At 45.4% G+C, this 137808-nt stretch overlaps 6 protein-coding genes and 1 long non-coding RNA gene across 16 annotated transcripts; 2 read left to right on the top strand and 5 right to left on the bottom strand.

Annotated features, from left to right (window-relative positions):
• The first annotated feature begins 21760 nt into the window (after window positions 1–21760).
• LOC115182606 (nocturnin) lies at window positions 21761–50737 on the top strand. Of its 4 annotated transcripts, none has more exons than XM_029744144.1 (4): window positions 21761–22211; window positions 49056–49364; window positions 49523–49854; window positions 50101–50737. In XM_029744144.1, the coding sequence occupies exons 1-4, from the start codon at window positions 22067–22069 to the stop codon at window positions 50623–50625; spliced, it is 1311 nt and encodes a 436-aa protein (XP_029600004.1). In that variant the 5' UTR covers window positions 21761–22066; the 3' UTR covers window positions 50626–50737. The 4 variants fall into 4 exon arrangements, with proteins under 4 accessions (XP_029600004.1, XP_029600007.1, XP_029600006.1 ...); XM_029744147.1 differs by lacking the exon at window positions 21761–22211 and adding an exon at window positions 24354–24845; XM_029744146.1 differs by lacking the exon at window positions 21761–22211 and adding an exon at window positions 44913–45112.
• A 3001-nt stretch (window positions 50738–53738) lies between these two features.
• Window positions 53739–77310, bottom strand: LOC115182601 (ETS-related transcription factor Elf-2). 4 transcript variants are annotated; one of them, XM_029744133.1, is made up of 11 exons: window positions 77026–77308; window positions 66361–66539; window positions 65036–65282; window positions 59833–59958; window positions 59404–59592; window positions 57876–57962; window positions 57484–57676; window positions 56813–57208; window positions 56491–56665; window positions 55614–55859; window positions 53739–55391 (listed from the first exon to the last, which is right to left on the bottom strand). In XM_029744133.1, the coding sequence occupies exons 2-11, from the start codon at window positions 66433–66435 to the stop codon at window positions 55041–55043; spliced, it is 2085 nt and encodes a 694-aa protein (XP_029599993.1). In that variant the 5' UTR covers window positions 66436–66539; window positions 77026–77308; the 3' UTR covers window positions 53739–55040. The 4 variants fall into 4 exon arrangements, with proteins under 4 accessions (XP_029599993.1, XP_029599994.1, XP_029599995.1 ...); XM_029744134.1 differs by lacking the exon at window positions 77026–77308 and adding an exon at window positions 73260–73448; XM_029744136.1 differs by lacking the exons at window positions 53739–55391; window positions 55614–55859 and adding an exon at window positions 55866–56247 and having other exon boundaries at window positions 77026–77310.
• Window positions 67510–70888, bottom strand: LOC115182603 (uncharacterized). Its single transcript, XM_029744139.1, has 2 exons — window positions 68134–70888; window positions 67510–67770 (listed from the first exon to the last, which is right to left on the bottom strand). The coding sequence occupies exons 1-2, from the start codon at window positions 69137–69139 to the stop codon at window positions 67733–67735; spliced, it is 1044 nt and encodes a 347-aa protein (XP_029599999.1). The 5' UTR covers window positions 69140–70888; the 3' UTR covers window positions 67510–67732.
• A 507-nt stretch (window positions 77311–77817) lies between the features above and the next one.
• Window positions 77818–82101, bottom strand: LOC115182602 (fibrous sheath CABYR-binding protein). Of its 2 annotated transcripts, XM_029744137.1 has the most exons (3): window positions 80000–82101; window positions 79626–79680; window positions 77818–79303 (listed from the first exon to the last, which is right to left on the bottom strand). In XM_029744137.1, exons 1-2 carry the CDS (start codon window positions 81447–81449, stop codon window positions 79637–79639), a joined length of 1494 nt encoding a protein of 497 aa, XP_029599997.1. In that variant the 5' UTR covers window positions 81450–82101; the 3' UTR covers window positions 77818–79303; window positions 79626–79636. The 2 variants fall into 2 exon arrangements, with proteins under 2 accessions (XP_029599997.1, XP_029599998.1); XM_029744138.1 differs by lacking the exon at window positions 79626–79680.
• Window positions 81441–82308, top strand: LOC115182605 (uncharacterized). Its single transcript, XR_003873834.1, has 2 exons — window positions 81441–81555; window positions 82090–82308. It is a non-coding gene; the product is annotated as an uncharacterized LOC115182605 (long non-coding RNA).
• Window positions 82309–83442: 1134 nt separating this feature from the next.
• LOC115182604 (fibrous sheath CABYR-binding protein) lies at window positions 83443–99490 on the bottom strand. Of its 3 annotated transcripts, XM_029744143.1 has the most exons (5): window positions 99275–99488; window positions 93057–93160; window positions 90126–90198; window positions 86471–86790; window positions 83443–86434 (listed from the first exon to the last, which is right to left on the bottom strand). In XM_029744143.1, the coding sequence occupies exons 1-5, from the start codon at window positions 99351–99353 to the stop codon at window positions 86324–86326; spliced, it is 687 nt and encodes a 228-aa protein (XP_029600003.1). In that variant the 5' UTR covers window positions 99354–99488; the 3' UTR covers window positions 83443–86323. The 3 variants fall into 3 exon arrangements, with proteins under 3 accessions (XP_029600003.1, XP_029600002.1, XP_029600000.1); XM_029744142.1 differs by having other exon boundaries at window positions 83443–86787; window positions 99275–99490; XM_029744140.1 differs by having other exon boundaries at window positions 83443–86790; window positions 99275–99487.
• Window positions 99491–108828: 9338 nt separating this feature from the next.
• LOC115182597 (ras-related protein Rab-33B-like) lies at window positions 108829–115668 on the bottom strand. Its single transcript, XM_029744128.1, has 3 exons — window positions 115258–115668; window positions 112055–112233; window positions 108829–110139 (listed from the first exon to the last, which is right to left on the bottom strand). The coding sequence occupies exons 1-3, from the start codon at window positions 115474–115476 to the stop codon at window positions 109761–109763; spliced, it is 777 nt and encodes a 258-aa protein (XP_029599988.1). The 5' UTR covers window positions 115477–115668; the 3' UTR covers window positions 108829–109760.
• Between the last annotated feature and the right edge of the window lie 22140 nt (window positions 115669–137808).

The following is a 137808-nucleotide window of genomic DNA, read 5'->3' as shown; positions in this document are numbered from 1 at the left end:
GTGTTCCATAGTGCACTAGCTATATAGGGAATAGTGTCCATTATCACTAGGTATATAGGGAATAGTGTTTCCAGTACACTAGCTATATAGGGAATAGTGTTCCAGTAGTGCACTAGCTATATAGGGAATAGTGTTCCAGTAGTGTACTAGCTATATAGGGAATAGTGTTCCAGTAGTGTACTAGCTATATAGGGAATAGTGTTCCAGTAGTGCCCTAGCTATATAGGGAATAGTGTTCCAGTAGGGCCCTAGCTATATAGGGAATAGTGTTCCAGTAGTACACTAGCTATATAGGGAATAGTGTTCCAGTAGTGTACTAGCTATATAGGGAATAGTGTTCCAGTAGTGCACTAGCTATATAGGGAATAGTGTTCCAGTACTACACTAGCTATATGGGGAAATGTCTCAGCCTCCAGTATTTATGCTGCAGTAGTTAATGTGCCGGGGGGCTAGGGTCAGTCTGTTTCATCTGGAGTATTCTCTTGTCTTATCCGGTGTCCTGTGTGAATTTAAATATGCTCTCTCTAATTCCTCTTCTCTCTTCTTCTTTCTCTCGAGGACCTGAGCCTAGGACCATGCCTCAGGACTACCTGGCTGATGACTCCTTGCTGTCCCCATCCACCTGGCCATGCTGCTGCTCCAGTTTTCAACTTGTTCTGCCTGCGGTCTACGGAAACCCATGACCTGTTCACACGGACTTGCTTGTTGTCACCCTCGACAACCTACACTGATTATTATTATTTGACCATGCTGTCATTTATGAACATTTTAACATCTTGACCATGTTCTGTTATAATATCCACCCGGCACAAGCCAGAAGAGGACTGGCCACCCCTCATAGCCTGGTTCCTCTCTAGGTTTTCTTCCTAGGTTTTTTGGCCTTTCTAGGGAGGTTTTTCCTAGGGAGGTTTTTCCTAGCCACCCGTGCCTCTTTCACATGCATTGCTTGCTGTTTGGGGTTTTAGGCTGGGTTTCTGTACAGCACTTTGAGATTTCAGCTGATATACGAAGGGCTATATAAATAAATTTGATTTGATTTGATTTTGAATAGTGTTCCAGTAGTACACTAGCTATATAGGGAATAGTGTTCCAGTACTACACTAGCTATATAGGGAATAGTGTTCCAGTAGTGCACTAGCTATATAGGGAATAGTGTTCCAGTAGTGCACTAGCTATATAGTGTTCCAGTAGTGCCCTAGCTATATAGGGAATAGTGTTCCAGTACTACACTAGCTATATAGGGAATAGTGTTCCAGTAGTGCCCTAGCTATATAGGGAATAGTGTTCCAGTACTACACTAGCTTTATAGGGAATAGTGTTCCTGTAGTGCCCTAGCTATATAGGGAATAGTGTTCCAGTACTACACTAGCTATATAGGGAATAGTGTTCCAGTAGTGCACTAGCTATATAGGGAATAGTGTTCCAGTAGTACACTAGCTATATAGTGTTCCAGTAGTGCACTAGCTATATAGGGAATAGTGTTCCAGTAGTGCACCTGCTATATAGGGAATAGTGTTCCAGTAGGGCCCTAGCTATATAGGGAATAGTGTTCCAGTAGTGCACTAGCTATATAGGGAATAGTGTTCCAGTAGTACACTAGCTATATAGGGAATAGTGTTGCAGTAGTGCACTAGGCATATAAGGATTAGTGTTCCAGTAGTGACACAAACAGAGTCAAGTGGCCACTCCTTCTCAAGAACACTCATCTGTAGTACAAAAGTGTTTTTGAGTGTTGAGGTCTTTCTTTCACATATAGTCCTCCTGAGTGGATTTCATCTGTATAGCTCTCCTGTGGCCTTGAGGGGATGGGGGGAGAGAGAGAAAGAGATTAAAGGAAAACCTTGACACCTTTTCTTTGAGAAATAAAGAATGGCAGATCAAAAATGCATAACGATACAGAGAGAGAGAGAGGGAGGGAGACTGCACTTCAATTCCAACATCACTTACCATCTTAAAGGCCGACCTAGCAGTTGTTTTGGTAAACAGCTGGGCAATGGGGCTGGAGAAATGAAATGACTCTCAGAGCTATGGGCACAAGGACTGACTATATTTCATTTATGGATAAATGGATGTAACAAACACCGGATTGCCCCTTTACGTACATTACCCAATATCCACACACACTGCAGCACAAACAAGCAGTTTAATTACATTTGGTTCTGAAATCTAAAACTACATCTCTCATTAATAAAATAACTGCTACAAGTTCAGAGCAAAACAATTATAAATAATTATTTAAAAAACTACATTGTAAATAATTACAAAAAATGAGTGTAAATTGTAAGTAATTATAAAAAAATAATGTAAATTGTAAATATATTTTTTTTTAATTCTTCATTAGTTGTTTTTTATTTTATATAAAGGATTTATAAACAAGACCCCTTACTCTCTGGGCTCCACACATACATCTTCCAACACAACCTCTAACCTCTATGTCTCTCTGTTTAACCCTGTCGATAATGTGTTATTTCACACTTAAAAGCTACGGCCCTGAAGATCAAGGATGAGTCCTAAAAGGCACCATTTCCCTAGATACTGTATAGTGCTCTACTTTTGACCAGAGCCCTATGGGCCTTGGTCAAAAGTAGTGCACTAATAGGAATAGGCTGCATTTGGAGTGTAGACAAATCTATAGGCCACAATGTATTACATTAATAGGTTTTATCGTCAAGGCAAGGACTGGGTAGTTTATAACGTTATCACTCTTTTAGCAGAAAAAATAATATGAGCAGTTATTGGTCAAATCAATTTAGTCAGGAGAATTACTGTTAATGGAACTAATCTCTTTCATCTATCATGTTGTTTATTCCCAGTTAGTTGTGAATAGAGACAGAGATGTGAAAACAGAGAGAGATACCGACAGAGATAGATGTTGTGAATAGTGACAGAGATGTTGTGAAAACAGAGAGAGATACAGACAGAGATAGATGTTGTGAATAGAGACAGACAGACAGAGATGTTGTGAAAACAGAGAGAGATACAAGATAGTGATAGATGTTGTGAATAGAGACAGACAGACAGAGATGTGAAAACAGAGAGAGATACAGATAGAGATAGATGTTGTGAATAGAGACAGACAGACAGAGATGTTGTGAAAACAGAGAGAGATACAGACAGAGATAGATGTTGTGAATAGAGATAGACACACAAAAAAGCCGTTGTGAAAACAGAGAGAGATACAGACAGAGATAGATGTTGTGAATAGAGACAGACAGACAGAGATGTTGTGAAAACAGAGAGAGATACAGACAGATAGATGTTGTGAATAGAGATAGACACAGACAGAGCCGTTGTGAAAACAGAGAGAGATACAGACACAGACAGAGATGTTGTGAATAGAGACAGAGACGTTGTGAAAACAGAGAGAGATACAGACAGAGATAGATGTTGTGAATAGAGACAGACAGAGATGTTGTGAAAACAGAGAGAGATACAGACAGAGATAGATGTTGTGAATAGAGACAGACACAGACAGAGCCGTTGTGAAAACAGAGAGAGATACAGACACAGACAAATATGTTGTGAATAGAGACAGAGACGTTGTGAAAACAGAGAGAGATACAGACAGAGATAGATGTTGTGAATAGAGACAGACAGAGACAGAGATGTTGTGAAAACAGAGAGAGATACAGATAGAGACCGATGTTGTGAATAGAGACAGACAGAGACAGGATGTTTGTGAAAACAGAGAGAGATACAGATAGAGACATGATGTTGTGAATAGAGACAGACAGAGATGTTGTGAAAACAGAGAGAGATACAGACAGAGATAGATGTTGTGAAATAGAGACAGACAGAGACAGAGATGTTGTGAAAACAGAGAGAGATACGATAGAGACAGATTGTTGTGATAGAGACAGACAGAGATGTTGTGAAAACAGAGAGAGATACAGACAGAGATAGAGTTTGTAAATAGAGACAGACAAGAGACAGAGAGTTGTGAAAACAGAGAGAGATACAGACAGAGATAGATGTTGTGAATAGAACAGACACAGACAGAGCGTTGTGGAAAACAGAGAGAAGATACAGACACAGACAAAGATGTTGTGAATAGAGACAGAGATCGTTGTGAAAACAGAGAGAGATACAGACAGAGATAGAGTTGTGAATAGAGGACAGACAGAGGACAGAGATGTTGTGAAAACAGAGAGAGATACAGATAGAGACAGATGTTGTGAATAGAGACAGACAGAGATGTTGTGAAAACAGAGAGAGATACAGACAGAGATAGATGTTGTAAATAGAGACAGACAGAGACAGAGATGTTGTGAAAACAGAGAGAGATACCAGACAGAGATAGATGTTGTGAATAGAGACAGACACAGATAGAGCCGTTGTGAAAACAGAGAGAGATACAGACACAGACAAAGATGTTGTGAATAGAGACAGAGACGTTGTGAAAACAGAGAGAGATACAGACAGAGATAGATGTTGTGAATAGAGACAGACAGAGACAGAGATGTTGTGAAACAGAGAGAGATACAGATAGAGACAGATGTTGTGAATAGAGACAGACAGAGACAGAGATGTTGTGAAAACAGAGAGAGATACAGATAGAGACAGATGTTGTGAATAGAGACAGACAGAGATGTTGTGAAAACAGAGAGAGATACAGACAGAGATAGATGTTGTGAATAGAGACAGACAGAGACAGAGATGTTGTGAAAACAGAGAGATACAGATAGAGACAGATGTTGTGAATAGAGACAGACAGACAGATACGTTGTGAAAACAGAGAGAGATACAGATAGAGACAGATGTGTGAATAGAGACGGACAGAGATGTTGTGAAAACAGAGAGAGAGATACAGACAGAGATAGATGTTGTAAATAGAGACAGACAGAGACAGAGATGTTGTGAAAACAGAGAGAGATACAGACAGAGATAGATGTTGTGAATAGAGACAGACAGAGACAGAGATGTTGTGAAAACAGAGAGAGATACAGACAGAGATAGATGTTGTGAATAGAGACAGACAGAGACAGATATGTTGTGAAACAGAGAGAGATACAGACAGAGATAGATGTTGTGAATAGAGACAGACAGAGATGTTGTGAAACAGAGAGAGATACAGACAGAGATAGATGTTGTGAATAGAGACAGACAGAGATGTTGTGAAAACAGAGAGAGATACAGACAGAGATAGATGTTGTGAAATAGAGACAGACAGAGATGTTGTGAAAACAGAGAGAGATACAGACAGAGATAGATGTTGTGAATAGAGACAGACAGAGACAGAGATGTTGTGAAAACTTAGAGAGATACAGATAGAGATAGATGGTGTGAATAGAGACAGACACAGACAGAGATGTGAAAACAGAGAGAGATACAGATAGAGATAGATGTTGTGAATAGAGACAGACAGACACAGATGTTGTGAAAACAGAGAGATACAGACATAGATAGATGTTGTGAATAGAGAGAGATACAGACAGAGATATGTAGTGAATAGAGAGACAGAGATATGTAGTGAATAGAGATAGACAGAGATATGTAGTGAATAGAGATAGACAGAGATATGTAGTGAATAGAGATAGACAGAGATATGTAGTGAATAGAGTGACAGAGATATGTAGTGAATAGAGATAGACAGAGATATGTAGTGAATAGAGATACAGAGATATGTAGTGAATAGAGATGACAGAGATATGTAGTGAATAGAGATACAGAGATATGTAGTGAATAGAGATAGACAGAGATATGTAGTGAATAGAGATACAGAGATATGTAGTGAATAGAGATAGAACAGAGATGTGTAGTGAATAGAGAGACAGAGATATGTAGTGAATAGAGAGAGACAGAGATATGTAGTGAATAGAGATAGACAGAGATATGTACTGTCGTGTCTTTGGGTACCATTAACTGAAGATAGGTTTATCAATTAACCTCCCTGTAATTATTATCACGCAATTAAACTGATTAATCGTTTAATTGTAATTAACTAGGAGATCGGGGCACCAAGAAAAATATTCAGATTACAAAGTTATAATTTTCCTAATATAACTTAACCTATATTATAATATAGGCCGAATTATCTTCTGGTTTGAATGGCATATTTTACCTCTCGTCCAGTCTCATTCCAAACGTCGTAAATTGTTGTATCTGCACGAACCCAGTCTTTACTAAAATCATCCATACATCAATTGTCTTAAAATCATTTATTTACTACACTAAGTAATTAACAGAAAACATACAAACAGTAATTATCGTCACAAAGGATTGGTATAGTAATGTGCCCTAATGGCTAACAAGCATGGCTGGTCTGTTAGACAATGGGTCATAAACGGTCAGCTGAGAAGGTACACAGAGTTCATTAATATTAACAATTGACAATTGAAGGCTCACTCATTCGGGAACAATTGCAATCAATATATATTTACGCTCAGTGTGTCGTCGGGAATCCTTGTTGAAGAGTTCTGTTCTGATGGAGAGTTTTGTCCACGTTCTCTCTCTCTCTCCCTCGGTTAGAATGGATCTTTCAGAGCGACATTCATTAATGTCGTCATAGAATGGATGTTTCGTTGGTCTTCGCGTTCGATGATATAATTTACTTAGCTGCAGACTAATAATTAATATCAAAGACTTGTTCTTATTCTGTCGGTCTCGATAGTAAAAGTTAACCACGTGGTGTAGTTCACTTTCAGTAGAGTACTTGGATGGTCAAACCTATGGGCCAAACTCGCAATGGAGTGGAGGCCTGGTCTGAAGAAATGTAAATCAGGGGGTGTTTTATAGTGCCCATAGAACAGGCTTGTCAAATGACGCCTGGTCCTGTCTGTGTCCCTGGGGGCGTGCCTATGACTGAGTTAGACTTGGTTACAGAAATACAATTCTATCACATTAACATCAGTACATAGCATCTCAATGTATTACAAATAGCTTTATCCTTATTAATACATTTTATACAACCATGTGGATTCAAGTCTCATCGCTGAGGCTATTATATAAACAGTTTTATGGTAATATGGCTATATTGTCTCTAATGAGTATCACAAAATTGTACCAAGCGGACCAGTTCGTAGCTGGAGTCTTCATCAATCTTCCATATCTTCTCCAGAACACACCTGTCTCTCGGTTCTCCAATTCTATGAGTTGGAATAATTTCCTTTGTCTCTCTATGAAACATGTTGTAGTAGATTCTCCTCTTGGAATTTTTACAACCCTGGGTTGGGGGGGAAGGTAGGTTGGGTGATGGTACAAAGGGGAGGGGGTCAACTGATAGCCCTGTACCCAAAGAGGCCAACGTCATGACAGTAGTAAATAGAGATACAGACAGAGAAATGTAGTTAATAGAGAGATACAGAGAGATATGTAGTGAATAGAGATAGACAGAGATATGTAGTGAATAGAGATACAGAGATATTTAGTGAATAGAGATAGACAGAGATATGTAGTGAATAGAGATAGACAGAGATATGTAGTGAAAAGAGATACAGAGAAACGGCCAGGGAGATGCTAACAAAATGTAAAAAAGAGGAGACTGTCTCTCTCTTTCTCCATCGGTCTCTATCCCTCTTCTCTCCTTCCTCGTCTGTCTTCCCCCTCTCCTCCTGCTCTCAGTGGATGTATGTATGTCAGAGACACTACACACAGTCAAACTAATGAAGCACCATTCTCTGTCTGCAGCCCTGCCATTCAAACACCATAACACAGTCAAACTAATGACACAACACCATTCTCTGTCTGCAGCCCTGCCATTCAAACACCATAACACAGTCAAACTAATGAAACACCATTCTCTGTCTGCTGCCCTGCCATTCAAACACCATAACACAGTCAAACTAATGAAGCACCATTCTCTGTCTGCTGCCCTGCCATTCAAACACCATAACACAGTCAAACTAATGAAGCACCATTCTCTGTCTGCAGCCCTGCCATTCAAACACCATAACACAGTCAAACTAATGACACAACACCATTCTCTGTCTGCTGCCCTGCCATTCAAACACCATAACACAGTCAAACTAATGACACAACACCATTCTCTGTCTGCTGCCCTGCCATTCAAACACCATAACACAGTCAGGGGATAATCGCAACAAACAGCTGTTGATGTTTGGAAAATCAACAGGCACATTGTCTTCTTAACTCAGTCACGTTGTTGTTTTTTCAAATCCCTGATTGCCTCTTTAACCCTCCAAACAGCCCACGGCTACAGAGATTTCTGTAAACTAACCTCCACTTGCGTCATGAGAGCAGAAACATCTGGGCTATGAGTGAATGTGAGTGAGAGAATAACGAACATATCCTCGCTATTGAGAAAGGCCGCCGAAGGCAGACCTGGCTCTCAAGAGAAGACAGGCTATGTGCAACACTGCCCACAAAATGAGGTGGAAACTGAGCTGCACTTCCTAACCTCCTGCCCAATGTATGACCATATTAGAGACACATATTTCCCTCAGATTACACAGATCCACAAAGAATTTGAAAACAAATCCAATTTTGATAAACTCCCATATCTACTGGGTGAAATACTACAGTGTGACATCACAGCAGCAAGATGTGTGACCTGTTGCAACACACACGTACGTCCGTATGCACAGTTTGCCCTTTCCTGTATAGGCTTGCAGTCTGGCCTGTGTGGGAGACAAACGGCCTGTGTGTGTTTTACATGTTAGTCATTTAGCAGACGCTCTTATCCAGAGAGACTTACAGTAGTGAGTGGATACGTGTTCATACTGGTCCCTGGTCTGAGACCAGCCACCCAAACAGCTGGTGGGACCAGACACCCAAACAGCTGGTGAGACCAGCCACCCAAACAGCTGGTGAGACCAGCCACCCAAACAGCTGGTGAGACCAGCCACCAAAACAGCTGATGTGACCAGCCACCCAAACAGCTGATGAGACCAGCCACCCAAACAGCTGATGAGACCAGCCACCCAAACCACTGGTGAGACCAGCCACCCAAACAGCTGATGAGACCAGCCACCCAAACAGCTGATGAGACCAGCCACCCAAACAGCTGGTGAGACCAGCCACCAAAACAGCTGATGAGACCAGCCACCCAAACAGCTGATGAGACCAGCCACCCAAACAGCTGATGAGACCAGCCACCCAAACCGCTGGTGAGACCAGCCACCCAAACAGCTGATGAGACCAGCCACCCAAACAGCTGATGAGACCAGCCACCCAAACAGCTGATGAGACCAGCCACCCAAAACCGCTGGTGAGACCAGCCACCCAAACAGCTGATGAGACCAGCCACCCAAACCGCTGGTGAGACCAGCCACCCAAACAGCTGATGAGACCAGCCACCCAAACAGCTGATGAGACCAGCCACTCAAACAGCTGGTGAGACCAGCCACCCAAACAGCTGATGAGACCAGCCACCCAAACAGCTGGTGAGACCAGCCACCCAAACAGCTGATGAGACCAGCCACCCAAACCGCTGGTGAGACCAGCCACCCAAACAGCGATGAGACCAGCCACCCAAACAGCTGATGAGACCAGCCACCCAAACAGCTGATGAGACCAGCCACCCAAACCGCTGGTGAGACCAGCCACCCAAACAGCTGATGAGACCAGCCACCCAAACAGCTGATGAGACCAGCCACCCAAACAGCTGATGAGACCAGCCACCCAAACAGCTGATGAGACCAGCCACCCAAACAGCTGATGAGACTGTGGCTTTGCACAACCAAAGAATTTCTGCACAAACTGTCAGAGTCCATCTCGGGGAAGCTCATCTGCGTGCTCGTCATCCTTGTTACGTTCCCCAACATGAAAACCAAACATTGTTGCTCAAACAGAAAAGGGAACTAACAGAGTCACTGACCAACAACCCAAATGAAACAGGTGGGTTTTAGGAGGGGGGGGGGTCCACTGAGAGTTGACTAGCAACAACAACTGGTTAAATCAGTGTGCCCAACGTGCTAACGAGCTACATGTGGGAAAGTCCAGCCTCAAAACAGAAATGGAAAAAAACTAAAGCTGTAGCATCCAGGGTCTTAACAGCATCATTACTGACTTCAGTGGACAGATGCCCTGATGGCCACTGGCTCGCTGGAGAAGACTGCTCTTCACGGATTCATCTCGGTTTCAACTGTACCGGGCAGATGGCAGATGTATGGCTGAGCAGTTTGCTGATGTGAACACAGTGCCCTGTGGTGGAAGTGGGGTTATGGTATGGGCAGGCATAAACTACAGACAACAAACACAATTTATCAACGGCACTTTGAATGCACAGAGACACCATGACAGCATCCTGAGGCCCGTTGTCGTGCCATTCATCATTTAACCTTTATTTAACTAGGCAAGTCAGTTCAGAACAAATTCTTATTTACAATGACAGACTAGGAACAGTGGGTTAACTGTCTTATTCAGGGGCAGAGCAACAGCTCTTGTCAGCTCGGGGATTTGATCTAGTAACCTTTCGGTTACTGGCCCAACGCTCTAACCACTAGGTTACCTGCCACCCCAATGCACGGCCCCATGTCGCAAGGATCTGTGCACAATTCCTGGAAGCTGAAAATGTCCAAGTTCTTCCATGGCCTGCATACTTACAAGACATGCCACCCATTGAGCATGTTTGGGATGCTCTGGATTGACGTGTACGACAGTGTGTTCTAGTTCCCGCCAATATCCAGCAACTTCACACAGCTATTGAAGAGGAGTGGGACAACATTCTACAGTCCACAATCAACAGCCTGATCAACTCTATGTGAAGGAGGTGTGTCGCGCTGCATGAGGGAAATGGTGGTCACAGCAGATACTGACTGGTTTGCAGATCCACACCCTTATCTTCAACATGCAATCATTTCCAACATGTTACTGAGTTACAGTTCAGGAAATCCATGTATTAGGGCCTAATGAATTTATTTCAAGTGACTGATTTCCTTATATGAACTGTAACTCAGTAAAATCTTGGAAATTGTTGCATGTTGCCTTTACATTGTGTGTGTGTGTGTGTGTGTGTGTGTGTGTGTGTGTGTGTGTGTGTGTGTGTGTGTGTGTGTGTGTGTGTGTGTGTGTGTGTTTCCTGAAGAAGTCATTTCTCCATCTCTCTTTACAGAAAACTCCTCATGTTATTTGGATTCAAACAGTGAATAAATAAAACAGGATCATGTCAGACAGAAAAATACACACACACACACACACACACACACACACACACACACACACACACACACACACACACACACACACACACACACACACACACACACACACACACACACACACAGCCACTAATCCAGACACACGTCACACACACTGGATACAACACACAGACAACAGCAGATTGACCACCAACACACTTTCCTGCAAGCATGAACTTACCAACTGTTGTGGGTTCTGTACTCAGACAGAACCTCTCTCTCTCCCTGTCTCTCCCTCTCTCTACCCTCTCTCTCGCTCTACCCTCCCCCTCTCTCTCTCTCTCTCTCTCTGTCTCTCCCTCTCTCTACCCTCCCCCTCTCTCCACCCTCCCCCTCTCTCTCTCCACCCTCCCTCTCTATTTCTCCCTCCCCATGTCTCTCCCTCTCTCTCTCTCTACCCTCCCCCTCTCTCTCTCTCTCCCCCTCTCCACCCTCCCCCATCTTTTGCTTTCTCTCCTTGTCTCTCCCTCTCTACCCTCCCCCTCTCTCTCTCTATCCTCCCCCCCTCTCTCTCTCTCTATGAAAGGTAGAATGTGTCAGTCAGGAGGCCAGTATAAATGTCTAAATATAGTGTATTCCCTATGTAGTAAGCTATATAGAGAATAGAGGGGTCATTTGGGATGCACAATTTCTCTCCACCCTCTCTCTCTCTCTCTTTCTCCCTCTCCACCCTCCCCCCCTCTCACACTCTCTCCCTCTCCACCCTTCCTCTTTCTCTCTCTCCACCTTCTCTCTTTCTCCCTCTCCACCCCCCTCTCTCTCTCCCTCTCCACCCTCCCCCTCTCTCTCTCTCTCTCCCTCTCCACCCTCCCCCTCTCTCTCCACCCACCCCCTCTCTCTCTCTCTCTCCCTCTCCACCCTCCCTCTCCTCTCTTAGTCTCTCCATCTCTCCTCCATCTCCCTCCATCCCCCTTTCCCTTTAAAACAAACAGGTAAAGAGTGCCCCTATGTGGCCAACTAAGGAACTAACACTATTCTCATTTTAGACCAAGCTTTCTCTTTTTTTGGGTGGGTGGGTTACCTAGTCAGTTGTACAACTGAATGGCTTCAACTGAAATGTGTCTTCCGTATTTAACCCCTCTGAATCAGAGAGGTGTGGGGGGCTGTCATAATCGACATCCACGTCTTCAGCACCCGGGGGAACTGCCTTGTTCAGGTGCAGAACGACACATTTGTACCTTGTCAGCTCAGGGATTCGATCCAGAAACCTTTCGGTTACTGGCACAAGCTCTAACCACTAGACTACCTGCTGCTTCAAGCTATTTCATTAAAACGTCTGGAAAAAAATTACATAAAACTGATACAATTCCATTGTTATTCTGACACCAGGGCCCATATTAATAAACATCTCAGAATAGGAGAGGTGATCTGGGATCAGGTCCCATCTGTCCATATAGTCTTATTCATTATGAACTAAAAGGCAACACTGATCCTACTCTGAACCATCTCATGGTCTATCCACACATTAATAATGTCAAATGACAATGAGATAGAGGGATATCCTGAGGTGTAAAAATACAGTCTAGACAGCCAGCTATATAATATTTCATTACTGAACAGGTAGAGCCTTTAAAGCTGCAATATGTACCTTTTTGGGGTGACCTGACCAAACCCACATAGAAATGGGAGTTATAGATCTGTCCTTCTCATTGAAAAGCGAGTATAAGAAGTGGTAGATATTTTCTATGCGCACTATTTCTATGCCTCCTGTTAACTTTCCTTCTTGCGCGTTTTCCTTTGGGTTTTGTCCACCAGCTTCAAACAGCTGAAAATACAATATTTGGGGTTATTGAAAATATATCTCACAGTGGTTTAGATGGTACAATGATCTCTACACTCTGGCTGCTTGTTTTGTCAGATAAATGTGAAATTCGTTAGAATCTTAGAATTTTAGCATCCAGGAAATGAGGGAATCATTTCTGCATATTGCACCTTTAACTATCAGTAGACGAGCAATAAGGTGAGAGACAGCAGAAGGATAAGATATTATTGAAATGCTCCGGAGATTATGGAGATTAGTTCTTCTTGTTCTACTACGATCTGCTTTCTCTCCTCTTCCTCCCTCTCTCTACCTCACCTTTTCTCCCTCTCTCCCTCACCCTTTCTCCCTCCCTCTCTCTCCCTCACCCTTTCTCTCTCTCTCCCTCACCCTTTCTCTCTCTCCCTCTCTCCCTCACCCTTTCTCTCTCTCCCTCCCTCACCCTTTCTCCCTCCCTCTCTCTACCTCACCTTTTCTCCCTCTCTCCCTCACCTTTTCTCCCTCTCTCCCTCACCCTTTCTCCCTCCCTCTCTCTACCTCACCTTTTCTCCCTCTCTCTACCTCACCCTTTCTCCCTCTCTCTACCTCACCCTTTCTCCCTCTCTCCCTCACCCTTTCTCCCTCCCTCTCTCTACCTCACCTTTTCTCCCTCTCTCCCTCACCTTTTCTCCCTCTCTCCCTCACCTTTTCTCCCTCTCTCCCTCACCTTTTCTCCCTCTCTCTACCTCACCTTTTCTCCCTCTCTCCCTCACCCTTTCTCCCTCCCTCTCCCTATTTCTCTCTCCCAATCTCTTCTCTGTCTCCATGCGTTTCTTTCACTTTTAGATTTGTTTGTTTTTGGTTCAAGCAGACAAATGGAGGTAAAGTTAGAAAACCCAACTAGAAAGAAGAGTTGCGGGCAGACCGATCACGGATGACAAGAAATAGAGAGAAAATTAAATAAATTAGGTTCCTTGAGAGAGAGAGAGATCAGAAAAGACTCTACAAAGTTTTAATGGCTGGTTTAACTGGCTGACTGAATGCCTGACTGGTTGATTGACTGGCTGAATGACTGGCGTGTCATGATAGAAGTAGTTGTGAACAGCTACATTCTGGTTTGACAGAACAGGTTCACAACATGTTGTCTGTGTCCCAATTGGCACACTATTCCCTATATACGGCACACTCCAGTGGTATGTCAGAGGGTTTATCCCATCCTTCGTAGTGCAGTGCATACGTATATTTACATTTACATTTTAGTCATTTAGCAGACGCTCTTATCCAGAGCGACTTACAGTAGTGAATGTATACATTTCATTTCATGCATTTTTTTTTTCTCCGTACTGGCCCCCCGTGGGAATCGAACCAGCAACCCTGGCGTTGCAAACACCATGCTCTACCAACTGAGCCACAGTTACTTCCTGAGACACCTGGTATAAACAGTACCAATCAAAAGTTTGGACACACCTACTCATTCAAGGGTTTTTCTTTATTTGTACTATTATCTACATTGTAGAATAATAGTGAAGACATCAAAACTATAAAATAACACATATGGAATCATGTAGTAACCAAAAAAGTGTTAAACAAATCAAAATACACTGCTCAAAAAAATAAAGGAAACACTTAAACAACACATCCTAGATCTGCATGAAATAAATAATCTTATTAAATACTTTTTTCTTTACATAGTTGAATGTGCTGACAACAAAATCACACAAAAAATAATCAATGGAAATCCAATTTATCAACCCATGGAGGTCTGGATTTGGAGGCACACTGAAAATTAAAGTGGAAAACCACACTACAGGCTGATCCAACTTTGATGTAATGTCCTTAAAACAAGTCAAAATTAGGCTCAGCAGTGTGTGTGGCCTCCACGTGCCTGTATGACCTCCCTACAACGCCTGGGCATGCTCCTGATGAGGTGGCGGATGGTCTCCTGAGGGATCTCCTCCCAGACCTGGACTAAAGCATCTGCCAACTCCTGGACAGTCTGTGGTGCAACGTGGCGTTGGTGGATGGAGCGAGACATGATGTCCCAGATGTGCTCAATTGGATTCAGGTCTGGGGAACGGGCGGGCCAGTCCATAGCATCAATGCCTTCCTCTTGCAGGAACTGCTGACACACTCCAGCCACATGAGGTCTAGCATTGTCTTGCATTAGGAGGAACCCAGGGCCAACCACACCAGCATATGGTCTCACAAGGGGTCTGAGGATCTCATCTCGGTACCTAATGGGCCCATATTAATGGCAGTCAGGCTACCTCTGGCGAGCACATGGAGGGCTGTGCGGCCCCCCAAAGAATTGCCACCCCACACCATGACTGACCCACCGCCAAACCGGTCATGCTGGAGGATGTTGCAGGCAGCAGAACGTTCTCCATGGCGTCTCCAGACTCTGTCACGTCTGTCACGTGCTCAGTGTGAACCTGCTTTCATCTGTGAAGAGCACAGGGCGCCAGTGGCAAATTTGCCAATCTTGGTGTTCTCTGGCAAATGCCAAACGTCCTGCACGGTGTTGGGCTGTAAGCACAACCCCCACCTGTGGACGTCGGGCCCTCATACCACCCTCATGGAGTCTGTTTCTGACCGTTTGAGCAGACACATGCACATTTGTGGCCTGCTGGAGGTCATTTTGCAGGGCTCTGGCAGTGCTCCTCCTTGCACAAAGATGGAGGTAGCGGTCCTGCTGCTGGGTTGTTGCCCTCCTACGGCCTCCTGATGTACTGGCCTGTCTCCTGGTAGCACCTCCATGCTCTGGACACTACGCTGACAGACACAGCAAACCTTCTTGCCACAGCTCGCATTGATGTGCCATCCTGGATGAGCTGCACTACCTGAGCCACTTGTGTGGGTTGTAGACTCCGTCTCATGCTACCACTAGAGTGAAAGCACCGCCAGCATCCAAAAGTGACTAAAACATCAGCCAGGAAGCATAGGAACTGAGAAGTGGTCTGTGGTCTCCACCTGCAGAACCACTCCTTTATTGGGGGTGTCTTGCTTATTGCCTATAATTTCCACCTGTTGTCTATTCCATTTGCACAACAGCATGTGAAATGTATTGTCAATCAGTGTTGCTTCCTAAGTGGACAGTTTGATTTCACAGAAGTGTGATTGACTTGGAGTTACATTGTGTTGTTTAAGTGTTCCCTTTATTTTTTTGAACAGTATATATTTTATATATTTCAAAGTAGCCACCCTTTGCCTTGATGACAGCTTTGCACACTCTTGGAATTCTCTCAACTAGATTCATGAGGAATGCTTTTTCAACAGTTTTGAAGGAGTTCCCACATATGCTGAGCACTTGTTGACTGCTTTTCCTTCACTCTGCAGTCCAAGTCACCCCAAACCATCTCAATTGGGTTGAGGTCAGGTGATTTTGGAGATCAGGTCATCTGATGCAGCACTCCATCACTCTCCTTCTTGGTCAAATAGCCCTTACACAGCCTGGAGGTGTGTTGGGTCATTGTCCTGTTGAAAAACAAATGATAGTCCCACTAAGCGCAAACCAGATGGGATGGCGTATCGCTGCAGAATGCTGTGATGGCCATGCTGGTGCCTTGAATTCTAAATAAATCACCCCCACACAATCACACCTCCTCCTCCATGCTTCACGGTGGGAACCACAAGTGCGGAGATCCGTTCACCTACTCTGCATCTCACAAAGACACGGTGGTTGGAACCCAAAATCTCAAATTTGAACTCATCAGACCAAAGGACAGATTTCCACCAGTCTAATGTCCATTGCTCGTATTTCTTGGCCCAAGCAAATCTCTTCTTATTGGTGTCTTTTAGTAGTGGTTTCTTGGGCATCCTCTCTTCCACCTCCGCTCTTCCTCCTCCACCTCCTCTCTTCCTCCTCCCCTTCCTCTCCTCTCCGCCTCCTCTCCACCACCTCTGCCTCCACTCTTCCGCCTCCTTTCTTCCTCCTCCGCCTCCTCTCTTCCTCCTCCGCTTCCTCCTCTCGTCCTCTGCCTCCTCTTGTCCTCTGCCTCCTCGTCTCCTCTCCTCCACCTCCTCTTCTCTCCTCCGCCTCCTCTCCTCCGCCTCCTCCTCCTCTCCTCTGCCTCCTCTCCTCTGCCGCCTCTCCTCTCCTATTCACAGTAAAACTATTTAATTGCTAACTTGAATGTGTGTATTTTGGGGATTTGTCTAAAATACCAAATATTCTGCCCACCATAACTTTGCTCTTATTTTATAGAATTTATTTTATATTTCACACAAAGAATAGAATTTGATACACAGATACACAGTAGCTTGATAGAGGACCATGGGTCAAGCCCAGTCAGAGGCTGGTTCAGGAAGATGGAGGACCCTGGGTCAAACCAAGTCAGAGGCTTGTTCAGGGAGATGGAGGACCCTGGGTCAAGCCCAGTCAGAGGCTGGTTCAGGGAGATGGAGGACCCTGGGTCAAGCCCAGTCATAGGCTGGTTCAGGAAGATGGAGGACCCTGGGTCAAGCCCAGTCAGAGGCTTGTTCAGGGAGATGGAGGACCCTGGGTCAAGCCCAGTCAGAGGCTGGTTCAGGGAGATGGAGGACCCTGGGTCAAGCCCAGTCAGAGGCTGGTTCAGGGAGATGGAGGACCCTGGGTCAAGCCCAGTCAGAGGCTGGGTCAGGGAGATGGAGGACCCTGGGGCAAGCCTAGTCAGAGGCTGGGTCAGGGAGGTAGCACTATATGCTAAGTTGGAACACTGACTGCAGTTATATGTGCATGTAGGCTATAGGATACACAGGTCAACGTGCAGTAGTCTGTAGAGGATATACAGGTCAACATGCAGTAGTCTGTAGAGGATACACAGGTAAACATGCAGTAGTCTGTAGAGGATACACAGGTTAACATGCAGTAGTCTGTAGAGGATACACAGGTCAACATGCAGTAGTCTGTCTGGAGGATACACAGGTCAACATGCAGTAGTCTGTAGAGGATACACAGGTCAACATGCAGTAGTCTGTAGAGGATACACAGGTCAACATGCAGTAGTCTGTCTGGAGGATACACAGGTCAACATGCAGTAGTCTGTAGAGGATACACAGGTCAACATGCAGTAGTCTGTCTAGAGGATACACAGGTCAACATGCAGTAGTCTGTAGAGGATGCACAGGTCAACATGCAGTAGTCTGTCTGGAGGATACACAGGTCAACATGCAGTAGTCTGTAGAGGATACACAGGTCAACATGCAGTAGTCTGTAGGGGATACACAGGTCAACATGCAGTAGTCTATAGAGGATACACAGGTCAACATGCAGTAGTCTGTAGAGGATACACAGATCAACATGCAGTAGTCTGTAGAGGATATACAGGTCAACATGCAGTAGTCTGTAGAGGATACACAGATCAACATGCAGTAGTCTGTAGAGGATACACAGGTCAACATGCAGTAGTCTGTCTGGAGGATACACAGGTCAACATGCAGTAGTCTGTCTGGAGGATACACAGGTCAACATGCAGTAGTCTGTCTGGAGGATACACAGGTCAACATGCAGTAGTCTGTAGAGGATACACAGGTCAACATGCAGTAGTCTGTAGGGGATACACAGGTCAACATGCAGTAGTCTGTAGGGGATACACAGGTCAACATGCAGTAGTCTATAGAGGATACACAGGTCAACATGCAGTAGTCTGTAGAGGATACACAGATCAACATGCAGTAGTCTGTAGAGGATATACAGGTCAACATGCAGTAGTCTGTAGAGGATACACAGGTCAACATGCAGTAGTCTGTAGAGGATACACAGATCAACATGCAGTAGTCTGTAGAGGATATACAGGTCAACATGCAGTAGTCTGTAGAGGATATACAGGTCAACATGCAGTAGTCTGTAGAGGATACACAGGTAAACATGCAGTAGTCTGTAGAGGATACACAGGTTAACATGCAGTAGTCTGTAGAGGATACACAGGTCAACATGCAGTAGTCTGTCTGGAGGATACACAGGTCAACATGCAGTAGTCTGTAGAGGATACACAGGTCAACATGCAGTAGTCTGTCTAGAGGATACACAGGTCAACATGCAGTAGTCTGTAGAGGATACACAGGTCAACATGCAGTAGTCTGTCTGGAGGATACACAGGTCAACATGCAGTAGTCTGTAGAGGATACACAGGTCAACATGCAGTAGTCTGTAGAGGATACACAGGTCAACATGCAGTAGTCTGTAGGGGATACACAGGTCAACATGCAGTAGTCTATAGAGGATACACAGGTCAACATGCAGTAGTCTGTAGAGGATACACAGATCAACATGCAGTAGTCTGTAGAGGATACACAGGTCAACATGCAGTAGTCTGTAGAGGATACACAGGTAAACATGCAGTAGTCTGTCTAGAGGATACACAGGTCAACATGCAGTAGTCTGTAGAGGATACACAGGTCAACATGCAGTAGTCTGTAGAGGATACTTAGGTCAACATGCAGTAGTCTGTCTAGAGGATACACAGGTCAACATGCAGTAGTCTGTAGAGGATACACAGGTCAACATGCAGTAGTCTGTCTAGAGGATACACAGGTCAACATGCAGTAGTCTGTCTGGAGGATACACAGGTCAACATGCAGTAGTCTGTAGAGGATACACAGGTCAACATGCAGTAGTCTGTAGAGGATACACAGGTCAACATGCAGTAGTCTGTCTGGAGGATACACAGGTCAACATGCAGTAGTCTGTAGAGGATACACAGGTCAACATAGCTCCCTGTAGTTCAGTTGGTAGAGCATGGTGTTTGCAACACCAGGGTTGTGGGTTCGATTCCCACGGGGGGCCAGCACAGAAAAAAAAAAAAAAAAATGTATGAAATGTATGCATTCACAACTGTAAGTCGCTCTGGATAAGAGCGTCTGCTAAATGACGTAAATGTAAATGTAAACATGCAGTAGTCTGTAGAGGATACACAGGTCAACATGCAGTAGTCTGTAGAGGATACACAGGTCAACATGCATTAGTCTGTCTAGAGGATACACAGGTCAACATGCAGTAGTCTGTAGAGGATACACAGGTCAACATGCAGTAGTCTGTAGAGGATACTTAGGTCAACATGCAGTAGTCTGTAGAGGATACACAGGTCACCCTTGGGTCATAGCTTAATACTGGATCCTGGCCCATCCATCCTGACTGATTTCACTTGGCTTATGGCTCAATACTGAACCCTGGCCCGTCGGTCCTGGCTGATTTCCCTTGGCTTATGGCTTAATACTGGATCCTGACCCATCAGTCCTAGCTGATTTCCCTCAGGTCATGGTTTAATACTGGATCCTGGCCCATCAGTCCTGGCTGATTTCCCTCAGGTCATGGTTTAATACTGGATCCTGACCCATCAGTCCTGGCTGATTTCACTTGGCTTATGGCTCAATACTGAACCCTGGCCCGTCGGTCCTGGCTGATTTCCCTTGGCTTATGGCTTAATACTGGACCCTGGCCCAGAAAATTGATCTGTGTGTTTACTTGTGGATCATAGGATGTCCCAAATGGCACCCTATTGCCTAATACTCTGGTCAGAAGTAAAGTACTACGTCAGTGGAGGCTGCTGAGGGGAGGACGGTTCATAATAGTGTCTGAGAGAGAATGGAATGGAATCAAACACATAGAAACCATGTGTTTTATACCATCACCACGAGCCCGTCCTCCCCAACTAAGATGCCACCAACCTCCTGTACTATAAAGGCAACATGGTGCCATTTGGGATGCTAGGTGCTTTATGAAACACAAGGGTGGTGGGACATACAGCTAGAGGTAGTAAACCAGAGGTAGAGGAGGCTGTGTTGGAGTACAGGGGTGGTGAGACATACAGCTAGAGGTAGTAAACCAGAGGTAGAGGAGGCTGTGTTGGAGTACAGGGGTGGTGGGACATAAAGCTAGAGGTAGTAAACCAGAGGGAGAGGAAGCTGTGTTGGAGTACAAGGGTGGTGAGTCATACAGCTAGAGGTAGTAAACCAGAGGGAGAGGAGGCTGTGTTTCGGAGTACAGGGGTGGTGAGACATACAGCTAGAGGTAGTAAACCTGAGGAGATGAGGCTGTGTTGGAGTACAGATGTGGTGGGACATACAGCTAGAGGTAGTAAACCAGAGGGAGAGGAGGCTGTGTTGGAGTACAGGGGTGGTGGGACATACAGCTAGAGGTAGTAAACCAGAGGTAGAGAAGGCTGTGTTGGAGTACAGGGGTGGTGGGACATACAGCTAGAGGTAGTAAACCAGAGGGAGAGGAAGCTGTGTATCTAATTGAGCAGGGTTTCCCCCCTGGGTGAACATTTAGTTTTCCTAGCACTACACAGCTGATTCAAATGATCAAAGCTTGATGATGAGTTGGTTATTTGAATCAGCTGTGTAGTGCTAGGAAAACCCCCAAAACGTGCACCCAGGAGGGGGCCCTAGGACCGAGTTCAGAAACCCCGCAATATAGGACTAACGCCTTGATCACACAGAGTGTTTTAGCGCAAAATAGAACGAAGCATCATCTGGATATGTGTTCAACATTCACCTTCTGCTACCATTTCTGTCAAGCCGTCCACGCATACAGTTTGACGCGTACAGTTTGACGCATACGTCACCGTAACGCCACAAAGAACGCACTGCAAGGCAAACGCAACGTTCCATTGGACATGAAGGTACTTATGTTGTACCAAAATGCATTACACTGTCGGTGTGATCGAGGAAGGAAATTAAACTAAGACCCCATGCAGTATTTATTTTTAGGGATTTCAAATGTAATTGTATGCCTTGAATTTGCCCAAGTATCACGATATGCGTTTTATATGGTTGCCAGTGTAAAGAGAGTAACGTTGCTTTCAGAATAGTTTTTCTTTCAGAATCTGAAGTGGTTCCAAAACCTCTGTACTAAGTGGCACGCTGCCAACCCGCTTGGCAGGCCTTGTTATTACGAAAGGAGAAGCGGAGTCCCTAGTTACGAAAGAGTGACGGGAAGTGTCATTTCTGAAGCTGGAGAATTTAGGTTTCGTTTTTTGCCCAATCTCACAAGGCTCAAGACGACTAAAGAGACGTTAACATCGTTTTTGAATACCTTTTAACCGGTAATCCGATCCGCGACATGCACGCACACAGGGAGATAAACGGTAATTACCCCACAGGTGGGCAGAGCCCCGGTGAAAAAGAGATGGAACCACCACCGGCAAACGCAGCAATCGCCATGTATCATCAAAGTCCTGCGGCGTCACGGCTGTGAAGTAGTCTACTGACGCTGCCTAAAGAGTTACCGACTTTCTGTGCGTCCACCCACCGCATGCTGGTGATGAACCCGGGGTTGCTGAATTCACGGGCCGGTTCTCCTTATTATTCGGTGACACACATCGGCAATCTTAATAACAATAAACGGAAGAAACATGCGATCCAAACATGGCAGAAATGCTCCGCAGGTTCCATAACCGGTGAGTTGGTTTTGTAACAATTTTACAGTACAATCACTCAACGAGTCAGATAAAATGTGTATCTACTCTTAACTATCCAAGATTAATGCTAAAGTTTGAAATGTTCTCTTACTGATTTCAAGATGGACATCTTGTAAAGGTGTAACTTAGATATTGTAGCAAATTCGGGGGGTGTCCCCGACTGGGACTCGAAACCAGGTCAAATCAAAACCGTTACGCAAAGAGGTCCAAACCTTTTGACGAGGTCGCTAAGTGTTGGGTTCAAGTCACTACAATATAGTTAATTGCGCTGTTGTTGAGATAAGCCAAACTGGTAACATTTCTTTGGGCTGACACTACTCTAAAAGCATCATTAGAAAATGCAACAATGTTATGATTCATGTCAGGGGTATTGTATCAGGGGTAATCTCGCTTAATATATATATATATATATATATATATATATATATATATATATATATATATATATATATATATATATATACTGCTCAAAAAAATAAAGGGAACACTTAAACAACACATCCTAGATCTGAATGAAAGAAATAATCTTATTAAATACTTTTTTCTTTACGTAGTTGAATGTGCTGACAACAAAATCACACAAAAATAATCAATGGAAATCCAATTTATCAACCCATGGAGGTCTGGATTTGGAGTCGCACTCAAAATTAAAGTGGAAAACCACACTACAGGCTGATCCAACTTTGATGTAATGTCCTTAAAACAAGTCAAAATGAGGCCCAGTAGTGTGTGTGGCCTCTACGTGCCTGTATGACCTCCCTACAACGCCTGGGCATGCTCCTGATGAGGTGGCGGATGGTCTCCTGAGGGATCTCCTCCCAGACCTGGACGAAAGCATCCGCCAACTCCTGGACAGTCTGTGGTGCAACGTGGCGTTGGTGGATGGAGCGAGACATGATGTCCCAGATGTGCTCAATTGGATTCAGGTCTGGGGAACTGGTGGGCCAGTCCATAGCATTAATGCCTTCCTCTTGCAGGAACTGCTGACACACTCCAGCCACATGAGGTCTAGCATTGTCTTGCATTAGGAGGAACCCAGGGCCAACCGCACCAGCATATGGTCTCACAAGGGGTCTGAGGATCTCATCTCGGTACCTAATGGCAGTCAGGCTACCTCTGGCGAGCACATGGAGGGCTGTGCGGACCCCCAAAGAAATGCCACCCCACACCATGACTGACCCACCGCCAAACCGGTCATGCTGGAGGATGTTGCAGGCAGCAGAATGTTCTCCACGGCGTCTCCAGACTGTCACATCTGTCACGTGCTCAGTGTGAACCTGCTTTCATCTGTGAAGAGCACAGGGCGCCAGTGGCGAATTTGCCAATCTTGGTGTTCTCTGGCAAATGCCAAACGTCCTGCACGGTGTTGGGCTGTAAGCACAACCCCCACCTGTGGACGTCGGGCCCTCATTACCACCCTCATGGAGTCTGTTTCTGACCGTTTGAGCAGACACATGCACATTTGTGGCCTGCTGGAGGTCATTTTGCAGGGCTCTGGCAGTGCTTCTCCTGCTCCTCCTTGCACAAAGGCTGAGGTAGCGGTCCTGCTGCTGGGTTGTTGCCCTCCTACGGCCTCCTCCACGTCTCCTGATGTACTGGCCTGTCTCCTGGTAGCGCCTCCATGCTCTGGACACTACGCTGACAGACACAGCAAACTTTCTTGCCACAGCTCGCATTGATGTGCCATCCTGGATGAGCTGCACTACCTGAGCCACTTGTGTGGGTTGTAGACTCCGTCTCATGCTACCACTAGAGTGAAAGCACCGCCAGCATTCAAAAGTGACCAAAACATCAGCCAGGAAGCATAGGAACTGAGAAGTGGTCTGTGGTCCCCACCTGCAGAACCACTCCTTTATTGGGGGTGTCTTGCTAATTGCCTATAATTTCCACCTGTTGTCTATTCCATTTGCACAACAGCATGTGAAATTTATTGTCAATCAGTGTTGCTTCCTAAGTGGACAGTTTGATTTCACAGAAGTGTGATTGACTTGGAGTTACATTGTGTTGTTTAAGTGTTCCCTTTATTTTTTTGAGCAGTATATATATATATATATGCCTCCATTTATGCAAGTTGGGAATGTGCATGTTTGTTCCACAAATTCCAAAAGTCATTCCAATTATTTAACCACCAAAGCGCTGGCATTACTTCAAAGGCTCTCCTCCTCCTTTGAGACAGCAACTGCAGGCATTGCAGGCTTTTGCTCCAGCCCTACTCTAACACCAGGAGCTTGATTCATAGATTTGAGTCGGGTATGTTCGAGAAGGGCTGGAGAAAAAGCAGACATCCATCCAGCACAGCCTCCGATTAGAAAAGGCTACCCCTGGTTGTCTACCTCGCCTTTGCGTGTGGAGGCTTTTGCTCTGGCCCTGCGCCAACATGCCTGAACGTCATTTACATAGCTGCTGTTTCTCCAGTTCACCAGTAGGTGGCAGTAGAACCCATGTTTTCACACTGACTCATTCCAATGACCTTGTAGTGCAGCTGTTGAAAAGCACAGCGCTACCACGCTTCTCCACACACACATACTGGACACACACAGCACGGCAGGAGTAAGAAACGCGCACACACAGTGAATCTGCTGAGGATACAGCTGCAACGATAGCTCCAGTCTGGTAAGATAACGTTTCAACAGTAGCCTGGCTACCAGGATTCTAACCATGTTTTAAAGAACGTTTCAACAGTAGCCTGGCTACCAGGATTCTAACCATGTTTTAAAGAACGTTTCAACAGTAGCCTGGCTACCAGGATTCTAACCATGTTTTAAAAAACGTTTCAACAGTAGCCTGGCTACCAGGATTCTAACCATGTTTTAAAGAACGTTTCAACAGTAGCCTGGCTACCAGGATTCTAACCATGTTTTAAAGAACGTTTCAACAGTAGCCTGTCCACCAGGATTCTAACCATGTTTTAAAGAACGTTTCAACAGTAGCCTGGCTACCAGGATTCTAACCATGTTTTAAAGAACGTTTCAACAGTAGCCTGGCTACCAGGATTCTAACCATGTTTTAAAGAACGTTTCAACAGTAGCCTGGCTACCAGGATTCTAACCATGTTTTTGAAGTTTAACCTCTTCTACTGTTGGTCCGTTGCTCAACTCTTTCATTATCTCTATCTTTTTTCATGCGCTCTGGAATAGTTATATAATAATACCCTACTCTCAAGCAAACTGTTTTATTCTTGCTCTCTCTCTGGGGATTGTGGGTAAGATTATGTAATGTTGGATGTACATTGGCTTGTCAAAGTATTTACCCCCTTGGCATTTTTCCTATTTTGTTGCCTTATAACCTGAAATTAAAATAGATTTGTTTGGGGGGGTTTTATCATTTTAATTTACACAACATGCCTACCACTTTGAAGATGCACAATATTTTTTTTGAAGCAAACAAGAAATAAGACAAAAAAAATGAACTTGAGCAACTGATTAATTGGAATGGCCGATTTAATTAGGGCCGATTTCAAGTTTTCATAGTCGGCATTTTTGGACACCGATTATGGCCGATTACATTGCACTGCACGAGGAGACTGCGTGGCTGGCTGACTTCCTGTTACGCAAGGAGCCAAGGTAAGTTGCTAGCTAGCATTAAACTTAGAAAAAACTATCAATCTTAACATAATCACTAATTAACTACACATGGTTGATGATATTACTAGTTTATCTAACTTGTCCTGCGTTGCATATAATCGATGTGGTGCCTGTTAATTTATCATTGAATCACAGCCTACTTCGACAAACGGGTGATGATTTAACAAGCGCATTCGTGAAAAAAGCACTGTCGTTGCACCAATGTGTACCTAACCATAAACATCAATGCCTTTCTTAAAATCAATACACAAGTATATATTTTTAAACCTGCATATTTAGTTAATATTGCCTTCTAACATGAATTTCTTTTAACTAGGGAAAATGTGTCACTTCTCTTGCAAACAGAGTCAGGGTATATGCAGCATTTTGGGCCGCCTGGCTCGTTGCGAACTGTGAAGACTTTCTTCCTAACAAAGACAGCCGACTTCGCAAAACGGGGGATGATTTAACAAAAGCGCATTTGCGAAAAAAGCACAATCGTTGCACGACTGTACCTAACCATAAACATCTATGCCTTTCTTAAAATCAATACACAGAAGTATATATTTTTAAACCTGCATATTTAGCTAAAAGAAATCCAGGTTAGCAGGCAATATTAACCAGGTGAAATTGTCATTTTGCGTTCATTGCACTCAGTCAGGGTATATGCAACAGTTTGGGCCGCCTGGCTCGTTGCAAACTAATTTGCCAGAATTTTACGTAATTATGACATAACATTGAAGGTTGTGCAATGTAACAGGAATAACGTTTTGTTTTCGAGATGATAGTTTCCGGATTCGACCATATTAATGACCTAAGGCTCGTATTTCTATGTGTTATTATGTTATAATTAAGTCTATGATTTGATAGAGCAGTCTGACTGAGCGATGGTAGGCAGCAGCAGGCTCGTAAGCATTCATTCAAAATAGCACTTTCGTGCGTTTTGCCAGCAGCCCTTCGCAATGCATTGTGCCGTTTTTGACTTCAAGCCTGTCAACTCCCAAGATTAGGCTGGTGTAACCGATGTGAAATGGCTAGTTAGCCGGGTGCGCGCTAATAGCGTTTCAAACGTCACTCGCTCTGAGACTTGGAGTAGTTGTTCCCCTTGCTCTACATGGGTAACGCTGCTTCGAGGGTGGCTGTTGTCGATGTGTTCCTGGTTCGAGCCCAGGTAGGAGCGAGGAGAGGGACGGAAGCTATACTATTACACTGGCAATACTAAAGTGCCTATAAGAACATCCAATAGTCAAAGGTATATGAAATACAAATCGTATAGAGAGAAATAGTCCTATAATTCCTATAATAACTACAACCTAAAACATTTTACCTGGGAATATTAAAGACTCATGTTAAAAGGAACCACCAGCTTTCATATGTTCTCATGTTCTGAGCAAGGAACTTAAACGTTAGCTTTTTTACATGGCACATATTGCACTTTTACTTTCTTCTCCAACACTTTGTTTTTGCATTATTTAAACCAAATTGAACATGTTTCATTATTTATTTGAGGCTAAATTATTTATTTGAGGCTAAATTGATTGTATTGATGTATCATAATAAGTTAAAATAAGTGTTCATTCAGTATTGTTGTAATTGTCATTATTACAAATAAATAAATTTAAAAAAAATCGCCCGATTAATCGGTATCGGCTTTTTGGGTCCTCCAATAATCGGCATCGGCGTTGAAAAATCATAATCGGTCGACCTCTAGTCACCATGCAGGCTAAAACTCAATCCCACCTAAACAGGCTGAAATGTCACCGGTCTTTTCAAACAGCTCTATCACCAAAAGGGCATTATCATATTCACAGTATTATTCCAACCTCATATTGTGGAAATGTATATAAAACCCAGGAAAATCAGGTTTTTGACTGCACTGGGCCTTCAACAAACTTGTTGCCCTACACTTTCCTAAGAAGTGTAGGCCTGCATGTTGGTGCCAGACTCTTTCAGACCTGTGTTGTTCATGGCAGAACTCTGACAACAGTCTTGGGGGTGGGTTCCTGGATAGTGTTTAGGCCTTGGATTTAAAAGCAAGCTCATTAGAGAATCTCAATTGAAAGTGTTTTTTAGTCCGGGACTAGGCTTTGTTAGTGTCCGGGAAACGGCCCATTTTTTTAATTTAGTTTTCTAGAGACAGATAGAACCCATTAGTGGCAACACTGTTGTAGGCTCTGCCCTTTATAGTGTGGCCGACCTAACTACCTTACTTAATCATTTTAGCCACGAGCAAATCCCTTCCATGATCTAGTAGATATCTAGATCACCCAGTGGAAACGCTGTAGGCGGCTGATCTGGCAGATGTCTAGATCACCCAGTGGAAACGCTGTAGGAGGCTGATCTGGCAGATGTCTAGATCACCCAGTGGAAACGCTGTAGGATGCTGATCTGGCAGATGTCTAGATCACCCAGTGGAAACGCTGTAGGAGGCTGATCTGGCAGATGTCTAGATCACCCAGTGGAAACGCTGTAGGAGGCTGATCTGGCAGATGTCTAGATCACCCAGTGGAAACGCTGTAGGGGGCTGATCTGGCAGATGTCTAGATCACCCAGTGGAAACGCTGTAGGAGGCTGATCTGGCAGATGTCTAGATCACCCAGTGGAAACGCTGTAGGATGCTGATCTGGCAGATGTCTAGATCACCCAGTGGAAACGCTGTAGGAGGCTGATCTGGCAGATGTCTAGATCACCCAGTGGAAACGCTGTAGGGGACTGATCTGGCAGATGTCTAGATCACCCAGTGGAAACGCTGTAGGAGGCTGATCTGGCAGATGTCTAGATCACCCAGTGGAAACGCTGTAGGATGCTGATCTGGCAGATGTCTAGATCACCCAGTGGAAACGCTGTAGGAGGCTGATCTGGCAGATGTCTAGATCACCCAGTGGAAACGCTGTAGGAGGCTGATCTGGCAGATGTCTAGATCACCCAGTGGAAACGCTGTAGGGGGCTGATCTGGCAGATGTCTAGATCACCCAGTGGAAACGCTGTAGGGGGCTGATCTGGCAGATGTCTAGATCACCCAGTGGAAACGCTGTAGGGGCTGATCTGGCAGATGTCTAGATCACCCAGTGGAAACGCTGTAGGATGCTGATCTGGCAGATGTCTAGATCACCCAGTGGAAACGCTGTAGGAGGCTGATCTGGCAGATGTCTAGATCACCCAGTGGAAACGCTGTAGGAGGCTGATCTGGCAGATGTCTAGATCACCCAGTGGAAACGCTGTAGGAGGCTGATCTGGCAGATGTCTAGATCACCCAGTGGAAACGCTGTAGGAGGCTGATCTGGCAGATGTCTAGATCACCCAGTGGAAACGCTGTAGGAGGCTGATCTGGCAGATGTCTAGATCACCCAGTGGAAACGCTGTAGGAGGCTGATCTGGCAGATGTCTAGATCACCCAGTGGAAACGCTGTAGGGGGCTGATCTGGCAGATGTCTAGATCACCCAGTGGAAACGCTGTAGGAGGCTGATCTGGCAGATGTCTAGATCACCCAGTGGAAACGCTGTAGGAGGCTGATCTGGCAGATGTCTAGATCACCCAGTGGAAACGCTGTAGGAGGCTGATCTGGCAGATGTCTAGATCACCCAGTGGAAACGCTGTAGGAGGCTGATCTGGCAGATGTCTAGATCACCCAGTGGAAACGCTGTAGGAGGCTGATCTGGCAGATGTCTAGATCACCCAGTGGAAACGCTGTAGGAGGCTGATCTGGCAGATGTCTAGATCACCCAGTGGAAACGCTGTAGGAGGCTGATCTGGCAGATGTCTAGATCACCCAGTGGAAACGCTGTAGGAGGCTGATCTGGCAGATGTCTAGATCACCCAGTGGAAACGCTGTAGGAGGCTGATCTGGCAGATGTCTAGATCACCCAGTGGAAACGCTGTAGGAGGCTGATCTGGCAGATGTCTAGATCACCCAGTGGAAACGCTGTAGGAGGCTGATCTGGCAGATGTCTAGATCACCCAGTGGAAACGCTGTAGGAGGCTAATCTGGCAGATGTCTAGATCACCCAGTGGAAACGCTGTAGGAGGCTGATCTGGCAGATGTCTAGATCACCCAGTGGAAACGCTGTAGGAGGCTGATCTGGCAGATGTCTAGATCACCCAGTGGAAACGCTGTAGGAGGCTGATCTGGCAGATGTCTAGATCACCCAGTGGAAACGCTGTAGGAGGCTGATCTGGCAGATGTCTAGATCACCCAGTGGAAACGCTGTAGGAGGCTGATCTGGCAGATGTCTAGATCACCCAGTGGAAACGCTGTAGGAGGCTGATCTGGCAGATGTCTAGATCACCCAGTGGAAACGCTGTAGGAGGCTGATCTGGCAGATGTCTAGATCACCCAGTGGAAACGCTGTAGGCGGCTGATCTGGCAGATGTCTAGATCACCCAGTGGAAACGCTGTAGGAGGCTGATCTGGCAGATGTCTAGATCACCCAGTGGAAACGCTGTAGGAGGCTGATCTGGCAGATGTCTAGATCACCCAGTGGAAACGCTGATCTGGCAGATGTCTAGATCACCCAGTGGAAACGCTGTAGGGGGCTGATCTGGCAGATGTCTAGATCACCCAGTGGAAACGCTGTAGGGGGCTGATCTGGCAGATGTCTAGATCACCCAGTGGAAACGCTGATCTGGCAGATGTCTAGATCACCCAGTGGAAACGCTGTAGGGGGCTGATCTGGCAGATGTCTAGATCACCCAGTGGAAACGCTGTAGGGGGCTGATCTGGCCCTTTTGTAGAACAACTAGACCAGAGGTTACAATTAAAGGTTTTGGAGACCTGCTAGCTGTGTTACTGGGCCCGTCCCTCACCGTGCTCCAGTAGAGACCTGCTAGCTGCGTTACTGGGCCCGTCCCTCACCGTGCTCCAGTAGAGCCCTGCTAGCTGTGTTACTGGGCCCGTCCCTCACCGTGCTCCAGTAGAGACCTGCTAGCTGTGTTACTGGGCCCGTCCCTCACCGTGCTCCAGTAGAGACCTGCTAGCTGCGTTACTGGGCCCGTCCCTCACCGTGCTCCAGTAGAGACCTGCTAGCTGCGTTACTGGGCCCGTCCCTCACCGTGCTCCAGTAGAGACCTGCCAGCTGTGTTACTGGGCCCGTCCCTCACCGTGCTCCAGTAGAGACCTGCCAGCTGTGTTACTGGGCCCGTCCCTCACCGTGCTCCAGTAGAGACCTGCTAGCTGTGTTACTGGGCCCGTCCCTCACCGTGCTCCAGTAGAGACCTGCTAGCTGTGTTACTGGGTTGATACCCAGCCTCCTGTTGGCTCTGGTCCTTTTTATAGAGGGCTATGTAACGGTTGAGTAATCAGAACATATTTTGGTTCCCTCCCAGTTAGTAACAGGCCTGTTCAAGCCTGCCTGTTAGCCAGAGCTAGGCGATGGCACACCATGTCTGTGTATCTGAGGCAGCTGTTGTGTAATCTAGCAGAGGATTAGTTATGTTTTAATACATCTGTAGTGGTTATGTTTTGGAAACCTGTATTGTAGAATGGAGTGCAGTGTATTTGATTTCAGAAGACATTCCCAGCAGTGCTCTATTCTGGAATTCTACAGCATAGCCGGAATGTTTGTTTTGTAGACAATGGATGGAACAGCTAAGACATCCTTCTTAGACTGACATCCTGTTCTCTGTAGGTATGAGACCTGGTGTGAGATGGACGGACCTAGTATTACCTCTAGGTTGCCGGGCCGACTGGTTGTCATGATTGTAGAGTGGATTTGGGAACTTGAGTATCTCTCACATCACGTGTCACTACAAGAAACATTGAGTTCTGTGTGGGCAGTCAAGCAGTATCAGTGTTAACCATAATTAATATGGCCAGCCAACATTTGGTCCTAAGGGTGTAGTCTAGCTATATCTAGGGCCTAGCGGTATAGATGGGTGTAGTTATATCTAGGGCCTAGCGGTATAGATGGGTGTAGTCTAGCTATATCTAGGGCCTAGTGGTATAGATGGGTGTAGTCTAGCTATATCTAGGGCCTAGCGGTATAGATGGGTGTAGTCTAGTTATCTAGGGCCTAGTGGTATAGATGGGTGTAGTCTAGCTATATCTTGGGCCTAGTGGTATAGATGGGTGTAGTCTAGCTATATCTAGGGCCTAGTGGTATAGATGGGTGTAGTCTAGCTATATCTAGGGCCTAGTGGTATAGATGGGTGTAGTCTAGTTATATCTAGGGCCTAGTGGTATAGATGGGTGTAGTCTAGCTATATCTAGGGCCTAGTGGTATAGATGGGTGTAGTCTAGCTATATCTAGGGCCTAGTGGTATAGATATATCTAGGGCCTAGCGGTATAGATGGGTGTAGTCTAGCTATATCTAGGGCCTAGTGGTATAGATATATCTAGGGCCTAGTGGTATAGATGGGTGTAGTCTAGCTATATCTAGGACCTAGTGGTATAGATGGGTGTAGTCTAGCTATATCTAGGGCCTAGTGGTATAGATATATCTAGGGCCTAGCGGTATAGATGGGTGTAGTCTAGCTATATCTAGGGTCTAGCGGTATAGATGGGTGTAGTTTAGTTATATCTAGGGCCTAGCGGTATAGATGGGTGTAGCCTAGCGGTATAGATGGGTGTAGTCTAGTTATATCTAGGGCCTAGTGGTATAGATGGGTGTAGTCTAGTTATATCTAGGGCCTAGTGATCGATGGGTGTAGTCTAGTTATATCTAGGGCCTAGTGGTATAGATGGGTGTAGTCTAGCTATATCTAGGGCCTTGCGGTATAGATGGGTGTAGTCTATATCTAGGACCTAGTGATAGATGGGTGTAGTCTAGTTATATCTAGGGCCTAGTGGTATAGATGGGTGTAGTCTAGCTATATCTAGGGCCTAGTGATCGATGTAGTCTAGTTATATCTAGGGCCTAGCGGTATAGATGGGTGTAGTCTAGTTATATCTAGGGCCTAGCGGTATAGATGGGTGTAGTCTAGTTATATCTAGGGCCTAGTGGTATAGATGGGTGTAGTCTAGCGGTATAGATGGGTGTAGTCTAGTTATATCTTGGGCCTAGCGGTATAGATGGGTGTAGTCTAGATATATCTAGGGCCTAGTGGTATAGATGGGTGTAGTCTAGCTATATCTAGGGCCTAGTGGTATAGATATATCTAGGGCCTAGCGGTATAGATGGGTGTAGTCTAGCTATATCTAGGGCCTAGTGGTATAGATGGGTGTAGTCTAGCTATATCTAGGGCCTAGCGGTATAGATGGGTGTAGTCTAGCTATATCTAGGGCCTAGCGGTATAGATGGGTGTAGTCTAGCTATATCTAGGGCCTAGTGGTATAGATATATCTAGGGCCTAGTGGTATAGATGGGTGTAGTCTAGCTATATCTAGGGCCTAGTGGTATAGATATATCTAGGGCCTAGCGGTATAGATGGGTGTAGTCTAGCTATATCTAGGGCCTAGTGGTATAGATGGGTCTAGTTATATCTAGGGCCTAGTGGTATAGATGGGTGTAGTCTAGCTATATCTAGGGCCTAGTGGTATAGATGGGTGTAGTCTAGCTATATCTAGGGCCTAGCGGTATAAATGGGTGTAGTCTAGTTATATCTAGGGCCTAGCGGTATAGATGGGTGTAGCCTAGCGGTATAGATGGGTGTAGTCTAGCTATATCTAGGGCCTAGTGGTATAGATGGGTGTAGTCTAGCTATATCTAGGGCCTAGCGGTATAAATGGGTGTAGTCTAGTTATAGCTAGGGCCTTGTGGTATAGATGGGTGTAGTCTATATCTAGGACCTAGTGATAGATGGGTGTAGTCTAGCTATATCTAGGGCCTAGTGGTATAGATGGGTGTAGTCTAGCGGTATAGATGGGGGTAGTCTAGTTATATCTAGGGCCTAGTGGTATAGATGGGTGTAGTCTAGCGGTATAGATGGGTGTAGTCTAGTTATATCTAGGGCCTGGTGGTATAGATGGGTGTAGTCTAGTTATATCTAGGGCCTAGTGATCGATGGGTGTAGTCTAGTTATATCTAGGGCATAGTGGTATAGATGGGTGTAGTCTAGTTATATCTAGGGCCTAGTGGTATAGATGGGTGTAGTCTAGCTATATCTAGGGCCTAGTGGTATAGATGGGTGTAGTCTAGCGGTATAGATGGGTGTAGTCTAGTTATATCTAGGGCCTAGTGGTATAGATGGGTGTAGTCTAGTTATATCTAGGGCCTAGTGGTATAGATGGGTGTAGTCTAGTTATATCTAGGGCCTAGCGGTATAGATGGGTGTAGTCTAGTTATATCTAGGGCCTAGCGGTATAGATGGGTGTAGTCTAGTTATCTAGGGCCTAGTGGTATAGATGGGTGTAGTCTAGCGGTATAGATGGGTGTAGTCTAGTTATATCTAGGGCCTAGTGGTATAGATGGGTATAGTCTAGTTATATCTAGGGCCTAGTGATCGATGGGTGTAGTCTAGTTATATCTAGGGCCTAGTGGTATAGATGGGTGTAGTCTAGCTATATCTAGGGCCTAGCGGTATAGATGGGTGTAGTCTAGTTATATCTAGGGCATAGTGGTATAGATGGGTGTAGTCTATATCTAGGACCTAGTGATAGATGGGTGTAGTCTAGCTATATCTAGGGCCTAGTGGTATAGATGGGTGTAGTCTAGTTATATCTAGGGCCTAGCGGTATAGATGGGTGTAGTCTAGTTATATCTAGGGCCTAGTGGTATAGATGGGTGTAGTCTAGTTATATCTAGGGCCTAGTGGTATAGATGGGTGTAGTCTAGTTATATCTAGGGCCTAGTGGTATAGATGGGTGTAGTCTAGTTATATCTAGGGCCTAGTGGTATAGATGGGTGTAGTCTAGTTATATCTAGGGCCTAGTGGTATAGATAGGTGTAGTCTAGTTATATCTAGGGCCTAGCGGTATAGATGGGTGTAGTATAGATGGGTGTAGCCTAGTGGTATAGATGGGTGTAGTGTAGATGGGTGTAGTCTAGCGGTATAGATGGGTGTAGTCTAGTTATATCTAGGGCCTAGTGGTATAGATGGGCGTAGTCTAGTTATATCTAGGGCCTAGCGGTATAGATGGGTGTAGTCTAGTTATATCTAGGGCCTAGTGGTATAGATGGGTGTAGTCTAGTTATATCTAGGGCCTAGTGGTATAGATGGGTGTAGTCTAGCTATATCTAGGGCCTTGTGGTATAGATGGGTGTAGTCTAGCGCTATAGATGGGTGTAGTCTAGCTATATCTAGGGCCTAGTGGTATAGATGTGTGTAGTCTAGCTATATCTAGGGCCTAATGGTATAGATGGGTGTAGTTTAGCTATATCTAGGGCCTAGTGGTATAGATGGGTGTAGTCTAGCTATATCTAGGGCCTAGTGGTATAGATGGGTGTAGTCTAGCGGTATAGATGGGTATAGTCTAGTTATATCTAGGGCCTAGCGGTATAGATGGGTCTAGTTATATCTAGGGTCTAGCGGTATAGATGGGTGTAGTCTAGTTATATCTAGGGCCTAGTGGTATAGATGGGTGTAGTCTAGAGCTAGTTGTATGCATGTATGTAGTCTAGGTAACTGGCAGCTTCATTAAGTAGTACCCGCAAAACACCAGTCTCAACAGTGACGAGGTGACTTCGAGATGCTGGCCTTCTTGGCAGTTGCAAAGAAAAAGACATATCTCAGACTGGCCAATAAATAGAAAAGATTAAGATGGGCAAAAAGTACACTGACACTGGACAGAGGAACTCTACCTAGAAGGCCAGGATCCCGGAGTCGCCTCTTCACTGTTGATGTTGAGACTGGTGTTTTGCGGGTACCATTTAATGAAGCTGCCAGTTGATGACTGTGTGAGGCGTCTGTTTCTCAAACTAGACACTCTAATGTACTTTTCTTCTTGCTCAGTTGTTCTCTTTCTGTTCTGGTTAGAGACAGTTTTCACTGTTCTGTGAAGGGAGTAGTACACAGCGTTATACAAGATCTTCAGGTTCTTGGCAATTTCTCGCATGGAATAGTCTTAATTTCCCAGAACAAGAATAGACTTACGAGTTTCTGAAGAAAGTTATTTTGTTTCTGGCAATTTTGAGACTGTAATCGAACCCACAAATGTTGATGCTTCAGAAACTCAACTAGTCTAAAGAAGGCCAGTTTTATTGCTTCTTTAATTAGAACAGTTTTCAGCTGTGCTAACATAATTGCAAAAAGGTTTTCTAATGATCAATTAGCCTTTTTAAAATTATAAACTTGGATTAGCTAATACAACGTGCCATTGGAACACAGGAGTGATGGTTGCTGATAATGGGCCTCTGTACGCCTATGTAGATATTCCATTACGTTCATCTGTACAAACAATAGTACGCAAGTATAAACACCATGGGACCATGCAGCCATCATACCACTCAGGAAGGAGACGCGTTCTGTCTCTTAGAGATTAACGTACTTTGGTGCGAAAAGTGCAAATCAATCCCAGAACAAAGGCAAAGGACCTTGTGAAGATGCTGGAGGAAACAGCTACAAAGGTATCTATATCCACTGTAAAACGGGTCCTATATCGACATAACCTGAAAGGCCGCACAGCAAGGAAGAAGCCACTGCTCCAAACCACCATTAAAAAAAGCCAGACTACAGTTTGCAACTGCACATGGGGACAAAGATTGTACTTTTTGGAGAAATGTCCTCTGGTCTGATGAAACAAAAATATAACTTTTTGGCCATAATGACCATCGTTATGTTTGGAGGAAAAAGGGGGATGCTTGCAAGCCGAAGAACACCATCCCAACCGTGAAGCATGGGGGTGGCAGCATCATGTTGTGGGGGTGCTTTGCTCCAGGAGGGACTGGTGCACTTCACAAAATAGATGGCATCATGAGGAAGGGAAATTGTGTGGATATATTGAAGCAACATCAAGACATCAGTCAGGAAGTTAAAGCTTGGTCGCAAATGGGTCTTCCAAATGGACAATGACCCCAAGCATACTTCCAAAGTTGTGGCAAAATGGCTTAAGGACATCAAAGTCAAGGTATTGGAGTGGCTATCACAAAGCCCTGACCTCAATCCTATTGAAAATATGTGGGCAGAACTGAAAAAGTGTGTGCGAGCAAGGAGGCCTACAAACCTGACTCAGTTACACCAGCTCGGTCAGGAGGAATGGGCCAAAATTCACCCAACTTATTGTGGGAAGCTTTGTTGAAGGCTACCTGAAACGTTTGACCCAAGTTAAACAATTTAAAGGCAATGCTACCAAATACTAATTGAGTGTATGTTAACTTCTGACCCGCTGGGAATGTGATGAAAGAAATAAAAGCTGAAATTAATCATTCTCTCTACTATTATTCTGACATTTCACATTCTTAAAATAAAGTGGTGATCCTAACTGACCTAAGACGGGGAATTCTTACTAGGATTAAATATTAGGAATTGTGAAAAACTGAGTTTAAATGTATTTGGTTAAGGTGTATGTTAACTTCCGACTTCAAGTGTATGTATATATGAGTTAATTGGTCTATTAACTTCTATATTAGGGCCAAGTAGTATAGATATGACATGAGCAGGTAAGCCAGTGGAAAATTGTCTGGCATTTGAGTGAAGGACACAGGTATGTACTCTCTCTCTCACAGGCACACACAGTACACATACACCGTCTCAGAGATGTTCACTCAGACAGTGTCACTTTATCCGTGCGTGACACATTGACATTTCCACCCTGGCAGTGTACTGTGTGTTCCATCCCCTCTGCTTCTCTGATGTAACCTTCTCACACTGTCTTCTCTGATATGCCCTTCTCTATCTGTCTGTCTACTGCTCTTATATGCCCTTCTCTATCTGTCTGTCTACTGCTCTGATATGCCCTTCTGTCTGTCTCTGTCTACTGCTCAGATTTGCCCTTCTGTCTGTCTACTGCTCAGATATGCCCTTCTGTCTGTCTGTCTACTGCTCAGATATGCCCTTCTGTCTGTCTACTGCTCTGATTTGCCCTTCTGTCTGTCTCTGTCTACTGCTCTGATATGCCCTTCTGTCTGTCTCTGTCTACTGCTCTGATATGCCCTTCTGTCTGTCTCTGTCTACTGCTCTGATAAGCCCTTCTGTCTGTCTACTGCTCTGATATGCCCTTCTGTCTGTCTCTGTCTACTGCTCTGATATGGCCTTCTGTCTGTCTACTGCTCTGATATGCCCTTCTGTCTGTCTGTCTACTGCTCTGATTTGCCCTTCTGTCTGTCTGTCTGTCTGTCTACTGCTCTGATATGCCCTTCTGTCTACTGCTCTGATTTGCCCTTCTGTCTGTCTGTATGTCTGTCTACTGCTCTGATTTGCCCTTCTGTCTGTCTGTCTACTGCTCTGATATGTCTGTCTACTGCTCTGATTTGCCCTTCTCTCCGTTAACACAACATGACATCTGAAAAACTACATCACGTAAACAAATGAACAATCCAGACAGTCATTGAAGTAGGTCAATGTGGTTGTTGGTCATATCCTGAATACAGCTGCCCAGTCCCAAATCAATCCCCAAACCAATCCCTAGCCCTATACACTCTGGGCTGGTTTCCCAGACACATATTAAGCCTAGTCCTGGACTTAAAGGCCCAATGATGCCGTTATTATCCTAATATCAAATCCTTTCTGGGTAACAATTAAGTTCCTTACTGTAATAGTTTTCTCCTAAAAGAAATGTCTCAAGCAGGAGTATTGCTAAGACTGCCTGGGAGCGTTCTGAGGGAGTGACCTAATGGGAGGGATATTTAACTTCAACACTACCTTTTTATTGGCAGAGAGGTATGGAACTCTTTGTTATTGGTCTATTAACTTGTACTGCCTGGTGATGTCACCAGACAAGCCGAAACCTGCTGTTTAGAAGGTCCTGTGTTGTATTTTCAACCAGCAACGATTTGTATTATTATTTCACCTTTATTTAACCAGGTAGGCCAGTTGAGAACAAGTTTTAATTTACAACTGTGACCTGGCCAAGATAAAGCAAAGCAGTGCGACACAAACAACAACACAGAGTTACACATGGAATAAACAAGAGTACAGTCAATAATACAGTAGAGAAAAATAAAATCTATATACAGTGTGTGCAAATGGCGTGAGGAGGTAAGGCAATAAATAGGCCATAGTAGAGAAGTAATTACAATTTAGCAGATTAACACTGGAGTGATAGATGAACAGATGATGATGAGCAAGTAGAAATACTGGTGTACAGAAGAAAAAAAAACAATATGGGGATGAGGTAGGTAGATTGGGTGGGCTGTTTACAGATGGACTATGTACAGCTGCAGTGATCGATTAGCTGCTCAGATAGCTGATGTTTAAAGTTAGTGAGGGAAATATGTCTCCACATTAAGCGATTTTTGCAGTTCGTTCCAGTCATTGGCAGCAGAGAACTGGAAGGAAAGACTGCCAAAGGAGGTGTTGGCTTTGTGGATGACCAGTGAGATATACCTGCTGGAGCGCGTGCTACGGGTGGGTGTTGTTATGGTAACCAGTGAGATATACCTGCTGGAGCGCGTGCTACGGGTGGGTGTTATGATGACCAGTGAGATATACCTGCTGGAGCGCGTGCTACGGGTGGGTGTTGTTATGATGACCATTGAGATATACCTGCTGGAGCGCGTGTTACGGGTGGGTGTTGTTATGGTGACCAGTGAGATATACCTGCTGGAGCGCGTGCTACGGGTGGGTGTTGTTATGGTGACCAGTGAGATATACCTGCTGGAGCGCGTGCTACGGGTGGGTGTTGTTATGGTGACCAGTGAGATATACCTGCTGGAGCGCGTGCTACGGGTGGGTGTTGTTATGGTGACCAGTGAGATATACCTGCTGGAGCGCGTGCTACGGGTGGGTGTTGTTATGGTGACCAGTGAGATATACCTGCTGGAGCGCGTGCTACGGGTGGGTGGTGTTATGATGACCAGTGAGATATACCTGCTGGAGCGCGTGCTACGGGTGGGTTTTGTTATGATGACCAGTGAGATATACCTGCTGGAGCGCGTGCTACTGGTGGGTGTTATGATGACCAGTGAGATATACCTGCTGGAGTGCGTGCTACGGGTGGGTGGTGTTATGGTGACCAGTGAGATATACCTGCTGGAGCGCGTGCTACGGGTGGGTGGGTGTTATGGTGACCAGTGAGATATACCTGCTGGAGCGCGTGCTACGGGTGGGTGGTGTTATGGTGACCAGTGAGATATACCTGCTGGAGCGCGTGCTACGGGTGGGTGTTATGGTGACCAGTGAGATTTACCTGCTGGAGCGCGTGCTACGGGTGGGTGTTATGATGACCAGTGAGATATACCTGCTGGAGCGCGTGCTACGGGTGGGTGGTGTTATGGTGACCAGTGAGATATACCTGCTGGAGCGCGTGCTACGGGTGGGTGTTATGGTGACCAGTGAGATATACCTGCTGGAGCGCGTGCTACGGGTGGGTGGTGTTATGGTGACCAGTGAGATATACCTGCTGGAGCGCGTGCTACGGGTGGGTGTTGTTATGGTGACCAGTGAGATATACCTGCTGGAGCGCGTGCTAATGGTGGGTGTTATGATGACCAGTGAGATATACCTGCTGGAGCGCGTGCTACGGGTGGGTGTTGTTATGGTGACCAGTGAGATATACCTGCTGGAGCGCGTGCTACGGGTGGGTGGTGTTATGATGACCAGTGAGATATACCTGCTGGAGTGCGTGCTACGGGTGGGTGTTGTTATGGTGACCAGTGAGATATACCTGCTGGAGCGCGTGCTACGGGTGATGTTATGGTGACCAGTGAGATATACCTGCTGGAGCGCGTGCTACGGGTGGGTGGTGTTATGGTGACCAGTGAGATATACCTGCTGGAGCGCGTGCTACGGGTGGGTGGTGTTATGGTGACCAGTGAGATATACCTGCTGGAGCGCGTGCTACGGGTGGGTGTTATGATGACCAGTGAGATATACCTGCTGGAGCGCGTGCTACGGGTGGGTGATGTTATGGTGACCAGCGAGATATACCTGCTGGAGCGCGTGCTACGGGTGGGTGTTGTTATGGTGACCAGTGAGATATACCTGCTGGAGCGCGTGCTACGGGTGGGTGTTATGATGACCAGTGAGATATACCTGCTGGAGCGCGTGCTACGGGTGGGTGTTATGGTGACCAGTGAGATATACCTGCTGGAGCGCGTGCTACGGGTGGGTGTTATGATGACCAGTGAGATATACCTGCTGGAGCGCGTGCTACGGGTGGGTGTTGTTATGGTGACCAGTGAGATATACCTGCTGGAGCGCGTGCTACGGGTGGGTGTTATGATGACCAGTGAGATATACCTGCTGGAGCGCGTGCTACGGGTGGGTGTTGTTATGGTGACCAGTGAGCTATACCTGCTGGAGCGCGTGTAAAGGGTGGGTGTTATGATGACCAGTGAGATATACCTGCTGGAGCGCGTGCTACGGGTGGGTGTTATGGTGACCAGTGAGATATACCTGCTGGAGCGCGTGCTACGGGTGATGTTATGGTGACCAGTGAGATATACCTGCTGGAGCGCGTGTAAAGGGTGGGTGTTATGATGACCAGTGAGATATACCTGCTGGAGCGCGTGCTACGGGTGGGTGTTATGGTGACCAGTGAGATATACCTGCTGGAGCGCGTGCTACGGGTGGGTGTTGTTATGGTGACCAGTGAGATATACCTGCTGGAGCGCGTGCTACGGGTGGGTGTTGTTATGGTGACCAGTGTGATATACCTGCTGGAGCGCGTGCTACGGGTGGGTGTTGTTATGGTGACCAGTGTGATATACCTGCTGGAGCTCGTGCTACGGGTGGGTGTTGTTATGGTGACCAGTGAGATATACCTGCTGGAGCTCGTGCTACGGGTGGGTGTTGTTATGATGACCAGTGAGATATACCTGCTGGAGCTCGTGCTACGGGTGGGTGTTGTTATGGTGACCAGTGAGATATACCTGCTGGAGCGCATGCTACGGGTGGGTGGTGTTATGGTGACCAGTGAGATATACCTGCTGGAGCGCGTGCTACGGGTGGGTGTTGTTATGGTGACCAGTTAGATATACCTGCTGGAGCGCATGCTACGGGTGGGTGGTGTTATGGTGACCAGTGAGATATACCTGCTGGAGCGCGTGCTACGGGTGGGTGTTGTTATGGTGACCAGTTAGATATACCTGCTGGAGCGCGTGCTACGGGTGGGTGTTGTTATGGTGACCAGTTAGATATACCTGCTGGAGCGCATGCTACGGGTGGGTGTTGTTATGATGACCAGTGAGATATACCTGCTGGAGCTCGTGCTACGGGTGGGTGTTATGATGACCAGTGAGAGATACCTGCTGGAGCGCGTGCTACGGGTGGGTGTTGTTATGATGACCAGTGAGATATACCTGCTGGAGCGCGTGCTACGGGTGGGTGTTGTTATGGTGACCAGTTAGATATACCTGCTGGAGCGCATGCTACGGGTGGGTGGTGTTATGGTGACCAGTGAGATATACCTGCTGGAGCGCGTGCTACTAGTGGGTGTTATGATGACCAGTGAGATATACCTGCTGGAGCGCGTGCTACGGGTGGGTGTTATGATGACCAGTGAGATATACCTGCTGGAGCGCGTGCTACGGGTGGGTGGTGTTATGATGACCAGTGAGATATACCTGCTGGAGCGCGTGCTACGGGTGGGTGGTGTTATGATGACCAGTGAGATATACCTGCTGGAGCGCGTGCTACGGGTGGGTGTTGTTATGGTGACCAGTGAGATATACCTGCTGGAGCGCGTGCTACGGGTGATGTTATGGTGACCAGTGAGATATACCTGCTGGAGCGCGTGCTACGGCTGGGTGTTATGGTGACCAGTGAGATATACCTGCTGGAGCGCGTGCTACGGGTGATGTTATGGTGACCAGTGAGATATACCTGCTGGAGCGCGTGTAAAGGGTGGGTGTTATGATGACCAGTGAGATATACCTGCTGGAGCGCGTGCTACGGTGGGTGTTATGATGACCAGTGAGATATACCTGCTGGAGCGCGTGCTACGGGTGATGTTATGGTGACCAGTGAGATATACCTGCTGGAGCGCGTGCTACGGGTGGGTGTTGTTATGATGACCATTGAGATATACCTGCTGGAGCGCGTGCTACGGGTGGTGTTATGGTGACCAGTGAGATATACCTGCAGGAGCGCGTGTAAAGGGTGGGTGTTATGATGACCAGTGAGATATACCTGCTGGAGCGCGTGCTACGGGTGGGTGGTGTTATGATGACCAGTGAGATATACCTGCTGGAGCGCGTGCTACGGGTGGGTGTTATGATGACCAGTGAGATATACCTGCTGGAGCGCGTGCTACGGGTGGGTGTTATGATGACCAGTGAGATATACCTGCTGGAGCGCGTGCTACGGTGGGTGTTGTTATCGTGGAAATAACACTGATCACATTCTGTCAGAATTTTACAATGTTAGTTTCATCAGCTGTTGTACAATATGATACAAAACAGAATTTTGACTGCACTGGGCCTTTTTAAAAGCACTTTGGATGAAGAATCTCCATTGAGCTTTTTAGTCTTCAAGGCCCAATGATATGGCCTTAATACGGGTCTGGGAAACCAGCCCTCTGCATTTGTGCAGACCTGTCTGTATATATTAGTCTTCAAGGCCCAATGATATGGCCTTAATACGGGTCTGGGAAACCAGCCCTCTGCATTTGTGCAGACCTGTCTGTATATATTAGTCTTCAAGGCCCAATGATATGGCCTTAATACGGGTCTGGGAAACCAGCCCTCTGCATTTGTGCAGACCTGTCTGTATATATTTCATTCTTCTTCCTCAATTCCTAGGAAATATTACGAGTCAGTGGAGAGCAGATCAAAACATGACTTGTTTTTAGTAACATTGATTCATTGTCACATGTAGGCATCCATATCAGAATCTCCTTGATACCATCTGGCTTGGTGAAATGGTGCTGCCGGCAATAGACAGAAGAATTTACACCGTATGTACGGATACAGTAAACACAGAGGAGAGGACAGTTACACAGGAGAGGACAGTTACACAGGATAGGGCAGTTACACAGGAGAGGACAGCTACACAGGAGAGGACAGTTACACAGGAGAGGACAGTTACACAGGAGAGGACAGCTACACAGGAGAGGACAGCTACACAGGAGAGGACAGCTACACAGGAGAGGACAGCTACACAGGAGAGGACAGCTACACAGGAGAGGACAGCTACACAGGAGAGGACAGCTACACAGGAGGACAGCTACACATGAGGACAGCTACACATGAGGACAGCTACACATGAGGACAGGACAGCTACACATGAGGACAGGACAGCTACACATGAGAGTACAGGACAGCTACACATGAGAGGACAGGACAGCTACACATGAGAGGACAGGACAGCTACACATGAGAGGACAGGACAGCTACACATGAGAGGACAGGACAGCTACACATGAGAGGACAGGACAGCTACACATGAGAGGACAGGACAGCTACACATGAGGACAGGACAGCTACACATGAGGACAGGACAGCTACACATGAGGACAGGACAGCTACACATGAGGACAGGACAGCTACACATGAGGACAGGACAGCTACACATGAGGACAGGACAGCTACACATGAGGACAGGACAGCTACACAGGAGAGGACAGCTACACAGGAGAGGACAGCTACACAGGAGAGGACAGGATAGGACAGTTACACAGGAGAGGACAGGATAGGACAGTTACCCACGATAGGACAGGAGAGGACAGTTAGACAGGATAGGAGAGGAGAGGACAGTTACCCAGTATTAAGTGGAATAATTTAAATAAGGAAATGCATGAATGTGTTTTTCCTACATCATCTCTGGTCAGGAGCAGATACAACAGGTCTGTGGGCATCTGGTGACACCGTTCTATCTATGGACGTATTGAGGAACTGTGTGTGACACTGAAGTGGCTGTTTGCTAATGACTGCCATTGATTCCGTTAACTCTAGTCATGAACCAAACCACAACCCTTGCGTGTGTGTGTGTGGTGAAATAACCCTCCCTATGTGTACGTCTGTTTATACAAGAACACACCCTGTGTGTGTGAATCAGCGGTTGAGATTGTGCAGCATTATATCCTGTCCCCAAGCACATGATCTGTAGTGACGCCTCATACGGACTGCTGTCGTCACTCCCTCCTCATCTCTCCCTCCCTCCCTCTCTCCCTCCCTCTCTCTCTCTCTCTCTCTCCCTCCCTCCCTCCCTCCCTCCCTCTGGGTTATAAGGTGTAGTGAACATTGAGCTCACTCAGAAACACAGCGAGTACGTCTCTCACACACTTGACGAGAGACAACACATCAAGTGTTTATCAGAAGTTCAGCCACATTTACTGACCGTTCTTTCTCAAGCCTGTCAGTCAGACATACAAGGAAACAAGAGACTATAATGATGGAAACTATGGGTGAGCATGACTGTGGTATCTCTATTAAACTCTTACGTTAGCAGGTTGATATTGGTCGTTGTAATGGGAAAGGCTCTCGCACGTCTGAGGTGACTTGTTGCAGATGCCTGGGAATGATCTGGCAGTAAATTGAAAGGAAAAACCAGTACACTGCGCTTGCAAGTATCACTGGTGTTTATTGAACTTATGGAGCTACTGGTTGTTGTAAGGTAATGGATGAATTCTCCTTCATATTGTTGTGTGTATCCTAGTGTTTGGGTAGAATGGGTAGTGGGATGTTGTGGTCTCATCCTTGTTTGGTTGAGGGGGGAGACGTTGGGGGAGGGGTGCCGGTGTTCTGTTTCACCCAATAAGGTCAGACTTTGCTAGGGCCCCTAGTGGGACAACACAACGTCCTTTATGTTGGTTAGGAAGCACACAGTTGTCTGTCTTGGTCACTGTTAAGGTGAAACAAGGGACTAGTATGCTAGTGACATCTCTGTATGTAAGCTCTGTTGTCTTTCTATAATGAGTCTTCAGAGCTGCAATTCATTCATTTCTAGATGGAGGGAATTCATTCAGAACGAGGTGCAGTAGTGATTCAGATGTGTTTAGATAAGGAGTCAGAGATAAGGAGTCCTGTTGGAAAATATCCATATGATGCATGTGGTTCATTTGTCAGCGACCGACACACACACTGAAAATGTAGACGACGTGTAGTATTTGTTTAAGAGCTAAAGCCAACCTTTATCCCATCACTGTGTCTGACCTGGTTACCATAGCTCTGGTTTACACCATGCACCTGGTCATCACACCCTGGGAAACAGCCATGTCCTGGTTACCATAGCTCTGGTTTAGACCATGCACCTGGTCATCACACCCTGGGAAACAGCCATGTTCTGGTTACCATAGCTCTGGTTTACACCATGCACCTGGTCATCACACCCTGGGAAACAGCCATGTCCTGGTTACCATAGCTCTGGTTTACACCATGCACCTGGTCATCACACCCTGGGAAACAGCCATGTCCTGGTCTCAGTGGTGGGTCCTCTGGACATGTGGTGGGTCCTCTGGACATATGGGCCAGTATGAGATCGTCAGGGCATATGGGCCAGCATGAGATCGTCAGGGCATATGGGCCAGCATGAGATCGTCAGGGCATATGGGCCAGCATGAGATCGTCGGGGCATATGGGCCAGCATGAGATCGTCAGGGCATATGGGCCAGCATGAGATCGTCAGGGCATATGGGCCAGCATGAGATCGTCAGGGCATATGGGCCAGCATGAGATCGTCAGGGCATATGGGCCAGCATGAGATCGTCGGGGCATATGGGCCAGCATGAGATCGTCGGGGCATATGGGCCAGCATGAGATCGTCGGGGCATATGGGCCAGCATGAGATCGTCGGGGCATATGGGCCAGCATGAGATCGTCGGGGCATATGGGCCAGCATGAGATCGTCGGGGCATATGGGCCAGTATGAGATCGTCAGGGCATATGGGCCAGCATGAGATCGTCGGGGCATATGGGCCAGCATGAGATCGTCAGGGCATATGGGCCAGCATGAGATCGTCGGGGCATATGGGCCAGCATGAGATCGTCGGGGCATATGGGCCAGCATGAGATCGTCGGGGCATATGGGCCAGTATGAGATTGTCAGGGCATATGGGCCAGTATGACATCGTCAGAAATCAGGAGTTTGCAATAGAACAAACAGCAGGTAATAAAACTGCTGGCCACTGACTGTTTCTGGATGGCCATTGGTCTTGTCACAGAGATGGAGTTTGTGGTAATGTCAACAAAAGGTCTTCTTGTTTGTTGCTTAGTAACCTACCTAATAGTTTTATGTTTTGATTTACTCATACATTATTATTTTTTATTTAACTTTATTTAACTAGGCAAGTCAGTTAAGAACAAACTCTTATTTTACAATGACAGCCTACCCCGGCCAAACCCTCCCCTAAGCCGGACAACGCTGGGCCAATTGTGCGCCGCCCTATGGGACTCCCGAACACGAGTGGTTGTGATACAGCCTGGGATCAAACCAGGGTCTGTAGTGACGCCTCTAGCACTGAGATGAGGAGCCTAAACACCGGTTAGGATCAGCTAACCCTTCCCCTTTTATATGGGCTGATTCACCATTCATAGATACTCAGTAGTTTCCATTAACCACAGATCCAGGATCAGATCACCCTTCCCCTGACATAACCCTTTACCTTCATGAGGTTAATAACCATACTGACCCTAGATCAGTATTGAGGCAGAGAGATACTGTCAGGGGACTAGATGAGGCTAATCCAGTTCAACTGAAGGCCATCAGAGGTTAAACTAGAATTTAGAAAGAATGAAGACTAGACAGAGCTGACAGCTGGGAGAGGTAGTCCAACTACACGCTGCCATTAGACCGAGAGCTGGGAGATGTAGTTCTACTAGAAACTGAGCCTTACTAGTTCATGTGAGAGCTGGGAGATGTAGTCCTACTGGGAGATGTAGTCCTACTAGAAACTGAGCCTGACTGGTTCATGTGAGAGCTGGGAGATGTAGTCCTACTAGAAACTGAGCCTGACTGGTTCATGTGAGAGCTGGGAGATGTAGTCCTACTAGAAACTGAGCCTGACTGGTTCATGTGAGAGCTGGGAGATGTAGTCCTACTAGAAACTGAGCCTGACTGCTTCATGTGAGAGCTGGGAGATGTAGTCCTACTAGAAACTGAGCCTGACTGCTTCATGTGAGAGCTGGGAGATGTAGTCCTACTAGAAACTGAGCCTGACTGCTTCATGTGTCCAGAGAGGGCAAAGAGAGGAACACAGCCAGCTGACACTGACATGTTTATCTCACAGCACACTGCTGTCCACGCGCACACACACACAGTCACTACAAACTGGGCTGTAGGGTCACTGGTGCATGTGACTAGTTGAGAGAGAGGAACTGACACACTGAAAGCAGAGAAATAAATACTACACACACACATTATTTATATATATATATATATATATATATATATATATATATATTGACCGACTGAAAGTGGAGAGAGAGAGACGGAGCCAAAAGAACACACACACACTTTGGAGGAAGGAAACATACACTGACTGGCTGAAACCAGAGATGACACACACACACACTCCCTCCCTCAAAGCACACAGAGCTACTGTTGTTGTCCAAGGACAAGGTAAGGCTCATCAGCCAGCTAACAAGCAGTCTTTCTGTATCCGCACATGAACTGAACCACACACACACAATTTGCCTTGCAAAAACACACACCGTCCGATAGTCCACCCATAGATGTCCTATTCAGATAGTTCTATGAAAAACACATTTTCTAGGGCAAAAAAACAACCCATTTGAGGTAGAAAACAAAAAGGCCTAGGTTGTCAATATGTTGTTCCAAGTCAAGTGACTAGTCAATAGGTGACCTTTACCTTCACCTGGCAACAACCCCAATCTCACCTTTGAACTTACTCCTGATTGACCAAGGGGATTAGGTTAGTGTGTTTTGGTTGGTCGGATCCTCCCTGAATTGAGAGAGAAGATAAATGTCACCCTTAAGCACAGATCTAGGATCAGCTTCCCCAAATCCTTAACCATAAAGGGCTGGAGGGAAAACTGACCTAAGATCAGTGTGCAGGGAAAAGTGTCAGCTGGTGTTGCTACAGTAGTAGACATGGATCAGTACAACACTGGGCCCTGTTACAGTGTGAGGAACCAGGCACGTGGGGAGTGAGGCCCAGGGTTAGCAGGACTTCTCCCTAGAGACTGACACCTATTTCTGGGATGGAATCAACCTTGGGGTACCCTTGTTGGCCCTTTGTGTGGTTATGTTGTGGGGATCACTGAGAGTTGTGGTTAAAATAGTTTGGAACTTGGTATTGGACTAAAGTGTCCTGTAAAATATCATATGATCATGTTATTGTTGTAACACCAATGTTTATCTCCCTACACCCCCCCTCTCTCTCTCTCCAGTCTGTCCAATGGGCAGTGGTGCCAGTAGACTCTACAGCTCCCTGGCCCAGACCCTAGTCAACAACAGCACCACTACCACCCCGCTGGCCCATCACCAGGACCCCCAGCAGCCCTCCCAGGGGTGTCACTCTCCCCCGGAGCACCCCCTGGAGCTGCTGAGGGAGTGTGAGGAGGCTCTACAGGACAGGCCTCCTCGCCTCCTCAGAGCCTTCATCTGCCCCGGGGAGGGAGAGGTGGACAGGGAGGAAGTGGACAACAGTGCCACCCAGAGGACCATCAGGGTTATGCAGTGGAACATTCTGGCTCAAGGTAAATGTTCTTTGTATTGAAGCCTTTCTTTAGCAAAAATAATCATGAACGTTTCATCTAATTCAGGGTTATTAAGTGGTATATTATGGCTCATTTTAATTGGCATCAAGGACAGTGAGATGGATGAATAGACTGACAGATGAATTCTCTCCCTCCAGCTCTAGGTGAAGGGATGGACAGTTTCGTCAACTGTCCCCTGGAAGCACTGAACTGGGCGGAGCGTAAATACCTCATCCTAGAAGAGATCCTCACCTACCGACCTCACATCCTGTGTCTACAGGAAGTCGACCACTACTACGACACCTTCCAGCCAATCCTGGCCAGCCTGGGTTACCGCGGCAACTTCTGCCCCAAGCCCTGGTCTCCGTGTTTGGATGTGGAGGGCAACAACGGTCCGGATGGGTGTGCTCTGTTCTATGATGAAGCCCGGTTTGACTTGGTGGATAGTGTGAATGTCCGGCTGTGTGCCGTTTTAATACCCACCAACCAGGTTTGTAAAACTATGCTAGTTTAACTGTCCTTTCTTCTTTGAAGTAATCACTGGTCTGACCGTAATATGATGGAAACGCTGATTTCCAAGCACAGAGATTACCTCAAGGAATGAAGGATTCCAACAGGATCCTATTTTATAACAGGCAAGAGAGGTCAACCCTCCTCCTGGACAGCTACTTTTTGTGTAGATTGTTAGAAATACTGACTAGACCGTAACTGTTTTATGCAATCGTCTTCCCTACAGGTGGCGGTCGTCACGACGCTGCGTTGCAGGGTGACAGGCCGGCGGCTGTGTGTTGCCGTGACGCACCTCAAAGCCCGGAGCGGCTGGGAACGTCTCCGTAGCGCCCAGGGTTCCGACCTTCTCCGGAACCTCACCACCCTCACCCAATCACCAGGGGGTCCTTCGGGTCCCATAGGCATCGCCCCAGACACCCCTGTCCTTGTCTGCGGGGACTTCAACGCTGTGCCTTCCGAGGACGTCTACCAACGTTTCGCCTCGTCACCGTTGATCCTTGACTCGGCCTATAAGCGGTTAAGCCGGGACGGGCTTTCGGAACCGGCCTACACCACGTGGAAGATCCGACCGACTGGAGAATGTTGTACCACATTGGATTATATCTGGTACTCTAGAGAAGCTTTCCGTGTGGACGCCGTGTTGGATATGCCTACAGAGGAACAGATTGGCCCTAACAGGCTTCCGTCGTACAACTACCCCTCCGATCACCTCTCGCTGGTGTGTGACTTCAGCTTTAAAAAGGAGGAGTGAAGAGGATCATATGGACACTTGATTGACAATTCAAAGGATGGAGTGGCAGAACGAGGGATGGAAGGATGGAGTGGCAGAAGGAGGGATGGAGGGAACAGAACGAGGGATGGAACAGAAGCGCCACTATCCCTCCGAGTCCGAACCCATCTCTGGGGTATGATGACTGGAGAACAGGAGGGAAAGAGGGAGGAGACTACCCTCTGGTGTGAGCTTACTTTTCAGAAGTCATGTTTTCATTGACTAAAACACTCTGAATGAAGGAGAGACCAAGAGGAATGGACAGACTGCTGAAACTAGGCTCTATGGTGCCTGTCTACGGTAGAGGTGCTGTTGTTGTACCTCTTGACACTGATGACTGCACCCTACCTGCTGTTTGTACTAGTCAACTCAATGGTACTACTTGTCCTGGGCTGCTTCAATTCAGCAGGGTAATACTACAGAGCAGGATCAAGGAGTTAGCCGGCTAACTAGCCTAAATATTCTGAAGTATACAGTGCATTCGGGAAGTATTCAGACACCTTTACTTTTTCCACATTTTGTTACATTACAGCCTTATTCAAAAATTGAGGAAAAACATTGATTAATTTAATCTTCACACAATACCCCACAATAGACAAAGCAAAAACAGGTTTTTAGAAATACCTTATTGATAGCAATACTTTGCTATGGGCCTTGAAATTGAGCTCAGGTGCATCTGGTTTCCACTGAGATGTTTCTACAACTTTATTGGAGTCCACCTGTGGTAAATTACATTGATTGGACATGATTTGGAAAGGCACACACCTGTCTATATAAAGGTCCCACAGTTGACGACAATGGAATTGTCCGTAGAGCTCCGAGACAGGATTGTGTCGTGGTTCAGATCTGGGGAAGGGTATCTAAACATTTCTGCAGCATTGAAGATCCCCAAGAACACAGTGGCCTCCATCATTCTTAAATGGAAGAAGTTTGGAACCACCAAGACTCTTCCTAGAGGTGGTCGCCCGGCCAAACTGAGCAATCGGGGGAGAAGGCCCTTGGTCAGGGAGGTGACCAAGAACCCGATGGTCAATTTGACAGAGTTCCTCTGTGGCGATTGAAGGACAATCATCTCTGCAACACTCCACCAATCAGGCGTTTATGGTGTTTTACTGAAGCCACTCCTCAGTAAAAGGCACATGACAGCCCGCTTGGAGTTTGCCTAAAGGACTCTGACCATGATAACCAAGATTGAACTCATTGGCATGAATGACACCATCCCTATGGTAAAGCATGGTGGTGGCAGCATCATGCTGTGGGGATGTTTTTCAGCAGCAGGGAGTGGGAGACTAGTCAGGATGGAGTCAAAGATTAACAGAACAAAGTACAGACTGATCCTTCATGAACCTGCTCCAGAGCACACAGGACCTCAGACTGGGGCGAAGGTTCACCTTCCAACACGACAACGACCCTAAGCACACAGCCAAGACAACGCAAAAGTCTCTGTCCTTGAGTGGTCCAGCCAGAGCCCGGACTTGAACCTGATCGGACATCTCTGGAGAGACTTGAAAATAGCTGTGCAGCGACGCTCCCCATCCAACCTGACAGAGCTTGAGAGGATCTGCACCCCTCAGAGCCTGGTTCCTCTCTAGGTTTCTTCCCAGGTTCTGGCCTTTCTAGGGAGTTTTTCCTAGCCACCGTGCTTCTACACCTGCATTGCTTGCTGTTTGGGGTTTTAGGCTGGGTTTCTGTACAGCACTTTGATATATCAGCTGATGTAAAAAGGGCTATATAAATACATTTGATCTGCAGAGACTCCCCAAATACAGGTGTGCCAAGCTTGTAGCGTCATACTCAAGAAGACTTGAGGCTTTAATCGCTGCCAAAGGTGCTTCCACAAAGTACTGAGTAAAGAGTTTGAATACTTATGGAATTATTTGTAATAAATGTCTTAAAGCAAAAACAGGTTGTCATTACAGGGTATTGTGTGTAGATTGATGAAAAGTAATACAGTTTAGAATAAAAATGTAACAAAATGTGGAAAAAGTAAAGGTGTCTGAATACTTTCCAAATGCACTGTATGTATGTGGGTATCTGTCCTTTTCTGGTCTAATACTGGTCAGGTGTGTCATTAATACCTACTGATACTTGTACCAGGGCCATGTTCAGTTATTGAACGTTGCAGATAGAAATACCACTAAATAGAGCCAACGTGATTCCTTATTGTATATGTTATTGCATGTTTGTTCTACATAGCATATTTCTATCAACGTTAGTGTACCACCATGGTACATTTAATTTGTAATATAAAAAGTACCTAGATGTATTTTATCCAAAGCAAACTTACAGTAGTGTGTCTATACATTGTATGGGTGGCCCCTGTGGGAAACCATGGCCCCGGCATGGTACCACAAGACTACATGCATACTGTTATTTCCAGTCCATGAGCATCAGTCCCAGGACAGTAGTTTTATATTCAAGCTGTCAGACTATGTGCAATAAAATAATCTGCCATTCTTTTCTGTCTCTGTGTGGTGTTCTAGACATTATAAATTACTTCCTACCTCAGTTTAAATGCCATCCAATGCCCCCTGGTGGTAAGTTGTGGAACTAGTTAACCCTCATCACCAGCAAGTGAAACGTGGATATTAACTACGACATAGTAACGTCTAGAAGTCTGATTAAATGGTACCATGCTACTAAATGTCTGTACTCCATCTACACACTGAATTACAACTAAGTACATTGCAGTCAGGCGGGTGGTGAATAGTCAACTCTGCACTAACCAGTTGAGCCATTGAAGCCAGTCTGTTGCCACCAGGGTTTAATGGAATGGAACTGTTTAAAAACAGAATCCCTGCAACCACATTGGCCGTGTTAGAGAGAGGTGATCTACACACCACCAGGAACCCTTCTCTCTGGGACCTGTTCCTAGTTACCTAGTTCTAGTCAGCTATGTTGTATTTCACTGCATGTAGGTTGGAACAGGTCCCAGAGAGAAGGTTCCTGGTGGTGTGTAGATCACCTCTCTATGACGGGTTTGATGCTCTCTAACGCGGCCCATGTCTGAGCCAACGAGCATTTACCGCAAATGCAGGAACATCGCCTTTGGAAGAGCATAATTTCATTAAACAAAAGACAAAACAGAAAATAGCTTAATTCAAATGTTGTTTTTATATTTCAGTAAAATCTACTTGAATACACTTTGAAACAAGAGTACAACAAAATAGAATATACTTCAAATGTTGAATATACAAACTAGTTCAGCCCGAACAGCTTTCTCCCTCTTCATACAACTAAGAAATGTCGGGGGCAGAGCCAAGATGGCTGACGAGAAGTTCATGCTGGCGAGCTTTCGTTTTCAAAAGCTGCAGGCAGTCACCCTAGAGACAGTTACCATGGGGAAGTAGATGTAGTAAGCCTGTGGTCAAGGCCTACTAGAACCAACCAGGGTTGGAGTCAATTCCATTTCTATTACAGACAATGCTATTTTGTTTTTATCATTGAAGGGAATTTCAGTCTACTTCCTGAATTGAAACGGATTTGACGCCAAACCCTGCAACCAACCCACATGCACGTACCTGGGCTTCAAACTATAATAGAAGAATGGTGTTGCCGTATTGTTTTATAACACTGTGTTGGTACAAGGTATCAAAAGGTCAAGAAACCGTAACACAAAAAAAAGCTAGATCTGCTTATCTTATAAACAATGAATGAAAAATAAAAACAAATCATTCTAAGGCTGTTTTGTTTTGAATTTAATTCCCCTAAACTGTATAATAGTTATATACATATAAAGTCCCTTTCACTTTTTATTTCCCCCTTGTAAGAGCTGATCCTAGAACAGCCCCGTCTTTCGTGTGGTTTGTTTATGCACCGGGAATCTGCACAGTGATTAGGCAAATAAAATGCTGGTTGTACACAGAAACAAAAACATTTCTATACAAACCCCCTCCATCGCTCTCCTTACCAGTTCACATTTTTTGGTTTTTATAATTAGCCTTTTTTTTAGTGTTCTCGTTTTGTCTGTTAAGTTTGCGTTTTTCGTTGTAGCTTAGTTAGCTAGTGTCTCGTCTGCCAGAAACAGAAAATGTAGTGATTTAAGTTTGACTTGGTCCCTTTTTCTGAAGGACATTTTCCCTTTTCAAAAGTCATTGCTGGGTTCCTATGTTGGCTGGGTGTCCTACAGTATTGTACGACTCAAATGACACCCTATTCCCTACAGAAGTAGTGTACTGTATAGGGAATAGGGCGCCATTTGGGATGCACCCTGGGTCTCCACAGAGATGAGGCTGTGGTTGGAAGGTAGACCACCCCAGGGTAAATCAGAGGTGGTTGTGGGTCTTTATAGTCTCTCAGACTGTCATGTATAAAAAGAGGAACAAACTCCTATCTGGGCAAAAACTGTACAATGTTGAGGTGTGTGTGTGTGTGTGTGTGTGTCCGTACTTGTGACCTCAACACTCCGGATCTTCTGATTTGATCTCAGGCGGGACCTCTTCTGATTGGACGACTACCGGGATGATCTCCGGTGCTTCCGGTAACGTCGTCTGGACGGGAAGGGCCTGTACCGACACCGTTTGAACTGTCAGCGTCTTCGCTTGCTGCTGCGGTTCTCTCATTGCCGTGGCAGATCTCTTGATGATGCCGCTGATGATATGGGATGCCGCCACCGGAGCGCTCTGATTGGCTGTCGTCGTCACGGTGACCACTGCTGTCCCGGTCCCGCCACCTTGCGTCGTCGTGACGATATGATGTGTCTGTTGTTGATGATGATGCAGCGTTGTGGGAACAGCCAGCCTCATCACCTTGGTCACAGGGGATACAATTTGTAATTACATAAATAAAGACAATGTTTGAATATGTAACAAAAATAAATACAAATTAATACACAAAAACACATTTGAAGTCTGTGCCCAAATGCAATACTTTTTTACTTGCATTTCAGTATCTTGTGATGTTTCAAAGTATGTGTTTTCCAATTTCTAGCTTAAAATGGCAAATAAAAAAAAACAATTTTTTTAAGTCACCTGTGTCCCTGCAGCCATGGTAGCCATGGTAACATGAGGTGCCAGGGCTCGTACCCCCCAGGAGTTTGTCCCGCCCAGGAGAGAGATGCTGCCCGTCGGGGAGCCCCCCAGGCCAGGCTTGGTCTGCTGCTGGTACTGGGCCAACTGGTGGGCTGGGATGGTGATGATCTTAGCCAGTTGGACCGTGATCTTGTCTCCGTTCTCCGCTGTGGCTGGAACCATGGTGGGGATGGTCTGGATCACAACCTGGAGAGAACAGGTCTACACATTCTAGATCTATACAGAGTGGGGGGATGGTCTGGATCACAACCTGGAGAGAACAGGTCTACACATTCTAGATCTATACAGAGTGGTGGGGATGGTCTGGATCACAACCTGGAGAGAACAGGTCTACACATTCTAGATCTATACAGAGTGGTGGGGATGGTCTGGATCACAACCTGGAGAGAACAGGTCTACACATTCTAGATCTATACAGAGTGGGGGGATGGTCTGGATCACAACCTGGAGAGAACAGGTCTACACATTCTAGATCTATACAGAGTGGTGGGGATGGTCTGGATCACAACCTGGAGAGAACAGGTCTACACATTCTAGATCTATACAGAGTGGTGGGGATGGTCTGGATCACAACCTGGAGAGAACAGGTCTACACATTCTTGATCTATACAGAGTGGGGGGGCGGTCTGATTACAACGCGGGCAAAATAATTATGATGTAGAAGGTAAAGATCTAGTCATTTTAATTTCATGAGATCAAAAGATAATATGGTTTCCAAGATTCAAGTTTTGAATCGTCGACTTGGTTAGTATGAGGCGTGCCTGCTGTCCATACTACAGAGTAGCTAGCTGACACACCAACTAGCGTGGTTACCCACCTTCGGTTGGGAGTTCGCGTTGCCCGTTGCCGTGCCGATGGGAGAGGCGTTGGCCAATTGGTACGTCGTTTGGCCTCCCGATGTCCCTGGCGCCTGTTGCACGGCAACAGTTGAGATCTTCTGGCCCAGTGACGTTGTCATGACTACAGGCACTTGCATGGCAACCCGTACAGTCCTGGAGACAGAAACAAAAACAAAATGGAGTCAGTGACAAAGTTTTGTAAATATAAACTTGCTAGATAGATAAACTGTTACATTCAGCATAAAACCTCCAAAGTGAATTGTATGTTTTAGGGTCAGTGTTAGGGTGTGTCTCTCTAACCTGGGTCCTGAGGCAGTGGGGATGATGGCCGTGTGAGAATGCTGCGTCTGGGTTCCATCTGGCGCCGTGGAAATGGTCACTATCCTCGGAACCCCCACTGCCGCCCCGCCCCCCGTCATCACCGCCTTGTTGCCCTTAGCAACCGGAGGATGGACTACGGTTCTAGTCACACCCCTCAGGATGGTGGGCGTCGTGGCGAGCTCGGCCACATTCAGTATCGTCTCCGACGAGGGCAGGACTCTCTCGTGGTAAGACTTCTCTGAGCCAATAAGATCGTCCGATCTGGAGTCGGCCTTGTCGTCCTCGATGACAACGATGTTCTTGGGCATCTCCTTGAACTGGTAGACCAGCCGCTGACCTTCGACCTTGGCCAGTATACCACGCTGGTAGTAGTACCTGGTAGAGAGGGAGGAGGAAGGAGAGGGAGGGAAATAGAGGAGGGAGGAGAGGGGATAGGGAGAGAGGAGGGGGAATGGTAAAGTTCAGACTGAACTGGAAGTGGTATCCAGCTGGTCATAACTGACAAAAACAAACACTAATGTTCCTTAGAGGAACTCAACCAACAGTATTCCCACAACCAACAACCTACACATCTAACTCAGCTTAAACCCTCTTTCACAGTCAATGCCAGTCCATTTCAAGTGCTAGACGGTTGTTGGGTAAGCCCTCACCTCAGAGCCCGTCCCATGGTCTCATAGTTCATGTCAGGTTTGTTCTTGTGTTTACCCCACAGCTTGGACACGGCCTTGGAGTCCACCAGCTTGAAGATGCCCTTCTCCCTCTGAGTCCACTTGATGTACCTGGGACACGTGTTCTTGTCCTGGAGTAAGTCTAACAGGAACTCCCACAGGTACGTGGTGCTGCCTGGGGGAACAGAGACAGGTCAACAGGGAGACAATATGTGTCCCTCTCTCTAACTTTACAGGCTTAAACAGGTTAACTTCACAAAGAATATGGTTGATGAAAACTTGGTTGTGGGAAAATGAAGTCCAAACCCCTAGTCAACACATGAAATCCTAGGAGTTGATGGATGTGTCCTTTCTATATATTTGGTGTGTCCCACCTTTTCCTTCTCTGGGTTTCTTCTTGATGGCGAGGTCCGGTGAACCGTTGGACACAGCAGGCTGGTGAGTCTTTGGCTTCCTCCCCGCTACACAGACAAACAGACCAATAAAGTTGGTCAAACTAAATCTAATCAATTGACATTAGTCGAAGACATGAGCATTTCACTTTGCGTGCAGTCTCCCAATATGCCAATAGATGGCGCTCTGTCTACAAGATACAGTCAGTCTGACAAGTCAGTCCTATTTAACGTCAACATCCTGTCTACAAGATACAGTCAGTCTGACAAGTCAGTCCTATTTAACGTCAATATCCTGTCTACAAGATACAGTCAGTCTGACAAGTCAGTCCTATTTAACGTCAACATCCTGTCTACAAGATACAGTCAGTCTGACAAGTCAGTCCTATTTACCATCAACATCCTGTCTACAAGATACAGTCAGTCTGACAAGTCAGTCCTATTTAACGCCAACATCCTGTCTACAAGACAGTCAGTCTGACAAGTCAGTCCTATTTACCATCATTATCTTTATAGTACCTTTATCATTAAAACCATTTAGGCTCTTTAGCATTACTTTGATGTCTTAATCAACAGCCAGCATCTTAACCAACAACCAGCATCTTAACCAACAGCCAGCATCTTAATCAACAGCCAGCATCTTAACCAACAGCCAGCATCTTAACCAACAGCCAGCATCTTAATCAACAGCCAGCATCTTAATCAACAGCCAGCATCTTAATCAACAGCCAGCATCTTAATCAACAGCCAGCATCTTTGGGTAGTATTATGGAAAGTTTCTTGATTTCTCAGTGGATAGCCAGTATTCTATTCTGTCCTAGAGTCATCTTAACCTTCCTGGCAGGTTGGTGGTCAGGCTCTGGTTCCTCTAGGAGGGTGACCTCCATGTCCTCATCACTAACCTTTCTACTTCCTGGCAGGTTGGTGGTCAGGCTCTGGTTCCTCTAGGAGGGTGACCTCCATGTCCTCATCACTAACCTTTCTACTTCCTGGCAGGTTGGTGGTCAGGCTCTGATTCCTCTAGGAGGGTGACCTCCATGTCCTCATCACTAACCTTTCTACTTCCTGGCAGGTTGGTGGTCAGGCTCTGGTTCCTCTAGGAGGGTGACCTCCATGTCCTCATCACTAACCTTTCTTCTTCCTGACAGGTTGGTGGTCAGGCTCTGGTTCCTCTAGGAGGGTGACCTCCATGTCCTCATCACTAACCTTTCTACTTCCTGACAGGTTGGTGGTCAGGCTCTGGTTCCTCTAGGAGGGTGACCTCCATGTCCTCATCACTAACCTTTCTACTTCCTGACAGGTTGGTGGTCAGGCTCTGGTTCCTCTAGGAGGGTGACCTCCATGTCCTCATCACTAACCTTTCTTCTTCCTGACAGGTTGGTGGTCAGGCTCTGATTCCTCTAGGAGGGTGACCTCCATGTCCTCATCACTAACCTTTCTTCTTCCTGACAGGTTGGTGGTCAGGCTCTGATTCCTCTAGGAGGGTGACCTCCATGTCCTCATCACTAACCTTTCTTCTTCCTGACAGGTTGGTTGTCAGGCTCTGATTCGTCTGGTTCCTCTATGAGGGTGACCTCCATGTCCTCGTCCATACAGTCTTCCGTAGACACCTCCACCACAGTCTCGGTCATCACGTCTGGACGCATCGCAGCGTGGATGAAGTCTGGGGTGGTCACACACCCTGCCGGGATGAACACATCTAGTGGGACAAGAGGGAAAACGTTAAGAAGAGAGAAACAGTGTGTGTGTGTGTGTGTGTGTGTGTGTGTGTGGTGTGTTCTGGTGGATATGACGTTGTGTGAACACCAACATTCGTAAGAAACCATCTGAGATCTATGACATCAATGACGTCTCTCTGTTCTTGTCTCTCAGCTGCTTATGGATGGAATATGGCATGGTGAATACAAATTAAAGATTCAAGTGAGTGTGTGTGAGTTACCTGGGCTGCGGTCCCCTCTCAGGCTGGTAACAGAGTCCATGTGCAGCAGAGCCTCGGCAGCCTCTATGGTCTTATCAGAACAGTAGATACTGGTGCCAGACTGTTGGTAATGGACGGACGCCTCCACTGAAACACAGAAAACACACGTTAGTGAAGGTGAAACGCAGCGTTGCAGGTCTGTACAGCCGGTGCAGGCAGCGGTTGCAGGTCTGTACAGCCGGTGTAGGCATTTCATTACTTGTACAGTACAGAGGGGTTCTGATGCATCCTACTGGAAATAAAAGTTGTGTTTATACCTCAGACTGTTACCACGGTTTGGTTTTTATTGTGAAAACACTGTCGACATTCCACCATTAACGGTTTACTACTAAACTAAAGTTTGAGACACTTCAATGGCTTGTTTACTACACTTCACACAGGACTTCTAAAGTCTGTCAAAGCTGACATTCTCTCTCTGGCAACCAATCCGTCTCCAGTTACTATGGCATAACTGATGTAGGATCAGCTGCAAATAAAAGTCAAATTCTTTACCACTATGTCCTACAGTGTCAGACTGACCTTAAAACAGATGTTACAGAGCATCAAGTAACTAACTAACCATACAATAAGTCTTGGTTAGAAGTCATGGTTTCCTCCTTTCATTTGGGCCCTGAGGTTTTTCCTTATAAAATGACCCAACCTGGAAAAACCTCTGGGCCTTTGTTTTCCTCATTATGGGCTGTCTACAACAAGGGGGCTAGAGGGTTTCCTTGGGCTCATCTGGTCATGGTAAATCATTTGGGCTAGGAATTGTTACACAAAGAAAAGGAGACAAGGAAAAATGAAGCAATGTATTAGTATGGGTATGCAGTCATTCTGAGGAACTAGGAGACAGACTAAGCCCAGGGATACGTCCAAATATGGCTCCCTATTCCCTTTATAGTGCACTACTTTTGACCAGAGCCCTATGGGACCTGCTATGGGCCCTGGTCAAAAGTAGTGCACAATATAGCGGATAGGGTGCCATTTGGGACCAATCCCAGGGCACCTGTTGTTGTCCCTCTCTGGGAAGCACGTCTCTGGTTACCATCACCCCTGCCCTTGTTTGGCTACGAGGCAGGCACAGGGTAGGGGAGAGGGGTTATCTTTAGGAAGACTGCCTGCCCCCCCCATTCAGACCCTGACACACACACTACCCATCATCCCAAGCACAAACAAACTGTAGCCCCACACACAAACAAACAGAACTACTATAGGCACCTGATAGGCCGAGCTGCACTTGAAACCAGGCAGGACTACCTAAATAAACCCACCATAGACCATAACATAGGCTGGGCACTGGATACTTTGACACAGATACATAGGCTATAAATAAACATAGCCATTTGACATACATACTAAGATCCATTTTTCTGTAAGCATATCATACATATGGGTTTAACTGTAAAAGTCTGTCTGAAATAAAATGTTATGCATTTTCATATTTCTAGGGGTTCGTTCAACAATCAGTGTTTGGTTAAGAGAGGTTGGTTATCTGAATATTCAGATGGGTACAGACTCGGGTTGAAATAGTACTGCTGTACTACCCTATTCAGTCATTGTATTTCTTAAGAAAATTAAGCAATTGAGTCTAAAAGTCAGCATATTTCAAAGTACAAAATGATTGTGAATAAATATGATTTGCATCATTACTTCTCGACAAGAAAGAATAAGCTGGTACTATTTGACCGAGCCAATAATAGCAAGTCCGACACAAAGTAGTGCGGTCCCCGATGACTTCCGTGTTTACACTCGCGTAGCCTTTCCCTCCAGATCTCTTCGAAGACGGTGAAGACGGTCTCCATCCCCACGTCACTCACTCCCCGCCCCGGACGCCATTGGATACGTCAGTAATCTACGCCCACCCATCTAGCAGCGCTCATTGGCTGGTGGGAGGATTTCGAACGCCTCACGAGCGCCGTTGGTCACCTGTACCTGTCAATCAAGCCACAACCCGCCTAGATGCATAACAATGCTTCCGCCATCGAAATGATCCAAAAATAATAGAAAAATATCGTTAAATCAAGGAAGAAAATATAACACTCTAGCCAATGTAAAAAAAAAACAAAACCTTTGTATGCCGAACTGAACTTAAACGAGACACGATTTGCACTTAAAAATCGCTAGCGAGTAAAACGCAAAAGCCAGCATTGAGTGCACCGTTAGCAGCCACACAGTTCACTGGATAAACCACTGGGCCCATACTTAGATAACGGTCCGAATCTGACTCAGAGAAACCGAACATGGCTGAAAATAGATGAGAAAAAAAGTCACAAAATGACTAGAATACAGCTTTCAACTAAATGTTTACACTCACTTCCGTGTCATTCAATGTTTGAACAAACTGGCTGTATGTGTTATTCAACAAGGAAAAATATTTCGATAGACTATATTTCAATACAGGGATACAATCACAACATAACTGATTCAATATAGATAGATCATATATACAGATTGTGTATTTAATGCCATGATAAATGCGGAATAAACATAAATCCACATGCCCTTCCGACTCAGACAGCGTGGCAAAGACGTAGGAAAGACAACACATCTACAACACTTCCTGGTTTCAGCGGGGCTCCCTCTCTGCCCGAATAACCAGTTATTATGATACACATGGACGAACAAACTATAAATCACGATATGCATGTGCTGCTACGTGCAGATTGCGGTCTAATCCTCCAGTGCTCAAAGCCAAACGGTAATTTGAAACATTTTAAGAACGACTGAAGAAAAGCGGACATCGCCATGCAGGTTACTAAGCAAGGTGATCACTTCCTGCTTTGCCCTCCATTATTTCACGAAACTACTTAACGGATATTGGGGCGCAGCGGTCGCTAAAATAAACACATAACGTGTCAACAAACGGTCGCCGGTAAAACGAGTTGTAAATAAATTCCGTTACCTGCTCTGATGAGCAGATCGAGTTGGTTAGCGGGCCCCTCATGAAGTGAAGTCGCCATGTTCTTCCCGTGTTGCAGATTCACATTGACTTCACACTGAAATGCAAAGGCAGCCAAAAGCTCAGATCACTCCGCCGCCACAGGAAATATCAAATTCATCCTGGCCGCTTCACAACCCCCACACCGCGGCGGACGGGTATCCTTCCGCGCTAAACACAGGAAATCCTCCGCTCTCTCTCGAGCTCTTGCCAAAGATGGTGGATACATTTAGATGTCCCACTCAGGCCGTTAACCATTTTTTTTTATTCCTGTCTGCTTAAGGGGTGGCTCTCCCATAGGCACCAATGCATTAGCAGCTGGGTCAGATCCGCTTAGTTCATTGCGTGTATAGGAAGCAGAAAAAAGGAGCGAGTGAGATGTCTCGCTTTATTTTCCATCTCTGCTCTTGCATCGATCGAACGTCAACCAAAGCAGGAAAAAAGGAAAATTCCTCCATAATAGGCCCGTGCATTCAACATAAAATGCTCTGTTATGCTTTTTTTTACATACATAATGTATGTATTGCATTCCTAACAATGAACATTAAACTCAAGGAATAAATATTTTAAGAGCATATAAAAGTGTCTTCATTTGCATTATAGCAAAACGACCTTAGGCTAAGTAGGAATGATGTAAACCTGATTTAAAAAAAATCTCTTACTAAAGTAACTAAAAATGAAACAGTCTGCTGAGGTACAGAGTGCAGAAATGTTTAGATTGATGCCAGAGCATGTAGGTACTTAGGTCATCCACTTTAATGGGTTAGTTTTCTGATTGGAGTCTAACACCAAGTCTACGCCCCAGACAGCACTCAGCCACTCGCACAAGTCATTGTTTCAGCAACCAATGACGGAATTTAAAAAGGGAAGAAAAACAAGGAGTTAAAAAATAAAAATATGTTTAGGATGGTACAGTAGGCTGACTACTTTAGAAACTTTGAGGGAATGCCCACACACCGTGTTGTCTGTCTGCTTACCTGGCTGGACCACACTCCTTTCCAAAGAGAATACTGAAAAAATAATGAAATAAATACCTTACTTTTTACATGCGTTTGGTGTGGGGGTTTTTCCCACCTTGTCCAACTAACTATAGGCTATAAACTGTCTGCTTAACCTTTTTGCCTAACTCAATCAAATCAAATGTATTTATAAAGCCCTTCTTACATCAGCTGATCTCACAAAGTGCTGTACAGAAACCCAGCTTAAAACCCCAAACAGCAAGCAATGCAGGTGTAGAAGCAAGGTGGCTAGGAAAAACTCCCTAGGAAGGCCAAAACCTAGGAAGAAACCTAGAGAGGAACCACCCGGCACAGCCGGGTGGAGATTATAACAGAACATGGCCAAGATGTTCAAATGTTCATAGATAACCAGCAGGGTCAAATAATAACAGTCACAGTGGAATCACAACAGCAATCAACACATGTTTACAACTTCCAAACAGTACACTTGTGGACTTTTTATGTACTACAGTGGACAGCCACAAGAGGGTGATGTCTACTGGCAGACAGGCCTTATATATCTGCTTTCTGAGTTTCCTAGCAACCACACCAAAGCTGTGAGTGACTGTAGTATTGTGGATGAAGGTGTTGAAAATAATATACATCTCCCCAAATGAAAATAGCATCTGTAAACTGGTGTGGGGTGTCTATGTCAAGTGAATGTAAAAAGCAAAGTGTAATACTTCACTATCCCCCTCTAACACTTAGCTTTATTATCAACAACTGGTGCCAAAGCTGAAAGCTGTCCCACTTCTATTCTTATTTTACTGTGTGTGTATTCAGGTTCTATATAAAAGGTACATGCATGTATGTCAACATTTTGGACACACCTACTCATTCAAGGGTTTTTATTTATTTGTAGTATTTTCTACATTGTAGAATAATAGTGAAGACATCAAAACTATGAAATAATCCATTTGGAATCATGTAGTAACCGAAAAAGTGTTAACCAAACCAAAATATATTTGAGATTCTTCAAAGTAGCCACCCTTAACCTTGATGACAGCTTAGCACACTCTTTGAACACTTTTTTGGTTACTACATGATTCCATATGTGTTATTACATAGTTGTGATGTCTTCACTATTATTCTACAATGTAGATAATAGTACAAATAAAGAAAAACGAGTAGGCGTGTCCAAACTTTTGACCGGTACTGAATGTATACATACCACTAATGTATTCAGGTTGGGTAGGTATATGGTATATGTAGGCCTAGGCCTGTGTGTACATCCCACCCCTCTCACCTGTCTCCACCATCTCAGTCTCCACCTCCTGTTCTTCCCCCACGTCCTGCATCAGGTAGGTCCCGTCATCGTAGACCAGAACCTGGGCAGAGAAACACTGCTCCAGCCCCCTGCCTGGGACCTCCTCCACGATCACTGCTGGGTAGTCCTCCTCTTCATCCAGGTCCCCGTCTGTCTCTTCTTCCACGACCTCTACCTCAGCTTCACCGTCTCCCTCCTCACACTCCTCCACCTCACACTCTCCCTCCTGGAGAACAGGGGAGTCAAGGAGTAGGACAAAGAGGATAGAGAGAGGGACGAGGATAGAAAAACAGAAGGGGAGAAGAAGAGGAGCTTGGTTAAGAAAACAGAACATCCCAAACAGAGCACTTTCTCTACTGCTATACAGTCCTCAAAGTATAGGAGACGTGTAAAGGAGGCGGCCAGTGGAGGTAACATGATGTATCGCAGCCCTGATCATGTCCTTTCTTAAAAGCAAGGAAACAAGGAAAGGAAGCTAGTGAGTATGAATATTGGAGCGCAGCACCTATCTAGTCCTGTCTTTAAGGAAAGGAGACGTGTAAAGGAAGCCTGTGAGTATGAATATTGGAGCGCAGCACCTATCTAGTCCTGTCTTTAAGGAAAGGAGACGTGTAAAGGAAGCTAGTGAGTATGAATATTGGAGCGCAGCACCTATCTAGTCCTGTCTTTAAGGAAAGGAGACGTGTAAAGGAAGCCAGTGAGTGTGAATATTGGAGCGCAGCACCTATCTAGTCCTGTCTTTAAGGAAAGGAGACGTGTAAAGGAAGCCAGTGAGTGTGAATATTGGAGCGCAGCACCTATCTAGTCCTGTCTTTAAGGAAAGGAGACGTGTAAAGGAAGCCAGTGAGTGTGAATATTGGAGCGCAGCACCTATCTAGTCCTGTCTTTAAGGAAAGGAGACGTGTAAAGGAAGCCAGTGAGTGTGAATATTGGAGCGCAGCACCTATCTAGTCCTGTCTTTAAGGAAAGGAGACGTGTAAAGGAAGCCAGTGAGTGTGAATATTGGAGCGCAGCACCTATCTAGTCCTGTCTTTAAGGAAAGGAGACGTGTAAAGGAAGCCAGTCTAGGTCCTAGGTGATTTCACTGCTCATAATTCAACATTACATTGGAGTCATTTAGCAGATGCTCTTATCCAGAGAGACTTACAGTTAGTGAATTCATCTTCAGATAGCTAGGTGAAACAACCACATCTCAGTCATAGTCAGTACATTTTTCCTCATTAAAGTACTTATCAGCAAAGTCAAGTGCGAGTGTTAGTTCATGAAAGGTGTTTGTTACTCAGTCCAACCCTCTCACCACTCACCTGATGAGGGTCCTCCACGGCGGTGACATACTCCACCACCGCCCCTCCACTGTCAACGAGCACCACCGAGGTCATGACACATGCCCCTCCAGGCTAGATCCAGCCCCGGCCTACTCACTGCTGCCTCCTGGCCCCAGCTGGTGGCCTCCGGTACTGCAGCCAGGCCACAGCTCAGACCACTGAGGAAGAGACAGAAGAAGAGTTATTTCAACTTTATAAAGCCAGTCATTGAGAGCAAATTCTCTTTGGCATGGACAGGCCTACATGACGATAAGAGAGACCTGTTGTCTAGGGAAACATCAAGTTGCTGCTCTCTTCCCCTCTTTACCACAGAGCCAGTACCAGGTTTCATACCTCTAAGGGTCTATTCCTTCTCCAAATCTCCCTCCCATCTCTAAGGGCCTAGTCTCCCTCCCTCCCTCCCTCCCTCCCATCTCTAAGGGCCTAGTCTCCCTCCCTCCCTCCCATCTCTAAGGGCCTAATCCCCCTCCCTCCCTCCCTCCCATCTCTAAGGGCCTAATCCCCCTCCCTCCCATCTCTAAGGGCCTATTTCCCCTCCCTCCCTCCCATCTCTAAGGGCCTAATCCCCCTCCCTCCCTCCCATCTCTAAGGGCCTATTTCCTCGCCAACTCTCCCTCCCTCCTCCGTTCCAATCTCCTGAATACAGGAAGTGCCTGTTGGTGGAGAGGGGAACTAAGAACCAAAACAGGAAGTTGACTGAGCTCCACTGCCCTCTGCCTGATGACCAACAGACACCATGGCAATGGTTGCTAAGGCCCTCATTTCCTGCTCAGAGGAAGAATGATTGGACTTTGAGAGGAGGAAATACGGACTGGACACACACTTCACTTGCTCTTGCACACACACACACAGCAGCAGAGCTGTAGGAGGCAGAATTCTAGAAAGCAGATCACTGACAAAACATAATGACTGTTCCCTCCTCCGTTAGATACAGGACAGGTCAATACCAAAACATAATGACTGTTCCCTCCTCCGTTAGATACAGGACAGGTCAATACCAAAACATAATGACTGTTCCCTCCTCCGTTAGATACAGGACAGGTCAATACCAAAACATAATGACTGTTCCCTCCTCCGTTTGATACAGGACAGGTCAATACCAAAACATAATGACTGTTCCCTCCTCCGTTTGATACAGGACAGGTCAATACCAAAACATAATGACTGTTCCCAGGTATCTGTCCCAGCTCAGTGCTATCTAGGACAGAACTCAACACACACCATTCTCAAACAAGAGTCTCTCCTCTCATTTCTTTGAGACCATGGCCAATTAATCCTCGACTAACAATATCTCTATCCTATAATTCACTTTCTCTCTCTTTTAGCCTAATTGTCATTTACTCATGGTCTTTCAGTTTAACCTAGTAACTATCCATTCCCTACTGTAATGTAGTTGTATTATTATTACCGGGACAGGCTGGTGTTCCCTACTGTAATGTAGTTGTATTATTACCGGGACAGGCCGGTGTTCTCTACTGTAATGTAGTTGTATTATTACCGGGACAGGCCGGTGTTCCCTACTGTAATGTAGTTGTATTATTACCGGGACAGGCCGGTGTTCTCTACTGTAATGTAGTTGTATTATTACCGGGACAGGCCGGTGTTCTCTACTGTAATGTAGTTGTATTATTACCGGGACAGGCCGGTGTTCTCTACTGTAATGTAGTTGTATTATTACCGGGACAGGCCGGTGTTCTCTACTGTAATGTAGTTGTATTATTACCGGGACAGGCTGGTGTTCCCTACTGTAATGTAGTTGTATTATTATTACCGGGACAGGCTGGTGTTCCCTACTGTAATGTAGTTGTATTATTACCGGGACAGGCCGGTGTTCTCTACTGTAATGTAGTTGTATTATTATTACTGGGACAGGCCGGTGTTCCCTACTGTAATGTAGTTGTATTATTATTACTGGGACAGGCCGGTGTTCTCTACTGTAATGTAGTTGTATTATTACTGGGACAGGCCGGTGTTCCCTACTGTAATGTAGTTGTATTATTACTGGGACAGGCCGGTGTTCCCTACTGTAATGTAGTTGTATTATTACTGGGACAGGCCGGTGTCCCCTACTGTAATGTAGTTGTATTATTACTGGGACAGGCCGGTGTTCCCTACTGTAATGTAGTTGTATTATTACTGGGACAGGCCGGTGTTCTCTACTGTAATGTAGTAGTATTGTTACTGGGACAGGCCGGTGTTCCATATTGTAATGTAGTTGTATTATTACTGAGACAGGCTGGTGTTCCCTACTGTAATGTACTTGTATTATTATTATTACTGGGACAGGCTGGTGTTCCATACTGTAATGTAGTTGTATTATTACCGGGACAGGCCGGTGTTCCCGACTGTAATGTAGTTGTATTATTACTGAGACAGGCTGGTGTTCCCTACTGTAATGTACTTGTATTATTATTATTACTGGGACAGGCTGGTGTTCCCTACTGTAATGTAGTAGTGTTGTTAATGGGACAGGCTGGTGTTCCATACTGTAATGTAGTAGTATTGTTACTGGGACAGGCCGGTGTTCCCTACTGTAATGTAGTCGTATTATTATTACTGAGACAGGCTGGTGTTCCATACTGTAATGTAGTTGTATTATTACTGGGACAGGCCGGTGTTCCATACTGTAATGTAGTAGTTTTATTACTGGGACAGGCCAGTGTTCCCTACTGTAATGTAGTTGTATTATTACTGGGACAGGCCGGTGTTCCCTACTGTAATGTAGTTGTATTATTACTGGGACAGGCCAGTGTTCCATACTGTAATGTAGTAGTATTGTTAATGGGACAGGCTGCCGTGGTGTTCCATACTGTAATGTAGTAGTATTGTTAATGGGACAGGCCGGTGTTCCATACTGTAATGTAGTAGTATTGTTAATGGGACAGGCCGGTGTTCCATACTGTAATGTAGTAGTATTGTTAATGGGACAGGCTCCCGTGGTGTTCCATACTGTAATGTAGTAGTATTGTTAATGGGACAGGCTGCCGTGGTGTTCCCTACTGTAATGTAGTAGTATTGTTAATGGGACAGGCTGTCGTGGTGTACCATACTGTAATGTAGTAGTATTGTTAATGGGACAGGCTGGTGTTCCATACTGTAATGTAGTAGTATTGTTAATGGGACAGGCTGCCGTGGTGTTCCATACTGTAATGTAGTAGTATTGTTAATGGGACAGGCTGGTGTTCCCTACTGTAATGTAGTAGTATTGTTAATGGGACAGGCCGGTGTTCCGTACTGTAATGTAGTAGTATTGTTAATGGGACAGGCTGCCGTGGTGTTCCATACTGTAATGTAGTAGTATTGTTAATGGGACAGGCTGGTGTTCCATACTGTAATGTAGTAGTATTGTTAATGGGACAGGCCGGTGTTCCATACTGTAATGTAGTAGTATTGTTAATGGGACAGGCTCCCGTGGTGTTCCATACTGTAATGTAGTAGTATTGTTAATGGGACAGGCTCCCGTGGTGTTCCATACTGTAATGTAGTAGTATTGTTAATGGGACAGGCTGCCGTGGTGTTCCCTACTGTAATGTAGTAGTATTGTTAATGGGACAGGCTGGTGTTCCCTACTGTAATGTAGTAGTATTGTTAATGGGACAGGCTGGTGTTCCCTACTGTAATGTAGTAGTATTGTTAATGGGACAGGCTGGTGTTCCATACTGTAATGTAGTAGTATTGTTAATGGGACAGGCTGGTGTTCCATACTGTAATGTAGTAGTATTGTTAATGGGACAGGTTGGTGTTCCATACTGTAATATAGTAGTATTGTTAATGGGACAGGGTGGTGTTCCATACTGTAATGTAGTAGTATTGTTAATGGGACAGGGTGGTGTTCCATACTGTAATGTAGTAGTATTGTTAATGGGACAGGCTGGTGTTCCATACTGTAATGTAGTAGTATTGTTAATGGGACAGGCTGCCGTGGTGTTCCATACTGTAATGTACTAGTATTGTTACTGAGACAGGCTGGTGTTCCCTACTGTAATGTAGTAGTATTGTTAATGGGACAGGCTGCCGTGGTGTTCCATACTGTAATGTAGTAGTATTGTTAATGGGACAGGCTGGTGTGCCATACTGTAATGTAGTAGTATTGTTAATGGGACAGGCTGGTGTTCCATACTGTAATGTAGGAGGACAGGGCTGGGATCAATACTAATAGAAAACCCTCTTCAATTATTCAACACAGCTGACTGATCCAGGACCTGCAGACCTTATTAACAACTTGATTCATATAGTTTAGTTCACTTAACCTGTAGTGGACTAAAACAGACTCAGAGAGAGAAGACCTTGGTCATTAGCCTAACCTTATCCCTATAGCCTGGTCATTAAACATATTGTTAACTAACTAAACCTGGCCTTTATACACTTGTCAGTCACTATGCATTGTGTTGCTGCAAGTTGTAGACATTTCACAGCCTTCTTCAGTCTTTCTGTCTCTGGCATGGGATATAGCCTACACTCCCTGGAGTGACTGAGTGAGTGAGTGGCTGAGTGAGTGAGTGGCTGAGTGAGTGAGTGAGTGAGTGAGTGAGTGAGTGAGTGAGTGAGTGAGTGAGTGAGTGGCTGGCTGGCTTAGTGAGTGAGTGGCAGGCTGAGTAAGTGAGTGAGTGGCTGAGTGAGTGGCTGAGTGAGTGGCTGAGTGAGTGAGTGAGTGAGTGAGTGAGTGAGTGAGTGAGTGAGTGAGTGAGTGAGTGAGTGGCTGAGTGAGTGGCTGAGTGAGTGGCTGAGTGAGTGAGTGAGTGAGTGAGTGAGTGAGTGGCTGAGTGAGTGAGTGAGTGAGTGAGTGAGTGAGTGAGTGAGTGAGTGAGTGAGTGAGTGAGTGAGTGAGTGAGTGAGTGGCTGAGTGAGTGGCTGAGTGAGTGGCTGAGTGAGTGGCTGAGTGAGTGGCTGAGTGAGTGGCTGAGTGAGTGGCTGAGTGAGTGGCTGAGTGAGTGAGTGAGTGAGTGAGTGAGTGAGTGAGTGAGTGAGTGAGTGAGTGAGTGAGTGGCTGGCTGAGTGAGTGAGTGAGTGAGTGAGTGAGTGAGTGAGTGAGTGAGTGAGTGAGTGAGTGAGTGAGTGAGTGAGTGAGTGAGTGAGTGGCTGGCTGAGTGAGTGAGTGGCTGAGTGAGTGAGTGGCTGAGTGAGTGAGTGAGTGGCTGAGTGAGTGAGTGAGTGGCTGAGTGAGTGAGTGAGTGAGTGAGTGAGTGAGTGAGTGAGTGAGTGAGTGAGTGAGTGAGTGAGTGAGTGAGTGAGTGAGTGAGTGAGTGAGTGAGTGAGTGAGTGGCTGGCTGAGTGGCTGAGTGAGTGAGTGAGTGAGTGGCTGAGTGAGTGAGTGAGTGGCTGAGTGAGTGGCTGAGTGAGTGGCTGAGTGAGTGGCTGAGTGAGTGAGTGAGTGAGTGAGTGGCTGGCTGAGTGGCTGAGTGAGTGAGTGAGTGAGTGAGTGAGTGAGTGAGTGAGTGAGTGAGTGAGTGAGTGAGTGAGTGAGTGAGTGAGTGGCTGAGTGAGTGGCTGAGTGAGTGGCTGAGTGAGTGGCTGAGTGAGTGAGTGAGTGAGTGAGTGAGTGAGTGAGTGAGTGAGTGAGTGAGTGAGTGAGTGAGTGAGTGAGTGAGTGAGTGAGTGAGTGGCTGGCTGAGTGGCTGAGTGGCTGAGTGGCTGAGTGGCTGAGTGAGTGAGTGAGTGAGTGAGTGAGTGAGTGAGTGAGTGAGTGGCTGGCTGAGTGAGTGAGTGAGTGGCTGAGTGAGTGAGTGAGTGAGTGAGTGAGTGAGTGAGTAGCTGGCTGAGTGAGTGAGTGAGTGAGTGGCTGGCTGAGTGAGTGAGTGAGTGAGTGGCTGGCTGAGTGAGTGGCTGGCTGGGTGAGTGGCTGGCTGAGTGACTGGATGGCTGGCTGAGTGAGTGGCTGGCTGAGTGAGTGGCTGGCTGAGTGAGTGGCTGGCTGAGTGAGTGAGCGGCTGGCTGAGTGAGTGAGTGAGCGGCTGGCTGGCTGAGTGAGCGTGCACAACTGTGCATGTGGGCAGTGCAATGGACGTTGCCTGGTCACACAGTGATATGTCAAGACCTTGGAATAGGCAGCCCAATCATCCAAGGAACATAGTGTGTGTGTGTGTAAGTGTTAAAGTGCACAGCCCTGCATCCTTGAGGGCTGCAACATCTGCAAGTTTCTTTCCACTCTGGCCCAAGGCTGGTGGAAAACGTTGACACTAAGATAACAGTCAAAGAAAGGATGCCATCAGCAAATCACAAACCAGCTGGAGGATGGTCTCTCTCTCTCCCTCCCTCTTTCTCTCTCCCATTGCCTCGCACCCCCTCTTTCAAAAACATTGGAAATGCAGTGGCGCCAGCTGTAGTAGTTTCATAAACATGATATAAAGTAGCCTCGTCAGACCTCAAAGTCCACACACAAACATTCCCTGCTGTTGCACCCAATGTTCCTTTGTTCAAATACTAGAACGGAGTACCATATTCTTTGTAGCTCGTTAATGTGGGACAAACACAGGTATGACGGCCTTACACACACACACACACACACAACAGCAGACTAAACAAGTCTCAAACAAGACCTTCAACATTCAAACCAGAATTACAGGCCCGTCAAGCGAGGCTGCCATGTCACCACAGAAGTACACAACAGTTGCAAACCCTAAAAGTCAACAAAAGACAGGCAAAAAACAACCCCACCAAACTGTAGCTCTTAGTTTACAAAGTTAGCATGATTAGTTTGGACTACTGGCATAAAAACACTAGGGAACGCCTATCCATATACATTACATAAAGAGAATGTAGGTTATCACTCACTCCAAAGTCCTGTCATTCCAAAGTCTAACGAAAGCCAACATCTTCACCATACAAGATACAGAGGAGCCAAACAACCACTGCAAACATTCCTCAGACAGGCTACTTACCAGGGAACCCCATGGAACAGAGAGAGCAGGTTTAGATAGAGTCAGAGTCTCATGACTGCTCCACATGCTCAATCTGAACCCTGCACATTCATCCCCAGACTGGATCCTAGATTGGAAGGATTCCAACATTCCATACAAGTATCCAACATTCCGAGGAATCCCACAACATTCTGAGTTCCTCCTGCTGTTAATTAATCCATGACATCTATAAAAAGGTAGGAGCTTTGTTTGACTGTCTTTCAACCAGCTAAATAAACAAGTAGTGATACAAAGAGGATACAAAGAGAGAGAGAGAAAGAGAATGGTTCTGCAGTGCAGCAAGAACACATTCTCCTTGCCTCTATTTCTCTGTAACCTCTCTCTCTCTCTCTCTCTCTCTCTCCCATCCCTCTATCCTCCTCTCTTTTCATCCCTCTCTCCCCTCGTCCGTCTTCTCCATGCGGTGGAAAGAGAGTGAGCCACAGAGAGACTCAGCACTTTGAGAGTGTGAGCCCTGCCCCAGATCACATGATGAGGGTGGAACACACACACAGCGTCACATGATACTGCAACAACAGAGCTTTTGTTCAGACTGAGGCTAGTTGTTAAAGATACAACGCCCTGCCCTCACTCTCGCGCGTGCACACACACACACACACACACACACACACACACACACACACACACACACACACACACACACACACACACACACAATTTAGGCCTAGATGACCAAAAGTGCACACACAAGTCAACATCAGATGATCTCACACAACCACAGACAGACACAAGCAGTTATTCACCACCAACTGTAAAATCTCCCACAGCAACATCAACAGTTACAGACAGACACAAGCAGTTATTCACCACCAACTGTCATATTATTTATACCCAGTCAGTGCCTGAGAGAGGTCATATTATTTATACCCAGTCAGTGCCTGAGAGAGGTCATATTATTTATACCCAGTCAGTGCTAAAGAGGTCATATTATTTATACCCAGTCAGTGCCAGAGAGGTCATATTATTTATACCCAGTCAGTGCCAGAGAGGTCATATTATTTATACCCAGTCAGTGCCTGAGAGGTCATATTATTTATACCCAGTCAGTGCCAGAGAGGTCATATTATTTATACCCAGTCAGTGCCAGAGAGGTCATATTATTTATACCCAGTCAGTGCCAGAGAGGTCATATTATTTATACCCAGTCAGTGCCAGAGAGGTCATATTATTTATACCCAGTCAGTGCCAGAGAGGTCATATTATTTATACCAGTCAGTGCCAGAGAGGTCATATTATTTATACCCAGTCAGTGCCAGAGAGGTCATATTATTTATACCCAGTCAGTGCCAGAGAGGACATATTATTTATACCCAGTCAGTGCCAGAGAGGTCATATTATTTATACCCAGTCAGTGCCAGAGAGGTCATATTATTTATACCCAGTCAGTGCCAGAGAGGTCATATTATTTATACCCAGTCAGTGCCAGAGAGAGGTCATATTATTTATACCCAGTCAGTGCCAGAGAGAGGTCATATTATTTATACCCAGTCAGTGCCAGAGAGAGGTCATATTATTTATACCCAGTCAGTGCCAGAGAGAGGTCATATTATTTATACCCAGTCAGTGCCAGAGAGGTCATATTATTTATACCCAGTCAGTGCCTGAGAGGTCATATTATTTATACCCAGTCAGTGCCTGAGAGGTCATATTATTTATACCCAGTCAGTGCCAGAGAGGTCATATTATTTATACCCAGTCAGTGCCTGAGAGGTCATATTATTTATACCCAGTCAGTGCCAGAGAGGTCATATTATTTATACCCAGTCAGTGCCAGAGAGGTCATATTATTTATACCCAGTCAGTGCCTGAGAGAGGTCATATTATTTATACCCAGTCAGTGCCTGAGAGGTCGTATTATTTATACCCAGTCAGTGCCAGAGAGGTCATATTATTTATACCCAGTCAGTGCCAGAGAGGTCATATTATTTATACCCAGTCAGTGCCAGAGAGGTCATATTATTTATACCCAGTCAGTGCCAGAGAGGTCATATTATTTATACCCAGTCAGTGCCAGAGAGGTCATATTATTTATACCCAGTCAGTGCCTGAGAGGTCATATTATTTATACCCAGTCAGTGCCAGAGAGGTCATATTATTTATACCCAGTCAGTGCCAGAGAGGTCATATTATTTATACCCAGTCAGTGCCAGAGAGGTCATATTATTTATACCCAGTCAGTGCCAGAGAGGTCATATTATTTATACCCAGTCAGTGCCAGAGAGGTCATATTATTTATACCCAGTCAGTGCCAGAGAGGTCATATTATTTATACCCAGTCAGTGCCTGAGAGGTCATATTATTTATACCCAGTCAGTGCCAGAGAGGTCATATTATTTATACCCAGTCAGTGCCAGAGAGGTCATATTATTTATACCCAGTCAGTGCCAGAGAGATCATATTATTTATACCCAGTCAGTGCCAGAGAGGTCATATTATTTATACCCAGTCAGTGCCAGAGAGGTCATATTATTTATACCCAGTCAGTGCCAGAGAGGTCATATTATTTATACCCAGTCAGTGCCAGAGAGGTCATATTATTTATACCCAGTCAGTGCCAGAGAGAATGGATGTTGACTAGACTGTGTGCTCAGCACACCCCCAAGATCAAGTAGCCTATCAGGTGTAGCATACCACTGTGTGTATCTACTCTACAAGGACAGTCTTCTAGCAGTGCCAGAGTTTGACCAGCAAACCCAACCCTCACTGTGAGCATTTATTCATCCCCTGCTGCCCCACTACCCCATCTCATATCACTATGGTAACCCTGTGGTCCATCCCACCACCCCCCTCTTGAGAACCAACCAAACATTCACCCAATATGTAATATTCAAGTAAACGAACGCTTTTGTTCAACAGTCGGTACACTGCAAGTTTCACTGTGTAAACGGTGTCTGTTGGACTGTAGTTACTGGTTGCCTAACAAGGACATTGGTGCCAAGCTGAAACCGTTGTTCACTTGTGAGATAACTATCCTTCAGGGCCTAGCTCGCTGGTTCAAAGGTTACTCTAGGCCAGTGCTACTCAGTTAGCTATCACTTTGTTTGCATTAGCAGCTAGTCACAAATTCCTTGTGAGGGAAGCAGTTATTACAGGACAAATGTCAAGTTCCGCCATAGTCTTATCTAGGGCAAGATAACATTGCAGTCAGACAGACCAACGGCTGTTTTAGCTAGTCTGAATAACTTGTTAATAATGTAGGAAAATGAAATATGAATGTATCCACTCACTACTGTAAGTCGCTCTGGAAAAGAGCGTCTGCTAAACGACTAAAATATAAAATGTAGCTACGAGTGCTTCACAAAACCCACTGAGGCTTTGCAGCTCTTGACACTACACTACAGTCTGTAGTCTAACTCCTGGGCAACAGTGTATTGGGTTAAGTTGTCATTACCAGGGGCATTGCCAGTGTAAATACATGGGTATTAAACCACACTGAGGGCGAGATGTACAGCACTGGGATAGTAAGTTAACTAGCCATTTCACTGTAACTTGCTGGAGCCCTCTCTCGCTCTCAAACATGAACACTAATTAAAGAGTTTATTTATCTAAAACCCACAGCGACTAGCTAACTAGTTACCATTATTAACTAACGTTAGCTACATTGTGACGCCCCCTCCTTTCTAGTTAGTTAGCATGCATATGTTCTGGTATTCACGAGTATCAGCTTGTTAGCTAGATAAATGGTTTAGCAGAATTAGCATACGGATAGCTACAAGAATGTCCTTACCTTGAAATGGCTCTTCTGCCCAGTCCAAAGGGGGTTTCTGATGCAAGGCCGAGTCAACAACAGACACAATGGTTAGCTGCTGCCAGTGACACTCCGTAACCTCCTCCGAACAGACCTAGCTGGCGTTGCTAACGTTCACTAGCAACCCGTTTGTTGTTAGCGAACCATAGTGTAACGCTATCTACGACATTTAGATTTGGTTGTTTCTGGTCGTTGTGAAAGCACGTTTGTTTCTATGTTATTCTGAACAATAAATAAAACGGTGTTTTTTTTCCAAGGGGGCTGGACTCGTTGTTTTTGCTGGGAGGAGAGGTTCGGGTCCAGAAAACGACAACACAGCCTGCCAGCGAATGACACACCGGCCGTGACGTCACGCAGAGCAGCAACTGCCCCCGAACCTTCCCCATAAATAGTATAATTTAGATTTTGCTGCATTCTCCAAAAGTGTTATACTACTGATGTTATGTTTCATAGCATTGAAATACAACTTTATTTCTGTGTATCAAATTCTTTTCTGAAGGATATGCCCGTTCTCTGTGCGTTTCTTTTCATATCATTTGCACTACTGCTAGTCATTTTGCACTACTGCCAGTCATGTCCATGTCGCCAGTCATGTCGCCATCCAGTCTCTAATGAATACATTTCAATAAACATTGGCTGAATGAGACTGTTACCCATTCAAACGGATTGAAGGAGATTGAATGGAAGTATTGAGCTCCATCTACTGTTCAAAATGTTATCGTTTCATCCTGTAGCATACAAAAACATCACAATAATTACATTGCCAACCAAACCGTTTAAAATCACCTTTATTTATTTACAAAGAATTAGTCTGTACAATAACAGATACTATACATAAAACAATTATTGAATTGATCATTTCATCCATTAAAAAAAGGCCTCTCCAAATTGAATCTCATAATTAGATATGGAATCATGTCAATGAAGTTCAAAGTCAAAAGTGTACAGTCCACTTGTCCATTCTGAATAAGCATACAGCTCCATTCAATTTAAAAATACAACATGACACTTTTCTGAGTATGACATCATAGTAGCTTTTTTAGTAATTACATAATGACAATTATATTATGACTTAAATAAATGACAGGATATTGTTAGTTTCGACCTTTAAACTAGTCTTTCCATCTAAAATATACACAACATGACTATATAGTGACAGGATAGTGTTAGTTTTGATCTTCAAACTAGTCTTTCTATAGAAAATATACACAAGCAACATGAATATATAACCACAGGATAGTTTGGACAACTAGTCTTTCCATACTGTGTTACACACACACAACCACCCAACCTCACCAACCAACCCCACCTGCAAAGCTATTACATAGATTGTTATTGGACTGAAACATACATTTTATTTTTACAACACATAGGTACAATACTGTCTACCAACAGTCTACTGGCTTGGGAACTAAACTTAATCTAGATATTCCCTGATAGAATAAAAAAAACTTCATGCAGAACTAACCCAACAGTCTTTGAAGAACACAATTATCTAGACATTGTCTAATAGCCTACTGTTTAATACACCGATTCAGATCTTATTTCATTAAATCAAAAAAATAGTCCGAATTCATTAGGCTATGTCAAGTACACGATAATTTATCAAGTAACTTCAAATACATTCAAGTGGTCTTCGTCAGCTTGGTAACAGTGGCACCTTGTGGAACAGGGTGGTACTGAGAAACAGTTGAAGTCCGTCCCAAATGGCACCCTATTCCCCTACGGGCCCTGGTCAAAAGTAGTGCACTATATAGGGTATAAGGTGCCATTTGGGTCAGATACCTAAGAATAAAGTCAGACTTCAAACCCTTACAGAAGTGTCACCTCACCTGGGATAGGATAAAGTAATCCTTCTAACCCCCCCAAAAAAAATATATATAGATGTACTATTGTAAAGTGGTTGTTCCACTGGATATCATAAGATGAATGCACCAATTTGTAAGTCGCTCTGGATAAGAGCGTCTGCTAAATGACGTAAATGTAAATGTAGGGATAATACAAGACCAAGAAACTGAGTGAGAACCTGGAATGTAGTTACAAGGTTGACAACTGTTGTCATTAGGTAACATTTAAATATAATTAGTTTATTATAATTATAGAATTAAATTCAAACCAGTTCTAATTCTGTGTGTGTTTTATGTTGATCGTCCTGTTTGATTGACAGCTGTGGGCGTTGACTATTCCAGAAGGCACATCTCGCTGGTCTCCAGTCAGGACTGAGCTGTCAGCAACATCAGGCTCATACTCTGTGCACCTGGGGAGGAAAAAGAATAACAGTATTTAGTGAAAATCCATGTATCCTTCCTAGCAACTAATCCAATGTGTAATGCAACATGCAAGCAACTACTAGCTATCTGGGGCCAATGTGTTCTGTCCATAGAATTAGAATAAATTGAGCAGACACACAGTAGCTCTGAAAATAATGTCCTTTTCTTGTGTGAAAGAGTCGGAATGTACGGAATTCTGAAGGGGCACAGAATTCTAATGCCATGATCAAACATTCAAATGGAATGTTGCTTAGAATGGGAACGTCTGTTGTCCTAGTTCTAGTTCTATGCTACTGTCATTCTATTTACCTTCTGTACTATTACATCACTGAGCAGGACCTCTTTACTGGCCTGGCAGTCTCTCCTGTTGGCAGAGTAAAGGTGGGACAGAAACGGGACAGAGTTTAGGGAGAATCTACTATATGTTGGCCACAGTAGGTATTGTATTATATGTGGTATTGGTCGGGGTCCTACATTTGTTTCTTATCCTAATTAATAATATTATAAAAATGAAACATGTCCCTGTTGTTTGTGACCAAAGGGCCCTTTACTCAAAGAAAACAAGCAATATATTTATCTAAATTGTCTGCCTTTTCCTAACTCTAAATGTATGTAAAAACAACAAAAAAGAACTACACTAAAAATCCCACATAAGAAATAAACAGTGTAGAGATCTGACTTACCTTCCACCTTGGCTTCCTCCACTGCGGTCACCTCCACAGGCCAATCGGTGGCACGCTCCTCCGCGGTCACCTCCACTGCCTCACCAACTGACTCCACACCAGCAGGGGGAGCCTCTAATTCCACCACAGATGCAGCCTCTACAACCTCCACAGGGGTGACTGCCACAGCAGTCTCAACTGGGGGAGCCTCAGAAGCTGGGGCTTCACATTGGTGGCATGAAGTGAAGAGGGGCTCCTTGACTTCCTCAGCCGGGGCTGCCTCTGCCTCCACTGCCACAACATCTAGGGCTGAGGCTGCTGCCAGCATTGCCGCCTCCACGACGAGCGCCTCATCCTCAGACACTTGGGCTGTCTCCACAGCCTCCTTTGCCGCTGCCGGTTCCTCCGCTGCTGGGGCTTCCTCCACTGGGGCTTCCTCCACTGGGGCTTCCTCCACTACTACTGCTACCTCTTCGGCTGCAGGTACCTCTGCCTCAACTGGCGCTGCCTCTTCGACTGGGGCAGCCTCTTCTGGGGAAAATCCCTCTACTGCTGGTGCTTCTACTATTGGTCCCTCCTTGGCAGAAGCCTCAGGTACTTCCACAGCGGCAGAAGCCTCAGGTACTTCCACAGCGGCAGAAGCCTCAGGTACTTCCACAGCGGCAGAAGCCTCAGGTACTTCCACAGCGGCAGAAGCCTCAGGTACTTCCACAGCGGCAGAAGCCTCAGGAACTTCCACAGAGGCAGAAGCCTCAGGTACTTCCACAGCGGCAGAAGCCTCAGGTACTTCCACAGCGGCAGAAGCCTCAGGTACTTCCACAGCGGCAGAAGCCTCAGGTACTTCCACAGCGGCAGAAGCCTCAGGTACTTCCACAGCGGCAGAAGCCTCAGGTACTTCCACAGCGGCAGAAGCCTCAGGTACTTCCACAGCGGCAGAAGCCTCAGGTACTTCCACAGCGGCAGAAGCCTCAGGTACTTCCACAGCGGCAGAAGCCACAGGTACTTCCACAGCGGCAGAAGCCTCAGGTACTTCCACAGCGGCAGAAGACTCAGGTACTTCCACAGCGGCAGGGAGCTCTGGGGCCTCTAGGGGAAGTGCAGCCGTCTCCTCCTCTGCAACAGCAGCTGGAGCCTCCTCTACGGCGACCGGAACTACTTCCTCTGGCTCAGGGGTTGCCTCAGCAACCACTTCCTCTGTGACATCAGGGGCAGCAACAACAGCCTCCTCTTCTGGTTCTTCAGTTTCCACGACAGCTGCTTCTGCAGCTAATGCTTCTACTTCCAATTCCTCCTCCACAGATACTACTTCCTGCTCTACCTTAGCTTTAGGAACCTCCAGTGATTCTAGAATGTCCTCGGCGGGAGCGAGCAAGGATTCTTCAGTCCGGTCTTCTTGGTGTTGGACGGCGGGCATGAGCCTCCTCTCGGCTACCGAGGCAGCAGCGATCTCAGAGCTGGCCAGGAGCTTCATGGAGGCAGACGTGATGTCAGACACAGCATCTAAAAAGAGAAGCAACAGTCATGTTAGTCTTGCAAGAAAAACAAAAAGGATGCCTGTATATTGCAGAAACACTTTGGTGAGCTTTTCAGAAAAGTATTTACAAAAATATTGTATTTTCAAAGGATGGAGCAGATCAGCAGATATCATACTAAATCAGTCATAACCTACATAGAGTAGCCATGTTAGATGTGGGTGATAGTGTTATTGTTACAACAGATACCATACTAAATCAGTCATAACCTACATAGAGTAGCCATGTTAGATGTGGGTGATAGTGTTATTGTTACAACAGATACCATACTAAATCAGTCATAACCTACAGAGTAACCATGTTAGATGTGGGTTATAGTGTTATTGTTACAACAGATACCATACTAAATCAGTCATAACCTACACAGAGTAGCCATGTTAGATGTGGGTGAGTGTTATTGTTACAACAGATACCATACTAAATCAGTCATAACCTACATACAGTAACCATGTTAGATGTGGGTGATAGTATGGTATCTGTTGTAACAATAACACTAAATCAGTCATAACCTACATAGAGTAACCATGTTAGATGTGGGTGAGTTATTGTATTACAGCAATCTTGTATTTTCTTCCACAGAGAATCACATATTGGCAGGTTATCAACTCTATGGACATCAACTAATCTAAACTTGAGTTTCTTTATGTAAGGAAAAAGGTATTGTACTGTAATGTATCTATGTAGGCCTGTACCACGGTCTTACCAACAGCCTACATACTGATAGGATCATTTAATTACAGATATCAAATCATGTGTGAAGTAATAACATTCAATCTTTATAAAAGTAATTAAAACATTGTTTACCGTCTACTGTACTTACCTTCCATTCACCTCAGGGCTCAGGATGACATACCTTGATATCATTCTGCCATGGGTGGGGGCACGTGACCATCTGGGGGGGGTCTAACACATGGGACTAGTCCAGCAGCCATGTCATGCCCCTTGTCTGTGTAGTGTGGATAAAAACCTGGAGGTTTGTTGATAAAGACCCTACTACAGGCTGGCATGTTATGACTGATAAACACTCCACTTCAGGAGTAGCAAACCGTGTACGGATCCATTTAGTTCTCTGAACTGTTCCTTCAATCCAGTTCCTGGTCGTGTTTGGATGTGCACAGGGCCCAAGGCCATTGGACAGTGTTGATCAACTGCTGGCAGTCTGACTGCCTGGTATTTGTGCACTACTTTAACCAGTCGACAAATTCAACTAGAAAACAATTCATGCCAAGTACCATTATACTAAACGCATCATAAAGACAAAGCATAAAAAAGGTGAATGTTATTTAATAACTAATCATGGTTTAGTGTTTTTACATTTGCTTTGATGTTGTAAAAGCCGTAGAGCCAGACCTGTCAAACCAATCTGCTGCTGTGTCTTCAGACCAGTTTGTACCAGTTCTGGGTTGGAAGCCTGACAGGCACAGAGACTATTCTGAAATCTGGTACAAGATGTCTATGCTGAACTAAAAGATCACACACAGCTACAGAAAACCCTTCTATACACATGGGAGCATGAACATGGCATTGAGGCACCTGATATAGATGATCATAAAAATAATATCCAACTGCTACCAAAACTCATGACTAAACTAAAAGCAATGTACGGTCATGGGTATGTCTAGACTAGAGGAGTTCTGGATGGGTGGGTGTGGGAACTATAGGTTCTACATAACTGGTAAATATTTAACAAAACCTGCCTTTCCATAATGTGTAGGTTAGGCTTAGATATTGATTTAACAAAAAAAAATCCTGGAAAACGTATCATTTGTTCTGTTCAGGAAGTCTGACCTAAAATGCAAATGTGTTGTAAAAAAAAAAGCTGTAAAATCTGAAATGGTCATTTCTATTTGGATTAAAAACGTTAGACAAACGCAGCAGTAGTGTTTATTACACACGTGAGGGTAATACAATAGAAGAAATGGACCACAGAAGTAACTGACAACATCTTTATTGAAGGACTTCAGCTTCCTGATTTCCTTCTTCACTGATACTTTAGAAAACATTTCCTTAAAAGTTGTCAACAATGGCGCATTATTAGTTGGCCCATGGCGACCATCTCCAGACAGTACATTTCCAATGTCGATGGATTGGAGATCAATAGAACAGTAGTGTTGAAGTGAGATTGTTGGGTTATTATAAAATGTTCCCTTAATGTTTACCTTTCACAGTTAGGAAATAAAAAGACAGACTTGTAACAGCATCGGCGCAAGCAAATAAACAAAACGGCTTGGACTTTTTGAAGTTCTATTGAGAGATGGTGAATGATTGGTTGGCTGAAGGAAAAAAAAAAAAAAACACTTAGTGTGACAGTATTAGCAGTAGAATGCATGTCTGCATCACAAATGGCACCCTATTCCCTATAAAGCGCACTAGTTTTAAACAGGGCCAATAGGCCACACCATAGGGCTCTGGTGAAACGTAAGCGCACTATAGAGCCCAGCGTCGTCCGGGTTAGGGGAGGGTTTGGCCGGGGTAGGCCGTCATTGTAAATAAGAATATGTTCTTAACTGACTTTCCTAGTTAAATAAAGGTTACATACAGGGAATCATTTGGGATGCAGCCTGGGGGCATCGTCCAGGACAGCTTCATTACATCATGTAAGTCTTGGCTGGTTTGTGTGTCAGTCACCGTGGTTACAAGGCAGACTTGAGTGTTGGTTGATTAACTAGTAGTGGACTCGTCTAGATAAAACGGTCCACTAGGTGCTCCACTAGGAGGTAAGGCAGGTAAAGGACAAATTCACTACCACAGTTTGTTAAGTGAGGTTTGAAGTTGAAGGTAGAGGCTCAGGTTCTGTAAACAGGTATTTAAAAAAGGTGCATTTTAGTTGAAGTCACTTCCCACCAAGCACTTATCCAAGACCTGCTTTTAATTAAACAATTCCTAGGGCTGCAACAGGCCGCGCCCCTCTTTCCACGGTTATGGTTCCAGGAACTGACAGGGCCACAAATTCTTTGTATAAACACTTGTTTAAAATACATGCTGCTTATCGTGGTTTCAAATGATGAACAGATACCCATCTCCAGGATGAACCAATAATTGAAAAGATTAGAAATGGCTTTAAAATGTTTTTATAAAAGTGTACCAGAGTTAAGGGGGGGCAAACAAACTACTCATCTCCTACAGCATTGCGGTCTGTATCATCCAATCACAGAGCAGAATACAAGTCATGTGGTTTGTTAGCGAACACATGATGGTACGCGATAGCTGTAGTATCTTCCAATCACAGAGCAGATCCAAGTCACGTCATCTGTTCGGTGCCACATCATGTGGCGCTAACAGATCACGTGACTTCTATCTCCTCTGTGATTGGACGATACAGACCGCGAGGCGCCATGGTTAGTGTAGGCTTTGGTGCTCTTTGAAACAAACAGAGCACAAACGAGATTTCTCAGAGCTTTAAACATTCATAACCGATGGACACTACATCAACTTAAGAAATTGTTTCGCAATCTCGGTTGAAAATAGAACGTCTACGTTGCACAGTAATATTGATAATATTTGATACCACTACGGGTTTTGAGGGTTGAGAATCCACTTCTGGAACCACTGGTTGCAGCCCTATGTTCTCAGCATTGGGGGCAAGGGGGAACTGATGCCTTATCTGTGCTTGGTGGGGGCAGACTTCACCCTGGCACAGTGTCTAGGATGTGATGAGAAGGATAAGACAGAGATGATGTCATAAAGAGATCAGTGAGGACACAGAGAACCAACTGATCCAATTGTTCCCCAAAGTTCCAATCACTGGGAGTTCCATTTGGGCACTGGAACACTGAGCTTTATGACATCACCGACTAATCCTTCTAGAGCTTATCCTAGGGAGAGGTGTGAGCAGCACTTAGAGGAGAGAGAGCAGGAAGGAGGAAGAAGATAACAGGTTTTTGGTCACATTTCACAATAAGATGCCGTTCAAAAAGCAATTAAAATGCTTCTCTGACTAGTATATTTATTATTTGCATAATAACCATTTAACCTGCTTGAAGTGCTTATCGTCTCGAGGTTCATAACACTACCTTCCTTTAATCTGAATTTGGAGCACGTTCAACGCATCGTCAAAATGGGAGTGCAAACTTGATTTAAAGCCAAGATAAGACTGACATTATCTAGAAATCCTAAATCCATCTTGAATCTTTACATTAGAATTGTCCAAAAATGGCACCCTATTCCCTACATAGTGATAATGTACTACTGTTGACCAGAGCCTATAGGCCCTATATAGGGAATAGGGTGCCATTTCAAAGGCACATAGGTTTGGGGGTCAGGACAACATGTACCACCATGAATCCAATATCTCCCTTTACATCCCCTTTAACACCTAGGAACTCCTCAGAAAAACAGAGCCAGGAGTTATCCCCAACAACCATGATCCGACCAGAAAAAAAACTCCTGTCCCCAGTGATAAATACGACCATATTGCTTGACAAATAGACCGGTATTAATAAAAACCTGAAACAGCTCTGTATTTAGCTCTGGTTATAGCTCTGCTGTAAAGGAGTCAGAATGAGAAGAGACAGCTGTCCCCGTCACCATGACATCATACCTAACTAAAGTGTTCTTTAACAGAACATAGTCCACCTCCTGCTTCTTATTGTAACATGTGCTAGTAGATAGGGGGCTGTGATCCAAAAAGGCACCCTACTCCATACGTAGGGTGCTACTTTAGACCAGGAAAAGTAGTACACTACACAGGGAATAGGGTGTAGATGGGGCCTGTGGGGGGGTTCAGGTTTAGGGTTGGGAGGGGGGGTAGTAGTAAGAGGGACACACCACAGCTAAACCCACCCCTCTAGGTTGACCTTTCACCTCTGACCCCTTATGCTGCCACCTCGGCGGCAGGAGCAGCTTCTGCCTCAGGGGCGGTGGGAGCAGTCTCAGCCACTACTTCGGCCACAACTTCCTCACCGGCGGCCTCCACGGCAATGACCTCCTCCACGGCAACGACCTCCTCCACGGCAACGACCTCCTCCACGGCAACGACCTCCTCCACGGCAACGACCTCCTCCACGGCGTCAGGAGCCGCCTCTGCGACAGCCTCCGGGGCAGCTTCTTCCGTAACCACGGCGACTTCCACAGCGGGCACCTCAACTGCGACAACCTCTGGTTCCACAGCAACCTCTGCAACCGCCTCTACGACAGCAACGGATTCGGCTGCGACCTCTGCCACGACTTCCTCTGCTGCTGCAGGCGCCTCCTCGATGGCGGCTGTCTCAGCGACCACCTCGGCTTCTACTGGTGCCGGTTCTTCTGGGGATTCTACTTCCTCTGCTGCTGGTGCTGCTTCTGGAAGGAGATGGAGAGAGAGAGAGAGAAGTGGAATAGAGAGAAAGGTAGGGAGGGATGAGAACGTGTCCTCCTTATAGGGTCTTGTCCAATTCCAACATCAATCCCCTAAAGACAGATTCTAAATTGTACCATGCGGTCTGGTCCTGGGTCTAACATATCCTGATCAGAAAGAAAAGGATAGGTGGATCCAATATGGAGAGAAATACTAAGTTAAGTTTAAACTGCTTTCAGTTTTAGTCCTCTGCTAAGCAGTGTTAACTACCTTTTAATGTGTGACGCTGTTGGACTTTTGAACCCTCTGGGTGTACTCAGGCTTTTCTGAAATTAGCTAGCATCAGTTAGCTTCACATTCCAGCTCAGGCTTTTTCCATGTTACTTAGGTAGATATTGATTGTGCACCCGTCACTTCCTCGAGCCTGCTCAAGCCAGGCTTGTAACTACATAGCTAGTCGAACACCGAACTCGTCATTAACAAATCTAAAACATCAATCCATGCGCCAGAGTGCCACATTTTCATTCTTGACTAAATCAAATTGAAACAAAAAATAGTCACCCTGCAATTTCAGCAGACGATGGTGTGGAATGGACTATTAGAAGTACAGTCTGTCACACATTGTTTCTTCTGTGTTATTAGTCCTTTCCCACCCAGTCCCATGATAAAATCATTGTATTAGGAAAGTTGTACCGCATGTGAAGTTTCAAATGCATCCAGTCACTAAATGTTTTTTTGTCATATGTATTTGATTACAATTTTTAACACAAGAACAGTTGATTAATAAAATGTTGAGTCAGTCGTCTTCCTCAAATATGGAGAATAAAGAGATGATCCACTCAGAGGGAGGAAGTCTAATTGGAACGGTCCTCAACTCAGGGCTTTAACACTTCATTCAGGATCAGTATAGTTCGCCTGCCTGGTGCAAGTTACTTCTAAAGGATTCATTGGCATAGAAATGTAGCTGGTTAAAAAGGTGAGCCACAGTCATGTCTGAGTTGAACTCAGAGTTGACCAAAGACAACTCACACCACATTCGTCGTTTAGGGCTCCGACCAGGTTGGTGACACCTGCTCAGCTGTAAAGGACCCCTGTGGCTTTGAAAAACCGTCAAATCCCTATTCCTTGATTACGCTCCCTCAAAGGTCATTGGAGGTCAGAGGGGCAGGACATCGGATCCTTTCCTCCAATGTGCTTTGAGAGAGCGGCGAGGAATAGTGGAATCTAGGATGGGATTTGACAGCTTGTTAATGGCACAGAGGTGAGCTGCAGCTCATTAGGGGTCAACTTAAGGACCGGCAGAGAGTCACTCCTGCCAAAATCTGTCCAAAATAAGCCCAATGAGTTTCTATGGCTTGTTTTGGACCTAAGCTTGTCGCCTGCCTGCCTTCCCGCCATTGGGACAACAACTCCCATCGTTCAGGTGGAGACATGATATACAGATCTCTGGTCAAAGGGCGTTAATGATTAACAGGGGGAGGCAGGAAATGGAGTGAACAAGGAAAGAGCGAGGAAGCCAGGATTTGTTTGACGGCTAGTAACCTTACCGGACACAGCGGATGCATCCCAAGATGCACCCCATTTCCCTACATAGGGCTCTGGTCAAAAGTAGTGCACTATGGGCCCTGGTCAAACATGGTGCACTAAATAGGGAATAGGGTGCCTCTTGGGACACACTCCCAGCCAGAGGGATCAGCTGGAGCAGGGTTAAGGTCAAGGTTAACTAGGCTTAACTGAAATCAGCTGGTTTTATTAACAAACTATTATAATAGGTAACAAGGATAATCAACTGATTAGCCAGTGGTCTGTATTGGTATTTAAACTGGCCCCTGACTAGTTAAAGGTCCAGACACATTCTGTTGTAGAAGTATACCCAAGTACACGAACAAGGATAAGATCTCAACTAATTAGCCAGGAATGACAGCAGTCGCCTCAACTTGTTTTAAACTGTATAACTAAGAAGACGAGGAACTTGGGGTCGGGTACTTTGGGCGATATCGCTGTGACAGACTAAGCAACGAGCAAACATAACATGCAGTCAGGACAGAAAAAAAAGAACAAGCTTTCTGGAATACACCAAAAGATATGCAAATGTGGAAAAGGAAAAGACCAACAGGTAGATATGAAGGGAATGAATGAGTTCCCATTAGTCTGAAATGTGTGGAGAGTAAACAATACTACTGAGTAAAAAGGGCAATAATAAGCAAGAAAATCTCCTAGATGGACACCGGTAAGAACATCTTTGATCAAAGCTCAACATTACCCTTTCCTTTTAACGTGTGCCCAGCTTATGTAGCTATTTTAGAAACAGGTAAAGGAGAGTTCAGAATGCTTAAAGGGGTAGAGTTTGTTGAATACGTGTAGGCCAGGTGTAGAAATCCAAGTTGGTTATTGAAAGTTTGTTGGCTAGCAATGTCAAAATGGCTACCAGTGCCAGGTGTGTCGGGGGAGGTGTAGAATTTAATTTAAAGTTAATGTGATCGAATAGCGAAGCCTACAAAATGGCGGCTCCCACCATGGCAGTTTGTTACGCTTTGTTCTGACAGGCAGTTATAAGATGTTTCATGCCAGGTATGACTAGAGCAGTGTCTCAAATGGCACTCTATTCCCCATCACCACAGCGCCGGACAGACAGAATCTGCTAAAGCATTCAAGCTACATTTTTCACAGGCACGCTAAAAGACTTCCAAAAAGAACTCCCCCTCTGCCTCGCCTGTAACACAAAAAGAAAAAAAATGACATCCGTTGTCTATATATAGGTTTAGGGTTTGTCTATACACTGTATGGCCACTAGTGTACTAAGGATGGGTGAATGTAGGTAGGAACAGAAAACTAGACTCTACATGAACCAATCAGAGCTCCCAGCGACACTATGTGAACCAAGGAGCTTAGCCCAACAACAGACCAATCAGGCGATCTGGGCACAGGGCCCGGGAACCCCAACAGGTCAATGAATCACTGACAGAAATCAGCCCTGACAGTCTAGATTAATCACATTCAGAGTGATCATTCCACCATGCTGGCATGTCGGTGGCAGCGCCAAAACAGGGTCCATGCCAAATGAAAACATTTGGCTAGGCTTAGTGTGGACAAAAACATTATTGTCATGGTTTCAACGTTCTGATGAGACATTCCTTCTCCAACTGACACTACAACTCTGGCCATTCTTGTCCATTATGATGAGGAATTCTGGAATACTGAGAGTATAAATTCTACAACTCCCCTAGGATTCTACATTCTATGGTTCTAAATTCTATGGTTCATGTCTATTGGTAGAATGTCAAGAGTGTGGATCAATGGAGTGTGTGGCAGTGCAGACAGTAGGCTACTTAGTACTCACCCTTGGGCCTCGAGTTCATCTCTGCGAGTCTGTCATTGTACCGCTCACTGTCACCATTCACCGTCTTGTAAGCCTGAATGGAACAGACAGAGGTTGGAGGGACACGCAAAACTAAAAGAACACAGAAAGGGAATCTAGCTGCATTTCAAAATGGCTGCCTTGAACTGTAAGTTGAGAACCTGAATCCTCTTCCCTCAGCTCTAGTAAGTAACAGTGTAGTGTTAAATAAAGGAGTGGACTAAGCGAACGTCCTTGCCAACAGTTGTCTGTAGAACTGGTATAACGGTCTTTAAAAAGCACCACTGCTGCGGTAAGGGTTCTCCATGACAACAGTTACCACAAGGCTATAAAGTGAGCTCCAAAAGTATTGGGACAGTGACACATGTTGTTGTTGTTTTGGCTCTGTACTCCTGCACTTTAATGCAAATGACTAGAGGTTAAAATGCAGACTGTCAGCTGTCAATTGGAGGGTATTTTCATCCATACCTGGTGAACTGTTTAGAAATGAACACTTTTTGTACATAGTCCCCCCCCCCCCCATTTTAGGGGACCAAAAGTTTTGGGAGAATTTCACTTGTATGAGTGTTAAAAGTAGTCAAAAGTGTAGTATTTGGTCCCATTTTCAGAGCACCAAATGACTACTTTGTTTTGGTTGTGTTCCAGATTATTTTGTGCCCAATATAAATAAAATGGTAAATAATGTGTCATTTTTGAGTCACTTATAAATAAGAATAAAATATTATATAGTAACGTGGATGCTACCATGATTACGGACAATCCTGAATGAAACGTGAATAATGATGAGTGAGAAAGTAACAACAATATCATACCCCCATGACATGCTAACCTCTCATTACAATTACAGGGGGAGGTTAGCATTTTATATCATACCCCCAAGACATGCTAACCTCTCATTACAATTACAGGGGGAGGTTAGCATTTTATATCATACCCCCAAGACATGCTAACCTCTCATTACAATTACAGGGGGAGGTTAGCATTTTATATCATACCCCCAAGACATGCTAACCTCTCATTACAATTACAGGGGGAGGTTAGCATTTTATATCATACCCCCAAGACATGCTAACCTCTCATTACAATTACAGGGGGAGGTTAGCATTTTATATCATACCCCCAAGACATGCTAACCTCTCATTACAATTACAGGGGGAGGTTAGCATTTTATATCATACCCCCAAGACATGCTAACCTCTCATTACAATTACAGGGGGAGGTTAGCATTTTATATCATACCCCCAAGACATGCTAACCTCTCATTACAATTACAGGGGGAGGTTAGCATTTTATATCATACCCCCAAGACATGCTAACCTCTCATTACAATTACAGGGGGAGGTTAGCATTTTATATCATACCCCCAAGACATGCTAACCTCTCATTACAATTACAGGGGGAGGTTAGCATTTTATATCATACCCCCAAGACATGCTAACCTCTCATTACAATTACAGGGGGAGGTTAGCATTTTATATCATACCCCCAAGACATGCTAACCTCATTACAATTACAGGGGGAGGTTAGCATTTATTTGGGAGGGTATGATATTTGTGCGTGAGAGAATTATAGAGCAGGTGTTTAACTGAAGCATAGCCTACCTGTGTATTTTTCCTAGTTGAGGCGAGTGCTGTTGAATTTCAGCCACATAAGAGATAAAATGTTGTGGGGTTTTCATCCTACAGTAACGTAATACTATGCTATTATATTGGGTCCTGTAGAATACTGTCATTATGTGATCTGGCAGACATTCAGTTTTGATCAAACTTATTAAAATGACCACCATTCACCAGAGTAGCCTGTTCTCTACAGGTAGAGCGTCAAGGACAGAATAAACACGAGCAGAACGTGAAACCATCTTTAGTCCGGAGGAAAAACGGTCAGAGAAAAGTTGGGGTCCGCAGCCACTCCTCACATTGTTCCCCGACCAAACCACTGGCCTGGGATCATGTGTCTTAATGTTTATGCATTGTTCCCCAACCAAACCACTGGCCTGGGATCATGTGTCTTAATGTTTATGCATTGTTCCCCAACCAAACCACTGGCCTGGGGTCATGTGTCTTAATGTTTATGCATTGTTCCCCAACCAAACCACTGGCCTGGGGTCATGTGTCTTAATGTTTATGCATTGTTCCCTAACCAAACCACTGGCCTGGGACCATGTGTCCTAATGTTTATGCATTGTTCCCCAACCAAACCACTGGCCTGGGGTCATTGTTCCCTAACCAAACCACTGGCCTGGGACCATGTGTCTTAATGTTTATGCATTGTTCCCTAACCAAACCACTGGCCTGGGACCATGTGTCTTAATGTTTATGCATTGTTCCCTAACCAAACCACTGGCCTGGGATCATGTGTCTTAATGTTTATGCATTGTTCCCTAACCAAACCACTGGCCTGGGACCATGTGTCTTAATGTTTATGCATTGTTCCCCAACCAAACCACTGGCCTGGGATCATGTGTCTTAATGTTTATGCATTGTTCCCTAACCAAACCACTGGCCTGGGATCATGTGTCTTAATGTTTATGCATTGTTCCCCAACCAAACCACTGGCCTGGGACCATGTGTCTTAATGTTTATGCATTGGATTAAAGTGTGGAAACTGATCTGGGAAGAGTCAGGAAAAATCAATACGCTTGAAATTAAAGTAAACTATATAGCATGCTTAGTTCATGTTAACCTTCAGGAACAGACTTCAGATCAGTGTTTCCTCTCCAGATCACCTTAACCATTATGGGAGGAAACAAACTGACCTAAGATCAGTGTCTAGGGTGATACTCAAATAGTAGAATACGGTTCTGAGTAAGTGGTGTCCTTCAGGCACAAATCTGATCTAGGATCAGCATATACTGCCCAGACCTTATCCTTTAACATTAGGTACACACACAACCGATCTTGAATCAGTACTTACGTAGACGACAGCGGCAGTGAGGCCTCCTCCACACAGAAGGGCGTACGCCACGTTGGTGGCAGAGCCACCGGGGATCCCGACGGACATCTGCCGCACTGGAACCACTGGAAGGAGACACAGTGGAGAGGGGGACATGGTTAGGGGACGGACCAGAAGAGAGAGCTACCAAAGACTGTGGATAATTAAGATCTCATGAAGGCGGTTTACCAGTTTACCAAAAATGGTCAAGGTTCCTGTCTGTGAAAGATTCTTCAAAGTAGCAGCCACCACCGTAAAGCATGGAGGTGGTGTGATGGTGATTTGCTGGTGACACCAATTTATTTAGATTTCAAGGCACACTTAACCAGCGATACGCCATCCCTTCTGGTTGGCGCTTAATGGGACCATCATTCGTTTTTCAACAGGACAATGACCCAACACACCTCCAGGCTGCATAAGGGCTGTTTGACCAAGAAGGAGAGTAATGGAATGCTGCATCAGATGACCTGGCCTCCACAATCACCCGACCAACCCAATTGAGATGGTTTGGGATGAGTTGGACCATAGAGTGAAGGAAAAGCAGCCAACAAGTGCTCAGTGTGAGAACTCCTCCAAGACTGTTGGAAAACATTCCTCATAAAGCTGGTTGAGAGAAAGCCAAGAGTGTGCAACGCTATGATCAAGGCAAAGGGTGGCTACTTTGAGGAATCTAAAATATATATTCAGATTTGTTTAACACTTTTTTGGTTACTACATGATTCCATGTGTGTTATTCTATAGTTTTGATGTCTTCACTATTATACAATGTAGAAAATAATAGAAATAAAGAAAAACCCTTGAATGAGTCAGTGTCCAAACCTATGACTGGTACTGTAGATAGAGGGAGATATACATATATACAAACTATAAAACATGTAAATATATGAATAGAAAGCAAGTTGTAGACTTTTTGTTCATCTACCCAGACAGTAAGGAAGGTGCTAGTTTTGCATTGGACAGATGACCATACCATGGCAATGGACCCACTATGATTTCTGTATGGGCCCTATTGATCAGTTTCTTGCATTGTCAATCTATGCATATCTAATGTTATCCTCCATCATGGTCAACATTGTCCTACTACAGGACCTGGGTTCATCCGGTCCTGTCCAGCCATCTTCTTTCCACTCAGGGCATCAGTGGTGTTCTGGTACCATGGCAACAAGCCTCTATCCCTCTTAATCGCGTTACACAAGAGAGATACAGTAGCACCATTCATTTGACACAGCAGAGCAGAGGCAGCGGAAAGTGTTAGTATAAGCCAAGCTGAACGCGACTAGCCAACCAATCCCAGTCCATCCTACCAAGCTAAACGCGACTAGCCAACCAATCCCAATCCATCCTACCAAGCTAAACGCGACTAGCCAACCAATCCCAGTCCATCCTACCAAGCTAAACGCAACTAGCCAACCAATCCCAATCCATCCTACCAAGCTAAACTCGACTAGCCAACCAATCCCAATCCATCCTACCAAGCTAAACGCAACTAGCCAACCAATCCCAATCCATCCTACCAAGCTAAACGCAACTAGCCAACCAATCCCAGTCCATCCTACCAAACTAAACGCGACGAGCCAACCAATCCCAGTCCATCCTACCAAGCTAAACGCGACGAGCCAACCAATCCCAGCCCATCCTACCAAGCTAAACACGACGAGCCAACCAATCCCAGTCCATCCTACCAAGCTAAACGCGACTAGCCAACCAATCCCAGTCCATCCTACCAAGCTAAACGCGACTAGCCAACCAATCCCAGTCCAACCTAGTCCAGACCTGGGTTCAAATAATATTTGAAATAATTTCAAGAAGTTTCTGTTGATTGAGCTTGCCTGGCTGAATGGACCACCAGACGGACCAAACCCCACCCATCTGGTGCTCCTAAAAGCCTAAAGCAAAAGCTCAAAAGGTATTTGAAAGATTTCAAATAGTGTTTGAACGCAGATCTATTCTAGTCCTTGTTTTATGCCTGATGCTGTGTTTGAATGGACAAAACCCCAATAAACATGTCCTGCTTTCTAAACCCCTCCCCATCTAAACACATTTCATTTGGGTTAATGACAATTGAATCTTTGCCAATAGCATAGTGCTGATGTAAAATCACCGTCAGACTGTGGGACACTGAATCATCTTCACAGAACCATCATATTAACGACACTAAAGAAAGACCCAAATGCAGCAATAGAGATAAGACCATAAATCTCCATAATGGATTGTTATTGTGTGGGTGACATGGTCCACATGGCCAGTAGGGCTGGGTGGATAGCAGGAGCCTAGTCTTCAGTAAACAGACTGCCAGGGTTGACAGGATTGGCTCTCCTCAGGCTAAATAGCCTGATCCTATCAACACTGGCAATGGTGGTGCATTTAGAACACAGACATAAATAAAACCTCGTCCTTCCTGGACCAAAGATCCTCTCCTCTGCTACACTGTCACCCAAACACTCCCTAAAATCACACACACAACCAGTCAATCACACACACCATAGAAACGGCACAGCCACACGACATAAAACCAGTCAACTACACAGGAAAACATGGCCGTGTTCGGCTGTGTAGTTCTGCCTGTTAATCCATTAGAGACTAGTAAAGGACTGCTATAGACTACTGTCTACGTTCAGCCCTGAGTAGAAAACACCAGGAATATAACTGTACCATGGTGGTGTACAGGGGACTAGGTTCAAAGTTCAACATGTGTCCCAGAATGCAAAGGTCTGGCAGAGGGCAAAACAAGAGAGACACTTTCTATAAGTGGTGCCTCTGTGGCGTGTGCTCATGAGGTGTGTGTGTTTCCGCACCTCTGTCTCTGGGTGAGTGTGTGAGCGTCATGTGTTCTATAAGAGGTGTGTGTGTGTGTGTGTTCACCTGTCTCTGGCAGAGAGAGTGTGTGTTCACCTGTCTCTGGCAGAGAGAGTGTGTGTTCACCTGTCTCTGGCAGAGAGAGAGAGAGAGTGTGTGTGTGTGTGTGTGTGTGTGTGTGTGTGTGTGTGTGTGTGTGTAGAGCAGCCCAGGCTGCAGTAAGGGAACAATGTACAGAAGGGAGCTCTCCACCCCTGTTCCTTCCATGTAAAGAGAATCACATTTCATCCTGCAGCTCTGCAGAGAACACATGTACCCTACCATGCTGACTCCTCATCTACCCCCTGATAGAGGTCAACAGAACCACATGTACCCTACCATGCTGACTCCTCATCTACCCCCCTGATAGAGGTCAACAGAACCACATGTACCCTACCATGCTGACTCCTCATCTACCCCCTGATAGAGGTCAACAGAACCACATGTACCCTACCATGCTGACTCCTCATCTACCCCCTGATAGAGGTCAACAGAACCACATGTACCCTACCATGCTGACTCCTCATCTACCCCCTGATAGAGGTCAACAGAACCACATGTACCCTACCATGCTGACTCCTCATCTACCCCCTGATAGAGGTCAACAGAACCACATGTACCCTACCATGCTGACTCCTCATCTACCCCCTGATAGAGGTCAACAGAACCACATGTACCCTACCATGCTGACTCCTCATCTACCCCCTGATAGAGGTCAACAGAACCACATAGACCTACCATGCTGACTCCTCATCTACCCCCTGATAGAGGTCAACAGAACCACATGTACCCTACCATGCTGACTCCTCATCTACCCCCTGATAGAGGTCAACAGAACCACATGTACCCTACCATGCTGACAACTCATCTACCCCCTGATAGAGGTCAACAGAACCACATGTACCCTACCATGCTGACAACTCATCTACCCCCTGATAGAGGTCAACAGAAACACATGTACCCTACCATGCTGACTACTCATCTATCCCCTGATAGAGGTCAACAGAACCACATGTACCCTACCATGCCGACTACTCATCTACCCCCTGGTAGAGGTCAACAGAACCACATGTACCCTACCATGCCGACTACTCATCTACCCCCTGGTAGAGGTCAACAGAACCACATGTACCCTACCAGGCTGACTACTCATCTACCCCCTGATAGAGGTCAACAGAACCACATGTACCCTACCATGCTGACTACTCATCTACCCCCTGATAGAGGACAACAGAACCACAGTGAGCTGATCAGATACATACACACAAATCTTATCAGCTCCATAGATAACCGAAGCAACTTACATAACATCCCAGAACTCGGACCAATAGTTTTGTGCTTCACACACACACAGGGGCGGCAGGTAGCCTAGTGGTTAGAGAGGCAGGTAGCCTAATGGTAAGAGTGTTGGGCCAGTAACCGAAAGGTTGTTAGATCAAATCCCTGAGCTGACAAGGTAAAAATCTGTCATTCTGCCCCTGAACAAGACAGTAAACCCACTGTTCCCCGGTAGGCCGTCATTGTAAATAAGAATTTGTTCTGAACTGACTTGCCTGGTTAAACAAAGTTTCAATAAAAACACACCACCTTTTACATAGAGGCCATTTAGCAGACTGTGGTCCAGAGAGACACAGTCAATACATTCAACTAAGGTAGGACAAGACAAATCACAACAGTCATTGCCAGTAAAACGTTCCTCAGAAAACACAGCCATCAGTTGTTAGCAGACCTTGATCCTGGTTGACCCAGAGCTACTCCGCTGCTCTCTCTAATCCCATGACACAGCAAGTGGCCTCCTGTCTGTTCCTGTGTGTTCCTGTCTGTTCCTGTCTGTTCCTGTCTGTTCCTGTCTGTTCCTGTGAAGGCCCAGTTATTTATACAGGTAGCTAGGTACTAATCAGTTAAGCTGAGCTGGAGGTCAGACGAGTCACAGACACGTGATCCCAGTTTCCTCCCTGACAGCCAGTCATGGCACAGAACCACCGATTCCTTCCAACTGAATAGAGACCATTCACACCAGTGGCACACACACACAGGACTATACATGCATGAAGAAATGCCCGCCCCCTACGTAGGCCCGAAGCCTAACCATGAGGCCCATCTGCCCTAGACATAGACCTAGTAACGACTGACTAGTGATCAATACATCATTAGTCAGCTAAATATAATCCAGAGCAGGGTGTGCAGAAATACACAGAGGATAAAGCTGTTACAATGCATGTCTATGCTTCTAGCTATAGATCAGGGGGAATATACATCTATACATTTTAGTGTCAAAACATGGAGAGGATGCAGAGGCTCTAACATTTAGAAAACAGGAAATTAAACCAGCACTGTTCAGATCTCCCTCAGGGCAAATTCCTTACGCAACAAAGCAAATAGGGATTCTAGTTCCAGAATGAAGCCAGACTAGAACGAGTCTATCGATGAAGCTCGTGCATGGGAAAGTAGCTACACTAAAAACACAACCAGAATCCATTCTTCCCCTTGCTTTCACTCAAACACACACAAAGCTATTAACCAAACAATAACATTTCTCTCTCCCTGACAAAACGCTCTGATGAGTCTGGGGAGAATGAATACAACATCACGATCCATTTGGATTATAGAGTGACGTCTCTGCAGAACTCGACAGGTCAACTTCAAGTAGGGCTGCTATAGGCTAATCCAATTATCTACACACACAACCCCTATCCTATACACGCGCTACCATCACACGTGAAGAATATCCATAGGACATCATATAGGCTACAACATCTCCACTTAGCCTTAAAAAAAACTACGATTTAGGGGATATATCTGATATTAAATACATGCACTTGATGCTTGGATGTTACATAACCCCGATTATGTAGTTGTTCTGGACGGGGATGCGCTGTTTCGTAACTAAATAGTGCATAAGTGCGTGTTGTAATCTCTGTGGACATGGACACACCTCCCCAACGGAAAAGGGGTGTGTTGCCTCAGCGCTCAGCAATAATGTAAAGCTGAAATTATTACATGTAACTTTTCTTGCAATGTTTTTCAATAAACTAGTACAGAATGATGCCGTGGATCATCCTGGAATGAATAAAGTACATACATGTCGCGCAATTTGAAGGAAACTGCATTGATTGAAAAATCCTGAAATATTGTATACAATATTCACCCAATGTTGGACAAAAAATCCAAATGTAAAAGAAATGAAGCTCAACTGTTTACACAGACGGTCATTAAAACCCACTGTAACTGCATTGACCTTCCCGTTAATCCCCACATCACGCAGGCGTGACGCGTCAGCTAGGATGCAACAAACGCTTCATATAAAAATGCCACAAACAAATACAATATAGTCCATCAAATTGAACCACTTCTAATCCACTCACCATTTCTGGATAAGGGTAGGGCGACTGTCATTCGTGCCAGGAGCCCCAGTCTCTGCCAAGCCGATCTACAGAAAAACATTTCTGATCAAATCCAGGATCTAGTGTACAGTGCGTGTGGTGGTACAGGAGTCTTGCTGGATGACTGAGGAGAGACCAGCTGTGATCACGCAACTACAGACTGCGCTCGTTAGACTGGAGGCAGAGAATTCACCAAAGAGAGCAAGCCAACCCCCCGCCTCTTTATAAACGTCATCCTCGACAGGTCAAAGGTTGACTTGACATGACACGTGGTTTTTGGGGAATAAACAAAATAAACATTTTGAACATCATGTTCCAGGGGTTCTATATGGATTTCACTGAAATATTTTGGAGGGTTTGTGGTGGATTTTGTTATGCGTAAATGAGAATGGCAGACCAGATCTCGTTCAGACATAAATGTTAGCTTGTTCAACTGGTATAGTACCGTGGAGATGCCAGAAATACAGGCGGATCTTTATCAAAGTACAGTATGCATATTTAGGAATTATTTCATATAATAACTTCTGCATAAGTCTGACTACCATAATAAAACCATATTACCATAGCCCTATTCGATAACAGGCTACATCTGAAAAACATTAAGTCCAAACAAAAACAAAGTGCCCATAACCGATGCGCAGTCAAATTGCCATTGTCACTGTCAAAGTGCCTGTCGGATTCCCAGAGCATCTCATTCCCCCCAACCACTATGTATAAATGGATTAGGTAGGCCTCTCTCCTGCAGCTTGGAAGGACATGTACACTGATCAAAAATATAAACGCAGCATGTAAAGTGTTGGTCCCATGTTTCATAAACTGAAATAAAAAATCCCTGACATTTTTAGAAGTATTTCTGTCTGTAGTAAAGCCCTTTTGTGGGAAAAAAAACTCATTCTGATTGGTGCAGCCTGGGTCCCCAGAGGGTGGGCCTGGCTGCCAAGTGGGTTGGCCTATGCCCTCCAAGAACCACCCATGGCAGCGCCCCTGCCTAGTCGTGTGAAATCCATACATTAGGGCCTTATTTATTTCATTTCACTGATTTCCTTATATGTACTGTAACTCAGTAAAATCTTTGAAATTGTTCCATGTTGCGTTTATACATTTTGTTCAGTATACATCAGAGACTAGAATGTGTCCCAAATGGCAGCCTTTACCCTATTTAGTGCACTACTTTTGACCAGGGCCCATGGGGAATAGGGTGGCATTTGGTATTCCCTATAGAGTGCACTACTTTTGACCAGGACCTATAGGGAATAGGGTGCCATTTTGGGACAAAATCCAGAACAAATACCCCACCGCCATGGACAGGCAGGGCTCTACTGTGGGCCTACATCACAGGAGGTTGGTGGCACCTTAATTGGGGAGGACGAGCTCGTGGTAATGACTGGAGCGGAATCAGTGGAATGGTATCAAATACAGCAAACACATGAGCTGTGTTCAAATACCCATACTGACATACTGTATACTACATACTTAATGAGTATATACATTACATGCTATTACATACCATTAGTTCATTTTTGTATACTATAAACAAACTGTATCATTTCAGTTGAGCGTACTAACACTTCGCCTGTCTACTGGAAGTTGAAGATGTTGCTATGCAACCTCTTGCTAGCTCTACAAATTACTAGCTAGACATACCAATTCGGGTGTGTTCGTAAATGTAACTTTGGCTATCTACTCAGATTTCAGAGCGCTCTCATCTGAGTGTGCCAGAGTGCAGAATAACTGATGAATTTACGAACACTCAACACCCGTTGAATATGGCCCGTGCCAGAAAACATTGGCAAAATAGCGTAATTAAATTATTGCCAGCAGCACAGTTACAGTCACCAACACTCTGGAAAACATGAATCATTCAGTTGGACGCTCTAATTTAACATTGGCGTCCCACAAGTGTCAATATTAAGCCCTCTTCTGTTTACCATCTATATAAATGATCTCCTACCTGCTTAACCACAAGCTGACATGCAGATGTATGTGGACGATACAGTCCTGTATGTACTGTCAACAAACAGACAACATGTCGTTAACAAGTTAACTGAAGCTATGGTCCACGTCTCTAAATGGTTGGCTGATTCTTGCCTGCGTTTAAATATTCACAAGACTGTTTGGATGTACTTCTGGAAGAAAACCGTTGATTCGACCCAACGAGCTGTTCCGGTCAATGGGGAGAAACTCAATAGTTGTGTTTAACTTCAATTATCTCGGCATCATTTCGGACTCCCAACTTCATATTCAAGAAGCAGGTGAAGGTGGTGGTGGTTAACACGGTCATGTTTGGATTAAGCTTTAGGTTTATCTTACCTTCCTCTGGAGGCCACCAAACTATGTAGGTAGGATATGATGTTCTCCCATCTGAGTTATAGCATCACATGCTGGTCACTAGTAGGAGCTACCATTCAGAAACCAATTGAATCACTCTACAAACACTTTTATATAACAAACCAAACAGTTACCACCATTGTCACGTCATTCACAAACATCATGTATTCAGTCTGGACAGCTTTAAGCCTTGTCTTTATGATGCTGCAGGGCCTTGCTCCTCCACTTCCGCAGGTATATCATGCTCAAGGAAACCACCTGCAGGATAACAAGGGCAGGAACTAGAGGGGACTGTGTTGTCCCTTTTCCACACTGTAAACTGGGACAATCCACCCTCTCAGTAAGAGCTATCATATACTGGAATAATCTGATATACTGGAATAATCTGATATACTGGAATAATCTGCCCATGGACTTGAGAAACTGGACTTTTTACTACACTTTTACATTTCAATTGAAAACATGGCTCAAATCTATCCAAACCTGTACACACTAGTTATCTGTGGTTCCTCATATGTTCCTGATGATAGTGTTGTTATTATGAATAGGTTGTTTTGCATTGTATTTAGTGAGTATTTTGTATTTGTGTAGTGGCTGTGTAATAGCCTTTAACTGCCCAGTGACTACGGGTGCAGGTTATCTTCTGTCTAACCCCGACACATGTACATGAATGTTGCATCACTGTAATGTTTATATTGAACACACACAATAGTGGTGTATCGGTATAAAGGACAAGTGTGCAATTCTGATCTAAACATAAGAGCAGACAGAAACAACAAGACCCAGAGTTCTAGGTACAAAGTAAATCATACAAAACAAGACCTACAGAACAAGGACAGGTAGAAAGAAAGAGGGTAGATGTCGTATTGAATGTTTTTCAAGTCAACCAGCTGTTTTCCTGTCCTCCTGCTTCTATTCTCTTCTGCTGGTCCTCCTGCTTCTATTCTCTTCTGCTGGTCCTCCTGCTTCTATTCTCTACTGCTGGTCCTCCTGCTTCTATTCTCTTCTGCTGGTCCTCCTGCTTCTATTCTCTTCTGCTGGTCCTCCTGCTTCTATTCTCTTCTGCTGGTCCTCCTGCTTCTATTCTCTTCTGCTGGTCCTCCTGCTTCTATTCTCTTCTGCTGGTCCTCCTGCTTCTATTCTCTTCTGCTGGTCCTCCTGCTTCTATTCTCTTCTGCTAGTCCTCCTGCTTCTATTCTCTTCTGCTGGTCCTCCTGCTTCTATTCTCTTCTGCTGGTCCTCCTGCTTCTATTCTCTACTGCTGGTCCTCCTGCTTCTATTCTGTTCTGCTGGTCCTCCTGCTTCTATTCTCTTCTGCTGGTACTCCTGCTTCCATTCTCTTCTGCTGGTCCTCCTGCTTCTATTCTCTTCTGCTAGTCCTCCTGCTTCTATTCTCTTCTGCTAGTCCTCCTGCTTCTATTCTCTTCTGCTGGTCCTCCTGCTTCTATTCTCTTCTGCTGGAGGAAGGATCTTATACAGGTGTCTTCCCTTTCTCTCCTTGTTCCACAACTCCTACCATTTGTTTTTAACCACTGTTCTTATTAACCCCTTGGCTTCTGCTTTACTGATTGACAATTCCATCTCAACATTAGGATGTTTTAAGAGCCTGCTTGGTAATAATATCCACTTCCTCGTCTACTCCCACATGAGCTGGTACCCAGAGGAACATAACAAACACCCCCCTATACCCCCTCTGTTTCACCCTGTGGAAACACTGTAAGACCTCATACAATACATCCTGTCTGCTCTGAGACACATGATTTTAAACTCATCAGTGCTGCACATGAGTCAGAGCAGATGACTTGCACAAGGCACCCCTATCAGACTTAACATATGGACCCATGACATCACACATCCCTCCTGTAGCCTATAGATTTGTGGAATTTGTAGTTTTTAATGTGGAGTTGTGTAGTTTTTATATGACACCGTTGTCATGCTACGGTATTTCAATAATCCAGGAGTGGTTGTTCTCTGTTTTGGCTGCTGCCACTTATAAATAATTAGATTATAACTATTCTGTTCTTGCCAGGGATATTACAATGACCAGCCCTCTTTCAATCGATTTAAAACATGAATCCTTTCCTCCCTTCTCCCTCTCTCCTCCCTTACCCTCCTCTCCTCCTCCTCCCCCCCACTCCTCCCTTCTCCCACTGTCCTCCCTTCCCCTCCCCTTCCATTCCCCTCTCCTCCTCATTCCACTCTCCTCCCTTCCCCTCTCCTCCTCCTTCCCCTCCCCCTTCCATTCCCCTCTCCTCCTCCTTCCCCTCTCCTCCTCCCTTCCCCTCTCCTCCTCATTCCCCTCTCCTCCCTTCCCCTCTCCTCTCCTTCCCCTCCCCCTTCCATTCCCCTCTCCTCCTCCTTCCCCTCTCCTCCTCCTCCCCTCTCCTCCCTTCCCCTCCCCCTTCCATTCCCCTCTCCTCCTCCTTCCCCTCTCCTCCTCCTTCCCCTCTCCTCCCTTCCCCTCCCCCTTCCATTCCCCTCTCCTCCTCCTTCCCCTCTCCCTCCTTCCCTCTCCTCCTCCTCCTCCCCTCTCCTCCCTTCCCCTCTCCTCCTCCTTCCCCTCTCCTCCTCCTTCCCCTCTCCTCCCTTCCCCTCCCCCTTCCATTCCCCTCTCCTCCTCCTTCCCCTCTCCTCCTCCTTCCCCTCTCCTCCTCCTTCCCCTCTCCTCCCTTCCCCTCTCCTCCTCCTTCCCCTCTCCTCCTCCTTCCCCTCTCCTCCTCCTTCCCCTCTCCTCCCTTCCCCTCTCCTCCTCCTTCCCCTCTCCTCCTCCTTCCCCTCTCCTCCCTTCCCCTCTCCTCCTCCTCCCCCTCTCCTCCCTTCCCCTCTCCTCCCTTCCCCTCTCCCCCTTCCATTCCCCTCTCCTCCTCCTTCCCCTCTCCTCCTCCTTCCCCTCTCCTCCCTTCCCCTCCTCTCCTCCTTTTCTCCCCAGAGTCCCCATTGATCTGACAAGGATGGATTGGTGAGAGTCAAAGCGATCCTAACCTAGCTTCCACTTCTCCAGCCACAGGTCAGTGATTATTGACCAGTATTAGAACAGAACAGGGCATGATTATCTGCTGGTCCCAGATCTGTTTGACTGTCTTGTCAAATCCTACATGACAATGACCATAGGAGTTGGCAAGACAGCACACAAACAGATATGGGATCAGGCTACTGTGCTGCTGCTACTTCTGCTGCTACCAGTCCCTCCTCTTTCCTTTCCTCAGGCTCCATGTCCCTATCGCCAAGGAGGGAGGAAGGAAAGGAGGAAGGATGCATAAAGTATTAGAATGGGTCCTGAGCTGCTGGTCCCTCCTTTTCCCTTCCCTCAGGCTCTATGTCCCCATCACCAAGGAGAGAGGAAGGAAAGGAGGAAGGATGAATAAAGTATTAGAATGGGTCCTGAGCTGCTGGTCCCTCCTTTTCCCTTCCCTCAGGCTCTATGTTCCCATCACCAAGGAGAGAGGAAGGAAAGGAGGAAGGATGAATAAAGTATTAGAATGGGTCCTGAGCTGCTGGTCCCTCCTCTTCCATCCCTCAGGCTCTGAATACAGCAGAACACCACGTCCAACAGCAGACATTTAGACAGGAATGTCATCTCCTTCTCAACAGAGCATGACAAACAGGAAAAACACATTCCTGGAAATGAACATTTTGCAGTCTTTTTATTTATTTTATTTGACCTTTATTTAACTAGGCAAGTCAGTTAATAACAAATTCTTATTTACAATGACGGCCTACCGGAAGGCAAAAGGCCTCCTGGGGGTCTCCTGCGGGGATGGCTGGGATTAAAAATAAAAATCTAGGACAAAACACCCATCACGACAAGACACCACAACACTACATAAAGAGAGACCGAAGACAACAACACAGCATGGTAGCAACACAACATGACAACAACATGGTAGCAACACAACATGGTAGCAGCACAAAACATGGTACAAACATTATTGGGCACAGACAACAACACAAAGGGCAAGAAGGTAGAGACAACAATACATCACGCGACGCAGCCACAACTGTCAGTAAGAGTGTCTGTGATTGAGTCTTTGAATGAAGAGATGTGGAGATAAAACGGTCCAGTCAGTGGATAACATCCAGGACTGTGTTTGTGTGTCAATCATCAAACGATATGCTGACTGTGTCTGTGTCTGTGTATGCTGAGTGTGTAGATGTCTGTGTATGCTGACTGTGTATATGTATGTGTATGCTGACTGTGTATATGTCTGTGTATATGTATGTGTATGCTGACTGTGTATATGTATGTGTATGCTGACTGTGTCTGTGTATGCTGACTGTGTATATGTCTGTGTATGCTGACTGTGTATATGTCTGTGTATGCTGACTGTGTCTGTGTATGCTGACTGTGTATATGTCTGTGTATGCTGACTGTGTATATGTCTGTGTATGCTGACTGTGTATGTGTCTGTGTATGCTGACTGTGTATATGTCTGTGTATGCTGACTGTGTATATGTCTGTGTATGCTGACTGTGTATATATCTGTGTATGCTGACTGTGTATATGTCTGTGTATGCTGACTGTGTATATGTCTGTGTATGCTGACTGTGTATGTGTTTGTGTATGCTGACTGTGTATATGTCTGTGTATGCTGACTGTGTATATGTCTGTGTATGCTGAGTGTGTATATGTCTGTGTATGCTGACGGTGTATATGTCTGTGTATGCTGACTGTGTATATGTCTGTGTATGCTCATCAATATACCGTTTCCATATAATGATGTTAGGCAAGAAAACATATAACTCAGTGTTACCATCTATAGGTTATATAACAGTGTTACCATCTATAGGTTATATAACAGTGTTACCATCTATAGGTTATATAACAGTGTTACCATCTATAGGTTATATCACAGTGTTACCATCTATAGGTTATATAACAGTGTTACCATCTATAGGTTATATAACAGTGTTACCATCTATAGGTTATATCACAGTGTACCAAACAGTAGTCAATATAGGATCTTCATCTAGAATCTGGTTCCTGAGGTCATTATTTTGCGTTTGTAAAAAGACCTATAACGATAGAGATTGTTTATAAAACACAGCTATAGTGCAGATCTAGGATCAGATTTAACTAACCCCAAATGAACCATTATGAGTCAAGTCGATGGTAATGAGTTGACATGGGACCTGATCCTAGATAAGCAGTCCTACTCTGAGATGCTTTATGAACTCCCTGATCTGAGGCCAGTGCTTAAAGGCAACCAGGAGGCACCTTCCACTTGTTCTGGTTCAGTCAGTTCAGGAAGTCTGTGAAAGGAGAAAACTGAGAAGGACCTCCGTCAGCTAACCGATGAATGTTGCACCATACTGTCGCCACACACACACAGCTGTTGGTGGCATGTGTGTTGCAAGTGTGTCGTCTGCTGCACTGAGCAGAAGAGAAGGGTCATGTGACGGCCTCAGTCACACACACACACCATTCAACCGCCCACACTCCTGCATGACCAACACACCACTCCTCCTGTGTAGTCCCTCTACCACAGTAACCATGGGAGTGTTTCCAGGGAGTAAATCGGTTGTGAAGTGTAACCTTTTCACAGTTGATATCCTGGGGCAGCGACTGTCTCCTTGTCATCCAGAGACCAAGAAACATACTGAACATGTTCTAGTCTTGCTGTGCTGGAGTACATAGTTTACCTGCAAAACTAACTTCAAAATTAACACTGAAAAGTCATACAGACCTGCATGAGATCGCTGTGAAAAAACAGACAAACAATATAAAACCCATTTCAGTTCAAAGAAAAGAGTGGTACTATTGATTACAACTTTGTAGAACATTGATTTATTTTATTGAATATTGAAAACATTTACACACATCATGGATGAAAATGTACAGTCATATCTTTCTTGCTATACAATGACCATATGGCAAAGATGGACAGATCAAGACACATAAAAGACGACCCACTGCACAAGCTTCAGAAAGTTCCATCATGCAGTACTTCCAGAGGAGCATCTCCAAGAGTCGCCACTGTTTTTGGGTCATTCCACGAAATGAGGGCCTTTTGCATCCCTTTGATATTTTAGGTATAAAATTAGCACCAATATTGAAGTTGAAAAGCCTGTTATATTAAATGAAGTGCCATTTAATATAGACCACATGGAGAATTCAATCAATGTGATTTTATATGAATAGACTTCAGCATTTGTCCCTCCGTGCACCCTCTCTGACTTCTAGGAAGATTAACCCCCTTAACCCCAACATTTCTCCATCATTGTAAAGCCCTAGTTATTTTATTTTGTGATTAGTGATTCAGTCCCTCATTTTAAGGTCAACCCTGTTACGTGAATTGAACTCTCATTTTAATATGGTGAAAATATTCCTATTTTAAATATTTCTTCCCAAAGAAACATTGAACATCTAGTAGTCAAATCATAGTGTCAAAACAGGTGAGCTGGATCTACTCTTTATGTCCATTTCCTGGTGTTTTGTGGAGTAAAACTGAGCGGGTCGAGGGTAACAAGTCAACCCTGTTACCTACAGATAGACAGGCTAGAAATGTTTTAACAATTAAAAATGTTTTGGGAAGCTTGCCTCGCCCTGTTGCACATACAGTAGCAAGCTTCCATTACCCCTGTCACAAGGAGATTCATGGCTGATTTAAGATGAAATCGTCAACCCTGTTACGGTCAACCCTGTCACGGTCAACCCCGTTACGGTCTGTCATGGTCAACCCTGTTACGGTCAACCCTGTCACGGTCAACCCTGTCACGGTCAACCCTGCCACGGTCAACCCTGCCACGGTCAACCCTGTCACGGTCAACCCTGCCACGGTCAACCCTGTCACGGTCAACCCTGCCACGATCAACCCTGTCACGGTCAACCCTGTCACGGTCAACCCTGTTACGGTCTGTCACGGTCAACCCTGTCACAGTCAACCCTGTCACGGTCAACCCTGTTACGGTCAACCCTGTTACGGTCTGTTACGGTCAACCCTGTCACGGTCAACCCTGCCACGGTCAACCCTGTCACGGTCAACCCTGTTACGGTCTGTCACGGTCAACCCTGTCACGGTCAACCCTGTCACGGTCAACCCTGTTACGGTCAACCCTGTTACGGTCTGTCACGGTCAACCCTGTCACAGTCAACATTGTCACGGTCAACCCTGTCACGGTCAACCCTGTCACGGTCAACCCTGTCACGGTCAACCCTGTCACGGTCAACCCTGTCACGGTATTTGGCACTTACTATAGTAATTTTCTTCTTTATCCTCTTGAGATGGGAAACACATTTTGAATGAAGTTGAACATGTACTCTTTATGACAGAATGTTAAAATTAGGTGAAGTCAAACGTCTTCAAAAAGGCACCGAATTAGTAGAACGACCCTTTCGTTAATGCTTTATCCTGGGTACCAGTCTTTCATTTTTGGCTTGATTATAACGGCAACGCAGTTGGCAAGAGCACAAACCGCTCTGGGACCAGGCTATAGAAGGAGACAACAGATCTGAGAGCAGGCTATAGAAAAAGACAACAGATCTGAGAGCAGGCTATAGAAGGAGACAACAGATCTGGGACCAGGCTATAGAAGGAGACAACAGATCTGAGAGCAGGCTATAGAAGGAGACAACAGATCTGAGAGCAGGCTATAGAAGGAGACAACAGATCTGAGAGCAGGCTATAGAAGGAACAGATCTGAGAGCAGGCTATAGAAGGAGACAACAGATCTGAGAGCAGGCTATAGAAGGAGACAACAGATCTGAGAGCAGGCTATAGAAGGAGACAACAGATCTGAGAGCAGGCTATAGAAGGAGACAACAGATCTGAGAGCAGGCTATAGAAGGAGACAACAGATCTGAGAGCAGGCTATAGAAGGAACAGATCTGAGAGCAGGCTATAGATCAGTGGAGGCTGCTGAGGGGAGGACAGCTCATAATAATGGCCAGAACGGAGTAAATTGAATAGTATCAAACACGTGTTTCGTTCCACTCCAGCAATTATTATGAGCTGTCCTCCCCTCAGTAGCCTTGATCAGAGAGGACTTCCCCCTCTCTCCCTCTTCTTTCTTTCTCTCTCCCTCACAACAGGTATATGTCCAGAAGTCTCTCCCTGAGTTCTTGGTGGGCACCCTAAATTCCCCTGTTCCCACCCCCCCTCCTTCCATCCCATGTTCCATCCCTCTTCTCACCCTCCCTCTCTCAACAGGTGCATGTCCAGAAGTCTTTATGAGGGTTCTTCTTGGCTGGCAGCCTGAATGAAGCTGTCCCTGTATAGGACCCACAATACGACCCAGACACTCCTGTGTTGTTGAGAACCGGGGGAGGGGGTCTGGTCTGTCTCTTCAGCCTGGAGGCCAGGGCCATGAACACATCCTCCACGCTGTCCTGATGCCCCCCTCCTGGTTCTCCTCCTCCTCCTCCTCCAGGGAGGCTTTTAGCAGACGTTTCAAACAGAATCATCCCGTGGGCCGCGGCAAACTTCTGGGCCTGATCCCGTGTCACCTGACCTTCGACCTCGATGGGGCGGGGGTCACAGCTGCAGGTGTCACGGAGGTCGCTCTTGTTGCCCACGAGGAACCTGCAGAGGGGGAGACAGATGGAGAGTTAAAAACGTTACAGGTTACAACCGAAAAGGCAATGTTGGCCACTACAGAGTATTCAAAACAATGTGTTTACTGTGTTGTTATTGTGTGTTGGTTGAGGTGTGTGTAACACAGCTGCCCAATGCTGACACAATACAGCTTTTCTGAATCTGATCCTGGCAACAGAGCTAGTTCCTCTGGGCCTCCATGTGGAAATGATCAAGTGTAAAGGGGGCGATTTAACAAAAAAGGACAAATGGAATTGGGTTTTAATATGACTAACTAACCTGGTTATCTCCTGTCCTAGTGAGTACCGTCTACACTCCTCTATCCAGGTTGTGTGTATATAACTAACCTGGTTATCTCCTGTCCTAGTGAGTACCGTCTACACTCCTCTATCCAGGTTGTGTGTATATAACTAACCTGGTTATCTCCTGTCCTAGTGAGTACCGTCTACACTCCTCTATCCAGGTTGTGTGTATATAACTAACCTGGTTATCTCCTGTCCCAGTGAGTACCGTCTACACTCCTCTATCCAGGTTGTGTGTATATAACTAACCTGGTTATCTCCTGTCCTAGTGAGTACCGTCTACACTCCTCTATCCAGGTTGTGTATATATAACTAACCTGGTTATCTCCTGTCCCAGTGAGTACCGTCTACACTCCCCTATCCAGGTTGTGTGTATATAACTAACCTGGTTATCTCCTGTCCCAGTGAGTACCGTCTACACTCCTCTATCCAGGTTGTGTATATAACTAACCTGGTTATCGCCTGTCCCAGTGAGTACCGTCTACACTCCTCTATCCAGGTTGTGTGTATATAACTAACCTGGTTATCGCCTGTCCCAGTGAGTACCGTCTACACTCCTCTATCCAGGTTGTGTGTATATAACTAACCTGGTTATCTCCTGTCCTAGTGAGTACCGTCTACACTCCTCTATCCAGGTTGTGTGTATATAACTAACCTGGTTATCTCCTGTCCTAGTGAGTACCGTCTACACTCCTCTATCCAGGTTGTGTGTATATAACTAACCTGGTTATCTCCTGTCCCAGTGAGTACCGTCTACACTCCTCTATCCAGGTTGTGTGTATATAACTAACCTGGTTATCTCCTGTCCTAGTGAGTACCGTCTACACTCCTCTATCCAGGTTGTGTGTATATAACTAACCTGGTTATCTCCTGTCCTAGTGAGTACCGTCTACACTCCTCTATCCAGGTTGTGTGTATATAACTAACCTGGTTATCTCCTGTCCTAGTGAGTACCGTCTACACTCCTCTATCCAGGTTGTGTGTATATAACTAACCTGGTTATCTCCTGTCCCAGTGAGTACCGTCTACACTCCTCTATCCAGGTTGTGTGTATATAACTAACCTGGTTATCTCCTGTCCCAGTGAGTACCGTCTACACTCCTCTATCCAGGTTGTGTGTATATAACTAACCTGGTTATCTCCTGTCCCAGTGAGTACCGTCTACACTCCTCTATCCAGGTTGTGTGTATATAACTAACCTGGTTATCTCCTGTCCCAGTGAGTACCGTCTACACTCCTCTATCCAGGTTGTGTATATAACTAACCTGGTTATCTCCTGTCCCAGTGAGTACCGTCTACACTCCTCTATCCAGGTTGTGTGTATATAACTAACCTGGTTATCTCCTGTCCCAGTGAGTACCGTCTACACTCCTCTATCCAGGTTGTGTATATAACTAACCTGGTTATCTCCTGTCCCAGTGAGTACCGTCTGCACTCCTCTATCCAGGTTGTGTATATAACTAACCTGGTTATCTCCTGTCCTAGTGAGTACCGTCTACACTCCTCTATCCAGGTTGTGTGTATATAACTAACCTGGTTATCTCCTGTCCCAGTGAGTACCGTCTACACTCCTCTATCCAGGTTGTGTGTATATAACTAACCTGGTTATCTCCTGTCCCAGTGAGTACCGTCTGCACTCCTCTATCCAGGCTGGCAGGCCTCTGAAGCTGTCTGGTCTGGTGACGTCATAAATGAAGAGAACAGCATTAACGTTCCGATAGTACTGCTGGACCATAGACTTCCTGAAACGCTCCTGGCCCGCCGTGTCCCATAGCTGGAGCTGGAGGGAGAGAGATGGTTGGGGGGTTGAAACTATTCTACAGGTGAGAGAAGGGGTTTTAGAGAGAGATGGAGAAAGAGGGGGAAGCAGACAGAGGGAGTGAGAGGCCTTTTCTCAATTAGATTTGCTCACCTCCTGCGTCCTCTCTCCTCCATCCTCTCTGTCCTCCTTTAGAAAAGGTCAAGTTAAACCAGGAGAGGCGGCGAGGACAGGGAAAGTGGAAGAAAATGAGCTTGTATGAAATGAGACTTCTCCAATCGCGCGTCATTAGGCTAATGAGGTTTAGAGGGTGGAATCCAAAATAAATGTATAAAGTGATAAAACTCATTTTGATAGTTGGACAAGATATTTTATAGATAAAACGATAAGTAGCATAAATGTTTGCATGCATTTCTCCTTTGAGAAAAACAATAGCTGATTTAAAGGGGTCGTGGCAGATTTCAAGAGAGAGAGAGAGAGGGGGGCGGGGGGAGAGAGAGAGAGGGCGGGGGGAGAGAGAGGGGGCAGGGGGAGAGAGGGGGCGGGGGGAGAGAGAGGGGGCAGGGGGAGAGAGAGAGGGGGTAGAGAGGGGGCGGGGGGAGAGAGAGAGAGGGCGGGGGGAGAGAGAGGGGGCAGGGGGAGAGAGGGGGGCGGGGGAGAGAGAGGGGGAGGGGGAGAGAGAGGGGGCAGGGGAGAGAGAGGGGGCAGGGGGAGAGAGAGGGGGCGGGGGGAGAGAGAGGGGGCGGGGGGAGAGAGGGGGCGGGGGGAGAGAGGGGGCGGGGGGAGAGAGGGCGGGGAGAGAGAGGGGCGGGGGGAGAGAGAGGGGCGGGGGGAGAGAGAGAGAGGACGGGGGGAGAGAGAGAGAGGGCGGGGGAGAGAGAGAGAGGGCGGGGGGAGAGAGAGAGAGGGCGGGGGAGAGAGAGAGAGGGCGGGGGGAGAGAGAGAGAGGCGGGGGAGAGAGAGAGGGCGGGGGGAGAGAGAGGGGGGAGAGAGGGGGCGGGGGAGAGAGGGGGCGGGGAGAGAGAGGGGGCAGGGGGAGAGAGAGGGGGCAGGGGAGAGAGAGGGGGCAGGGGGAGAGAGAGGGGGCAGGGGGAGAGAGGGGCGGGGGGAGAGAGGGGCGGGGGGAGAGAGGGGGCGGGGGGAGAAAGAGGGGGAGAGAGGGGCGGGGGGAGAGAGGGGGCGGGGGGAGAAAGAGGGGGCGGGGGGAGAGAGAGAGAGGGCGGCTGTATAAACTCTCTCACATCACAGTTAGTCAGCAGATGATGTTATCCTACTTCATCAACATATCGACTCAGCAGACAGAAGACCAACGTCAATATAACGATTTCTCCTCACTTTTCTCATGATATGTGCATCCAATCAGAAGGTCAACCCTGTCTTACAGTAACCTCGAGTCTCTAAAGGCCTCTACCTATGACGTAAACGGAGCGTCGTTTGCATCAACTTCTACTTACTTTTGTCCTGCTGCATCTTTGGAACGGACCGTATAAGATGCTCTGTCACTCCGTTTCCGTAGACTGTCTAAAGGCAGTGGAATGTTTGGCTGTGATTAAATACATGGAGGACTTTTGGCCCCTAAACGAGATATGTGTTTTGAAGCAGTCTGAGGTCAGAGAGAGAGAGAACCAGAATACACTAATGCCAAAAGGCAGAAATACATTATGTAAAATACTTTCAGGTGAGTAATGCTTGATTTAATTTGTCCTTGCACAATAGAACCAATTGGATAGTCCCAAAAGTGAAAACAGTATACCATGCAGGCAACCTAAGGCATCTCAAGTATTTGTAATATTTTAAATAAGTATTCTGCCCATGTCCGGCCTCCTCTATCTTTCTTTAACCCAGATGCAAAACAATGTTTTGTTCATCACCATGACATGCTTCCTCTATCATGTGGTCTGCCCTGCTCTGATAAAGAGAACAAAGGTTTCCCAATATCCCCTTTCATGTCTGTGTTTCCGTAAACACACACAAATCACATTGTTTAGCCCATCACTGATGTTACAATACTTTTCACAACATTACATTAACCTACTAATGTTATGTGTTGTGTGCTGAGGTGAAAGGTTATTTATTTAACTAGGTAAGTCAGTTAAGAACAGATTCTTATTTACAATGATGGCCTACCCCGGCCAAACCCGGACGACGCTGGGCCAGTTGTGCGCTGCCCTATGGGACTCCCAGTCACGGCTGGTTGTGATACAGCCTTTGTCATATGTGTCATGACGATATAAAAGCATTGAAAATGTGGTTTGTTCTGTTGTATGTATGTGTAACAGTACATCTTCCGTCCCTCTCTTCGCCCCAACCTGGGCTTGAACCAGGGACCCTCTGCACACAACAACTGAAACCCCACGAAGCATCGTTACCCATCGCGCCACAAAAGCTGTGGCCCTTGCAGAGCAAGGGGAACAACTACTTCAGGTCGCAGAGAGAGTGACGTCACTGATTGAAACTATTAGCGAGCACCACCGCTAACTAACTAGCCATTTCACATCGGTTACATATGTAACTCTGAAACACACTAGTTTCAAGTTAAAAAGACTTCCATTGCATTGAACCAAACAGTGAACGTTGATCCAAGAGGCCAAACAAACAGTACTGTGCCCGTCCTTTCAACGGAGCCTTTAATGACACTTGGATATCCTACACTGGTTTAGGTCAAAAAACGGACCATTTACATGGATGACATTTTGTTTCACCACACAGTAGTCATGTTAGTTAGTCCTGTACAAATACAACTATATTTCAAAGGCATTTAAGACTGATAGACCAGAGACGGCACCACAGACTGCTGTTCATGCGCAATAGTAGGCGCAGATTCAGCTGCAAACACACAGGTTTAACGAGTAACGCTCACAAAATGCAAATATCTATAGAAAAAAAATAGTCTCAAAGAAATCAACACCACCTTCTCAAAATGCGTGAGAGTTTCTTTACGCAGTGATTCTCTGGTGCATTAAATTGTGTAATACACCAATTCATTACGACCCAACTCGTTCATAATATTTGCAAATAACGGTTTAAACTTTATACTTCTCTTACCTTGATTTTCTCGCCTTCGACCTCGACCAATCTCTCACGGAAATCGACACCGATGGTGGCTTCGGTTCGGTCGAGGAACTCACCGGCACAGAACCGGTAGGTGAGACAGGTTTTACCGACACCGGAGTCTCCGATCACGATGATCTTGAAGATCCGACACCGCGCGGAGGGCGAAGACACACTGGTGAAAGAGTTTGAGAACTCCAGGGATGACTCCATATCGCGTAAAAACTCTAATTAAAGAGTGATATCTAGGCTTCTCCAACTACTCCCAACAAGACAATATGTTATGTCGACGTCTTTGACGTTATATAAAAGTGGCAACTCGCCGACTGGGCTAGAAACTCTCCCTGGTTGTCATTGTCTGTGGAAGGAGCAGAGAGTTTAGAAACTCCCCTGACGCTAATTGTGCAACTTGTTGGCCGGTGGCCACGTATGACAGCACGGTAATAAAGCTCGCGAGAGGACGGGATGAATCTATTTACCGTCGACGGAACGCCAGGGGGTTTCTAGGAAGTTCCACGGTTAATGAATGGCTCCTCTGTACAGGACAAGATTGTCTAGTAATTCCTCGTTTGTGTGTCTCTAGACGTCTATAACCACAGATAGACTCAATATGTCATCAGTATAGTCTCTTCCCACTCTGGACCACTGACATTAGAAGGCATAACGCGACCACAGCTGAGGACTACATTAACTGACTGACAGACTAACATGTACATCAAATTAATGTCTTTTTTTTATTTTTAATTCAAATACAGATCAACAATTTACATTCTTACATCATACAAAACAGAACGCAGGTATTAATGAGAAAATACTGGAGCCAAAAAAATACATAAAAAAATAAACAATTCTAGTACAATTGTAATCACTCTGAAAAAATCTTATTGTAATGATTTAGGAAAATGTTATTCTTGTTATTGTTCACTAGTGTTAATGTTTTAATAAAATAGTTAAATTCAATCCAAAAAAATTGTAATATTGGAATATTTGTTTGTGTATGAAGAATTTGGCAAGAAGAATAAAACATTCACAATCATTTCAATGGTCTTGTTATCATTGCAAGAGTAACATATTATATCTTTCATGTCAAAAACATGGGTAGTGTTCATAATGGTAAATAAGTATTTTGCAAGGTTTTCCCAAAATTCTGACACAAATTCTGACACAAAGAACGAGACAGATTCTCACCTTCTTTTTCACAGAAAACGCAGATATCATCAATAGCCACAAATTTGGATATCATAGAATTACATGGATATATCTTATGTAAATGTTAAAGTGCACTTCCTTAACTTTGTTTGGTATACAATATTTGTTAGGCCTAAAACATGCATTTTTCCAGACAATGTCAGGAATAAGCATGTTCCAGAAACATTTTCCTCTTGGTGTAAGATGGTTTTGTGAATAGAGAATTTGTCTTATATATTTATTACAACAAGATTTCCCAAGTAAGCCCACGCCTTCCCTGTCGTACACTTCTGTTGATACTGAATATTTTGGAAGTGTTAAGGTTTAATAGCACAGAACTATTTATATCTTTGTAAAACATGCGAATTACTTTAATAACATTTTCACCAAATCCCAAAAGTTTAAGAGACCTAAAGAGAAATGAATGTTCAATTGTGTCAAAGGCTTTACAGAACAACCGCATCTGAGTCAATAGCATCTGAATAATCTATAAGGTCCAAGACTAAAGGAATGTTAGAGCTGATGTGACGGCCCTTCATGAATCCTGTTGGAGTCTCATTTATAATGGTATCTGTTCCTTTCTTCAATTTTTGCCATAAACCAAAACAATCAATTTGTAATCAATATTTAATAAAGTAAAGTAATTGGTCTCCAATTGTCGATGAGAGAAGGGTCTTTATTGGGCTTCGGAATCAGTGAAACAAGGCCCTGTTTCATAGTGGAGACCATTTCACAATTTTTAATGCAATCTTGAAACATATTGAAAATCGGGTCTTCTAGTAACTCCCAAAACTGTCTATAGAAGTCAACTGATAGGCCATCAGGGCCAGGTGATTTCTCTTTGTTCATTGAATTCAGAGCCTCTCTAATTTCGTCAATTTACACAGCTGAATCGCAAACTGAGTGGAAATGATCCTCAATTACAGGGACATAATTCTGAATGTGGCAAATGTAGCTTTCACAACCATCTTCCTGAAATTGAGAGCTGTAAAGGTTTTCATATAAGGAATTGACAAATGATAATATTGTAATGGGATTTTTGCATAAAACAACGTTAATTTTGAGTGCAGTAATAGATTTTCTTTTGTAGTTTCTCTTTTCAAGTGCAAAAAAGTAACTATTGTTTCTTCCCCCTCTTCAATCCATTTTGCTCTTGACCTGACAAAGGCACCCTTTGACCCATGTAAAGCTGTTCTAATTCTAGTTGTTAAGACTTAAATACAGACTCTTCTTCTTTCTAATTCTAGTTGTAAAGACTTAAATACAGACTCTTCTTCTTTCTAATTCTAGTTGTAAAGACTTAAATACAGACTCTTCTTCTTCAGATAGATTCTCTTCTTTAGAAAACTGTCAACCTTGCTCATCATCTCCTTTTCTCTAAGGGTCTTTAATTGCATCAGCTCTTTGGCGCGTTTAATGGCTACAACTCTGACTTTATATTTGAAAAATTCACATCTACTTTCATGACCCAAGTCTTTCCTTGCAAAAATATCTCTAGGTAATGATTTGATGTTTTCAGTGAGAGTAGTATCTTTAAGTTGTGATGGTGTCATGCATCTGACTGTTGTATATTCAGTGTGTCAATGATTGATTGCATCTGTCCCTATGTAAATGAATTAGAGTATATATTGTATTTTATATTGGTCTAACACTCCCCTCCGTATGAGAGTTCTGATTGGTCTAACACTCCCCTCCGTATGAGAGTTCTGATTGGTCTAACACTCCCCTCCGTATGAGAGTTCTGATTGGTCTAACACTCCCCTCCGTATGAGAGTTCTGATTGGTCTAACACTCCCCTCCGTATGAGAGTTCTGATTGGTCTAACACTCCCCTCCGTATGAGAGTTCTGATTGGTCTAACACTCCCCCCTCTGTATGAGAGTTCTGATTGGTCTAACACTCCCCTCCGTATGAGAGTTGTGATTGGTCTAACACTCCCCTCCGTATGTATCCGGACAGTGCATTCATTTGTAAACGGTGAAACAGCTACGTACCAAAATACCCTCAAATACCAGTGATCCCCCGACGTTAATGAATTAGCAAACCCAATCAGTTTTCTACATCGATTCAATGTCATCACGTAGAATGTTTTGGGTTGAAATGACATGGAAACAACAATGATTCAACCAGTTTTTGCCCAGTCATCTGAATTCCTTTTCATTATTGACTTTTCACCAGTGATGTCATCATTGCCAGTAACCTTTTCCTCTCTTCCACTCAGCTTGACCTCTGACCTATTTAAATGAACATTCATGAAAACATCCACTTCCTATGAACAGACACATTCTAATATATTTAATTAGATATGATATAAAGTCATCTGCAAATAGAGGTTCACCTTTCCACGGAAGGGAATGTGTGTTCACATGGGTGTTGTTGCACCATACCAACGATAAGCCTGTCTTCCCCATCACATCATGAAAGGTCATGTTGATGTTCATTTAACCTCTGTCTCTCTCTTCCTCTGACTCCTCCCTTTCTCCTTTGTTTCTCTCTATCTCTCTGTCTCTTTCTCTCTCTTCCTCCTCTCTCTCTCTTCCTCTGTCTCCTCCCTTTCTCCTTTGTTTCTCTCTATCTCTCTGTCTCTTTCTCTCTCTTCCTCCTCTCTCTCTCTTCCTCTGACTCCTCCCTTTCTCCTTTGTTTCTCTCTATCTCTCTGTCTCTTTCTCTCTCTTTCTCCTCTGTCTCTCTTTCTCCTCAGATCTCCAGGCTCAAAGCGTCAGTCCACCAGGTCGGTAGAGTATAAATCTACAGTGATTATAGCAGTTCAATATTAGTCAACTTTATTATCCCACATGGAGAAATTCATGTGTCCATACAAACCATTCTAAACCCCAATAACAAGTAGTGTTTTATGGAACTACTAATACTTGTCAACCACAAAGCACTCCTGCTGTTAGAATAACAGAATCACTGTCATCATCTGTCCTCACCACTGTGTTTTCCTCTCTGCTGTTTACAGCTGAAATCTCAGTCAGACTGGTGAATGGGACCACTTCCTGTTCTGGGACAGTGGAAGTCTTCTACAGAGGAGAGTGGTCAGGTCTATGTCCTGGGGGGTGGAGAATAATGAGAGATGTTAAGGTTGGGTGTAGAGAGATGGACTGTGGGAATCCTGCAGCTGAATCTAGAGTTCTGATTGAAGAGGGAAGAGGAGGAATCAGACTGGCTGGTTGTTGGGGAGATGAGTCTTCTATTAGACAGTGTGACATCATAGAAGGAGGACCTGGTTACTGTGATGGTGGATATTATCATCATGTGACCTGTTCAGATAAGAGACTGGTAATATTGAGAGATTCATTTGAACATTACATTGGCATGTATCATGTTTTCAGTTTATTACTAGAAGGTAGTTGAAGAGGTTTTTCTCGATGTCCTTTATTGTTCCAGAAAGCCTGTGTTGTGTGGTCAACTACCTTACTATACACACGACTAACACAAGATATGATTTAAAGGGCTGTGTCATCATGTAGATTGTGTTAAAGGGAATTTTCTCAAATGTTCAGCTTCATATTCATCATCTCCAGCAACATCAACATATGTGATAATGACGCGTTTCTATATTTAGTCGTAAACAAGATTCAATATAAGCGTTTCCAATGACATCATCAACCAATTAGTAGAACATTAATAAGTGATTAGTAGGCAATGCCTACACGTAATTGGTTAAAAATCACACGATGCACACTGATGATGTCATTGGAAACGCTTATATTCAATCTTGTTTACGACTAAATATAGAAACGCGCCATTATCACATATGTTGATGTTGCTGGAGATGATGAATATGAAGCTGAAAACATTTGAAATTTGTCTTCAACTGTCTTTCCTGTTTAATTACAGCTCTCTCTCCAACCCATGGTGTTTAATTACAGCTCTCTCTCCAACCCACGGTGTTTAATTACATCTCTCTCTCCAACCCATGGTGTTTAATTACAGCTCTCTCTCCAACCCACGGTGTTTAATTACAGCTCTCTCTCCAACCCACGGTGTTTAATTACAGCTCTCTCTCCAACCCACGGTGTTTAATTACAGCTCTCTCTCCAACCCACGGTGTTTAATTACAGCTCTCTCTCCAACCCACGGTGTTTAATTACAGCTCTCTCTCCAACCCACGGTGTTTAATTACAGCTCTCTCTCCAACCCACGGTGTTTAATTACATCTCTCTCTCCAACCCATGGTGTTTAATTACAGCTCTCTCTCCAACCCACAGTGTTTAATTACAGCTCTCTCTCCAACCCACGGTGTTTAATTACAGCTCTCACCAACCCACGGGGTTTAATTACAGCTCTCTCTCCAACCCACGGTGTTTAATTACAGCTCTCTCTCTCCAACCCACAGTGTTTAATTACAGCTCTCTCTCCAACCCACGGTGTTTAATTACAGCTCTCTCTCCAACCCACGGTGTTTAATTACAGCTCTCTCTCCAACCCAGTGTTTAATTACAGCTCTCTCTCCAACCCACGGTGTTTAATTACAGCTCTCTCTCCAACCCACGGTGTTTAATTACAGATCTCTCTCCAACCCACGGTGTTTAATTACAGCTCTCTCTCCAACCCACGGTGTTTAATTACAGCTCTCTCTCCAACCCACGGTGTTTAATTACAGCACTCTCTCCAACCCACGGTGTTTAATTACAGCTCTCTCTCCAACCCACGGTGTTTAATTACAGCTCTCTCTCCAAAACACGGTGTTTAATTACAGCTCTCTCTCCAACCCACGGTGTTTAATTACAGCTCTCTCTCCAACCCACGGTGTTTAATTACAGATCTCTCTCCAACCCACGGTGTTTAATTACAGCTCTCTCTCCAACCCACGGTGTTTAATTACAGCTCTCTCTCCAACCCACGGTGTTTAATTACAGCTCTCTCTCCAACCCACGGTGTTTAATTACATCTCTCTCTCCAACCCATGGTGTTTAATTACAGCTCTCTCTCCAACCCACGGTGTTTAATTACAGCTCTCTCTCCAACCCATGGTGTTTAATTACAGCTCTCTCTCCAACCCACGGTGTTTAATTACAGCTCTCTCTCCAACCCATGCTCCAGCTACTCAGAATGACTACAACGATGTTAAGACATGGAACCCAGCTACCCCATCGACCCCCACCTCTGTTAAACCCAGCTACCCCATCGACCCCCACCTCTGTTAAACCCAGCGTGGCTACTTCCACCCAGGATCCCAGCAGTAGTCTGACCAGCCAGGTTTCAGACACCTCAGCCAGACTCCAAGAGAGTGACATCACCTCTGATCTTACCATCAACACGTCAAGGTTACCTACCACACCAACCCAATCAACACCATCACAGGGTGACTATATACCCCACCTACCACACCAACCCAATCAACACCATCACAGGGTGACTATATACCCCACCTACCACACCAACCCAATCAACACCATCACAGGGTGACTATATACCCCACCTACCACACCAACCCAATCAACACCATCACAGGGTGACTATATACCCCACCTACCACACCAACCCAATCAACACCATCACAGGGTGACTATATACCCCACCTACCACACCAACCCAATCAACACCATCACAAGGTGACTATATACCCCACCTACCACACCAACCCAATCAACACCATCACAGGGTGACTATATACCCCACCTACCACACCAATCCAATCAACACCATCACAGGGTGACTATATACCCCACCTACCATACCAACCCAATCAACACCATCACAGGGTGACTATATACCCCACCTACCACACCAACCCAATCAACACCATCACAGGGTGACTATATACCCCCCCCTACCACACCAACCCAATCAACACCATCACAGGGTGACTATATACCCCACCTACCCCACCAACCCAATCAACACCATCACAGGGTGACTATATACCCCACCTACCACACCAACCCAATCAACACCATCACAGGGTGACTATATACCCCACCTACCACACCAACCCAATCAACACCATCACAGGGTGACTATATACCCCCCCTACCACACCAACCCAATCAACACCCTCACAGGGTGACTATATACCCCCCCTACCACACCAACCCAATCAACACCATCACAGGGTGACTATATACCCCACCTACCACACCAACCCAATCAACACCATCACAGGGTGACTATATACCCCACCTACCACACCAACCCAATCAACACCATCACAGGGTGACTATATACCCACCTACCACACCAACCCAATCAACACCATCACAGGGTGACTATATACCCCCCCACCACACCAACCCAATCAACACCATCACAGGGTGACTATATACCCCACCTACCACACCAACCCAATCAACACCATCACAGGGTGACTATATACCCCACCTACCACACCAACCCAATCAACACCATCACAGGGTGACTATATACCCCACCACACCAACCCAATCAACACCATCACAGGGTGACTATATACCCCACCTACCACACCAACCCAATCAACACCATCACAGGGTGACTATATACCCCACCTACCACACCAACCCAATCAACACCATCACAGGGTGACTATATACCCACCTACCACACCAACCCAATCAACACCATCACAGGGTGACTATATACCCCCCCACCACACCAACCCAATCAACACCATCACAGGGTGACTATATACCCCACCTACCACACCAACCCAATCAACATCATCACAGGGTGACTATATACCCCACCTACCACACCAACCCAATCAACACCATCACAGGGTGACTATATACCCCACCACACCAACCCAATCAACACCATCACAGGGTGACTATATACCCCACCTACCACACCAACCCAATCAACACCATCACAGGGTGACTATATACCCCACCTACCACACCAACCCAATCAACACCATCACAGGGTGACTATATACCCCACCTACCACACCACACCAAAGCAAATCAACACCATCACAGGGTGACTATATACCCCACCTACCACACCAACCCAATCAACACCATCACAGGGTGACTATATACCCCACCTACCACACCAACCCAGTCAACACCATCACAGGGTGACTATATACCCTACCTACCACACCAACCCAATCAAGACCATCACAGGGTGACTATTTACCCCACCTACCACACCAACCCAATCAACACCATCACAGGGTGACATATACCTCACCTACCACACCAACCCAATCAACACCATCACAAGGTGACTATATACCCCACCTACCACACCAACCCAATCAACACCATCACAGGGTGACTATATACCCCACCTACCACACCAACCCAATAAACACCATCACAGGGTGACTATATACCCACCTACCCCACCAACCCAATCACCACCATCACAGGGTGACCATATACCCCACCTACCACACCAACCCAATCAACACCATCACAGGGTGACTATATACCCCACCTACCACACCAACCCAATCAACACCATCACAGGGTGACTATATACCCCACCTACCACACCAACCCAATCAACACCATCACAGGGTGACTATATACCCCACCTACCACACCAACCCAATCAACACCATCACAGGGTGACTATATACCCACCTACCTGTTCAACAGGAGTCCCTACATCAAATACCACTTAAATATCCCAGAATGCTTTTGTATTTGAGTGTTATCTCAGTGAACGTCTCTACTCACTACCACTGTCACATGTCATGTTATTGTCATATCTAAATGAGGAAAGTAGTTGAGGAGCTACGTTTTCTTTTTCTCTCCTCTTGTTCCAGATGTCCTGCTTAAGCCTGATATCAACATATGTTGTCTCAGTGACTGTAGGCCCACTACTCATATTGCCCTGTGAGGGAGGGTGGCTAGCACTGTTACATGCTGATGTTATTGTCATATCTATAGGAAACTAGTTGAAGAGGTTTTTCTTGTTCTCTTTTATTGTTACAGATCTCCTGGTCCAGCCTGATATCTCCCTGACTAACTCAATGGGAGGGATCTCCAGGGGCCACCAGGGGCCCGAGGTGTTCAGGGGCTACAGCTTCACCATCACCTGCTCCACTCAGCCACAGTACCCAGGAGGCTCCCTCCTCCTCACGTTCACCGGCTCCAACAGAACCCAGACCCAGCCAGCTGTCAATCACTCTGCTGCCTTCCTCTTCCCTGCTGCAGATGACTCCCACCAAGGGAACTACAGCTGTGTTTATGACAATTATGTTTTCTCTCATAACTTCTCCTCTGAGAGTGAGCTCCTCTCCCTCACCATCACAGGTAACTGAACATGAACCAGACTTATAACTTTGTCACTGACAGATTTCCCACAGATCTATGTTATGATGATCAGTCCCCTCATCAAAGGTGTTTCTGTTTGCAGCCTCTCCTCTGCCAGCCTTCATCATCAGACACGTTGTAGTGCTGCTGATCCTACTGACAGCCATCACCACCTCCTACCTGTACTACAAGGTAAAGACATTTACTCAGACGTTACAAGTCATTTAAACTAGAGGGAGAGGGTGAGGGGGAGAGGGAGGGAGGGAGAATGGAGATACTAGAGAGTAAATGTCTGACTGTTGGTGCTGTGTGTCCCTAGCCCACCAGGAGGCAGAAGAGAGTGAACAGGGTGAGCAGCATGGATCTTTATGTCAATGCCATGGAGATGGTCTCTCTGAGCTCCAGAGCTGAAGCTGGACCGGGAGAGGAGAGAGCAGCCCAGGGGACGGAGTAGGACTAGAATGAAGCTGACCCTACATGCTGATCTTAGGTCAGTTTTGTGTTTTAAATGGATGATCAGCAGTGGACTGGTGTTTAAAATGTGGTGACAAACCTGAAGTGGTTCTAATTTTAATAACAAGTTCAGAATTAGTTTATCTTTCTAGAACCTTGGAAGAAATCTAAAAGGAGTGACTGCAACCACCATTATTCCTTTAGTTTGGTTTTTACCACCAGAGAAACATGGGGTTCTGGGTAACATGGGGTTCTGGGTAACATGGGGTTCTGGGTAACATGGGGTTTTGGTAACATGGGGTTCTGGGTAACATGGGGTTCTGGGTAACATGGGGTTCTGGGTAACATGGGGTTCTGGGTAACATGGGGTTTTGGTAACATGGGGTTCTGGGTAACATGGGGTTCTGGGTAACATGGGGTTCTGGGTAACATGGGGTTCTGGGAAACATGGGGTTCTGGGTAACATGGGGTTCTGGGTAACATGGGGTTCTGGGTAACATGGGGTTCTGGTAACATGGGGTTCTGGGTAACATGGGGTTCTGGGTAACATGGGGTTCTGGGTAACATGGGTTCTGGGTAACATGGGGTTTTGGGGTAACATGGGGTTCTGGGTAACATGGGGTTCTGGTAACATGGGGTTCTGGGTAACATGGGGTTCTGGGTTACATGGGGTTCTGGGTAACATGGGGTTTGGGGTAACATGGGGTTCTGGGTAACATGGGGTTCTGGGTAACATGGGTTTGGATAACATGGGGTTCTGGGTAACATGGGGTTCTGGGTAACATGGGGTTCTGGGTAACATGGGGTTCTGGGTAACATGGGGTTCTGGGTAACATGGGGTTCTGGGTGAAATGGGGGTTCTGGGTGACATGGGGGTTCTGGGTGACATGGGGTTCTGGGTAACATGGAGTTTGGGGTAACATGGGGTTCTGGGTAACATGGGGTTCTGGGTAACATGGGGTTTTGGGTAACATGGGGTTCTGGGTAACATGGGGTTCTGGGTAACATGGGGTTTTGGGTAACATGGGGTTCTGGGTAACATGGGGTTTTGGGTAACATGGGGTTCTGGGTAACATGGGGTTCTGGGTAACATGGGGTTCTGGGTAACATGGGGTTCTGGGTAACATGGGGTTTTGGTTCATTGAAGAAACTATCTCAATTAGGTCTGTTTGGCATTCCATCAGTGGAGGCTGGAGGGAGGAGCCCTCAGAAAACTGTCTCATTGTAATGGAGTAGGTGGAACGGAGTCAAACATTAGATCTGTTTGATACCGTTCCGTTCATTCCCTTCCAGCCAATACAATGAGCCAGTCCTCCTGTAGCTCCTCCCACCAGCCTCCACTGCATTCTATACATTCATTTATTGTACTTTTTGCTTTTGTCTTCATGTCTTTATATTATTTAGTATAGCCTACTGTTAGATTATTTATATTATTTAGTGTAGCCTACTGTTAGATTATTTATATTATTTAGTATAGCCTACTGTTAGATTATTTATATTATTTAGTATAGCCTACTGTTAGATTATTTATATTATTTAGTGTAGCCTACTGTTAGATTATTTATATTATTTAGTATAGCCTACTGTTAGATTATTTATATTATTTAGTGTAGCCTACTGTTAGATTATTTATATTATTTAGTGTAGCCTACTGTTAGATTATTTATATTATTTAGTGTAGCCTACTGTTAGATTATTTATATTATTTAGTGTAGCCTACTGTTAGATTATTTATATTATTTAGTGTAGCCTACTGTTAGATTATTTATATTATTTAGTATAGCCTACTGTTAGATTATTTATATTATTTAGTGTAGCCTACTGTTAGATTATTTATATTATTTAGTGTAGCCTACTGTTAGATTATTTATATTATTTAGTGTAGCCTACTGTTAGATTATTTATATTATTTAGTGTAGCCTACTGTTAGATTATTTATATTATTTAGTGTAGCCTACTGTTAGATTATTTATATTATTTAGTGTAGCCTACTGTTAGATTATTTATATTATTTAGTGTAGCCTACTGTTAGATTATTTATATTATTTAGTATAGCCTACTGTTAGATTATTTATATTATTTAGTGTAGCCTACTGTTAGATTATTTATATTATTTAGTGTAGCCTACTGTTAGATTATTTATATTATTTAGTGTAGCCTACTGTTAGATTATTTATATTATTTAGTGTAGCCTACTGTTAGATTATTTATATTATTTAGTATAGCCTACTGTTAGATTATTTATATTATTTAGTATAGCCTACTGTTAGATTATTTATATGATTTAGTATAGCCTACTGTTAGATTATTTATATTATTTAGTGTCTCTTAGATTCTTTATCTTATTTAGTGTCTCTTAGATTCTTTATCTTATTTAGTGTCTCTTAGATTCTTTATCTTATTTAGTGTCTCTTAGATTCTTTATCTTGAAGTGTTTCCATTATTAGTCCATGTATTATTATAATCATCTGTTCATTCTTTGTATTTTTAAACACTTTAATAAAAGGGGACATTTTTCACAAGTCAATTTGGTTTATTGTTGTAGTTTGTTTTCTATTTGATTTTTAAATCTCTCATGATGTTGATATTGATTACGATGCAGATTATTGTTATGATGTTGTGCCTTCAGAAAATATTCACACCCCTTTACTTTCAAAATGGGATACAAATAGATTTGTAATTTTTTTGTCAACGATCTACACAAAATACTCTGTCCAAGTGGAATAAAAATCGATTAAATAATTATTCAACCCCCTGAGTCAATACTTATTTGGATCACATTTGTCAGTGATTACAGCTGTGAGTCTTTCTGGGTAAGTCTAGAAGAGCTTTCCACACCTGGATTGTGCAACATTTGCCCAATATTATTTAACAACATTTCTTCAAACTCTGTCTAATTAGTTATTGATCATTACTAGACAACCATTTTCAGGTCTTGCCATAGATTTTCGAGCAGATTTAAGTCAAAACTGTAACTCGGCCACTCAGGAACAGTCACTGTTTTCTTGGTAAGCACCTTGTGTAGATTTGTCCTTGTGTTTTAGGTTATTGTCCTGCTAAAAGTTGAATTCGTAACCTAGTGTTGGTGGAAAGCAGACTGAACCATGTTTCCCTCTAGGATTTTGCCTGTGCTTCGTTCCATTCCACAATTTTTTTTATCCTGAAAATCTCCCCAGTCCTTAACGATTACAAGCATACCCATAACATGATGCAGCCACCACAACCAGGGGGGAGGGTGCAACTCAATATTAGGAAGGTGTACTTAATGTTTTCTACACTGTATTTTTCACAATTCAATATAGTTGGTGGGGTTTATTTTCTAGTTTAGTTTCTCTCATGATGTTATAGATTATAAAACATTACATTGATTATGATGTAGATTATTGTTAGTAGTATAGAGATTATGATGTTATTGATTATAAATGTTATGATGTAGATTATTGTTAGTAGTATAGAGATAATGATGTTATTGATTATAAATATTATGATGTAGATTATTGTTAGTAGTATAGAGATAATGATGTTATTGATTATAAATGTTATATTGATTATGATGTTGTTAGTAGTATAGAGATAATGATGTTATAGATTATAAACGTTATATTGATTATGATGTTGTTAGTAGTATAGAGATAATGATGTTATTCTCTTATGATCTGTGTGTTACAGAGAAAGCACTTCGTGCAGGTCTGATATACAATAGATTGCATGTGAAATTATTAAATCATACAACCAATCAGTCAACAAGTTAAGTAAATAAAAATTGTATTTAGAGTGGCAAAGGTCTGGTACCTTGTCCAAAATGCTGAATTGTTGCACAAAAACACCTCTTGGGTGTTGTGACAACATGGATTCTCATTAAAGAAGAAGACAAGAGGGAAGACAACATGTTTCTTGCTGATCATTTAGGAGTTTGAGTGAGTGAGTCAGGATAAGGTCTGACCAACACAGGATACACGGAGAACACAGTTCTCCATCTCCTCTCAGAAAAAATACCAAGTGTTGTTGTTCATTACATAAATAGTTTCATCTCATCTGTCTGTTGGTTGTATTTTTTAAATAAACTCCTTGATAACAGTTGATGATAGTGTTTGTTGATGTTGTATTTTCAGTTAGAGTAGTAGTCCGTCAGCAAGATAAAAAAATTAAATTCCCATTTCATTCATTCCCTATTTTATTCCCCTCTTCCTCCTTCTCCTCTTCCTCCTCCACACACAGTCCTAGTTCGCCACTTCGGAGACAGAGATGAACTGAACTGCGCCAAAGCCCAAGCAAAGGAGAAACAAACCCTCTGTCTCCTCCACTTCAACGTTTCAACAGGTGCTACAAAATGGCGTCCAGTCGACTCGGTGTTCCCCGAGGCTCGGTGCCTGGCACGTTCTGTTTCTCCAACCGTAACGCAGCTCACATGTCATTGGCCAGCTCCTCGGTTTCTGTGGAGACGTCGCCATTGGCGATCTTGGTGTTCTCCTCGTACCCCACGGGCATGAAGGCTAGCGTGTACGGGAAGAGCCTGTGACACTCCGCACGGTAAGACTCCGCCCAATCCTCCATTCCGAAGCCCCTATAGTACCTCTGTGCAGATCTGATAGCAGGATGGGGAGAGAGAAAGGCATTATAGGTCAATTATGTAATCAATGTTTTAGTTATCGTTTCTGCATTTCTGTTCTGCTGTTTTTATATTGAAAAAGTCTGAAAATGGAATAACAAATGATGTCATCAAAAGAAGGATTCACGACAGAAAAACTCTGCCTTGTTAAACAGGATATGAAAACGTCTGGTTGTTCGCCAGCAACGTAAATGAACAACCCAACCCACTAGACGGCAGCAACGTCTAGCAGCTTTACTGCATCGTACCGTTACCCTGCTTTACTGCGTCGTACCGTTACCCTGCTTTACTGTGTCGTACCGTTACCCTGCTTTACTGTGTCGTACCGTTACCCTGCTTTACTGTGTCGTACCGTTAGCTAGCTTTACTGTGTCGTACCGTTAGCTAGCTTTACTGTGTCGTACCGTTAGCTAGCTTTACTGTGTCGTACCGTTAGCTAGCTTTACTGTGTCGTACCGTTACCTAGCTTTACTGTGTCGTACCGTTAGCTAGCTTTACTGTGTCGTACCGTTAGCTAGCTTTACTGTGTCGTACCGTTACCTAGCTTTACTGCGTCGTACCGTTACCCTGCTTTACTGTGTCGTACCGTTACCTAGCTTTACTGTGTCGTACCGTTACCCTGCTTTACTGTGTCGTACCGTTACCCTGCTTTACTGTGTCGTACCGTTAGCTAGCTTTACTGTGTCGTACCGTTACCCTGCTTTACTGCGTCGTACCGTTACCCTGCTTTACTGTGTCGTACCGTTACCCTGCTTTACTGTGTCGTACCGTTACCTAGCTTTACTGCGTCGTACCGTTACCCAGCTTTACTGCGTCGTACCGTTACCCAGCTTTACTGCGTCGTACCGTTACCCAGCTTTACTGCGTCGTACCGTTACCCTGCTTTACTGTGTCGTACCGTTAGCTAGCTTTACTGTGTCGTACCGTTACCCTGCTTTACTGTGTCGTACCGTTAGCTAGCTTTACTGTGTCGTACCGTTACCCTGCTTTACTGTGTCGTACCGTTACCTAGCTTTACTGTGTCGTACCGTTACCTAGCTTTACTGTGTCGTACCGTTACCCTGCTTTACTGTGTCGTACCGTTAGCTAGCTTTACTGTGTCGTACCGTTACCCTGCTTTACTGTGTCGTACCGTTACCTAGCTTTACTGTGTCGTACCGTTACCCTGCTTTACTGTGTCGTACCGTTACCCTGCTTTACTGTGTCGTACCGTTAGCTAGCTTTACTGTGTCGTACCGTTACCCTGCTTTACTGTGTCGTACCGTTAGCTAGCTTTACTGTGTCGTACTGTTACCTAGCTTTACTGTGTCGTACCGTTACCTAGCTTTACTGTGTCGTACCGTTACCCAGCTTTACTGTGTCGTACCGTTAGCTAGCTTTACTGTGTCGTACCGTTACCCTGCTTTGCTGTGTCGTACCGTTACCCAGCTTTACTGTGTCGTACCGTTAGCTAGCTTTACTGTGTCGTACCGTTAGCCTGCTTTACTGTGTCGTACCGTTACCCTGCTTTACTGTGTCGTACCGTTAGCTAGCTTTACTGTGTCGTACCGTTACCTAGCTTTACTGCGTCGTACCGTTACCTAGCTTTACTGTGTCGTACCGTTACCCTGCTTTACTGTGTCGTACCGTTACCTAGCTTTACTGTGTCGTACCGTTACCTAGCTTTACTGTGTCGTACCGTTACCTAGCTTTACTGCTTCGTACCGTTAGCTAGCTTTACTGTGTCATACCGTTACCCTGCTTTACTGTGTCGTACCGTTACCTAGCTTTACTGTGTCATACCGTTACCCTGCTTTACTGTGTCGTACCGTTACCTAGCTTTACTGTGTCGTACCGTTACCCTGCTTTACTGTGTCGTACCGTTACCTAGCTTTACTGTGTCGTACCGTTACCCTGCTTTACTGCATCGTACCGTTACCCTGCTTTACTGCATCGTACCGTTACCCTGCTTTACTGTGTCGTACCGTTACCCTGCTTTACTGTGTCGTACCGTTACCTAGCTTTACTGTGTCGTACTGTTACCTAGCTTTACTGCATCGTACCGTTAGCTAGCTTTACTGTGTCGTACCGTTACCTAGCTTTACTGTGTCGTACCGTTACCTAGCTTTACTGTGTCGTACCGTTACCTAGCTTTACTGTGTCGTACCGTTACCTAGCTTTACTGTGTCGTACCGTTACCTAGCTTTACTGCGTCGTACCGTTACCCTGCTTTACTGTGTCGTACCGTTACCCTGCTTTACTGTGTCGTACCGTTACCCTGCTTTACTGCGTCGTACCGTTACCCTGCTTTACTGTGTCGTACCGTTAGCTAGCTTTACTGTGTCGTACCGTTACCTAGCTTTACTGTGTCGTACCGTTACCCTGGTTTACTGTGTCGTACCGTTAGCTAGCTTTACTGCGTCGTACCGTTACCTAGCTTTACTGTGTCGTACCGTTAGCTAGCTTTACTGTGTCGTACCGTTAGCTAGCTTTACTGTGTCGTACCGTTAGCTAGCTTTACTGTGTCGTACCGTTAGCTAGCTTTACTGTGTCGTACCGTTAGCCTGCTTTACTGTGTCGTACCGTTACCCTGCTTTACTGTGTCGTACCGTTAGCTAGCTTTACTGTGTCGTACCGTTAGCTAGCTTTACTGTGTCGTACCGTTAGCTAGCTTTACTGTGTCGTACCGTTAGCTAGCTTTACTGTGTCGTACCGTTACCCTGCTTTACTGTGTCGTACCGTTACCTAGCTTTACTGTGTCGTACCGTTACCCTGCTTTACTGTGTCGTACCGTTACCCTGCTTTACTGTGTCGTACCGTTAGCTAGCTTTACTGTGTCGTACCGTTAGCTAGCTTTACTGTGTCGTACCGTTAGCTAGCTTTACTGTGTCGTACCGTTACCTAGCTTTACTGTGTCGTACCGTTAGCTAGCTTTACTGTGTCGTACCGTTAGCTAGCTTTACTGTGTCGTACCGTTAGCTAGCTTTACTGTGTCGTACCGTTACCTAGCTTTACTGTGTCGTACCGTTAGCTAGCTTTACTGTGTCGTACCGTTAGCTAGCTTTACTGTGTCGTACCGTTAGCTAGCTTTACTGTGTCGTACCGTTACCTAGTTTTACTGTGTCGTACCGTTACCTAGCTTCACTGTGTCGTACCGTTACCTAGTTTTACTGCATCGTACCGTTACCCTGCTTTACTGCGTCGTACCGTTAGCTAGCTTTACTGTGTCGTACCGTTACCTAGCTTTACTGTGTCGTACCGTTACCTAGCTTTACTGTGTCGTACCGTTAGCTAGCTTTACCGTAACTCAGACACACCCAGACCCTGAACTGATGAGGGAAAACACTTTGTTGTGAGTGGTAGTCATATATTATGTTCTCAATGCTCCTACAGTTGCACTTGAGCAGTGGCTTCCTCTCCTAATCTCTTTTCCTTCCTTCCTTCCTTCCTTCCAATGCCTCGTGTTATAGCATGCCTCGTGTTCTAGCGTGCCTCGTGTTCTAGCATGCCTCGTGTTCTAGCGTGCCTCGTGTTTTAGCGTGCCTCGTGTTCTAACAGGCTGTGTGGCTCTCCTGTGTGTGGTGCAGAGCTGGGACGACAACAACCATTTATGGAAGACATTTTACTGATAAGTAAAATGGGGTGGCAGGTAGCCTAGTGGTTAGAGAGGCAGGTAGCCTAGTGGTTAGAGAGGCAGGTAGCCTAGTGGTTAGAGAGGCAGGTAGTCTAGTGGTTAGAGAGGCAGGTAGTCTAGTGGTTAGAGAGGCAGGTAGCCTAGTGGTTAGAGAGGAAGGTAGCCTAGTGGTTAGAGAGGCGGGTAGCCTAGTGGTTAGAGAGGCAGGTAGCCTAGTGGTTAGAGAGGCAGGTAACCTAGTGGTTAGAGAGGCAGGTAGCCTAGTGGTTAGAGAGGCAGGTAGCCTAGTGGTTAGAGAGGCAGGTAGTCTAGTGGTTAGAGAGGCAGGTAGTCTAGTGGTTAGAGAGGCAGGTAGCCTAGTGGTTAGAGAGGAAGGTAGCCTAGTGGTTAGAGAGGCGGGTAGCCTAGTGGTTAGAGAGGCAGGTAGCCTAGTGGTTAGAGAGGCAGGTAGCCTAGTGGTTAGAGGGGCAGGTAGTCTAGTGGTTAGAGAGGCAGGTAGCCTAGTGGTTAGAGAGGCAGGTAGTCTAGTGGTTAGAGAGGCAGGTAGCCTAGTGGTTAGAGAGGCAGGTAGTCTAGTGGTTAGAGAGGCAGGTAGTCTAGTGGTTAGAGAGGCAGGTAGTCTAGTGGTTAGAGAGGAAGGTAGCCTAGTGGTTAGAGAGGCAGGTAGTCTAGTGGTTAGAGAGGCAGGTAGTCTAGTGGTTAGAGAGGCAGGTAGTCTAGTGGTTAGAGAGGCAGGTAGTCTAGTGGTTAGAGAGGCAGGTAGCCTAGTGGTTAGAGAGGCAGGTAGTCTAGTGGTTAGAGAGGCGGGTAGCCTAGTGGTTAGAGAGGCAGGTAGTCTAGTGGTTAGAGAGGCAGGTAGCTTAGTGGTTAGAGAGGCAGGTAGCCTAGTGGTTAGAGAGGCAGGTAGCCTAGTGGTTAGAGAGGCAGGTAGCCTAGTGGTTAGAGAGGCAGGTAACCTAGTGGTTAGAGAGGCGGGTAGCCTAGTGGTTAGAGAGGCAGGTAGCCTAGTGGTTAGAGAGGCAGGTAGCCTAGTGGTTAGAGAGGCAGGTAGCCTAGTGGTTAGAGAGGCAGGTAGCCTAGTGGTTAGAGAGGCAGGTAGCCTAGTGGTTAGAACGGCAGGTAACCTAGTGGTTAGAGAGGCAGGTAGCCTAGTGGTTAGAGAGGCAGGTAGCCTAGTGGTTAGAGAGGCAGGTAGCCTAGTGGTTAGAGAGGCAGGTGGCCTAGTTGTTAGAGAGGCAGGTGGCCTAGTGATTAGAGAGGCAGGTAACCTAGTGGTTAGAGAGGCAGGTAGCCTAGTGGTTAGAGAGGCAGGTAGCCTAGTGGTTAGAGAGGCAGGTAGTCTAGTGGTTAGAGAGGAAGGTAGCCTAGTGGTTAGAGAGGCAGGTAACCTAGTGGTTAGAGAGGCAGGTAGCCTAGTGGTTAGAGAGGCAGGTGGCCTAGTTGTTAGAGAGGCAGGTGGCCTAGTGATTAGAGAGGCAGGTAACCTAGTGGTTAGAGAGGCAGGTAGCCTAGTGGTTAGAGAGGCAGGTAGCCTAGTGGTTAGAGAGGCAGGTAACCTAGTGGTTAGAGAGGCAGGTAGTCTAGTGGTTAGAGAGGCAGGTAGCCTAGTGGTTAGAGAGGCAGGTAGCCTAGTGGTTAGAGAGGCAGGTAGCCTAGTGGTTAGAGAGGCAGGTAGCCTAGTGGTTAGAGAGGCAGGTAGCTTAGTGGTTAGAGAGGCAGGTAGCCTAGTGGTTAGAGAGGCAGGTAGCTTAGTGGTTAGAGAGGCAGGTAGCCTAGTGGTTAGAGAGGCGGGTAGCCTAGTGGTTAGAGAGGCGGGTAGCCTAGTGGTTAGAGAGGCAGGTAGCTTAGTGGTTAGAGAGGCAGGTAGCCTAGTGGTTAGAGAGGCAGGTAGCTTAGTGGTTAGAGAGGCAGGTAGCCTAGTGGTTAGAGAGGCAGGTAGCCTAGTGGTTAGAGAGGCGGGTAGCCTAGTGGTTAGAGAGGCAGGTAGCTTAGTGGTTAGAGAGGCAGGTAGCCTAGTGGTTAGAGAGGCAGGTAGTCTAGTGGTTAGAGAGGCAGGTAGTCTAGTGGTTAGAGAGGCAGGTAGTCTAGTGGTTAGAGAGGAAGGTAGCCTAGTGGTTAGAGAGGCAGGTAGTCTAGTGGTTAGAGAGGCAGGTAGTCTAGTGGTTAGAGAGGCAGGTAGTCTAGTGGTTAGAGAGGCAGGTAGCCTAGTGGTTAGAGAGGCAGGTAGTCTAGTGGTTAGAGAGGCAGGTAGTCTAGTGGTTAGAGAGGCGGGTAGCCTAGTGGTTAGAGGGGCAGGTAGTCTAGTGGTTAGAGAGGCAGGTAGTCTAGTGGTTAGAGAGGCAGGTAGCTTAGTGGTTAGAGAGGCAGGTAGCCTAGTGGTTAGAGAGGCAGGTAGCCTAGTGGTTAGAGAGGCAGGTAGCCTAGTGGTTAGAGAGGCAGGTAACCTAGTGGTTAGAGAGGCAGGTAGCCTAGTGGTTAGAGAGGCAGGTAGCCTAGTGGTTAGAGAGGCAGGTAGCCTAGTGGTTAGAGAGGCAGGTAGCCTAGTGGTTAGAGAGGCGGGTAGCCTAGTGGTTAGAGAGGCAGGTAGCTTAGTGGTTAGAGAGGCAGGTAGCCTAGTGGTTAGAGAGGCAGGTAGCTTAGTGGTTAGAGAGGCAGGTAGCCTAGTGGTTAGAGAGGCAGGTAGCCTAGTGGTTAGAGAGGCGGGTAGCCTAGTGGTTAGAGAGGCAGGTAGCTTAGTGGTTAGAGAGGCAGGTAGCCTAGTGGTTAGAGAGGCGGGTAACCTAGTGGTTAGAGAGGCGGGTAGCCTAGTGGTTAGAGAGGCGGGTAGCCTAGTGGTTAGAGAGGCAGGTAGCTTAGTGGTTAGAGAGGCAGGTAGCCTAGTGGTTAGAGAGGAAGGTAGCCTAGTGGTTAGAGAGGCAGGTAGTCTAGTGGTTAGAGAGGCAGGTAGCTTAGTGGTTAGAGAGGCAGGTAGCCTAGTGGTTAGAGAGGCGGGTAGCCTAGTGGTTAGAGAGGCAGGTAGCCTAGTGGTTAGAGAGGCGGGTAGCCTAGTGGTTAGAGAGGCAGGTAGCTTAGTGGTTAGAGAGGCAGGTAGTCTAGTGGTTAGAGAGGCAGGTAGCTTAGTGGTTAGAGAGGCAGGTAGCCTAGTGGTTAGAGAGGAAGGTAGCCTAGTGGTTAGAGAGGCAGGTAGCTTAGTGGTTAGAGAGGCAGGTAGCCTAGTGGTTAGAGAGGCAGGTAGTCTAGTGGTTAGAGAGGCAGGTAGCCTAGTGGTTAGAGAGGCAGGTAGTCTAGTGGTTAGAGAGGAAGGTAGACTAGTGGTTAGAGAGGCAGGTAGTCTAGTGGTTAGAGAGGCAGGTAGTCTAGTGGTTAGAGAGGCAGGTAGTCTAGTGGTTAGAGAGGCAGGTAGCCTAGTGGTTAGAGAGGCAGGTAGTCTAGTGGTTAGAGAGGCAGGTAGTCTAGTGGTTAGAGAGGCAGGTAGCTTAGTGGTTAGAGAGGCAGGTAGCCTAGTGGTTAGAGAGGCAGGTAGGTTAGTGGTTAGAGAGGCAGGTAGCCTAGTGGTTAGAGAGGCGGGTAGCCTAGTGGTTAGAGAGGCAGGTAGCTTAGTGGTTAGAGAGGCAGGTAGCCTAGTGGTTAGAGAGGCAGGTAGCCTAGTGGTTAGAGAGGCAGGTAGTCTAGTGGTTAGAGGCAGGGTAGTCTAGTGGTTAGAGAGGCAGGTAGTCTAGTGGTTAGAGAGGCAGGTAGCCTAGTGGTTAGAGAGGCAGGTAGTCTAGTGGTTAGAGAGGCAGGTAGTCTAGTGGTTAGAGAGGCAGGTAGTCTAGTGGTTAGAGAGGCAGGTAGCCTAGTGGTTAGAGAGGCGGGTAGTCTAGTGGTTAGAGAGGCGGGTAGTCTAGTGGTTAGAAAGGAAGGTAGCCTAGTGGTTAGAGAGGCGGGTAGCCTAGTGGTTAGAGAGGCAGGTAGCCTAGTGGTTAGAGAGGCAGGTAGTCTAGTGGTTAGAGAGGCAGGTAGTCTAGTGGTTAGAGAGGCAGGTAGTCTAGTGGTTAGAGAGGAAGGTAGCCTAGTGGTTAGAGAGGCAGGTAGTCTAGTGGTTAGAGAGGCAGGTAGTCTAGTGGTTAGAGAGGCAGGTAGTCTAGTGGTTAGAGAGGCAGGTAGCCTAGTGGTTAGAGAGGCAGGTAGTCTAGTGGTTAGAGAGGCGGGTAGTCTAGTGGTTAGAAAGGAAGGTAGCCTAGTGGTTAGAGAGGCGGGTAGCCTAGTGGTTAGAGGGGCAGGTAGTCTAGTGGTTAGAGAGGCAGGTAGTCTAGTGGTTAGAGAAGCAGGTAGTCTAGTGGTTAGAGAGGCAGGTAGTCTAGTGGTTAGAGAGGCAGGTAGTCTAGTGGTTAGAGAGGCGGGTAGCCTAGTGGTTAGAGGGGCAGGTAGTCTAGTGGTTAGAGAGGCAGGTAGTCTAGTGGTTAGAGAGGCAGGTAGTCTAGTGGTTAGAGAGGCGGGTAGCCTAGT

Source organism: Salmo trutta, unplaced genomic scaffold (genome assembly GCF_901001165.1).
Source record: "Salmo trutta unplaced genomic scaffold, fSalTru1.1, whole genome shotgun sequence".
NCBI lineage: Eukaryota > Metazoa > Chordata > Actinopteri > Salmoniformes > Salmonidae > Salmo > Salmo trutta.
Note: the sequence above shows the minus strand (reverse complement) of the source record. Positions and strands in the feature narration are given on the sequence as shown.

Excerpts from the sequence above, each read along its gene's own strand:
- LOC115182606 (XM_029744144.1), top strand. The coding sequence starts at position 22,067 with ATGCTGGTGATGAACCCGGGGTTGCTGAATTCACGGGCCGGTTCTCCT. Across the intron at positions 22,212-49,055 it reads CTCCGCAGGTTCCATAACCG|TCTGTCCAATGGGCAGTGGT; the intron begins GTGAGTTGGTTT and ends CTCTCTCTCCAG. Across the intron at positions 49,365-49,522 it reads GTGGAACATTCTGGCTCAAG|CTCTAGGTGAAGGGATGGAC; the intron begins GTAAATGTTCTT and ends CTCTCCCTCCAG.
- LOC115182602 (XM_029744137.1), bottom strand. The coding sequence starts at position 81,449 with ATGAAGCTCCTGGCCAGCTCTGAGATCGCTGCTGCCTCGGTAGCCGAG. Across the intron at positions 79,681-79,999 it reads GGAGGAAGCCAAGGTGGAAG|GAGAGACTGCCAGGCCAGTA; the intron begins GTAAGTCAGATC and ends CTCTGCCAACAG.
- LOC115182601 (XM_029744133.1), bottom strand. The coding sequence starts at position 66,435 with ATGACCTCGGTGGTGCTCGTTGACAGTGGAGGGGCGGTGGTGGAGTAT. Across the intron at positions 65,283-66,360 it reads CCGTGGAGGACCCTCATCAG|GAGGGAGAGTGTGAGGTGGA; the intron begins GTGAGTGGTGAG and ends CCTGTTCTCCAG. Across the intron at positions 57,677-57,875 it reads GAAACCCAGAGAAGGAAAAG|GCAGCACCACGTACCTGTGG; the intron begins GTGGGACACACC and ends CTGTTCCCCCAG.
- LOC115182604 (XM_029744140.1), bottom strand. The coding sequence starts at position 99,353 with ATGTTTTTCTGTAGATCGGCTTGGCAGAGACTGGGGCTCCTGGCACGA. Across the intron at positions 93,161-99,274 it reads CCTACCCTTATCCAGAAATG|TGGTTCCAGTGCGGCAGATG; the intron begins GTGAGTGGATTA and ends GTCTCCTTCCAG. Across the intron at positions 90,199-93,056 it reads TCACTGCCGCTGTCGTCTAC|GCTTACAAGACGGTGAATGG; the intron begins GTAAGTACTGAT and ends TGTTCCATTCAG.
- LOC115182603 (XM_029744139.1), bottom strand. The coding sequence starts at position 69,139 with ATGGAACACTGGCCTGTCCCAGTAATAATACAACTACATTACAGTAGG. Across the intron at positions 67,771-68,133 it reads GGTAATAATAATACAACTAC|ATTACAGTAGGGAATGGATA; the intron begins ATTACAGTAGGG and ends TAATACAACTAC.
- LOC115182597 (XM_029744128.1), bottom strand. The coding sequence starts at position 115,476 with ATGGAGTCATCCCTGGAGTTCTCAAACTCTTTCACCAGTGTGTCTTCG. Across the intron at positions 112,234-115,257 it reads TCGAAGGCGAGAAAATCAAG|CTCCAGCTATGGGACACGGC; the intron begins GTAAGAGAAGTA and ends CTCTCCCTCCAG. Across the intron at positions 110,140-112,054 it reads CTGGGACAGGAGATAACCAG|GTTCCTCGTGGGCAACAAGA; the intron begins GTTAGTTATATA and ends CCCCCTCTGCAG.